This window comes from Peromyscus californicus, unplaced genomic scaffold (assembly GCF_007827085.1).
Source record: "Peromyscus californicus insignis strain IS unplaced genomic scaffold, ASM782708v3 Scaffold_22__1_contigs__length_63687245, whole genome shotgun sequence".
Taxonomy (NCBI): Eukaryota; Metazoa; Chordata; class Mammalia; order Rodentia; family Cricetidae; genus Peromyscus; species Peromyscus californicus.
In genome coordinates, this window is record NW_026294525.1 from 50,345,854 (window position 1) to 50,490,032 (window position 144,179).

Genomic DNA, 144,179 nt, shown 5'->3' on the forward strand with positions numbered 1-144,179 from the left:
AGAGTAAGCACTGTAACTGAAATCCATTCTTTGGATAAGTTGACAAAAAAAATTATACTGCATTATCCCACAGCAGTAAAGCATATGTTATTTGATTTCCTGTCACAATTAGGGGAACTGATAGGTTTAAAATTGTTCAACTTACATTCAATACAAGTAGTTCAAACTAATGAATAAGTATATATTGACAGCAAGTATTATTTGGTGTCATATTTCAGCTATGAGAGATGCTTTGAGCTTCAAGTTAAAAATAAAACGACAAATAGATAGGCTATTTATAGGCATCAGACTCTTGGGAAACAATGTTCTATATATTGATTCACATTATCTTATGAAGATTAAAGTCAGGACTAAATGATAGAAGATCTAGGAGGAACTGTTGATATTTTTATAAGAATTTAGAGGGATCAACAAACTGATGACAGATGCTGACTCTAATTTGCGAACACACATCTCTAGTCTGTTTGGAACAGATATGAACTTTTGTTTATACTACTGCATTTATAAATTTTTGCCCTAATCTAGCATTATTATTTAAATTATTTTGACAAACTCCAAATAATATCAAAACTACTTATATTCAATTTTAATCTATAAGTAAATTCAGATGCTTTACAAAGAAAGTGTAAAAAACAGCTCACAAATTTATGAAAATTTGGACAGAAAAGAAGAGAGAAAAAGCAAAAAGTAATGGAATGGGAGCACAAAGGGTGCAGGTCTAAGGGTGAACATAGATGTTCAGAAGGACAGAAGGAAGGGCAGACAGGGACCAAAGTAGATCACTGCTTAATGTTCTTATTGTTTAATTGAATGCCTATTATTCAATTTAACATATCTGATGCATGTTTAATGCAGTATATTATAGTTGAATCTAACTATAACATCATATTACAGCATAGTATATTGAAGTGAAAGGTATGTTGCTATTTACTTTAGGAGTCTGGTTATTTTTATTGTCTGTAGTTTTATATCAGAATACAAGTTATATTTATGTGATTATTCTGTTATCTTGGAAATGTTCTCAGGATTGAATTTGCCTGCTTTAGTAAAAAATGACTTCTGTACAAGTCACATCAGTGGAATCATATGAGACATCTGTCTTCCCACATCACAGATGTATTTCACAGATAGTGATTTGCATTTTCTGTCTTTATGGTACAGTGACATCATGTTATGCTTTTGACTGCACTTTGTTTTAGTGATGCAACACTTGTAGTAATATGGTCTAGATCAGGAACAATATATGCAGGCTTGACAAAACTTGAAGACAGGGTAGGAGAAGGTCATAGCAGGGCAGCTCTGAGGTTGAGAGTCTGCATAGCTGCAATTGTGATAATGTAATTTTAAAAGAAGAGACACAGCCAAAGGAAGGGCTTTTAGGGAGAAGAGAAATTCACTTGAGGTTGAGGTGTAATTATTACTTTATAATGGGTTGCTATGGCTTTGAATTCCGTGGGCTTGCCAGTCCCAGATCATTAAAAATCACTTTAAAAAAAGCTCCATTGCATCACTCAATAGTCATGTTCCAATAATAAATCAAAGTGCTTTGAAGAAAGTACCAGAAAATATTAAAGTTATTGAGCAAAGTTACAGAACTCTGCAAAGCTGTGTCTGTACATCCCTAAACAACTCTTTTTTACCTGTTTGCTCCATGAATAGTGAATTTTCAGAAGTTTATACAGATTCTACATAGGGATAATGTCACAGATTTGGGGAAATAAGTGAGTTGTTTGCTCATGTGGTCACGTGCATATTATAGTTACTTACAACAAGAGTTTACATGTGGGTAAAGCTCCTATATTTCCAAAGCACTTCAAAAAGCTTTAGTCACATTTTAATCTATAAACAATTCTACAGACTAAAGAAGTATTGACATATTGAAGTTTGCCACTCACGTCATCTTCAGAGTATAATTTGAACAAAAATTGGCCTTTAAGTAGAACTTCCACCTAATTTTGGTGATATGCTGTTTCCAAGGGTGAAGCTAGAACTTGTGCCTTTCCCCCATGACATTTTTTTTCTCACATGTAATGACTTTTGTATTCTTTTGTTTGCAAGGATGAAGCGGAAGGAGGCTCCCTTTTCTCATCATTTTACTTAGGGTTCTAAATTGAGATATATTGTTTCCTTTGTGAATTTAGTAGTCAATATTTCATGACTGCATCTAGTCTTTCATTCTCTACTGTTGATTGTGGGCTTTTCTCTGTATTCCTTTTTATGTCTTTCTTACACTAACTGATTGTATGTTTTCTTTTGGATTTATGGGTATTCAGGGGAGTGCTGTCTATCCCTACTCTGCCATCTTTCTTCTCTCATAAAATCAGTGTTTTAATCATTCTATTTATTTGGTTCTTATCAAAGATTTCCTGTGTATTGAATATCAAAAATAAGCTGATTTTAATTCTTTCAGTATCACAACTCAATCCTAAGGAGATTAAAAAAAAATGTGGGCAGAGTTTTAATCAAAAGGGTATTTGTACATGTGGTATTTATAATAAATTATGATACATGAATGTATTGATGACATAATATCAAAAAGACAGGAATCAAATTGAATAATTAGCAGAGAAGTGTAAACAGTGGTTTGTTTGGGTGCCATTTTACAATGTTTTCTTAAGTTCTTTATATCTTTTTCAACTTAAAATTAAGAAACCACTTACCTCACCTAAAATCTTTAAAAATATGTCACTTATAAATCAAATTTACTGATTTTTTTAAGACAATTATAGCCTAAGAGCAAAATATTTGACAATCACTTTTTAGAATTATTATTTGAATAAAAGTAAATGATACATTGCAATTAAATTCTGTCAGAATGAATACTTTTTCAATTTTATATTTGAACTATGTCTATACATTAATAGTCACAATCTTCAATGTTTATTGCAATTATCTACTTTTGAAATTATATTGCCTCTGTTATCTCAACTTTTTAAGGTGTAGTGGTGCATACCTTTTGAACAAGCACTTGGGAGGCAGAGGCAGGTAGGTCTTTGTGAGTTAGGAGGTCAGAGTGGACTACATAGTGAGTTCCAGGCTACATCAGACACTGTCTTAAGAAAAAAAAGAAGACAAAAGAAAGAATGAAATTTTTTTTTTTGTCACAAAGGAATAGATCTCATTTATTAGGTCCCTAGAAAACATCTAACTATATAAAACTTACAGGGAAAAATGGCCATATTTGAAAACAGCTAACAGGATCAAAGTAGAACACAGGATGGTAATAAGCAGAGTCACAGAACACACTAAAGTGGTGTGTATAGTCAGTCCCACAGGAACTTGCAGGGTCAAATTCTTAAGTATTGATTTATACTGCATGCTGTTCCACTGGCAGATCTCCTCACTTCTCAAAGCACAGGGAGCTGCCACTTTTGACTGAGCCCAGCATTTCAAAACAGGGAACTCTTGGTCACAGTACATCAGTAACTCTGGGTTGTTGACCACAATCAGGGTGTCTCCATCTTTCTTATGTGGCCGATGATAGCGATGGTGCACAGGCAAAAAGGCCTGGAAGCAATCGATGCACTGTGCATCTTGTCGTGCATAGATGAGGACTTCGGATTCTTTGGACAAATAGTTGGGGGCTTCTATATTAAAACTTTCTGATACCATCACTGCTTCTGTTACGTTTCTCTCTCGTAATGAAGCCAACTCATACGGATCCACAAAAAATCCTGTTGGGATGTAATGTCTAATTAAGAGCCGGCAAGTCTGTAAGTCCTCAATGCTTTCTCCAAATTTCACTTTGATTACAAGGTCTCTGTGGAAACCATCTTTCAAAAATTCTTGCCTCAAAATTATTTCAGAACAAGTGGCCCTTATACCAGAGCTGAAGGGGGCATCGCTGAGGTCCGCGGCGAGCCTGCCGACCAGCCCAGCCGCCCAGAAGAGCAGCCAGGCCAGGGCGCCGGCAGCCAGGACGCCGGAGCGCCGACGCCCGGGAGGGGCACGCGTTACGAAAGAATGAAATTTATATTGCAAAATTTTGAGGTGTTTTTTAAAAAGATTTTTCTGTAAGAATTATTTTGTATGTGTGTGTGATGAGACAGATTCTAATTTATGAGAAAAATATTTCAACTCTAAAATTAACAATATCAATCATTCTTGTGATTTTTATTAACATATTTGTTTCCATATACTTGACAGGTTTGGGTATCACACTTTTTTTTTTTTTTTTTTTTTTTTTTTTGGTTTTTCGAGACAGGGTTTCTCTGTGTAGCTTTGCGCCTTTCCTGGAACTCGCTTTGGAGACCAGGCTGGCCTCGAACTCACAGAGATCCGCCTGGCTCTGCCTCCCGAGTGCTGGGATTAAAGGCGTGCGCCACCACCGCCCGGCCGGGTATCACACTTTTTGAGGTGCAGAGAGGAGATAATGTCTTTAAATTTTTCTCTATTTTCATATGGCTTGGAAGTTCCCTTTTAATGTAATTAAACTTAACTTGAGATGACACAGACAGCAGGAGTAATGTCTATAGTACAGGGTGAGTATGACCTCTGTTCGCTTTAGTTTCTGGGGTCACAACTTTCCTGAAAACCTAGGCACGTATTTGAGGCAAAGCCCTTACTTCTCAGTCTTATTGACTGAGATGAGGTTGTGGTGGAGTGAACTCATTCTTTAAAAGAATGTGTCTTTCAAACTAATGGCCTCTCTCATTTCCTGTAGGTTGTGTTGTGAAGGAGGGTGGACTATCCCACGAAATCTGGTACTTAATCTTCATTTGTTAAAGTCATGGATGTTGTGCTCCTGTGGTTTAGATAATATAAAGTTAAATTTCTGCTAGATTCAATTTCTACAAATGCTCTATTTTTAAATCACAAATAAGTTCTTATGACTTAACTAGTAAGCATGATGAATAAGAAAAATAATTCAGTGTGAAATAGTATTTTTTGTATTATTTATATAGTATATTTACTTCCAATTTTCTATAGTAATTACTGGAATATTATGGGATGATCATACTATAATTTGAAATGTTCATAAAACTCATCAGGTGGAAGTATATGTGTTTTAATTAGATTCATTTTATTCAAGAAATTTCCTTTAAACACATATAAAATTAATTCATACTTTAAACAAGACTAAATTTTGTTCATTAATAAATGTAAGTGATAGCTAAATGTGTATCTGACTACAGACCACAATTATTTTTCTTCACAGTGGCCTCATTGATTTGCATGATTATTCCCAAAGGTGGTTATAGAAATCCCAAAAGTTTTGACTTTTAAAGCTACTATGAGCACTTTTTCTATTTAATTATGGGTGTATTTTTGGCTAAATTTTTTTTGTTACAACATTACTGAGGTGATGATTATTATAAAACAATTACTTACAGAAATTACTTAGATTAAATCTTAGGTCTGAAACCAAGAACCATTCACCTATTGTCTAATAAGTGAATATTATTCATTTCTCAGAACCAGGAGAATGTGATGCTTGATGGGCTTTCAAAAACAGTATTCAGAGGCTCTGAGGAGAGAAATACAGGATCTTCTCCAAAGACATATTCTCTCTAATAACTAACATGGTGTGTGGAGGGCAAAGCAAACAGAAAGAGTATAGAAGAACAAGTTTGAGGGTAGTATTCTGCCTTCTGACAAGAAGCACCGCTAAGGGTCATAGCAGGAAAACAAGGGAAAAAGGAATCGTTAGTAAGTTCAGAGAGCTGTGGAGGAAATACAGGGCTATCAGCCTGCACCTGGCAGGGAGGTGAGGGAGGAGTGAGTCTGTATCTATTCTCCTTTCCTTTCTTCTCTCCATTAGAATCCAGAAGTTAAAGTCAGCCTCTTGGACACAGAGCCAAGCAGGGAAGAACAGAAAGCATAACTAGAGGGGAAATGGAGGAAATTTATATGACACTTGCTATTTGAGTTCAACAGTATAAAACAGGAGACAGGACAAAGATGTAAAAGGACTCTCCAGTGTTTCCAAGAAGCTCAAATCTGAACATGATTCAATGAACTCATTGGAAATTCAAATAACCTATCAGTAAGGTCACAAGCAGTAAACAAAGTGTATTTTACATACCCGATATTGAGAATGTGATTCATGAGCGAGTCTAGGTTTTCATGAATGGTTATGGATTTAGTTTTGGAATGACTCATACAATACCCTCAGGTTCAGTGGGGAAAGGGTTACAGAAATTGAGGGAGATATCATAGGTGTGTGCTTCACACTACCCTCCTGTGCCAGGCCCAGTCAGCTTTGCTGCAATGTCTTTGTCCGTGTGTGCTCTTGTACATAAAACTTATTCTGCTTTGACTCATGCACAGGCAGTGACAACCAGAAGGTGGACCTGGAAAAATATAATAACAAAAAGGGTAATCTGACATTATAGAAACAAGTCATGCTATGATTCAGAGAGCTCGAGTAATAGAATTACTTCTTAAATGTTTCTTAATTACGGAATATGCATTTTTATATGAATTTTAATTTTTTAACTTCAAATTAAATGTTGTGTAAGAATCATTAATTTATAATGATAAATGAATCTTTTATTTAACATTTATGTTCTCAGTATGAATAAAAAGTAATAATTTGATAACTAAAACCTTCATAAAATGAACAATTAGCCAAGAACACTTAAAGCAAGATCCAGGAGAGAATAATAATAATCAGTGTTTGCCCAAATAGGTTGATTTATCTGAATAAAAACATTATGGGCTGATGAGGCTTAGTGATAGAGTACTTGCATAGCATGCATGAAGCCCTGGGTTTGATCCTCAGTACAGTATACACTGGGCATAGTGGGGCACGCCTCTAACCCCAGCATTCAGGAAGTAGAAGCAGGAAGATCAGGGTTCAAGGCCAACCTGGGCTACATGAGGCACTGTCTCAACAAACAAAACTAAACTAAACAAACTAATAAAATAATTATGTGCATCAGTAAGATGCTCTAACAAATAGCATGTATATATATATATATATATATATATATATATATAAAATACTTTTAAAGAATCTTTACTCTTTTGCTATAGCACTTACCAATACAAAAAAATCTTAATGTAGTTTTGAAAAGTATCACAAATATAATTGTGTGTGTTTAGAGTTAGAGATTTTTTTCTTTTTGTGTTCTACATAAGCTAATACCACTATAACTCACCCCTAAAAGGTTTTTACAGGTTTTCTTAACTTTCTCTTGATCTATCTACCTACTGATCTGCCTATCATCTATCTATCTTCTTGCTTGCCTACCTCCATAATCAGCACACACAAATTATGAATAATTATGGTGTGACATATGATGTTATGCTGTGTATATTTGTTACATAATGCTCAAATACAACTAAACATACCTATTTCTTCAAACATGTCTTTGTAGTGATTTTTTTAAATTTTTTGAAATATCCAGTTCATTATTGCTGTCTATACTCATGTTAATGTGTAACAGAAAACCAAAATTACTGTTTCTGTCACATGCTGTCTGTACCCCCACTGCCCTACACTCCCACCTTATTTTTGTTCCTAAATGCAACTCAGTAGCTACTGAATGATTTTCTTCAGTAGCTCCTCACTTCACTTAGCCTTTAATAACCTCTATTATACTTTCAACTTCTATGTGGTAGATCTTTTCAGTTTCCACATATGAATGTGAGATTGCAATATATATACTTCATGCCTCATTTTACATAATTGTCCTTTGGTCCCATACATTATCATAATGGATGGGATTTCATTCTTTATAATGGTGGGATAGTATTCTGTTATATTTATGTAGATTATTTTTGGCACTTTAGTTTATTCTACTTGGCTATCATGACTAACTGCAATAAATTTGAGGCATGTAGACTTATTTTGAACATACTGAATTAATTTCATTTTATATACCTATTAGTGAAATTATTAGATTATATGGCAGTTCTATTTTTGATTTCTTGAAGAATCTCCATAATATTTTGGCGTCCAACATGGTGGCAAGAGTTTCTGAGAAAAAGATTCTAAAACGGAGCTAAAAACAGTTCCTAATTGTCTCTCTCAAATGAGCGGCAGCTGCCGGTTTGAGCTACTGGTGGGTTCCTAGCATGCGTGTGCGCTCGACCTGAAGTATGGCGGGAATGAGGCCTCTGCAAGTGGCACATTAAGCTGCATGGTGGATTTAGACTTTGCTAGTACAAAACAAAAAAAAAGAGGTTTCTGGGCTACACGCTGCTTGGATAAAAGCATAGACCCACGATAGCTCCCAGAGCTGGTGGTAAACATAGCCATGTAGGGAAGCTGAGGTGGGAGGAGCCAGCAGCCACAGCTGCTGCAGCTTAAAGTAATAGATTCACAATAAGACAGATTCAGATGTAATAGTTTAAAATGTGTGTAAAATATACGTAGGCTTGAAAGAGACAAAAAAAGGTGATATATACAGTTATATAAACAAATACATAGTTTTAAAAAATAAAGTTTTTAAAGAGACAGTAAAATTAATATAAAAAATAAGCCACGTAAAGATGAATATTACACAGAGAATCTGGATTGTGTTGTCTTTGGGATTCTTAACTGCAGAGAGATATTTGATTATAAAGGAAGCTGAGTTAAATCAATATGTATATTTTAAAGATACCTTGACTTCAAAATTTGGATATAAGGATATGTTGCTTTGGAAAAGAGTCTCTTTTGTTTCCACAGAAAGCCAGAGGCTATGGATTTGTTCCAGATTAAGATACATCAGGTTTGACCAGCCAAGACCCCCTGAAAGGTCTCTGATGACACCATGGCCCAGATGACCCAATATCCGGAATGGTTTCAAGGAAACTGGTTCAGACAATACAGCCTCACGGACTACTCCATGATCCTAAAATTTTCTTTGTGTCCCCCTAAGATACAGCGCCCCCCTCCAGCAGGAAGTAGTAAGAGAAGCTACGCCCAAATTACCAAATTATATGTAATTTTACTTTGTTAAGGTTAAAACCTTCCTTTTTGAAAAAAAAAAAAAGAAAGAAAAGGGGAAGTGCTGTGGGATGTTCTGTATGGCAAATGTGTTGCTCTGATTGGTCAATAAATAAAACACTGATTGGCCATTGGCTAGGCAGGAAGTATAGGCGGGACAAGGAGGAGAATAAAGCTGGGAAGTGGAAGGCTGAGTCAGAGAGACACTGCTAGCCGCCATGATGAGAAACAGCATGTGAAGATGCCGGTAAGCCACGAGCCATGTGGCAAGGTATAGATTAATGGAAATGGATTAATTTAAGTTGTAAGAACAGATAGCAAGAAGCCTGCCACGGCCATACAGTTTGTAACCAATATAAGTCTCTGTGTTTACTTGGTCGGGTCTGAGCGGCTGTGGGACTGGCAGGTGAGAGAGATTTGTCCTGACTGTGGGCCAGGTAGGAAAACTCTAGCTACAATATTTTCTATAATATCTGCATTAATTTATATTCTAATCAGAACTATGTAAGTATTCCCCTTTATTCATATCCTTGCCAACACTAGCCTTTCTTTTTATAACAACCATTCTTTTTAAATATATGTATATATAATTACATCATTTTCTTCCACCCTCTTCTTCCAATTTTTCCCACATCCCCTCACATCTTAAATTCTTGAGCTCCTATTCTTTAATTATTATCATTACACATATATGTGAATAAATATATAAACATAATCTGCTGAATCCATTCAGTGTTGCTTGTATGCACATGAACTCATGTCTGGCCACTGTTGCCAGCAGGGACAAGAAAAACACCACAAGAAAGGTTTTGGGAACAGTAAAATGATTCAATGTAAGGAACACTACCACTTTGTCAACAGGAATGACACCATGGAAGATGCATTTGTATAGCAGACTGCTGGAAAGAGCAACCCAAGGAAGCACACTGCAGTGGAGATGGAGAGACTGTGGAGTTCGACATTGCTGAAGGAGAAAAGGCTGTAGAGACTGCAATGTTGCAGGCCCCTGTGGAGTTCCACTTCAAGACAGTAAATACACAGCAGACCAAAACCATTGTGGATGCTATGCACATCATGGGGCCTCTGATCAATTACCAGCAAAATTACCAGTTTCCCCACAAGTTAGTTTCCTTTGGATATGTGGTTTACTTCTGGATCTTTACTGTGTTTTATTTTGCATTTTTTATTTTCATTGAATTCAGCTTTGAGCATTGGCTTTTCCTCACTTTTTAAATTTTAGTCATAAATAGTAAAATTACACTAAATATTTTACAATCTCTTTTCTCTGAGGTGATTCCTGGTAACGTAGTCATTGGTATTATCTGACTATATGTGTATGAGATGAGGTTTCTAAATCTTATCAATAGAATCACCTTCTACTGTCCTCTGATTTGGAGAATTCAAGCCCTCATTTCTTGCTGTCTAATGTATGTAATTTGAGAGTATTACAATTTTTATGATGTGCCTTGGTTACTGTTCTAGCACTATGAAGAGACACCATGACTAAGGCAGCTTTTCGAAGAAAACATTTAATTGGGAGCTTGTTTATAGTTTCAGACTTAGTTCATTAAGAGGTCATGTTCAACAGCAAGAAGGACAGCCTCCTTTGGGCCATAGAGCCCAAGGTCATGGGTGGAGCAAATACCACCACATTTCCCCTTTTTTATCTAAATAAGAAGGTTCCAAACCTAATGTAAACTGTATTCAATAAGAATGATTATCAAGCTCCCATCTTGCTCCGGACTTCCCTTTTGGAAAACTGGTTCCCTGCTAGCCCCACCGGGAAGGATCCCCTTCTCCAAGACCCCTGGCATTCCCTGCAGTCTCCACGCCCTGCCCCCACGCCCATCCCCCTGAGCCCCAAGCCTCTTCCTGAGACTTAGAGGCCGGCCCCCAGCTCCCATCTTGCTCCGGACTTCCCTTTTGGAAAACTGGTGAGTACCCTTCCTTGCCCCAGACCCCATCCCTGGGCACCGGCCACTCCAGGGAAGACCTGCCCAACTTGGCCCCAGGTTCTGGCCACCGGGCAGGTTCCCTGCTAGCCCCACCGGGAAGGATCCCCTTCTCCAAGACCCCTGGCAGACCCTGCAGTCTCCACGCCCTGCCCCCACTCCCATCCCCCTGAGCCCCAAGCCTCTTCCTGAGACTTAGAGGCTGGCCCCCAGCTCCCATCTTGCTCCGGACTTCCCTTTTGGAAAACTGGTGAGTGCCCTTCCTTGCCCCGGACCCCATCCCTGGGCACCAGCCACTCCAGGGAAGACCTGCCCAACTTGGCCCCAGGTTCTGGCCACCCGGCAGGTTCCCTGCTAGCCCCACCTGAAGGATCCCCTTCTCCAAGACCCCTGGCAGGCCCTGCAGTCTCCACGCCCTGCCCCCACGCCCATCCGCCTGAGCCCCAAGCCTCTTCCTGAGACTTAGAGGCCGGCCCCCAGCTCCCATCTTGCTCCGGACTTCCCTTTTGGAAAACTGGTGAGTACCCTTCCTTGCCCCAGACCCCATCCCTGGGCACCAGCCACTCCAGGGAAGACCTGCCCAACTTGGCCCCAGGTTCTGGCCACCAGGCAGGTTCCCTGCTAGCCCCACCGGGAAGGATCCCCTTCTCCAAGACCCCTGGCAGACCCTGCAGTCTGCACGCCCTGCCCCCACTCCCATCCCCCTGAGCCCCAAGCCTCTTCCTGAGACTTAGAGGCTGGCCCCCAGCTCCCATCTTGCTCCGGACTTCCCTTTTGGAAAACTGGTGAGTGCCCTTCCTTGCCCAGACCCCATCCCTGGGCACCAGCCACTCCAGGGAAGACCTGCCCAACTTGACCCCAGGTTCTGGCCACCGGGCAGGTTCCCTGCTAGCCCCACCGGGAAGGATCCCCTTCTCCAAGACCCCTGGCATTCCCTGCAGTCTCCACGCCCTGCCCCCACGCCCATCCCCCTGAGCCCCAAGCCTCTTCCTGAGACTTAGAGGCCGGCCCCCAGCTCCCATCTTGCTCCGGACTTCCCTCTTGGAAAACTGGTGAGTACCCTTCCTTGCCCCAGACCCCATCCCTGGGCACCAGCCACTCCAGGGAAGACCTGCCCAACTTGGCCCCAGGTTCTGGCCACCGGGCAGGTTCCCTGCTAGCCCCACCGGGAAGGATCCCCTTCTCCAAGACCCCTGGCAGACCCTGCAGTCTCCACGCCCTGCCCCCACTCCCATCCCCCTGAGCCCCAAGCCTCTTCCTGAGACTTAGAGGCTGGCCCCCAGCTCCCATCTTGCTCCGGACTTCCCTTTTGGAAAACTGGTGAGTGCCCTTCCTTGCCCCGGACCCCATCCCTGGGCACCAGCCACTCCAGGGAAGACCTGCCCAACTTGGCCCCAGGTTCTGGCCACCCGGCAGGTTCCCTGCTAGCCCCACCTGAAGGATCCCCTTCTCCAAGACCCCTGGCAGGCCCTGCAGTCTCCACGCCCTGCCCCCACGCCCATCCGCCTGAGCCCCAAGCCTCTTCCTGAGACTTAGAGGCCGGCCCCCAGCTCCCATCTTGCTCCGGACTTCCCTTTTGGAAAACTGGTGAGTACCCTTCCTTGCCCCAGACCCCATCCCTGGGCACCAGCCACTCCAGGGAAGACCTGCCCAACTTGGCCCCAGGTTCTGGCCACCAGGCAGGTTCCCTGCTAGCCCCACCGGGAAGGATCCCCTTCTCCAAGACCCCTGGCAGACCCTGCAGTCTGCACGCCCTGCCCCCACTCCCATCCCCCTGAGCCCCAAGCCTCTTCCTGAGACTTAGAGGCTGGCCCCCAGCTCCCATCTTGCTCCGGACTTCCCTTTTGGAAAACTGGTGAGTGCCCTTCCTTGCCCAGACCCCATCCCTGGGCACCAGCCACTCCAGGGAAGACCTGCCCAACTTGACCCCAGGTTCTGGCCACCCGGCAGGTTCCCTGCTAGCCCCACCGGGAAGGATCCCCTTCTCCAAGACCCCTGGCATTCCCTGCAGTCTCCACGCCCTGCCCCCACGCCCATCCCCCTGAGCCCCAAGCCTCTTCCTGAGACTTAGAGGCCGGCCCCCAGCTCCCATCTTGCTCCGGACTTCCCTCTTGGAAAACTGGTGAGTACCCTTCCTTGCCCCAGACCCCATCCCTGGGCACCAGCCACTCCAGGGAAGACCTGCCCAACTTGGCCCCAGGTTCTGGCCACCGGGCAGGTTCCCTGCTAGCCCCACCGGGAAGGATCCCCTTCTCCAAGACCCCTGGCAGACCCTGCAGTCTCCACGCCCTGCCCCCACTCCCATCCCCCTGAGCCCCAAGCCTCTTCCTGAGACTTAGAGGCTGGCCCCCAGCTCCCATCTTGCTCCAGACTTCCCTTTTGGAAAACTGGTGAGTGCCCTTCCTTGCCCCGGACCCCATCCCTGGGCACCAGCCACTCCAGGGAAGACCTGCCCAACTTGGCCCCAGGTTCTGGCCACCCGGCAGGTTCCCTGCTAGCCCCACCGGAAGGATCCCCTTCTCCAAGACCCCTGGCAGGCCCTGCAGACTCCACGCCCTGCCCCTACGCCCATCCGCCTGAGCCCCAAGCCTCTTCCTGAGACTTAGAGGCCGGCCCCCAGCTCCCATCTTGCTCCGGACTTCCCTTTTGGAAAACTGGTGAGTACCCTTCCTTGCCCCAGACCCCATCCCTGGGCACCGGCCACTCCAGGGAAGACCTGCCCAACTTGGCCCCAGGTTCTGGCCACCGGGCAGGTTCCCTGCTAGCCCCACCGGGAAGGATCCCCTTCTCCAAGACCCCTGGCAGACCCTGCAGTCTCCACGCCCTGCCCCCACTCCCATCCCCCTGAGCCCCAAGCCTCTTCCTGAGACTTAGAGGCTGGCCCCCAGCTCCCATCTTGCTCCGGACTTCCCTTTTGGAAAACTGGTGAGTGCCCTTCCTTGCCCCGGACCCCATCCCTGGGCACCAGCCACTCCAGGGAAGACCTGCCCAACTTGGCCCCAGGTTCTGGCCACCCGGCAGGTTCCCTGCTAGCCCCACCGGAAGGATCCCCTTCTCCAAGACCCCTGGCAGGCCCTGCAGACTCCACGCCCTGCCCCTACGCCCATCCGCCTGAGCCCCAAGCCTCTTCCTGAGACTTAGAGGCCGGCCCCCAGCTCCCATCTTGCTCCGGACTTCCCTTTTGGAAAACTGGTGAGTACCCTTCCTTGCCCCAGACCCCATCCCTGGGCACCAGCCACTCCAGGGAAGACCTGCCCAACTTGGCCCCAGGTTCTGGCCACCGGGCAGGTTCCCTGCTAGCCCCACCGGGAAGGATCCCCTTCTCCAAGACCCCTGGCAGACCCTGCAGTCTCCACGCCCTGCCCCCACTCCCCATCCCCCTGAGCCCCAAGCCTCTTCCTGAGACTTAGAGGCTGGCCCCCAGCTCCCATCTTGCTCCGGACTTCCCTTTTGGAAAACTGGTGAGTGCCCTTCCTTGCCCCAGACCCCATCCCTGGGCACCAGCCACTCCAGGGAAGACCTGCCCAACTTGACCCCAGGTTCTGGCCACCCGGCAGGTTCCCTGCTAGCCCCACCGGGAAGGATCCCCTTCTCCAAGACCCCTGGCATTCCCTGCAGTCTCCACGCCCTGCCCCCACGCCCATCCCCCTGAGCCCCAAGCCTCTTCCTGAGACTTAGAGGCCGGCCCCCAGCTCCCATCTTGCTCCGGACTTCCCTTTTGGAAAACTGGTGAGTACCCTTCCTTGCCCCAGACCCCATCCCTGGGCACCGGCCACTCCAGGGAAGACCTGCCCAACTTGGCCCCAGGTTCTGGCCACCGGGCAGGTTCCCTGCTAGCCCCATCGGGAAGGATCCCCTTCTCCAAGACCCCTGGCATTCCCTGCAGTCTCCACGCCCTGCCCCCACGCCCATCCCCCTGAGCCCCAAGTCTCTTCCTGAGACTTAGAGGCCGGCCCCCAGCTCCCATCTTGCTCCGGACTTCCCTTTTGGAAAACTGGTGAGTACCCTTCCTTGCCCCAGACCCCATCCCTGGGCACCAGCCACTCCAGGGAAGACCTGCCCAACTTGGCCCCAGGTTCTGGCCACCCGGCAGGTTCCCTGCTAGCCCCACCGGGAAGGATACCCTTCTCCAAGACCCCTGGCATTCCCTGCAGTCTCCACGCCCTGCCCCCACGCCCATCCCCCTGAGCCCCAAGCCTCTTCCTGAGACTTAGAGGCCGGCCCCCAGCTCCCATCTTGCTCCGGACTTCCCTTTTGGAAAACTGGTGAGTACCCTTCCTTGCCCCAGACCCCATCCCTGGGCACCAGCCACTCCAGGGAAGACCTGCCCAACTTGGCCCCAGGTTCTGGTCACCGGGCAGGTTCCCTGCTAGCCCCACCGGGAAGGATCCCCTTCTCCAAGACCCCTGGCAGACCCTGCAGTCTCCACGCCCTGCCCCCACTCCCATCCCCCTGAGCCCCAAGCCTCTTCCTGAGACTTAGAGGCTGGCCCCCAGCTCCCATCTTGCTCCGGACTTCCCTTTTGGAAAACTGGTGAGTACCCTTCCTTGCCCCAGACCCCATCCCTGGGCACCAGCCACTCCAGGGAAGACCTGCCCAACTTGGCCCCAGGTTCTGGCCACCCGGCAGGTTCCCTGCTAGCCCCACCGGGAAGGATCCCCTTCTCCAAGACCCCTGGCAGGCCCTGCAGTCTCCACGCCCTGCCCCCACGCCCATCCGCCTGAGCCCCAAGCCTCTTCCTGAGACTTAGAGGCCGGCCCCCAGCTCCCATCTTGCTCCGGACTTCCCTTTTGAAAAACTGGTGAGTACCCTTCCTTGCCCCAGACCCCATCCCTGGGCACCAGCCACTCCAGGGAAGACCTACCCAACTTGGCCCCAGGTTCTGGCCACCGGGCAGGTTCCCTGCTAGCCCCACCGGGAAGGATCCCCTTCTCCAAGACCCCTGGCAGGCCCTGCAGTCTCCACGCCCTGCCCCCACGCCCATCCGCCTGAGCCCCAAGCCTCTTCCTGAGACTTAGAGGCCGGCCCCCAGCTCCCATCTTGCTCCGGACTTCCCTTTTGGAACACTGGTCTGGCTGAACCAAGTGTGCGGATAAGGCCAGTAAGGAAGCACAACGAGATGGGCAGACGTCAAGGCAGAAACATATACAACAAAATGAATAGCAATACAGCATCACCAGGCCCTAGCCCTCCTCCAACACCTAGACCTGAACATCAGAAATTGGAAGAAGCAGAAGAAAACAGCCTTATGAATGACATCATGAAGAAGCTAGAGGCTTGTGTAGAGGAAAAGACAAAAAAATGTGAAGAACGCTGTAAACAACTAGAGGAAAGGGCAAACAAATTAGAAGAAATCAATAAAGTCCTGGAAGAAAACAATAAAATACTGAGAGAAAATCAAGAAAAATCAATGAAACAAATGAAGGAAACAGTCCAAGACCTGAAAAGGGAAATAGAAAAAATGAAGAAGACACAAACAGAGGGAATGCTGGAAATAGAAAATCTGAGAAAACGATTGGGAACTTCAGATGCAAGTATAATCAACAGAATGCAAGAGATGGAAGAGAGGATCTCTAGCGTTGAAGATACAGTAGAAGAAATACATTCATCAGTCAAAGAAAACACTAAAGCCAACAAAGTCATGAACCAAAATGTCCAAGAAATTTGGGACACCATGAAAAGACCAAACCTAAGAATAATAGGGGTCAAAGAAGGAGAAGAATACCAACTCAAGGGCACAGAAAATATATTCAACAAGATCATAGAAGAAAACTTTCCCAACTTAAAGAAGGAAATGCCTATGAAGATACAAGAAGCTTATAGAACACCAAACAGACTAGACCCCCAAAAAAAGTCCCCTCGCCACATAATAGTTAAACAACTAAACGTACAGAATAAAGAAAGAATATTAAGAGCAGCAAAGGAAAAAGGCCAAGTGACATATAAAGGCAAACCCATCAGAATAACACCCGATTTCTCAATGGAGACTTTGAAAGCCAGAAGAACCTGGACAGATGTAATGCAGACACTAAGAGACCATGGATGTCAGCCTAGACTAATATACCCAGCAAAACTTTCAATCACCATAGATGGAGTGAACAAGACATTCCATGACAAAGCCAGATTTAAACAATACTTATCCACAAACCCAGCCCTACAGAAAGCACTAGAAGGAAAATTCCAACCTAAGGAAGTCAGATACACCCTCGAAAACACAGGCAACAGATAAAGCCACAGCAGTAAACCCCAACGTATAGAAGTACCCACACATCACCACCAAAAAATAACAGGAATGAACAATCACTGGTCATTAATTTCCCTCAATATCAATGGACTTAATTCACCTATAAAAAGACATAGGCTTACAGAATGGATACGAAAGCAGGACCCATCTTTCTGCTGCATACAAGAAACACATCTCAAATTCGAAGATAGACACTACCTAAAAATAAAAGGCTGGGAAAAGACTTTCCAATCAAACGGTCTTAAGAAACAAGCGGGTGTAGCCATCCTGATATCCAGCAAAATAGACTTCAAACTAAAATCAATCAAAAGAGATCAAGAAGGGCATTACATACTCATCACAGGAAAGATCCACCAAGATGAAGTCTCAATTCTGAATATTTATGCCCCAAACACAAGGGCACCCACATATGTAAAAGAAACATTACTAAAGCTTAAATCACATATAAAACCCCACACATTAATAGTGGGAGACCTCAACACCCCACTTTCACCACTGGACAGATCTCCCAAATTGAAACTTAACAGAGAAATAAAGGACTTAACTGATGTCATGACTCAAATGGACTTAATCGATATCTACAGAACATTCCATCCTAACAAAAAAGAATATACCTTCTTCTCAGCACCCCATGGAACCTTCTCTAAAATTGACCACATACTTGGCCACAAAACAAATCTAAACAGATACAAAAGAATTGGAATAACCTCCTGTGTTCTATCAGACCACCATGGTCTAAAGTTGGATTTCAACAACAACAAAAACTACAGAAAACCTGCAATCTCATGGAAACTGAATAATACCCAACTGAATCACCAATGGGTTAAGGAAGAAATAAAGAAAGAAATTAAAGACTTCCTAGAGACCAATGAAAATGAAGACACCACATATCCAAATTTATGGGACACTATGAAAGCAATACTAAGAGGGAAATTCATAGCACTAAATGCCCACATAAATAAGTTGGAAAAATCTCACACTAGAGACTTAACAGCATACCTGAAAGCTCTAGAACAAGAAGAAGCACAGTCTCCCAGGAAAAATAGACGCCAGGAAATTATCAAAGTGAGAGCTGAAATCAATAAAATAGAAACAAAGAGAACAATACAAAAAATTAATGAAACAAAGAGTTGGTTCTTTGAGAAAATCAACAAGATAGACAAGCCCTTATCCAAACTAACCAAAAGACAGAGAGAGAGCATCCAAATCAACAAAATCAGAAATGAAAAGGGGGACATAACAACAGACATTGAGGAAATCCAGAGAATCATCAGGTCATACTTCAAAAACCTCTATTCGACAAAACTGGAAAACCTAAAAGAAATGGATAACTTTCTGGATAGGTACCACATACCTAAGTTAAATCAAGACCAGATAAACTATTTAAATAGTCCAATAACCCCTAACGAAATAGAAACAGTCATTAAAAGTCTCCCAACCAAAAAAAGCCCAGGACCAGATGGTTTCAGCGCAGAATTCTACCAGATCTTCAAAGAAGAGTTAATACCAATACTCTCTAAATTGTTCCACACAATAGAAACAGAAGGAACATTACCAAACTCCTTCTACGAGGCTACAATTACCCTAATTCCTAAACCAAACAAGGATACAACAAAGAAAGAGAACTACAGACCGATCTCCCTCATGAACATTGATGCAAAAATACTCAATAAAATACTGGCAAACAGACTCCAAGAACACATCAAAACAATTATCCACCATGATCAAGTAGGATTCATTCCAGGGATGCAAGGGTGGTTCAACATACGAAAGTCCGTCAATATAATACACCATATAAACAAACTCAAAGAAAAAAACCATATGATCATCTCACTGGATGCAGAAAAGGCATTTGACAAAATCCAACAGCCCTTCATGATAAAGGTATTAGAGCGATCAGGAATACAGGGAACATACCTAAACATAATAAAGGCAATTTACAGCAAGCCAACAGCCAACATCAAATTAAATGGAGAGAAACTCAAAGCAATTCCACTAAAATCAGGAACGAGGCAAGGCTGTCCACTCTCCCCATACTTATTCAATATAGTACTTGAAGTTCTAGCCAGAGCAATAAGACAACATAAGGAGATTAAGGGGATACAAATTGGAAAGGAAGAAGTCAAGCTTTCCCTATTTGCAGATGACATGATAGTATACTTGAGCGACCCCAAAGATTCCACCAAGGAACTGATACAGCTTATAAACACCTTCAGCAACATAGCAGGATACAAGATCAACTCAAAAAAATCAGTAGCCCTCCTATATACAATGGACAAAGAAGTGGAGAAGGAAATCAGAGATACATCACCCTTTACTATAGCCACAAATGACATAAAATACCTTGGGGTAACACTAACCAAGCAAGTGAAGGACCTATATGACAAGAACTTTAAGTCCCTGAAAAAAGAAATTGAAGAAGATGTCAGAAAATGGAAAGATCTCCCATGCTCATGGATAGGCAGGACTAACATAGTAAAAATGGCAATCTTACCAAAAACAATCCACAGATTCAATGCAATCCCCATCAAAATACCAACACAATTCTTCACAGACCTGGAAAGAATAATACTCAAATTCATATGGAAAAACAAAAAACCCAGGATAGCCAAAGGAATCCTGTACAATAACACAACTTCTGGAGGCATCACGATCCCTGACTTCAAGCTCTACTATAGAGCTACAGTAATAAAAACAGCTTGGTACTGGCATAGAAACCGACATGTGGACCAATGGAATCAAATTGAAGACCCTGACATTAATCCGCACACCTATGAACATATAATTTTTGACAAAGAAGCCAAAAGTGCACAATGGAAAAAAGAAAGCATCTTCAACAAATGGTGCTGGCAAAACTGGATATCAACATGTAGAAGGCTGCAAATAGATCCATATCTATCACCGTGCACAAAACTTAAGTCCAATTGGATCAAGGACCTCAACATAAATCCAGCTACTCTGAACCTGCTAGAAGAGAAAGTAGGAAGTAGTCTTGAACGCATTGGCATTGGAGACTACTTCCTAAATAGAACACCAGTAGCACAGACTCTGAGAGAAACAATCAATCAATGGGACCTTTTGAAACTGAGAAGCTTTTGTAGAGCAAAGGATACGGTCAACAAGGCAAAGCGACAGCCTACAGAATGGGAAAAGATCTTCACCAACCCCACATCTGACAGAGGACTGATATCCAGAATATATAAGGAACTCAAGAAATTAGACATCAAAATGCCCAACAGTCCAATTAAGAAATGGGCTATAGAACTAAACAGAGAATTCTCAACAGAGGAAACTCAAATGGCCGAAAGACATTTAAGGAATTGCTCATCATCCCTAATCATCAGGGAAATGCAAATCAAAACAACTCTGAGATACCACCTTACGCCTGTCAGAATGGCTAAGATCAAAAACACTGAAGACACCTTATGCTGGAGAGGATGTGGAGCTAGGGGAACTCTCCTCCACTGCTGGTGGGAATGCAAGCTTGTACAACCACTTTGGAAATCAATATGGCGCTTTCTTAGAAAATTGGGAATCAATCTCCCCCAAGATCCAGCTATACCACTCTTGGGCATATACCCAAGAAATGCTCAACCACACCATAAGAGCACTTGTTCAGCTATGTTCATATCAGCATTGTTTGTAATAGCCAGAACATGGAAACAACCCAGATGCCCTTCAACTGAAGAATGGATAAACAAAATGTGGTACAAATACACAATGGAATACTACTCAGCAGAAAAAAACAATGGCATCATGAGGTTTGCAGACAAATGGATGGATCTAGAAAAAATCATCCTGAGTGAGGTAACCCAGACTCAGAAAGACAAACATGGTATGTACTCACTCATAGCAGGATACTAGACATGAAACAAGGATGAATTGTCTGCTACTCACATCACCAGGGAGGCTACCCGGAAAACAGGACCCCAAGAAAGACACAGGGATCGCCCAATGACAGAGAAATGGAATGAGATCTACATGAACAGCCTGGACATGAGTGGGGGTAATGAAAGGCGAGGGTCGAGGGAAAGAGAGCTTGGGTGAGCGGGAGATCCCAGCTGGATCAACAACAGAGAGGGAGAACAAGGAATAGGAGACCATGGTAAATGAAGACCACATGAGAACAGGAAGAAGCAAAGTGCTAGAGAGGCCCACAGAAATCCACAAAGATACCCACACAACAGACTGCCGGCAATGGTCGAGAGACAGCCCGAACTGACCTACTCTGGTGATGGGATGGCCAAACACCCTAATTGTTGTGCTAGAAACCTCATCCAACTACTGAGGGATCTGGATGCAGAGATCCATGACTAGGCCCTGGGTGGATCTCTGGGAGTCCAATCAACGAGAATGAGGAGGGTTTATATGAGCGAGAATTGTTGAGACCAAGGTTGGATAAAGCACAGGGACAAATAGCCAAATGAATGGAAACACATGAACTATGAACCAATGGCTGAGGGGTCCACACTGGATCAGGCCCTCCGAATGGGTGAGACAGTTGATTGGCTTGATCTGTTTGGGAGGCATCCAGGCAGTGGGACCAGATCTTGTGCTCATTGCATGAGTTGGCTGTTTGAAACCTGGGGCCTATGCAGGATTGTTTGGCTCGGCCTGGGAGGAGGGGACTAGACCTACCTGGACTGAGTCTACCAGGTTGACCTCAGTCTGTGGGGAAGGCTTTGCCCTGGAGGAGATGGGAATGGGGGGGGGGGGGCGTTGGGGGGAAGATGAGGGGGACGGGAGGGGGGGAGAACAAGGGAATCCGTGACCGATATGTAGAACTGAATTGTATTGCAAAATAAATTAAAATAAATTAAAAAAAAAAAAAAAAAGATATCAAGTATTGTCCAGGAAAAACAAAGGGTAATAACATAAACAAAAATGGAACTATGACCAACAAGAACATCAAACAAGAAACACATGCTAAATGTCCAGATGATAGGTAAATGACAAATTACCGAGATTACTCCAATAGCTGTCCTATCCTGAAGATTCCAACTTTAGTATCTAAAATGTTCGTAGCTAAGATATGAGAGGATTATAACTGTAACTATCTAGTCTTCAACCTCATCAAAGACCTGAGAAGGAAAATAATATTACCTGAGTAAACAGGCAGTGCAAGCGAGCAACTTCTAAAAATTGCAGGAACTGACAGAGACATCTGGCAGCCTGAACAGTCACCTAATGTTTCTCAGTACCATTGGGGCATCCATTTTTGGCTACAGGCTTAGAATATCTGACAGACAATTTTCAGAAGCAGGAATTTTGAAAGACTGTCTTACCCTGTCTTGGCAAGTTTCAGCAGTCACTTTTCCTTGTGCCCTGCTTGTCCAGAAAGGACTATGTGCATACTGTCAGCAGTAGAGGCAAGGGCAGTTCTTTGCCCAGCATGCCATTTTGTGCCAAGAAGAAGACAAACTTCTAAACGGAGTGTCTTAGAAGCCCAACATTCTTTCAGGAGTAGATCAGTGCTGCCAGGAGCAATTGTGTCTCATGTCAACAGAATTTTAAGTTATGAAAACATTTAAATGCCATATTCTCTAGGTCTATGAAGTGTTTGAAGACTGCCTATCCATCTGACATAAGTTTCTATAAATCTGGAAAACCTAACTAACACAACTATAGATATGACACTCATCGGTGACTATTAATCTGTATGTCTTATCTACCTAAATAACCTAAGGATTCATACTAATAGAGTAAGCAATCTGTAACCTATATACAGTATAAGGACAATGACCTCAAAATTGTGACAGTACACAAAGTATGTTAAACTGAGGTAGAAATGTGCAATGTGATAACAATATTCTTAATATGTATCAATATACAAAATATCCTAAACAGAGGTCGAACATACATATAATATGGCAAACATAATTTTACATTTGTATCAATATACAAAATATTTCAAATATGAGTAGGAACATGTGTATGACAGTTATTGTTTTGAATTTGCATCAATATACAAATTATCTTAAATAGGAGTAGAAAATACTTTACATTTGTATCAATATATAAGAATCCATATCAGTGCAAATTATCTAAGGCTGATAGTTTGCTAAATTAGTTTACTAGTAGATACAATAATCTACCTTAACTATACCTATCCATTTCCCTTTTTTCTTTTCCAAAAAACAATCCTGAGTCTAAGTTTTATTGTTCCCCCCTCAACCCTATAACAAATTATCCATAACCCTGAGAAAAATGAAAATTTTTGGGAGAGGGGGAATCGTTTTCTTAAAATTGCTTCCTGCTGTCTATGGGGTGATGATATCTGTGTGGGATCCTGTAAGAAAGCCAAATAGTTAAGTCCCAATAGGACTAGTTATAATGTTTGTAGCCAGTCTCAGAGTAATGGGTAAGGTTATTTGAGGTTCTGGCTAGAAGTATAATCTGATGGACCATCTCATCTTGGCACTGTCCTGAAGAGTTTGCAGTCCAAAGCTGATCACTGAGTAGTGTTTTTTGGTTTAATGGCATCATTGTGGATTGGGTAGAGTCATTGTTATGGGGCCCCATCTTCCTTCTGGAGACTTCAGAGATTGCTATTGGAAAGATTTATTTTTCACTGTGGAAAACTTTAACATTATTAATATCAAAATAGAAAGTTTGTATTTTAAGATTACGTGACATGCAAGGAAGGATTCCTATAAATTATATAAGCGTGGAAAGAAGTAGAATAGAATCTTGACAACAATGATCCCTAGATTATTGGATTTCTTCTGCCCCACGTTAGTTGACTCTTCTGATATGAGATAGGATCTCTTAATTTTTCTTTTAGCAATATGCTTGGGTTTAGAGAAGGAGGGACCCACATTCCAACTCCAAAGCCAGCTTGATTTATAATTGAATTGGGACCACAGCTTTTCTAGAGTTAAAGAGATATAGATGTTAGGCAGTGAGATATTACCTTGTGCAGTATATTGGTACCATTAGGTTCTTTCTTTCTACTGTGGATGTCTGGGTGTCCAAAGTGTTTTTATTTCTTGAAGATGGGTATTCCTATTATCCTATAAAGACAAAAAACAGAATCCTGCCCTGATCCTTATTTGTTGAATTTTCCTTACAACTTGTAGAATTGTCACATTGGTGGATGAGCTATCACTTCTCCTCATCAAGGGGTTTCCCTTGTTTGAATTGAATTTTTATTAATTTTTGTCAGGGACAAAGACAAAATCTCTAGTTAGTGGAAAAATACAGACCCCCGATAAGACAGGGAACTAGAACATCTTATGGTCAGGTTGCCTAGGGACAGGACATTGAGTCAGAGCCCTTGGCCTTTTTACCCTGTTAACATCCTGCATAAACATCCTACACAAACATCCTGCAGCTACATTAGCTTGCCCCACCCTATGCAGATAACAGCTTCCTGCTCCCCCCACCCTGCAGGAACTATATAAACCCTCCTGGAGAAAATTAAGGTTGCACCTTGATCAGAATCTTGTCTTGGTGTATTCCTTTGTGTCTCCTGTCCCTATCCTCATGTCCCCACCACTGGGGTTACAAGGATACTACACCACACTTTGTGTCTTTATGTGGGTGGTGGGGATCAAACCTAGGTCCTTGAGTTTATGTAAAAAGAATTTTAATGAATAAAGTATCCTATTAGCCTCATAAACATTATAATTTCTTTTTTAGGCAAGGCCTTTTTTATTATTTTATAATTTAATTTAATTTTACATATCAGCCATGGATTCCCCTGTCCTCCCCCTCCCACTCCCCCCCCACCCCTGCCTTTCCCATCTCCTTCAGGGCAAAGACTCCCCTGGGGATTCAGCTCAACCTGGTAAATTCAGTTCAGGCAGGTCCAGTCCCCTCCTCCCAGGCTGAGCCAAGTGTCCCTGTATAAGCCCCAGGTTCCAAACAGCCAGCTCATGCACTAAGGACAGGTCCCAGTCCCACTGCCTGGGTGCTACCCAAACAGTTCAAGCTAATCAACTGTCTCACTTATCCAGAGGGACTGATCCAGTTGGGGGCTCCTCAGCTATTGGCTCATAGTTCATGTGTTTCCATTAGTTTGGCTATTTGTCTCTGTGCTTTTTCCAATCTTGGTCTCAATGATTGTTGCTCATATAAACCCTCCTCTTTCTCGCCAATTGGACTCCTGGAGCTCTACCTGGGGCCTGGCTATGGATCTTTGCATCTGCTTCCCTCAGTCATTGGATGAGATTTCTAGCATGACATTTAGGGTGTTTGGCCATCCTATCACCCGAGTAGGTCAATTCGGGCTTTCTCTCAACCATTACCAGCAGTCTATTGTGGAGGTATCTTTGTGGATTTCTGGGGACCTCTCTAGCACTTTGCTTCTTCCTATTCTCATGTGGTCTTCATTTATCATGGTCTCTTATTCCTTGTTCTCCCTCTCTGTTCTTGATCCAACTGGGATCTCCTTCTCCCCTAAGCCCTCTTTCCCTCGAACCTTGCCCTTTATTACCTCCACTCATGTCCAAGTTGTTCATGTAGATCTCATCCATTTCTCTGTTATTGGGCGATCCCTGTGTCTTTCTTAGGGTCCTGTTTTCTAGGTAGCCTACCTGGAGTTGTGAGTATCAGTCTAGTCCTCTTTGTTTTACATCTAGTATCCTCCTATGAGTGAGTACATATCATGTTTGTCTTTCTGAGTCTGGGCTACCTCACTCAGGATGATTTTTTTCTAGATCCATCCATTTTCCTGAAAACCTCATGATGTCATGTTTTTCTCTGCTGAGTAGTATTCCATTGTGTATATGTACCACATTTTATTTATCCATTCTTCAGTTGAAAGGCATCTAGGTTGTTGAAAGCCAGGTTCTGGCTATAACAAACAATGCTGATATGAACATAGCTGAGCAAGTGCCCTTGTGGTATGATTGAGCATTCCTTGGGTACATGCCCAAGAGTGGTATAGCTGGGTCTTGGGGGAGATTGATTCCCAATTTTCTAAGAAAGTGCCATATTGATTTCCAAAGTGGCTGTATAAGCTTGCATTCCCACCAGCAGTGGAGGAGAGTTCCCCTAGCTCCACATCCTCTCCAGCATAAGCTATCTTCAGTATTTTTGATCTTAGTCATTCTGACAGGTGTAAGGTGGTATCTCAGAGTCATTTTGATTTGCATTTCCCTGATGATTAGGGATGTTGAGCAATTCCTTAAATGTCTTTCATCCATTTGAACTTCCTCTGTTGAGAATTCTCTGTTTAGTTCTATAGCCCATTTCTTAATTGGACTGTTGGGCATTTTGATGTCTAATTTCTTGAGTTCTTTATATATTCTGGATATCAGCCCTCTGTCAGATGTGGAGTTGGTGAAGACCTTTTCCCATTCTGTAGGCTGTTGCTTTGTCTTGTTGACCATGTCCAATGCTGTATTGCTTTTTATTTTGTTGTATGTACTTCTGCCTTGACGTCTGCCCATCTCCTGGTGGATTCGTTCTTGGTCTTATCAGTGCTCTTGGTCCAGACAGAGCTGACAGATTCAGGAAGCCTCTGTCTCATCCAGATGGAAGCTCTGGGACAGATGGGAGATGGAGGCTGGTCTCTAAGTCTCAGGAAGTGCCTGGGGTCTCAGGCAGATGGGTGTGGGGGGAGGGCATGGAGATTGCAGGGTCTGCCTGGGTTCTTGGAAAAGGGGAACCTTCCTACAGGGCCTGCCCAATGACCAGAAACTGGGACCAAGTTGGCCAGGTCTTCCCCGGAATGGCTGGTGCCCAGGGATGGGACCTAGGGGCAGGTCTTTCTGAGTATGACCCCAGGCACTCACCTCTTGTCCAGATGGGAGCTCCGGGGTGGGATGGGAGGTGGGGGCTGGTCTCTAAGTCTCAGGAAGTGGCTGGGGTCTCAGGCAGATGGGTGTGGTGGCAGGGTGTGGAAATTGCAGGGTCTGCCGGGGTCTTGCAAAAGGGAAACCTTCCCAGTGGGGGTGGGGGGGTCCTCAAACATTATAATTTTAAATGTGAAACTTCAGGCTATCTACAAACCTGCAAGCTTAGTTCCAGTGTCAGGGCCTGAGAACCTTTTGCTGGTAAGTCACTGTCTCTATTTGTTATCTACCATCTCTTCTCAATGCCTCCTCAAGTAGTGATCTCTACACCCACAGTAATAATAGCTCCAGATGGGTGACCTTCAAGTTCATTTTTTTTATTTTGACTGAGAAAACACTCTTTCTTTTTCCCATCCTTCCCTCTGCCTGCTGCCATCTGTACCCACAAGCTTAGCTCCAGATCCATGGTTTGGGAGCCATCTTCCTCTAGTCCAATTAAACAGCTCACCCACCAGCTTTATCTTTTCTATCTCAGGTCACATATCTCTTGCATTAGCCCAATCTATCACATTAGAAATTTAACCAAAGGAAGAAGTTCACATGCCTAGGTCAAACAGTAAAAACAAAACAAAACAAAACAAAAAACCATGAATGGTCAAGACAGTGTATCTCCCATCAAACCTACAAGTTCTCTAATGAGAACTACCTAGATGAACTCCAGGACACAGAATGTAAAAGAACAATCATAAACTTTATCAACAAATTCAAGGAATTTAAAGAAGACATGAGTAAACACTTGATAGATTGAATTCCTAGAGAATTATAATAAATGGTTGAGTGATGTCCAAAAAAATACAAATGCACAGTTGAATGAAATAATGAAGAGAATTCAGGATTTGAAAAGCAAATTCAATAACATTTTGGTTTTCAATAACATTGAATTCAGAAACATTGAGGAGAATACAAGCTGAAACTAAGATGAAATTGAAAAACACAATATCCTGATTAGAATGTCTTACAGACAGAATACTAGGACACAGAGATAAAGTAAAGGATCTAGATAAAATAAACAAAGAATATGAAAAAAAATAAAGAGCACAGGAAAGGAACATGCAGGAGATGGGACATATCATGAAAAGACCAAACCTTCTAATTATAGGTATGGATGAGAGAGAAGAATTCAGTTCAATGGCACAGGCCAGATATATGCTGAATAATTTTATGTCAACCTGACACAAACTAAAGTCATCTAAGAGAAGAAACCCACAAATTAGAAAATGCATTTGTAAGACTGAGTTGTAAGCAAGTCTGCAGGGCATTTTCTTAGTGATAGATGTGGGAAAGTCCAGGCCATTGTGAGTGGTGCCATCTCTTAGTCATGGGTTCTCTAAGAAATCAGGCTGATGAAGCCATGAGAAGCCAGTAAGCAACACTCTTTCATGACCTCTGTATCAGTTCCTGTCCTGTTAAGTTCCTGTCCTGACTTCCTTCAGTGATGAACAGTGATCTGGAAGTTTAGCCGAATAAACGCTTTCTTCTCAAAGTTGCTTTGGTCATTATGTTTCATCACAGTGATAATAACCCTAACTAGGACAAAATCTTTAACCAGATCAGAGAAGAAATCAAACTAAGGAAAGACACACCCAAACAGATAGAAGAAACAAAGAGAACACTGAATAAACAAGACTAGAAAAGAAACACCCCATGGCATATCATACTTAAAACACTAAGTATACATAACAAAGAAAGTGTAGAGAAAACCTCAAAAGAAAAAATGCAAGTCACATATAAAGAAAAACCCATTAGAATACCAGCTTATTATCAATGGGAACTTTAAAAGTCAGAAGAGCTTGGAGCAACACACTTGAAGTTCTAGAAGACCATGACTGCCAACCTATAATACTGTACAAAGCCAAAACTATCTGCCATAGTTGAAGGAGAAATAAAAACTTTCCATGATGCACATGGCCCAAAAATATCAGTATCGAATGATGACAACAACAATAAACAACCACTAAACAGAATACTGCAAGCAATAACTGAAGAGAGGAATAAGCACAACCAAGTGAATCTAGAAAGAAAATAAACAAAGCTATAATTAAAAGAAGTACAAAGCATGACAAAGAACACACATATTTCAATGGTAATTCTAAATATATATTAAATATAACTTTCCAATCAAAAAATACTGGCTACCTGAATGGATTAAATAACAAGATCCATCTATCTGTTGTCTATAAGAAACGCATCCTAGTTTTAAGGAGAGGTACCACCTTAAACTGAAAGGATAGAAAATGTGTTCCAAGCAAATGTGATCAAGAAGCAAGCAGACATTGTCATCCTATAGACTTCAAAGTAAAAATAATCAGTGGGGTCAAGGAAGGGCACTTACTTCTAAACAAGAGACCAATTAATCAGGAAAATATCACTATATTAACATATATACCAAATTCTTATGCATCCAATTTTCTAAAAAACATAACAATAGACTTAAAGACACAGATGAACACAAACCCCATAATTATAGGTGATTCAACTTTCTCAAATAGATAGGTCATCTGAACAAAAAGTAAACAGAGAAAACTCAGAAGTAAATGACATGTTATCAAAAGGACCTAATAAAAGCTACAGAATATTTCACCTAAACACCAAAGAATATATATTTTACTTTGCAGTACACAGAAGCTTCTCTACAATAGGCCACATACTGGGTCACAAAGTAAATCTTAACAAATACAGAAAAATGGAATAATTCCATGCATCCTATCTGACTATTATGTAGTAAACTTAAAGTCAACAGTAAACAAAGCTCCAGTAAGTATGTACACTTATGGAGATTAAGCAACTCATTGCTGAATAATGAATGGGTTAAAGAAAAAAATCAAGAAAGAAATGAAATATTGCTAGAAACTAAATGAAAATTAAAACAACACAACCTCACAAAAGTTCTGTGACACCTTAAAGTAGTTCTAAGAGGGAAGTACCTACATTGAAAGTCCAGGAAAAGTGCAAACAAAAGACTTAGTGATACAAAACAGTAATTGAGAAAAACAAGAACAAACCAAACCCAAACTGCATAGAAGGCAAAATATAATAAAAATCAAAGGAGAAATTAATGAAATAGAAACAAAGAAAGCAATACAAAGAGGTCTGGTTCTTTGAGATGATAAAATCAACAGACCATTGGCTTAACTACCAAAAGAAAGAAAGAATTGACTGAAATTAACAGAATTTAAAATGAGCAGGGAAACATTACTACAGACAGAAAAGAAATACAGAATAATATAAAGGAAAATACTCTAAAAACTATACTCCATTAAGTTGGAAAATCTAATGAAACTTTATGAATTTCTTGATTCATCCAAAGTACCAAAGCTAAACCAGGAAGAGACCAACAATGTAAGTAGACCTACAACACAGGAAGAGATTGAAAGAGTAATAAAAAGCCTCTGACTAAAAAAATAGTCCAGGCCAGATGTATCCATAGAAGAATTCTACCACACTTTTAAAGAAGAACTACAACCAATCCATCTTAAACAATTAAAGAAAAGAATAAGAAAAAAAGAAAAGAAACAGAAGGATCCCTCCTATACTCATTCTGTGAAGCCACTACTATTCAAATACCCAAACCAGGAAAAGACACAACAAAAAAGCAAAATTATAGATCAATATCTCGGATAAACACAGATACAAAATCCCTCAGTAAACTTAATACAGGTAGATATCAAGATGTTCATACACCATGATCAAGTTGGTGTTATTCCAGAAGTTCAGGGTGAGTTACACATAATTAATAATCATATAAATGGATTTAAAGAGAAAAATCACATGATCATCTCAATAGATAAAGAAAAACCTTTTACAAAATTCATTATGCTTTGATGATAAAAGTTCTAGAGAGAGTGGGACTGAAGGGAACCTACTTCAACATAGTGACGGGTATATATAACAAACCCACAGCCTATATTATCCTAAATTGAGAAAAACTGGAAGCAATCCTAATAAAATCAGGAATGATCTTTGGATCACGTCTCAGTTAGGGTTTCTATTGCTATGAAGAGTCACCAGAACCATGGCAACTCCTAAATGGAAAACTGACATTGAGGCTGGCTTACAGTTCAGGGGTTTAGTCCATTATTGTCACGGTAGGAAGCATGGTAGCATGCACATAGACATGGTGTTGAAGTAGTAGCTGAGCGTTCTGTATTTTGATCTGAAGGCAACAAGAATAGAGATCAACACTGGGCCTGGCTTGAACTTTTAAAGATCTCAAAGTCCACCCCTGGTGACACACTTCCTCCAACAAGGCCACACCTACTCCAATAATGCCACACCTCCTAATAATATTATAGAATAATAATACTCAAACCTCCACAAGTGAAATGTTCTGCTAGGACAATTTGACTTACAATGTCAGCTAGCTCCATCATTTCTCTATTTAGAGTTTTGTCTGGATGACCTGTCTATTAGTGAGAGTGGGTTTTTGAAGTCTCCCACTACCAGTGTGTGAAGGTCAGTATGTGATTTAATCTGTAGTAGTGTCAAGTTGTTGATTCTGCCTTCACATGTCATCTGCTGGAGCCTACCTCTGAGCACCACAGGTCCTGGTCAAGGGAGATGAATTAGCAGACAGATGTGAAACAGAAGCATCTCCCAACTAAAGATAGGATCCAGATAGAGTATTATCATGTCCTATGAATCCTTCATCTAATTTCAGATCTGAGAGCTGAACTGCTTTCCTTGTAAAAGACAGGGACGAGGTTAGAGTATTCCTCATTGTCAAAGAGAGGAGACTGCAATCGTGAGCAGTCTCTGTGTTTTCTTGATAGGAGTTTCCAGGGAGAGATATCTTTATTCACATTGCCTTTTACTACACATGCTTACTCTTTATTTACCTGAGCACCCAAATGCTGTTGTTAATGGTGGAGGAACTTTACTGTCACCTGTATGTCATGATGAGTTAGATTGAAGTTGCATGTTGCTACATAAAAAGTGCAACTTTTAAAAGGGCAAGTGTAACATAAGAAAAAGGTTTTAAAATGTGTGCTTTGGTGTATAGCTATGAAATACAGAAATTAGAAAGTGGCACCCTGCAATCATAATAATTATTCCTAGACAATAGAATTGTTAGCAATTTGGAATTGTTTCTACTTTTTAACGTTACATTTTTGTAATACAGATTACTTTATATTCGTAAGTGAAAAGATTTTGAAAAAACATATATATATATATATATATATATATAGTAAATAAAATGCTTTTGTGTAAATTGCTACATGTAATAAATACATACATATTTCTTCTTATCTTGTCAGATGATAGAAGGTTTTAGGGAAACCATTTTACAGATGTAAAAATTGATCCTTTGAAGAAGTCCACATACAAGTACACACAGATAACATGTAGTTAATATATGTCCTAGAAGGTGGGTCTTACTAGTATATATCTGGTGATTTTTGGAATATGTCTTTTATGTTCTCAAATAGCAGTGACTGTTTTCACACATGTGAATCTTACTCAGTATGTTTCTTATACACTACATGTTTCTTCTCTATCCTTAAGCAATTAAAACAAAAATGGCCTTTGGTCACAGCAGTCAGTAGAAATTATTCAGTTGGAAGCATTCATTAAATTCAACTGACTCCATTATTCAAGTAAATTACTCAGATATAAACCGAAGGAAAATATAAGGTTAAGTTTTTCCAAGATCATAAGATATGTTTCATGCCTCACCTATCTACTATACTTTGGCTGGTACCCTTAGCCTATTTTAACAACAATGTTAAAGAATCTAAGATTTTTCATTTAAAAATTTTCTCTACAAATTTTATAATTCCTTAATATTTTATGTGCTTACATTATAATTTCACACTAAAATGATGTTTCATTTTAAAACAACCATGTATATACATGAGAAATTTGGTTAATCGACTTGGTTCATTTTCCTTTGAGGATTGTGTATGAAGAAATGTTTCTCAATGAGAGCCAAAGTATTTTGCCTGAAGCAATATAAAATATTAAGATTCCCAGAAATACTTTAAAGGCATAATTTATAATATACTCAATGGTCAACTTATTGAGAGTTCAGGGGCTGCTGATCATGTAATAGCACATTGAGCACAGAAGAACTAGATTTTTCTCTCCTCTGAATACAATTGGGCATGAACAATTTTCTGTGGTCATAAATTTGAAAATATCAGTTTTTAGAGAATATTATTATCACCTTCAGGAAAGATCACCTATGAGTTCTCTGTGCTTCTTGAGGTTTGGGGGTACACTAATTAGTCTGAAATAGTAGCAGAGAGTGAGCAGAGTTTACAAGGAAACTAAATATTGAAATATGAAAATGAGTGTAAATGTTGGTGAGGGAATTTATAGGAGAGGAACCAATGTGAACCAAAGACAAATATAGAATTGAACTTCAAGATCATTGATCACCAAAGATATTGGTATAGCAAGAGAAGGCAATCCAATTTGGGAATTAAGAGGAGATCAGTAGAATAGGATCCAGATATGGGATATCTTGAACACCAAACGGAACAGTTGAGATTGAGAATGTGGTCAAATGTTAAAGAGTATTCAAGCAAATAAGCATTGTGAGAGCCTGTGCCATCTACACCACACAATTAGTCCATCAGTAGACTCAGCTACTTTTTGGTAACATGATTCAGGTTAGGTTAATATTAAAAAATTAAGAAGGGGTGCATAAGAGTTTTTAAATTCAATACAATTTGCTTACTGATCAGACATTGAATGTAGGTTTCTTTTCATGATCTGCTTTGAATCTCTTAATTTTAAAAATGAGTAATGTGTAAAAGAGAAACAATTTAGATACAGAAGTTATAGAATTTTGTTAATTGCATGTTGCATAGATTAGGACACTGAATCCTTGAGGAAGTCAATGGATCCTTTTGGGGGTTATTCAGTGATGTAATTTTGAGACCTTGTATTTGATATCAGGCAGTTTGAATTTCACTGTAGCCTGGTTCCACAGTGCTTTAATGATTACAGACAAGACTTTAAATGTCTGAAATGCTATTTTATAAAAATGCATTAAATGTAGCACATCGTTTGCCTACATGCAAGCTCATCGAAGATTGTGAGTACTGGATGATTTGTCAACTGCAAGTATCACACAACAGGAACTGATGTGAGTCATAGGCAAGCAGAACTAGAACTACTCAAACCGTTTTACTCACTTTTCCTTTGGCTCATTTAACATGCAATTTGATGCTTGTCACGTTCTTCTAGAGGCAGAAGTCTTAGAAACACAATCCCTTTAGATTTAGTCTTTCCAGGACTCAATTACAATTGTTGAACATATTTGTGAGGTATGTTTAGGTACATATGTGTGCCTGAGGCAGAAGTTCAGGGTTCTTTTTAGTTTATCCTTGCAAATTTTGCCTATTCTTTAGATTATTGGGAGAGTTTATATTTTTTTAAATCAAAATAGAAACCTTGAGATTATTCCAGTTTACCTAGAAATTTCCCTTTCTCTTATCATGTATATGATAAGAGAATAATGAATGTATACTAAATAGAAGTGAGTCAAGAGTTAGAAAGTAATAAGGTTTAGAAAAAGGGGTGTATTCTCATTGTGAACTAAAGGTACATTCATGTATTGTTCAGGTTCATTTCTTTGCTATGACAAATACCCTTGAAAAAAACAACTTAAGGAAGAAAGGATTTGTTCGATTTGTGGGTCCAGTTTACAGTGTATTATTGGTCAAAGGGCACAGATTTTGAATTAGCTAAGAAAGATAGGTCCGAGAGAACTTTTGTGAAGTACAGGTTAGGAAACCAGGGAATAATGCTCAAAGGAGTCTAAAAAGGAGAAAAACATTAGAAAGGAAGAGAAAAACCCCACAATATTCTAGAAGTCAAGTCAAAAAAGAGATGATGGTTCAACATAAAATCTATAAACCTAATTATGTTAACATACTTATTTAAATGTAATTAATGCAACACTGACACAAGGAAAGTAGTATCATCATACTAACAATTATAATGCCGATGAGCAATGGAATCCTCAAAGAAGCCAGGAAGAAGGATGAAGTACCTGCTGGTACCAATGTAAGCATCCTTTACTATGAATTACTGTGAGCTGAACAGAAATATTTCTTTATTGTAAAAATGAAATAACACAAAGTATATATGAACATATATATTAGAATAGGATATAGAAGAAGATACTTACCTTTATTTTAAAATAATATTATTTATTTCAAAATCTTTCAAAAATCAACTCTGAAGTCCTTACAATAAATAAAAGAATTAAATGACTACAAAATAAGCATATAAGTTAATTTGTTTGCTATATAAAAACAATAACCAATCCCTCCAAAGAGAGTGATGGTTACATTTTTTTTTTCAATAAAGCTAAAAAGGTTGAGGCCTTGTGGGTTTGTCTCCATTCTCATCTAGGCATGTCCATTGATGTTGTCCTTGTTCATCTCGCGTTTTGGCAGCCATATTGGTGAGTATTTATGGGTGTAGCTTCTGATATTTGTAGGAGACACAATCTCACAGCAAACTCTCTGATTCCCTGGTTCCTACAGTCTTTCTGCTCTCTCTTCTGCAGTGTTCCCTGAGCTTTAGGTGTGGGGTTTTTTTGCAGATGTATTCATTGGGATTGGGCTCCACAACTCTGTATTTTGATTGGTTTTATTTAATTAAGAGATTAATTATCTTTGCTGCAAAGAGAAGTTTCTTTGATGAGAGGTGAAGACTGTAGTTACCTGTGGGTTTAAAGACAAATATTTAGAAAGCAGCTAGGGATTATGCTTGTTGAGTAAAGTGGCAGCTGAAGGTTCTATAACATATATCTAAAAACAACTAATTAAAAAAGAGGCTATGATTTTGAAAGAGAGCCAGGAACAGTGTATGGAAGGGTTTGGAGAATGGAAATGGAAGGGAGAAATGATATAATTATATTATAATTTTGAAAAATAAAAGAAATAACTAAAAAACACAAAAGGTAAAATATCTAGATGTAACAGTTAATATGATGAAAATGTAGCTTTATGTTGCAAAGCAAGTATCTTAGTCCAACAGCATCTAACACTACAACTTCTGCAGGAGACACTGAGCATAATGGTCCTCATTGTTCTTTTCCTCTACATCTTTCTAAAATCCATAGCTATAGTCACCTACTTACTCAGCAGTACCAAAGGTGAGTCATATGTTAGTTCTGTCTTTAAGTTATGAAAACTCTTCATACTATTTTCTACATGACTGCACTGAATTACATTTTCACCAACACTGCACATTTTCCCCTTCTTTTACATCCTCTCCAACACTTGTTTATTATATCTTTTGCTAATAACCATTCTAATAGATTAAGATGATTTCCTCTTTTTCTTTCTTTCTTTTTTTTAAACCAACTATAATTGATTTTTAAACTGAAACATATCAAGTTTTGTGTCATTTGTATAGAAAAGCACGAACCTCAATGAGTACAATATAGGATAAAATATCAGTGATTTAGAAATACTTTAGAAAACCACTCAATTTATAGACTATTTCTTAATTATGTAAATATTGCGCTTCCTCCATTAAATAAAATTTATTTGATATATTAAAGAATTAATGATGAATTTAAATATTTTAAAAGTTTACATTTTGTAGGTTGTCTCTTCATTCTGTTGGCTGTTTTCTTTACTGTGTAGAACATTTTGCTTTGATACAATCCCATGTCTGTTTTTGATTCTCTTGCCTATGGTTTTCAGCTGATATCTACAAAGATGCTACATAGACTAATATGGAGCTCTCTTCTTATGTTTCCTACTAAAATATTTTTAATGTTTTATAGTTTCAGGTCTTATGATTTAAATCCATTTTCAGTTGACCTTTGTGTGTGCTGGAAGATGAAGTTCTACATGATGAACTTTATGTATGACACATGGGATTGTATCAAACAAAGTATGCTTACTAGGGCAATTTTTTAAATACATGGGGTAGCCAGAAGTTTTTTTGAGTCCTGCCAGGACCCTGCTGTCAGGACAAATTTCTCTCACCCATGGTCCCACAGCCTCTCAGACCCAAGTAAACGTACAAAGGCTTATATTACTTATAACTGCTCAGCCATTAGCTCAGGCTTATTCCTGACTAGCTCTTACTCTTAAATTAACCCATAATTCTTATCTCTATTTAGCCACATGGCTTGTTACCTTTCCTCAGTTCTGCCTTCACATCTTGCTTCCTCTGTGTCTGGCTGGTGACTCCTCCTCTGCCCTTCCTCTTCCCAGCATTCTCCTCATCTGCTCACCCCACCTATACTTCCTGCCTGGCTATTGGCCAATCAGTATTTTATTAAACCAATGTATAAGAGCATTATTCCACAGTATTTCCCCTTTTCTGTCTAATCAAAATGAAAGATTTTAACTTAAACATAGTAAAATTATATATAATAGAACAGTTATCAAGCAAGAATTACAGTTACAATATCTAGTCTATTTGCATTTGGTAAAATTAAGGAAAATATTCTATTATCTATCCTATATTTGTAAGTATAAAGTTTCATATCTAATTCATCTTTTATCATAACCAAGGAAAATTATAACTATAGCTATTTAGTCTTCAACTACACCAGAGACCCCAGAAGGATATAATGTTACCTAAGTAAATAGGAAGTACATTGTAAGCAACTTCCAAAAATCTAGAACGACAGAGACAGCTGGCTGCCTGGACAATCACCCAAAGTTCCTCTGTAATGTTGGGGCATCCATCCTCAGCCTATAGGCCTAGAGTTTTTAAGTTACTTTCCGATGTGTCCTACAGAATATCTGGTACTCTCCTCTGTGAATCAGGAACCCGAAGGACAATCTTGTCTTGCAAAGTTCAGTGGTCACCTTCCTATGGGCCCTGCATGTCCAGTCGATACAGCGTTTTGTCTAGCAGTACAGGCAAGAACAGTTTCTTGCCCAAATGTCCAGTTCTGCCAAGAAGATCTACTCCATATGGAGTGTCTTTGATGCCCATCATCTTCCTTGAAGTAATTGGTGCTGCCAGAAGATGTGTCTCATTGTTCAGAAAAGTCGTTGGGTGCCAGATGTAAGATGAATTGCTAAAAGGTCTTATTAACAAAAAAAACCCCAGAGCCATTGGGGTTAAAACGGAGGATTTTAGGAACAGGATAAGCCACAGGCAACCTCACCTCACCAACTCCTCTGCTTCCAAAAAGACCAACTTTCTGTGTACCCACACCTACATGCCTTTCTGTTCTGCCATCTCACTTGCTCTCTGCCCAGCTACATTACTTCCTGTCTGTCTGTACAGGCCTCCAGACCTCTATAGTTAGTGCTGGGATTAAAGGTGTGTGTGACCATGCCTGGCTCTGTTCCCCAGTGTGGCCTTGAATTCACAGAGATCTGGATGAATCCTTGCCTCCCTAATGCTAGGATTAAAGGAGTGTGCTACTGCTGCCTGACCTCTACATTTAATATAGTGGCTGGCTTGTAGCATGAATCTTAAAAGGTCTTACTAATAAAAACAAACCCAGAGCCAAGTATTTTGGTGAATTCTGAAAGACCAGAGAAACAGAACAAGCTACAGCCAACCTCACTTCACCAACATCTCAGCCATCTTGTTTCCTCTGACTGGAAGCCTCTGAGTTCTCATCTGAAAGGATCTCAGTTGAACTGCTGCTAAAAGCCTAAAAGCTTAAAAGGTATAAAAGACCGTAGTTCCTGGTCCTCATGCCTTATATACCTTTCTGCTTCCTGCCATCACTTCCTGGGATTAAAGAAGTGTGTCTTTCCCAAGCAAGACATGAGATCTCAAGTCCTGGGACTAAAGCTGTGTGCTACCATGCTTGGCTCTGTTTACAGTGGGACCTTGAACTCACAGAGATCCACATGGATCTCTGCCTCCAGAATGCTAGGATTTCAGGTGTGTGCCTAACCTCTGTCTAACATAGTGGCCATTCTGTTCTCTGATCCTCAGATAAGCTTTATTGGGGTACACAAAGAAAATATCACCACAATATGGTATTGGGAATTGTCTTAGTAAGCACACAGAACAACAAGTTTCATCATGATTTTTCATAAATGTATATTCCTCTTTGCTGTTCCTTTCTACTCTTAAAGCAGTCCCCTTTCTTACATGTAAGAGAAAATATATTTTGTCTTTCTTAATCTCTGCTATTCTCTCTTGCTCTACTTTCCTCTGTGTCCATTCCTCTTCTTTCAGTCTCCTTTCTACTTCAGTGTCTTACACACACACACACATAAGCTACTGGAGTCATTTTCAGAAAATCCTTCCACTAAGTGTTTTTCAGGCTTTACATCCCGACCCTTGATACATTTTGAGTTGATTTTCATACAGGATAAAAATAAGGATCTAGTTTCTTTCTTCTAAAATGGAGATAAACCATTTATTTAAAAGAATTATTTTTTCACTGTTGTGTATATTTGGTACCCATGACAAAAGTTAGAATGCACAGCCATATGGTTTTGTTTCTGGGTCCTTTCTTTTATTATGATGCTCTACATGTCTGGTTTTGTGCTGGTACCATGCTGTTTTTGTTCTTATGGCTCTGTACTATAAGTTGAGACCAGGTTCTGTGTTTTTATCATTAGATTTGACTTGGCTACCCCCAGTCTTTTTGCTTCCATGAATTTTAGGATTGATTTTTTCTAGTCCTTGATATGAATTGTGTTACTTCTATAGACTGGGTTTAGAAATGTAGAAAATTTCACTATATTAATTTTTCCAGTGCATGAATAAGGGCTGTCTTTCCATCTTTTAGACTTCTGCATTTTTTTCTTTAATGTTTTAAACTTTTCATTGTATAGGTCTTTCACCTTTTTGGTTAGGTTTGTTATGAGGTTCATTATTTTTTGAAGCTATTGTGAGAGGTAATCCCCCTTCACCTGATTTCTTACTCGTCAAATATGTTATTAGTATATAGAAAAGTTGCTGACTGTTGTGGGTTTATTTTGCCTTCTGCTACTCTGCTCTGTTCATCAGATTTTTATGATGGTGTGTTCAGGATCATGGCATCTGTACACAGGAATAATCTGAATTCTTTCCTTTCTATTTGGATCCTTTTTATTTCTTCCCTTTGCCTCATTGCTGTGGCTCAGACTTCAAGTAGCATATTAAATAAGTGTAAATAGTGGACATTCTTGTGTTACTCCTGTTTTTAGAAGTAATTCTTTAAACTTTATCCTCATTTAATACAATGGTGCCCATGGATTACTTGCATACAGCCTTTATTTTACTGCAGTATGTTCCTTCTCTTTCCAGTTTCATCAGAGCCTTTATCATGTTAGAATTTTAATGTTGTCAAAGGCTTTTTCTCTGCCTATTGAAATGATCATGTGACTTCTTTCTTAAATATATGTTGTGTTACACTTATTGTATAAGTTAAACCATCCCTACATTTTTAGAATAAAGCTGTTTTAGTTATGGTGTAGTCAGAAGATTTCTCCAGTCCTGCCCAGCCCCGCTGTCCCACCAGGTCCCGCGGTCCCACAGCTGCTTATAAAATAATTACTCAGAGGCTTATATTAATTATCAATTGCATGGCCTATGGTTTAAGCTTCTTGCTAGCTAGCTCTTATAACTTAACCCATTTTTATTTATCTATAAGTTGCCACATGGCTTCATGGCTTACCGGTACTTTCATATCTTGCATCTCTTGGCGGTGCTCACAGTGTCCCCCTGCCTCTCTTTTCCTCTTCCTCTCTCTCCAGTTGGAATGTACTGCCTAACCTTATTCTGCCTCACCATTGGCCAAACAGCTTTATTTATCAACCAATCAGAATAACACATATTCACAGCATACAGAAAGGTATCTCACAGTGCTTTTACCTACCTAATTGAACTATATTTATGTATACCTAAAAAAACAACTAGTATGATTATAAATTTGATTATCATAGATGATTAACTATTAATATGTATTTCTTAATTATACATTACAATTTCAAATGAGCTGCAAAACATACCTTAAACAAGAGTAAAAATATACATACAGTATAACAAAATCAACTTTAAATTTGTATCAATAAACCAAAATATCCATAGCAATGTAAGACATTTTAAGCAAGTTGTTGCTCTTTAAAAGTAGATTCATTAATAATCTACCCTTTCATCCTATCATGTCTACATCATTATTGTGTAGGATTTTTCTTCTAAAAATAAATTTTATTGTAAAAACTTGCAAACAAAAAAATAACACACCAAAATTAACTGGAATCTTAAAAGTTCTTATTAATAAAAACAAACCTGGAGCTGGGTATTGGAGTGAATGCTAGAAGATCAGAGAAGCAGAACAAGCCACAGCTTCCTCACCTTGCCAGTTCCTCAGCTGATCCTGTTTACTCAGACTGGAAGCCTCTGTGTCCTCATCCAAATGAATCTAAGCTGAACTGTGCTGCTCAAAGCCTAAAAGCTTAACCAGGCTAGTTCCTGGTCCTCATGCCTTATATACCTTCCTGGGATTAAAGGCGTGTGTGCCACTATTTTCTGGCCTCTATATCCAGTGGCTGTTCTGTTCTCTGACCCCAGATAAGTTTATTAGGGTGCACAATATTTTGGGGAACACAATGCCACCACATTTTCCCTTTTTTGTCTAAAATTTAAAAAAGCTTATAACTAATACAAGAGAAACTATCCAATAAGTATATACAATATATACAGTCAAGAATTACATTAACAATGTCTAGTCTGTTAACATTTGTCAGATTCAGATGAAAAACTCCATTAATATATAACAATGTCCAGGCCAGTAACATTTGATAAACTCAGACAAAAAATTTTCATTACTTATCCTATGTAAAACAGGTAGTTCTTTTTTTAAAAGTAGATTCAATAATCTCCTTTTTTATCTTATCATATCCATATTCTCTCTTTTTTCTTTTCATAACAGATTCAGTAATCTATGTTTTGTCATTTTTATATCTTCCTCTTTTTCTTTTTAGAGTAGATTCAATGATCTACTCAGTTATCCTATTATTTCTTTATCTTTTTTCTCAGAGTAGATTCAATGTTCTACCTCGTATCTATATTCTCCTTTTACTTTTTTTTAAAACAAAAACTCTGAATCTAATCTTCTTGTTCAGCTTTTTTCCTGACCACTAATAATTAACAACTTGTAACCAACCATCATAAACAATGACAATATCCATAACTTATTAAACAACCAAAAACTACCACCCTGCCTTTTGGGAATGTGGGCATTGTTTTTTTTTAATTACTTCCTGCTTTCTGGGGGAGAAGACATCTTTAGGGGATCCTGAAAAGAAAATTTTTGGGTTAATTGTCAAGTCCTAAGAGAGTTAGCTTATCATTTTCCAGTCTCTGCATAATAGGAAAGTGCAGGGCTTGTCTCAAGTCCTTGTTCGAGTAGTCTATGAATCTGGATCATCTCAGCTAGCCATCTTGAAATTGTCCTGAACAGTTTGTAGTCTAAAGTTGATCTTTCTGTAGTGCTAATCAGCTTAATGGCTTTACCATAGTCCTTGTGGAATCATGGTTGTGGGGTCCCATCATCCTTTTGAAGATTTCAAAGTTGCTGTTAGGCGTGGTCATGGTTCCCTGCAGAATTTGTTTTTGTGCCTTCTCTGTGGTTTGCAGCAATCACTGTCTGATAAATGTCTGTCTCTCAGAACCATGAACATTCTTCCCTAAAAGAGAAAATTTTCACAGTAATTTCTCCCCACCATTTGTCTTGCCAAATTTTTCCAAACTGATCTTTGCTGATGCTTTCTTGTAACATGATGGTCCTGGCAAGTCTTCTCTGAACAAGCAGCAGTAAACCCTTCATCCCAGGCAGCAGCATCACCGCAATCACCAACACAAAGAGAAGCAGCCAGCAACTCAAAGCAGCAGCCGCTGCCTCCATGGTCCCACCACCACCGTTTGTGGCTCAGCCGAAGCTTCTCCTTAGCAAGCCTCCTAGGCTGGCCTCAAACTCGGGATCCTCCTGCCTCTGCCTCCTTCAGTAAATACTACCGGCATGTGCCATCACAACCGGCAAAGTGTAGCTTGGGTCTGAGCAGGGGAAAGGCCACAGGCAAGTAGCTTTTACAAGAATTCGTACTATGAATTGGGCACCAGATGTAACAGAAATCTAAAAAGTTCTTATTAATAAAAACAAACCTGGAGCTGGGTATTGGAGTGAATGCTGGGAGATCAGAGAAGCAGAACAAGCCACAGCTTCCTCAAACCAGATCCAAAGTGAACTTCTGTGCAGTCAGAATAGCTATTTGGAATGAAAGCTATGTAGCTTCGCATTGGATTTTACACTTTTATGGTCAAAAATTTTTTGTTTGTTTCTTTCTCCTTTTTTCATTCTTCTCATATATTACTTCTCTACTGCAGTTTGTCCTCCCACCTCTCCTACCAACCCCTCCTTCCCCTCCCTTCTGGGCTAGATCCTCTCCTCCCTTTCCCTTCAAAAAAGAGCAGGCATCCTAGGGATATCAACCAAACATGATTAGGCACATGCCCTCATATCAAGGCTGGTGATGGAACCCAGTAGGAGGAAATAGGTCCCAAAGGCAGTTAAAAGACTCAGAAATAGCTCCACTCCCATTGTTAGGAGTCCCACAAGAACACCGAGCTACACAACCCTAACATAATATGTAGAAGACCTAGACCTGATTGTTGGTTCAGTGCCTGTGAACGCATATATATATATATATTTGAATATTAGACCTCATTGGATGTGCAGTTGGTGAAAATCTTTTCCCATTCTATAGGCTGCTGTTTTGTCCTATTGACAGTGTCCTTTGCCTTACAGAATCTTTTCAGTTCCATGAGGTTCCGTTTATTAATTGTTCATGTTAGGGCCTGTGCTGTGGGTGTTCTTTTCAGGAAGTTGTCTCCTGTGTCAACGAGTTCAAGGCTATTCCCCACTCTCTCTTCTATCAGGTACAGTGTATCTGGTTTTATGTTGAGGTCTTTGATTCACTTGGACTTGAGTTTTTGCAGAGTGATAAATATGGATCTATTTGCATTCTTCTGCATGCAGACATCCAGTTAGAACCAACCTTACATCTCTGGGGTGAAGCCTACTTCATCATGGTGGATGATCCTTTTGATGTATTCTTGGATTCAGTTTGCAAGTATTTTATTGAATATTTTTGCATTTATTGTGATAAAAGAAATTGGTCTGTGATTTTCTTTCTTTGTTGAATCTTTGTGTGGTTTGATAATGAAAGAAATCCAGGGATGTCTGGGAAGAAGACTTATTTATTAAGGGATGAAATGGGGATCACACACTCAATACAAAATAAAGCAATGCCCATTACCTCTTCATCTCCCAGAGAAAGATGAGAAAAATTCCAGACCAGTTCACCAAACCATGCATCAGGAAGCCTTCCATGTCCAAGAGAGCTCACAACCCCCTCCTTCTTCCCTTTTAAGTAGTCACATAGGCAGGCAAAAAGCACTGCCTCTTTGAGGTCAAATAGCCCAAGGTCATAGTCCAGAGCAAATACCCACTACACTTCCCCTTCTTATCTAAATAAGAAAGAAAACATCCATCTACAGTTTGGGTATTTGGGTGACTGTGGCCTCATAGAATGAATTTTGCTATTTTTCTTCTGTTTCTATTTTGTGGAATAATTTGAAGAGGACTGGCATTAGTTCTTTTTTGAAAGTCTGATAGAATTCTGCCATAAAATGATATGGCCCTGAGTTTTGTTTTTTGGTTGGGAGACTTTTAGTGACTGCCTCTATTTCCTTAGAGGTTATAGGTCTATTTAAATCATTTATCTTAACTTTGGTAAGTGGTGTCTGTTGAGAAAAGTATCCATTTCTTTTAGATTTTCCAATTCTGTAGAACACAGGTTTTTAAGGTATCAGCTAATGATAGGATATGTCCATCTTTTCATTTCTGATTATGTTAATTTGGATATTCTCTGTGGTGATATTTTAATTGTGATGAAATGTGATTTTATTTGTATGTTAATAAATAAAGTTTTCCTGGAGATCAGAGGTCAAAGCAAGCCATAAACAGGAGTCAGGTGGTGGTAGCCCATGCACTTAATCCAATCACATGGCAGGCAGAGTTTCTGTGTGGTCAAGGACACAGCCAAGTGTGGTGACAGGAGCCTTTAATACCAGAACCAACCATAGAGACCTGGAGGTCTGTATAGACAAGCAGTGATGAGGAAGTCATGTGGCTGGGCTTAGAGCCAATGAGAAGGAAGAACAGGAAAGCAATAAAAGCACAGTTTAGACAGAAAAAAGCTCTCTCTGGGCAAGCTACAGCGAGGTGGTAAGTTAAGGCTAGTCGTGGTTCTTCACTATTTGGTCTGATCTCTTTGGCTGTCCCCCCTGTATTTGGCTCTGTGTTTCTGATTTGATAAGACTGTTTAGAAATTCGTCTACAGTTCTCTCTGCCTTTTAGTTAGTTTGGGTAAGGGTTTGTTTATCTTGTTGATTTTCCAGAAGAACCAATTCTTTGTTTCATTGATTATTTATATTTTACTCCTTGTTTCTGTTGTATTCATTTCAGCCCCTGGTTTGATTATTTCCTGCTATCTACTTCTTCCAGAGCTATCAGGTGTTCTGTTAAGTTTCTGGTGTGAGATTGCTCCTATGTTTTTATGTAAGCATCTACTGTTATGAAATTTCCTCTTGGCACCACTTTCGCTGTCTCCCTCAAGGTTGGGCACATTGTGCATTCATTTTCATTGAATTTAGGAAGGCTTCAATTCCTCTGTTTCTTCCTTGATCCAGCAGTCATTCAGTAGAGAGTTGCTCCATTTCCATGAGTGTGTAGGAGTTCTATAGTTTTTGTTTGTTGTATGTTGTTATTGTTGAAGTGTGGTGGTCTGATGGGATGCAGGAGTTATTTCCATTTTCTTGTATCTGTGGAGACTTGTTTTGTGACTGAGTATTGTGGGGGCCCACAGAGGCACCCTAGTAAGGCCTTTCTCAAGGTCAGAAAGTCTGAGCTTCCTTTGCCCAGCGGGGCTGCATAATGGGATGATTTGGCCAAGAGCATGGTTACCAGGTGTTTTGAAAGGTCTACACTGATTGGTACTTTATGCCTCGACCTTGGAAGGGGGGAATCTTTTGCCCTTCCCCTTGCTGATGGATAAAAGGCCCATTATGAATAAAGTTGGGCCAACCAGGTATTGACCCGGGGCCCTCCCAAAGCTATCCTGTGTCTCTGTCTTATCATTTCTGTCTACATTTCTATCTAATATTTCCTCATTCCTCACTCCTGGCCCTAAGAACCCTTTGACAGGTCAGAGCTGGTCTATGACAGAGTATGTGGTCAATTTTGGAGAAAGTTCTGTGAGGTGCTTGAGAAGTAGGTATGTTCTTTTGAATTTAAGTAAAATGTTCTATAAATATATTTTAGGTCCATTTGATTCATAACACCTGTTAGCTTACCTCAATTTTTCATTTCCAGAATTTCCTCAGTTTGTGTTTTTTTTAATTGATTCTTTTTCCATTTTTCTGGTCTTGAACAGTTTTAATCTGTCAATTGGGGGAAAAACTTTATTCAGCACATTAGACTCTAAGACAGTGGCTTTCAACCTTTCTAATGCTGTGACCCTTTAATACAGTTTGGCATATTTTGGGTAATCCCCAACCATAAAATTATTTCTCTTGCTACTTCATAACTGTAATTTGCTACTGTTATGAAACAAAACATATCTGTGTTTTCCAGTGGTCTAGATGACACCTCTGAAAGGGTTGTTCAACCCAAAGTGGTCATGACCCATAGTTTGAGAACCATTGCTATAGGAATGTATTTCATCTCAAAACCATTACAAACTCTGAATTTAAATGTATACAGCATTTATTCACTTATAAAACTAAATCCCTATAAATATAGTATGTTCAGAATATTTTTTCCTCTTATTGGAAATAGATTATTTTCTCATACAATATATCCTGTTTACAGTTTCCCTTACCTCTACTCCTCCCAGTTGCCCTCACCTCCTCTCCCATCTGGATCTACTCCCTTTCTTTCTCTCATTAGAAAAGAATAGGCTTCTAAGAGATAACAACAAAAATATAATATAATAAAACAAAAACCACCACATTGAAGTTAGACAAGTCAAGCCAGCAGAAAAATAAAAGAGAAGACACAAAAATCAGGGACCCACTCATTCACTCAGAAGTACTAAACTGAAAGCTATAATATATGTGTAGAGGACCTGGTGCAGACCCCTGTAGGCCCTGTGCTTGCTGCTTCAGTCTCTGTGAGTTTATAGGAGCTCGCTCAGTTGATTTAGAGGACCCTGTTTTTCTGGTGTTCTCTGAATGCTCATATTTCCCCCACTCCTTCTGCAACCTCTTCCAGAGGATTCAGTTGAGCTCTGAGGGGAGGGATGTGATGGGAGACATCTCATTTAGAGCAGTGTGTTCCAAGGCCTCCTTTTCATAATATCTGGCTGTGGGTTTCTGTGTTTGTTCTCATCTGTAGTAAGAGAAAGCCTCTCTGATCATGGCTGAATGAGCAAACTGTTGTCTTGGCAGCACCCTGGGTTGAGCTGACATCTGTGGTCTCTTAGAGTCAGCAGTACATCTATTCAGACTCTTCTGGCTTTTCTGTGAAATCAGGTGTAATTCTAACAGCTCTGCCTTTGTATTGTTACCTGGTCTTTCCCCTTGTTGTTTTTAATATTTTTTCTTTGTTTTGTACATTTAGTGTTTTGGTTATTCTGTGTTGAGTGGACTTTCTGGTTCAATCTGTCTGCTGTTCTGTATGCTTCTTGTTCCTTTATAGGTGTCTCCTTTAGGTTAGGAAAATTTTCATCTATGATTTTGTTGAAAATATTTTCTGTATCTTTGACCTGGGTTTCTTCTCTTTGCTCTATTCCTGTCATTCTTAGATTTGGCCTTTTCATAATGTCCCAGATTTTCTAGATGTTTCTGTCAGTTTTTTAGATCAACATTTTCTTTGATGGATATACCCATTTTTTTCTATTGTGTCTTCAATGTCTGAGAGGCTCTCTCCCATCTATTGTAGTCTGTTAGTAAAGCTTGCTACTGTAGTTCCTGTTTGAATTCCTAAAGTTTTCATTTTCAGAATTCTCTCAGTTTGGGTTTTCTTCATTGATTCTGCTTCCATTTGCAGGTCTTGAGTGGTTTTATTCATTTTCTTGCACTGTTTCTTTCTTTAAGGGATATATTTATTTCCTCTTAAGTACCTCTATCACACTTATAAAGCCTGTTTTAATATCTTTTTTCTTGTGCTCCAACTATGTTGCAATACTCAGGACCTGCTGTGGTAGAGTTGCCAGACTCTAGTGTAGATACATTTTCCTGGCTCTTACTGATTTTGTTTTTATGTGAGATTGGGATGATTACATCTGTAGGTGCTGATATCTGTTTTTTTCTTTGTTCAGTGGGTGTTTTGTTCCTTGGTTTCTACTTTCTCTCTGGATTTTAGAAAAGTGTGACAGCTGTATGTAGTCTGGTTGGAAATTTTCTGTAGACTTAATAGATGTGGCCACTGAAGTTCAAGGTAATATGTGTTTCTGGGTATTGGGAGTAGACATGTAGAAATGGGGATAGGCTAGGGGTTTGAAGTGTTTCACAAGAGGGAGAAGAGCAGAGTGTGTAACCAGGATCTGCTTGGTTAGTATCCTTGGAGTAGGGAGACAGTGAAGAGAGATCACCACAGAGTCTGCTATAGCACTGTGGATGAGACTGGGATACTGGATCTGGAGCGATGGAAGGAGAGGAAAGATCTGTAGCCTGCCTACCTGATTCCCTCACAGGAGTGTCAGAATACTTCTTGATGTACTTCATCTATATTTGCTTTACTTGTAGCTTTCTTAATTAGAGTTGATGAAACTTCTTCCTTCCAGTTGGAAAACCAAAAGCTATCCTTGGGAAACTATCCACAGCCTCTATTGTATAGCCTCTGGATCTGGATTCAAACCCCAGCTAGTCCTCACCACTGCTACACTATTATGCTGCTTAGAAAGATCTAATCTGCTTAGTTTCCTGAAATACACCAGTCTCCTTTCCTCCCTTATCTCACCTTTCCCACTGTAACCTGTTACCTATCAACACAGTAGCCAGTGCAATTTATTTAAAAATGTGGGCTGCATATTTGTTGCTCTGCTCATACCCTTGATGTGTTTCCATTTTACTCAGAGTAAAACTAAAGTCTTTGTAAACATCAGAAAAGATCTGGCCATGTGACCTCTTTAAGTCATTTGTTATTCTCACTGCAACTTACTCTACCCGCCATCCTTTTTGCTGTTCTTTGAACATTCTAGGCACAATCAGTCCTTGATGCCTTATTTCTTGCTGTATCCTTTCCTCAGAGTGGTAGTCCTCAAAGTATATGCAAGGATCACTCTGTTTTATTTTTGCTTTGTGAAACTGCTAGTAACTCAATGCAAGTCTATTTTTTACCTTTTGTTTAAAATTGCTGTCTGTCCATTGATCTCATTCATGATTCCTCACTCTACTCTAGTCTTCCTTGTCCTCTATCACTCAACAGTTTCTAGCTTAAACTGTAATTATTTTATACATCAATATTGCTTTAGTTCTGTGGCATAAAGTATTAATATTTATCATTATTAATTATTGATTGTTAGCTGATATATCCCAACTACTGAGAGTTATCAGTAATATTGTAGGTGGTAGCAGTTGTTTAATGAGTGGATGGATGTATAGAGTATCATTTAATGACTTCCGGACCTTCTTTCTTTTATTCATTTCAGGATCAGATTTACTGTTTTCTTAGGAGTAAAAAAGTCATTGTATAAAGTGACAAGCTTCATAATGACATTTTAATTCCAGTATACCATGTGCTTTGAATATTCTTAAGTTCACTAGTCTTTTGTACCACTACTCCATTCCTGATAGTTCCTTTCTTCTTCCAAATAGTCCTGCTTATATCATCATCATCATCATCATCGTCATCGTCATTGTCATCATCACACATATCTGAGTCATGCTTATTTTGCTTAACACAATGGTTCGCAGTTCCAATGGTTTTTGTGACAATGTCATAATGTTATGGATGAAACTCCATGTCTATATGTACATGGTGTTTTTTTATCCATTCATCTATTGATTGACTCCTAGGCTGTTGTGTAACTTGGTATTGTGAATTTTGCTATAATAAATGTGCACATGCTAGTATCTCTGATTTAGAATTTTTGAAATTAGTGAGATGATCATTTTAGTATTTTTGATGATGTTAGTTATATATGTCTTAATATGATTCCTCTCTATCATCCTGAAGTAGCATAGGGATGATCTGTAAGGATTTTTCCTGTAGAAGTGAGCTTAGTCTTTCTTCCATGAACAATTCACCCAGTTATTTCACTTTTTTTCTACAAGATTCTTTTCATCAACAATTCTTATTTTAATGTTAGCTTACTATTTGCTTATAGCTTTAAAAGGCTCATTAGAAACTAATGTTGTATCTCATTATTCCATATGTTATATATTTAGCTTCTTGATGTCTAAAAATAAACTCATAGTTAAAGTATCCTGTAGTACACTGGGATTTCAACAAAAGGGTTTTTAAGTCCTGAGTCCACCTTACCATACATATTTCACTGTTTGATTAGTGTTTCTTCAACAGAAAGTTTTGCAAAAGCTAGTAAATGAGTTGGATGTATAAAATGTTTTATATAATGAACAAAAATTAAAAGTAAATGTTTGTGATATTCACTGATTATTAGTGTTAAGAAGGATTCTAGAAATCATATTGGCTAGTGGTCTAAGACTAACTCTGTGTGTGTGTGTGTGTGTGTGTGTGTGTGTGTGTACATATCTTTGTGTACCTAGGTCCTGTGCAAATGATTCACCCTAAAGAATACTTGTTTGTGGCTCTTAATATAAGAATGAAGGACATTTTAATTTGTTTTTAAGTCACGTCTGTTTTCCTTTTTCAATGAAAATTCACCAAAATGTGGCACAGATAAAAGGATAAGTGTGCTGTGCAGCATTTCAGCAGATGGCTGTCTTTGACACAATGTTTAGAAAAGCAACATGATGACATTATACATTAGCTAGATCATACAGACATTCCCCAAGGTGTTAAGGTAGCTTATGTTGAAGACTGGGAAAGTGGAGCTGAGAATTCTGACCCACTCTGGAGTTTCTCACTCAAGTTTCTGAAATAAGTATTCCTTAAAGTACTGTTTGGGATGTAAGCAAGGCCTTGGACATTTTTAGTTCTTATGTTGAGAGTGGGTACTACAGGCATCTGTGGTGTAGGCTAGGTAGTTAACGTTGCACTGGAAAGTACCCCAAATAAGCACATTATGTGGCCTCAAATGTGGTGCACTCAGTAGTGCTAAGGGCAAGAAAAAAATTTGAGCTAAGATAATTTATTTTGATTGAATTGATTATACATTTATATTACTTGCAATCACTTCAGTATGAGCATTATACTGGTGTAATGTAACATTTTTCAAAGTGCATGCTATTAAATGTGTCCTATCAGATATTCTGTGAGAAAAGAAACAAATGTGTGTAGGAATGATGACTAATATGTTGCCATCTTGTAGATACATGAAGAAAACTAGCACCTTAAAGGCTTTGATGGGTCCTGTGAGGAGAACCTGCTTGGTTTTGCCACTACTTTACCTGTATTCTACTGTATTTGACATAGTCCCCATGAATGGTGATGATGCTTCAAGTCTACCGAGTGTGGAATACATTTGACACAGTCCCTGTGGATGATGATGGTTCAAGACACAGTTATTTCCTAAAAGTCCTTTAATTGTTTGTCCTACTGGAATATGAGTTCTATCAGAAGTAACCTCAGCATTTTCACTCAAACTCCCTGTTCCAATGTATCCTTTCTCCCTCATTTCTGAGGGCCAATAGGAAATTTTATTTTAAAAATATCTTTTTAAAAATATTTTATCATTTAGTGTCAGAGGATAACTCTCTGTGTTAGTTCTCTCCTGCCCCCTTGCAAGACTCAGGGACTGAACCCTGGTCATTAGACTAGTGGGCAAGTAGCACTTGCCTGCCCAACTTTTATTTTTTATAGCCATATAATTAAGAGATTATCACTTTAGAAAATATGTAAAATGCATATAAGCAAAGCAAAATATCCCTCATAACTCTGCCACTGTTAGTTTATTATATTTTCAGATTGATTTCAGTGAGTATATTTTAAAATTCAATGTAATTGTGACAGTTTCACATATTTTCTTTTAATTAGAACATATAACTTTGATATTATTGTATGATTATAACAATAATGGGAAATGAATAGTCAGGCATCACTAGGACATAGAATGTATTTGATATATTGGCTCATGGTATTCAATCCCTGGGGATGTATCGCTTACATTACAGAGGTCCCGATTAAAGGACATTATATTTATTTTGCTAGTTTTAAGGGAACTCTTATGAATGATGCCCTACATATACATTTGTACACACTAATATTTCCCAGAAGTGATATATGAATCAGTTGGGAAGGACACTTAATCAGAGATATACTACTGATGCTGATGGATGTAGCTTTAAGGCTTTGGTACTGAAAACTGGCCTTCCTTCCCCAAGGTAATGGACATGAGTGACACTAAGTCTCCTATTTATGTGTGTGTGTCTGTGTGTGTGCACATGTGCATGTGTTTGTCAGGTTCCCTAGATCTAGAGATACAGGCAGTTGTGAGATGCCCAGTGGTGCTGGGAATTGAACCCAGGTCCTCTACAAGAGCAGCAAGCACTCTTAACCACTGAGCCATCTCTTCAGACTCTAGGTGTTTTATCCTTATATTACTCCTATTTATCTGTTCCCTTTTATTTTTCCTGTAATATTTTTAGGCCCAATGCTGCTGGCTCCTTGGTTTTCTGTTTATCATATTGCTGTATTTGCCTCCAATCCTCATTTTCTGTCCTCATGAGCTCAACTCAAATTCTGGATTTTTTAAAAAAATCTTGTTTTAATTAGCAATTGTTTTGAATTTTACACTTCACAGTTTGATATGGCCTATGTTGCATTTAACTGTATCATATATTCATGTCTTTAAAATGTTTCATTGTAATTATTTGTGTGTGTGTGTGTGTGTGTGTGTGTGTGTGTGTGTGTGTGTGTGTATGAATGTGTATTGGAGCCTGTATGCCATGCACATATTTGGATACCAGATGACAATTTGTGGGAGTTGTATTCCCTATATGCATTCTGGGAATTGAACTCAGGTCCTCAAGTTTGGTGGAAAATGTCTTCACGTGCTGAGCCATCTTGCCAGCCCTTGTGTATGCATGATTCCTTTGGTCTTTCTAATTTATAAATAGCACTGACATCTACATCAGAACATTTGGTAGGTCTAGTTGCTGTCCTGGGCTCCCAGGGCTATTAGGATAAAGCAGACTTGGACTTTGTTATGGAGCTGTACATGGTGCAGTGAAAACAGAGAAGCTAACACGAGAAACAGAGTGAGAGTGAACAGGACTCTAGGTGTAAAGACTGGGAACCAGGAAAGCTTCCTGGAGGACAGGTCCTCTGCAAGAAGATGAGTAGGGCCTCTGAGTAGGAGAACACAGGAAATTATGGCTGCTGCCAGCATCTGTGCCTGTGTTACACATCAGAGAACACATATATTTGGGTATAGGCACCCTGTTAGGGAGAAAATATGAACTCCACAAATGTGAAATAGCAAGAAACAAGCCTGAATAGAGACAAAGCCTGAAGATGTGAGTGAATGATTTAAACTTTGTCCTGGTAAGGGGAGGGATATGGAAGTAGACTGATTGATGCAAAGCATGCTGGGAAGTTATTATTACAATTCCTTTGCATATCCACAACATCAAGGATGGGTTATCCCCAAGCCTTGTGTGCATGTATTTCAAGATTTTAAACATTATTTTGTATCTGATTTTTTAAAAGGATTATTAGATCTGTGATTTATTTTTTCTGGGCTTTACTATCCTTGTTAATATGACAATTATCGCTACAAGTATACTTCTAGTACTGGACTTAAAGCTATAGGCAGGGAGCATGAAATACATTACTTAGCAAGCCTTATCTAAAGTGATGAGGAATGCTTTGTTATGTTTTCTGCTCCTGTGTGATCTGGACATGTTTATGCTGGTTTTGTGTCCTGTTGCTTCTACATAAAGCTTTTCCAGAAAGGTTTTGATATGGGTTTATTCATTTGCATTTTGCTGGGAGACTTACTTCATTCTATACAGATTAATGAATAGTGTCAGTAGGTGGAAAACACCTTTCTTGGAATTATATTTTTTTGGGGGGGTCAGGAAATAAAGATAATTTTTATTCTACAGAGAAAAGGAGAGATTTTGTTTGTGTTATGACATTAATTTTTAGAAATTTAATTATAGATTTTAATATAAAATTTTGGACTCTGAAAATGTAGCCATCTTGACAACAGATAGTGTTGAGTTCTTGTTCTTTGCCTGAGGATTTTTACTCACTTTCAGCCTCCATCATTTAATAGTTGAACAAGTCACCTTTAGTTGCTACTCTGTTCATATTTGAACCAGACAAAAAGACTTGGGTGTTTTTTAGAGAGAACGTTTTCTTTTTTTTCTGCCTGAAGTTGAGATGCTAAGAGTAACCTTTCACACTTTGTGGATTTACCTAATTATAGAATAATATACAACACAGACAAAGAGTATTCAGTGATTGGAATTACTAAGCAGAAAAAATAAAAACTGTTTGAAATTTAAACTGATATAATTTCAAGTAAACTCTCCAGAATTTCTGAAAAACCTTCATCAGACACAGACTCCCCATGAGGATTGCCAATGCTTATCTCTGGATGGAGACATTAAAGTCAAGTGATTATTTTTCAGAGTCTGGGGAAATATATATAGGAACCTGGTATGGATAATGGCATTATTTCTTTTGTTGTTATTACTTGACTTTATTATCATAAACTCACAAATAAATCTTCATACAACTAGATTATGGTAACCACTATAACATTTGCCAAACCAAACTCTATGCATCACAGTGGATGAAGCCATGGAGCTTTGCACTTTCACTATCAAGTCCGTTATTATAGACATGATCACAAAAAAAAAAAGAACTATGACAGATTTGAAACTAGAAAGACTTAGTTTTATGTCCTTCTTCAGGGCTCAGATGTCCTTTGCCTGCATTCTATCCTTCCTCATCATGCCTCTCTTAGTCTCCTTTCTACATGCTGTACTAGCTGTAGGGAAAAGGGGCTGGCTAAAGAAACCCACCCTGACCCTGGAGCCCAGAACCAGGGAAAGAAACACAGCCTGGATCTGGGACCTGAACCAGTGAAAGAAACACTTTATCCCCAAACCCAGAACCAAAGAAACATGCCCTGACTCTGGAACCAGTACCAGAGAAACACACTTTGTCCCTAGAATCAGAGCCAGTGAAAGAAATATGCCCTGGCCTTAGAATTAGAGTAAAAAAGCTAAGAAAGACCAGTGTCCCTGGAGAAACTCCGCCCCCAAGAGATCCTATATAAACCACCCTGCCTGTTCAGTTGTTGGTTGGTCTTTCCCACCCTAGTAGAGGCAGTCACTCTCCTGGACTCCTCCTTCCTAAATAAATCTCTCAAAAGAGTTTTGGGTGTGAAGATCTCCATTTGCCGGTGCTGAGAAGAACCTTGCTAAGACATTTCTCAGTGGACTGAGCAGAAAAAAAATTGCAGAGACTTTCCCTTAGGGGGCTGAGCAAGGCAGAACTGAACAGAAGAACCCTGCTGAGACATCCCTTAGGGGGCTGAGCAAGGGGGAACTGAACAGAAGAACTTAGAAAATCTTCCAGGACTTTCCTTAGCACAGTATCTAGACCCACTCCCTATATCTGTTAGGAGGATGCAACCATACACAGGGTGCATTGCCTGAGGTAACCAGGTGAGTTTCAAAGCATTGTCTTTGGGGCTCACTCTCTGGACTTTTTAAGGAATCTGATGTCCTAATAAATCCCAAATGATTGATCCTTCATTGTTTTTGGAAGGGGGATTCTGAAGGGCCACTCATTTGTCATGTAAACATTTCGAGAGTCACTCATATCATCTTAAGGTCAAGTAGAGTTGCATACTGTAGGGATAACGCCCGCGCTATCACCACCTGTTCAGCATGTCCGAGCGAGGGGCTGTGGATTAAAAAATAAGGGACAAGAGACAGCGAGACATTCGCCACGGCTGAATGCCGAGTGCCAGTCGAATGCCGTTTATTGAAAGAGGGAGGAAACCTTAAATATAGACTTACAGCACAATGGCGGATCCCTGGAGGGCAGAAGTTTGCTACCCAATGTTCTACATTCTTGCATCTAAGCTGTTTACACCAAATGCAGGATACAGGAACAAAGAACCTCCGGCAGAATGTTAGGTGAGAAGGAAACCGGCAGGGAATCTGAATAGGGAGGACATCTGGTCAAGGTCGGCAAGCAAGGCGGCAGCCACTCACAGTGGGGGGCCAGGGCCCACAGGTCCCCCCTTTTTACTAAAAAAAAATGAGCTTCTGACTTAGGTTGCGTGGGACGTCAGCAGGTCACCTTACCCGTCATAGAGACACCTGCCCAGGCCACACAAATGCTCTGTCTTAGGTTGATGACCGCCCCCCAAGCATTACCTGTCTCTGAATACTCATTATCATACAGACTCAACCACTGTGAGCTGTAGAGTGACTGCTGCCAAAGATCTCAAAGTGGCGCTGGGCTTGCAATCTGTGTGACACAGAAAAGACCAACAGAAGTCCTAACCCACCCATAGCCAGGAGGCTAAAGGCAACTGAGCCATTCCCTTCCTTAACAAGCCTTACTGCAAATTGGAGTCCTTATAAGGTGGTATCCCATAAGCAAATGGAACTTGAGTTTTAAATAATTTTTACAACTTTCAAAGCCAATTTAAATGTATAAATGTAGAATTAAATTTATCGTGCCCAATAAAATAAAAGATTAACTAACTGTGGTAGCTACTTTTGCTGCCAGGGTCTCCATTGTGCTAGCTGTAGAACCCAATTATGAAGTAGCCATCCCACAAGCAATAGCAGCAGTGGCCACCACTGCTATAACAGCAACAATGGCAACAGCGATGTCAGATTCTCTTCTGGAGCATGTGAGCATCATCTGTGTCTAACTGCCATGGTCCACTGGCATGGACGCAGCTCCAGGAACACGAACCACCAAGGCCCATTTTTCTTGATCCCAGCACTACTTTGGCTGGCAGGTCTGCAAAAGAACAACTAAGAACCATAAAGAAAACAAAAACAAAAACAGCAAACAAGGAGCAGAACTAATGGTCTCATTAATGGCTACATTCAGGCTCACAAATTTTAAGGTATCTTCAAAAAGGCTAGATGAATTTCAGGAGGCCAATAAAAGTTGCACAGAGCTATTCCTGAAAAGTAGGTACTACACCAGCTTTAAGAGGGTTGCAAAATGTGAAAAGACTTAGCTGGCATGTTACTGTTAACAAATGAAGGTCATTGACTTTCAGAGTTATCCTTAATCTCCAAGGTGTGACACATTCTCAACATTTTTGAAAAAAGTTACCATATATTACCTTCTGAAGAATCCAACCACATGGCTATAGTTCCTAGGCTTACGTTAATGCTTGCCAAGGCTGGCCGTATTGGGCTCTCAATCCCCATTGGCATCAGAAGGGGAGAGTTTTTTACAAAGGCCCAATAGGTCTCTGCCATGTCGGGATTCAGCAGCAGCCACAGGGCGCACACAGCGCTCAGGGACCCAAAGAGGAACTTCATTGTCCTGCGGAAAGACACAAACAGATCCCCGGGCCCACACCAACACCGGATCGGGTCCCCTCCAAGTGCCAGTAGAAAGATCCTTCCATCGTACCAGAGGATGATTTGCAACAGGAGCCCTCCAGTGCTTATCTGAGGCGGATACTCCAGCAGAATCCACCGAAAAAAATTTAAAATATATAAAACAAGGGAAAGAATAGAATGTGGAGAGGAGAGATGAGCCCCTAGCTCCCCCCTTTTTACTTTAGAAATATATGTTTTTAAGGTACGATGGCAGCGTTCTACTATAGCCTGTCCTTGAGGATTATAAGGAATACCAGTCTTATTAACAATAGAAAAGTCTTGGCAGAATTTTGAAAATCCCGTACTGCTGTAGGCGGGACCATTATCAGTCTTTATGCATTTTGGCACGCCCATGTAAGCAAAAGCATGAAGGCAATGATTCTTAACATCCTTAACCTTTTCCCCTGAATGAGCAGAAGCAAAAATTAGAGAAGAATATGTATCAATAGACACATGGACATATTGTAGTTTTCCAAAGGAAGGCACGTGTGTGACGTCCATCTGCCACACATGATTAGGTAAAAGTCCTCGGGGATTAACTCCCAAATGAGGAACAGGTAAAAATTCAACACAAATAGGACATGATTTAACTCTCTGGATGGCTTGTTCCCGGGTTATGCCTGTATGATGATGAAGAGATCCAGCATTAAGATGATAACATTGATGCAACTGAGTAGCCTTATCAAAGGCAGAACAAACTAATGTGACAGCCATAAGAGTAATGGCATCAGCCCTCTGATTACCTTCACTTAGAGGTCCAGGCAATTGGGTGTGAGCTCTAATATGGCCCACATAAAGGTTATGTGAGCGGGACCATATTAGTCCTTGCACTTGCAATAAATATTCATGAATGGGAGAAATGGACGGTATGTAGGCTGCTGTCTCTAAAGGCATAATGGCATGTGCCACATATTGACTATCAGTATAAATATTTACACTCTCATCAGAAAACATCTGTAAAGCAAGCAACAGCGCCTGTACCTCTGCCATCTGGGCAGAAGTGCCCTGGACTTTCATTCTCTTTACTATGTTACCAGAAACCACCACAGCAAAACCACGTGAAGTGCCATCAGTAAATACTGCATGGACCTGAGGAACAGGAGTCATCTGTACTATCTTGGGAAATATAACAGGATGCAATTAAAAAAAATGACACACATCATTGGAGGGGTAGTGAGTATCAAACTGACTCTGCATGGAGCATGTCAATATGGTCCAATCATTATCATTAGCTTGCAACCATGCTATTTGAGACTGGGTGTATGGGGTCACCACAATATCTGGCTCCTTACCAAAAGTTTGAACACTGATCTTGATTCCCTTAAATAGAACCTGTGGATAAGGAGTGATGGTTTTCGCTGGAGAAGCTGGGGAATGTACCCATAGAATAGGACCTGTTTGCCAAAACACTCCAGTAGGTGAATGAGAAAAACTAAAATATTCATGACCTAAATAATGATAGGGAAAAGATACCTGTACCTTTTCTGGGGCAATCTGTAAATTAGCCAGGCTAAGAACTTCTTGTAAATTAGAAAAGGCATCAAAAACAAGTTTTCTATCTTTAGCAGCCATTAATATATCATCCATGTAGTGAATTATATAAACATCTGGAAAAGCTTTTCGAACTGGAGCTAGGGCCAAAGACACATAAATTTGACATATAGTAGGACTATTGGCCATTCCTTGAGGCAATACCACCCACTGATATCTCTGATAAGGTTCTCTAAGATTTTCTGAAGGAACACTAAAAGCAAAGCGAGGACTGTCCTCGGAATGCAAAGGAATGGTGAAGAAACAATCCCTCAAGTCAACCACAATTAAATGCCAATGTTTAGGAATTGCCACAGGGGCAGGCAAGCCAGGCTGTGTTGCTCCCATGAGAAGCATGGTTTTATTTACAGCTCTAAGATCCTGTAATAGCCTCCATTTTCCTGACTTCTTTTTAATAACAAATATAGGTGAGTTCCAAGGTGAAGTGGAAGGAATGATATGTCCAGCATCTAACTGTTCCTTAACTAATGTGTTCGCAGCCTTCAATTTTTCTTTAGTGAGGGGCCACTGCTCCACCCATACAGGGTCATCACTTTTCCAAGTGATTTTTATTGGTTGTATAATCGAAGGCTGCTGCGCAGTGACCCCTATGGAAAAGACCCTAATCCTCTTGTATCCCCAGGACCTCTAGTGACAATTTTTGTCTGCCACAGGGAGTGGGTCTCCTTGTAACATTTTTCCTAAGCCTCTGCCTGGGCAGTAGCCCTGACTTTTTAGTATCTGTTGTACAGGCTGTGTAGTAAGCACTGCTCCCATACCGTCTAACACATCTCGTCCCCACAAGTTCACTGGAATGTCAGGTAGCACAAAGGGTTGAAAAGTTCCTGCATGACCTTCCTCATCCTTCCAATTTAAGAGTAGCCTGCTCTGCAATGGCGTCTGAGCTGTGCCGATACCTTGTAGGTTAGAGATGGAATTCTTAAGGGACCAATTGGGATCTCAGGATTCTTGTGAAATTATAGATATATCCAGCACCAGAATCCAATTATCTTTCAATCTCAATCCCATATAATTTTGTTTTTAATTTAGGCTGTTTATTATTGATAACTGTTTGTCAAAACATCTTTTCTCCTGTACTTTCAAAACCTCCAGTTCTACATATAGGTGCCATTTTGCCTTTAAAATATGAAAGCAATAATAATTGAGCAATTTTATCACCAGCTTCTGTTTCCATGGTCCTTTTTACATATGCCAATTATAAAAGCATTAAATACAATCTCTATAGCATTTGAAGAGGTAACTTTAGGTAATATTCTTCTAGAGTATTTTTATAAAATCTTAAAAAGAGGATCCTTTTTTATAGATTTCAAGTAACACATTAGTGCAAATATCCAATTATTAACAATGTGGACCAAACAATTTACCTGTATCTTATTTACTGGAAAAATAATTTTGTAACCTCTTTATCAATAAGAGATTATTTTTATGGGTTTATCTTAGCAACAACATTATTTAATAAGCTAACAACCCAATCCATTTTAGGTGTTATATTTCTATAGAATTAAACCAAGAATTTCTAGAAAGCAACTTAAAGAGCAGAACCAAATTTTCAGTAATGATCAACAGACAAGAGCACACCTAATATATAGTTCAAAATTATGAATCTTGTTCCTTTAGTTTATCTACCGTGAGAATCAAACATTCATCCAAACATTTATTAAGACAATCAAAAGAACAAAACATCCTTTATTCAAACAGCATTGACTTCGCATTCAATGTCCTGACTGAAACCATTTTTCATCAGAAGTTAGGCCCGTTTAAACTTTTAGGTGCTAGTCCCTTTCCTGGGCCTCTGCTCGATTGCCTGCCCACAAGTCTGTTCCCCTCATCAGCCTCCTGCCTGCGTGTACCTGCCCACCTGCTGCTCTGGACTATCTCACACACGCCTTCGCCGCCATGCTGGACACGTGCACTCACTTTTAAACTTTCTTTTACTTCCCATGAAAGGACTACCTAATAATGAGTTATTCCCATAAGGGAAAAAACAAAAACATTAACCACGAAGGGATCCTAAATATTGAATTATTCCCACTCCGAGGGAAAAATAAAAAAAACATTTGAACCAAAATAAGCAAACAGACAGCCAAACTTCTAACCTCTGGGCTCGCTTGCTATTCAGCCAGCAGCAATGAGGCCTACCTGCCGACTCTTTGTAATTCAGATGCTGCACTGCAGAAAGAGCTCAGAGCTTCAGCCATCCTGAAAATTCTACAATTGGAAAAAGTCTTTTCTTCCTCCATTACCACTGGGAAGAGGCTTTTTTCTTTCCTTTATCCTTCCTCTACAGGGCCCCAATCTTTAGGCCTAGTTTCAAAAATTTTTCCCCTTTTTACCAGGAAAATCCTTTTTTCTTGATTAAAATTTTTTCTCCCTTTTCTAATGGGAAATTTCCTTTTTCTTCCCTCTTCTCTATTGGGAAGATTTCCTTTTTTATTTAAAATCTTCAGCTGTCTTGCCCTTTCTTAACTTTGGTGCCTTCCTGCTTCAGCAGTTCAATTAACTGACTGTGAACTACCTGCACCCATTTCAATTCACCCTTATCTTTTCTTTTTTCTTTAAATTGCTGGCCAGCCTTACCTTTCGGGTGTCCATCAGCTTGTCCCTTCTTTCTCGGATCTCGGTAGGAACCTCCATTTGTAGGGATAACGCCTGCGCTATCACCAGCTGTTCAGCATGTCCGAGCGAGGGGCTGTGGATTAAAAAATAAGGGACAAGAGACAGCGAGACATTCGCCACGGCTGAATGCCGAGTGCCAGTCGAATGCCGTTTATTGAAAGAGGGAGGAAACCTTAAATACAGACTTACAGCACAATGGCGGATCCCTGGAGGGCAGAAGTTTGCTACCCAATGTTCTACATTCTTGCATCTAAGCTGTTTACACCAAATGTAAATGTACAGGAACAAAGAACCTCTGGTAGAATGTTGGGTGAGAAGGAAACCGGCAGGGAATCTGAATAGGGAGGACATCTGGTCAAGGTCGGCAAGCAAGGCGGCAGCCACTCACAGTGGGGGGCCAGGGCCCACAGCATACTGCTAAATACTAGTGATTGCTGATATACTAGTGATTGCTGAATACTAGTGATGATTGCTGATATAGTAGTGATTGCTATCTGACAGAAGTGTCAAAAAGGAAGAAAACTTAGGATGACCCATTGGAATTTAAATAGTAGAGATTCGTGTTTCCCTAAGGAACTAAGGTTTAATTTGCAGAATCAGATTTCCTGTTTATAAATAGGAACATTAACTTATCATTAAATTTTAGTAGAAGATAATTCCATTAAAATCCACCTATCTTGAAATTTGTAACATTATTTTATTTTCTTTGCCACGCCCAAGGATTCATGCAGAAAAACATTTCTTTTTTTCTGAATATTTTGGAAGATTGTATATGGAGAAAAATGAGTCATTTAATATTTCAGTTACATTAATCATCACCAGCAGAGCCTAACCCGGCGACTCTGACAGTAACAGTCTTCAGTGACGATCTATGTCTTGGTTGAGATGTTCAAATCTATCTCTCATGCCTGTTAATGATCCTTGCATGACTAATCTGCAGTGACATTTAAGGAGCTCTCATCTAAAGCCGCTCATATTCATTTAGAAAATACTCATCTGTGGCATATTCACCAGCAAGAACTGCAGCCGAGAAATCCTTAACCCTTTTCCCTAGGAGTTTACAGAGTGCTGTAGGATTTGTGATTTGTAACCATAATGTCCAAAGTAATATGAAATAGAGCAGAATACAAAATTTAAAATACAGTTAAAGACATTTTTAAACATTGTTAGTTTTTCGGCTGCGTTGTGTTCTTACCCTGCAAGGAAATGCCACGAAACACGACAGAATCCGCTAACAAGAGTTTTATTAAAGGTAAAGGGACAGAGAGTGAACAGGCCTGCGGGGAAACACGTGTGTGGAGAAGAAGGAGGAACCGGGAACATGGAGCCAGATTTTAAAGGCTGGGCGTGAACAGATCAGCGTCACTACTACACGCAAGCGCGTAGATCACATGGCCACGTTGCGCGCCTACGTGGCTAGTGGAACATCATGGATCTTGGTCACTCGAGAAGCCCTGACCCGGAAATGGCTATCCTGACCTGGACCTGGCTAGGCGGAAGTGTCCGCCAGGCATGTGCAAACACACCTAACCATGGGGGCTTCTTGTAAACCTTTCAGACATGCTCTCTGTAAATTGAAAGGGAATGTTTTAGGAGTTTTATTAAGGGTACATCCCAGAGAAAGAAGTGGAGTAAAAGCAGGACAAGGCTCTTTGGCAAAAGCAGAAGCTGACTGGGCTGTTGTGTGGTGCAGGTTGACTGGGTGTGATGCAGAAATGACTGAAGCTCTATAGAGCTCCTGTGAGTTAGGATGGTGGCCACTCACCTCAGCAGGAGAAACTTCCAGTTATTTTATGACTGTGCATTTGGAAAGATGTGGGTGAAATTGTCCATTTCATCTCACTGGTTTCATTGATGATGATAGTCTCCCTGAGTATTTCCAAGACATTTTCTCCATGTGGACACACTGCATGTATAGATAGTATGTTCACCTGCTTGATTCTAACTCTCCATCCTGAACTTGAGGATTGAGAGATAGGGAAGTGTCAAAAAGTGTTGTTTTCATCTCCTGGTGAAAATGTCTTCAGAATCTCTGTCAGATATGAACAGGCTACCACATCTTTCTTTTTAATCAATCAATCAATGCAGTGTCCTTCTATCTGTATACTTCTTTTTAAAATTTGTGGAGAGCCACAAGAATATGTTATAAGGAGTCCAGCTGTGTATTAAAGCTATACCTTGACCAGGCCAAGGGTCAGTCAAGTGGGACGCCATCTAGCATGGACTATTTGGTGTTACACAGCTTAATATTCAGCTGTGCCTTGTTATGAATTTCTTGTGCTCACAATTCCCATAGAATGTGTGTGTGTGTGTGTGTGTGTGTGTGTGTGTGAACTTTCTGCTCAGGCCAGTACTTGGATAAGAGCGCATAGGCAGAGCCAAGCAGGAGGCTGATGCATAGCTTTGTTTCTTGTGCAAATGAAGCTCAGGCCATCCCCTTGCCTTGAGGCCTAGTGGCTCTCTGGAGCAATTGACTGAGAACAAAAGAGGTTTTTACATACCAAGGTGGAAGGTAGGGTGGAGCACATTCCTGGGGAGGCAGAGAACCATGTGGCCTGGGGAAGAAGAGACAGGCATTTTCTGTAGAGGCAGACAGAACAGCATGACCAGGGAGAAGGGAAGAACACAGAGGTTTCTTAGATGGTAAGGCAGAGCTCTTCCAGAGTTCATCGGAGCCAGGAGTAGAGAGCAAGTAAAGATGGAGGGTAAAGAAACAGAGGGTGAAGATGAGGCTGGAAGCATAAGAGCTAAGTTGTTAGCAGGACTATGAGGGGGCAGTAAATGAGGGGACAAAGGGAACTGAGTGTCAGGATGTCATCCCAGAGAAACAAAGTAGGATGACAAAGAGCTTGGTGTATCTAGATTTATTCCTGCCCTCGCCTGTCGGAGCTGTAGCTGTATAGAAAGAATTTTGTTTTAGAAGAATAAAGTGAATGGGCTAAAGAGCTCCACGTATCTCGATTCATGCTTGCACCACTGGTAGTGTCTCTTCTGAGTCCCCTGGGATAGTATAATATTAAGGCTGAACCTACAATATTGTACAAAAAAAATTATTTATTTTTTGTTATTTGTTTATTTTTGAAACAGAGTTTCCCTGTGTAATAGACCAGGCTGGTCTTGAATTCACAGAGATCCTCTTGTCTTTGCCTCATGAGTGCTGGAATTAAAGGTGTGCACACCACATCCTGTGAAACCTTCCCTTCTTGAAATTGTATTTCTACTGAATGTGCACCTCAACTGTATTATTATATTTCTATATCATCTGCATGTGTACTTAATTTAAAAAAAATTCCCCTGCTTTGCACTATGACTGGGGCAGCTGATGAAGTCAGTAAGCATTTTTTTTTTTTTTTTTTTTTTACGAATTCATATATTTCTCTCTCATCATAATTTCCATTCCCTGCCATTGGCCTCCAGCTGAGTTTGGATTGAACTCAAACAACTTCATGAAACCATGACCTGACCAAACCAAATCCTGGACCAGAAACTCATTTCCCCATCCAGGTTTCTGGTAGCCAGCTGTATTCCATTTATAATATCACAGGAAATTTATATACCAGCTAACCTAAGATAGTATCTTCTAGTGACAACATCAGGCCTTGTAAAAATTTGATTCTACAGACACATATTCAAGACCAACTGACGTTAAGAAAATGTCCAGAAATGTGGAGACACTTCATTCTTTACAATCCCTTTCGGCATGTTCATATACAAGTGCTTTAAAATTATGGGCCTTCAATACCTAGTTTTTGTTTTCTTTTAAAATCCTTTCTATTAATCATTAAATCTCTGCAAAAGTATACAAAATAGTGTTCTGTATTTAATAGAATCATTTTTCAGATGTCAAAACAATAAGTAACAATATAGAGTGCAGTTAGGAGATATTTGTCCTTGGATGTGCTGATTGGTAATTGCAGGCAAGTAATCTAGAGTCAGAGAGCTTGGGAGTCAGAGCACATAGTGGAGATAAGCTGAGTTTCTAATGGTCTCTATACATGATGCGCTATTGGCTGGAACAAAAATGAAGGCAGATGCAGATGAATGAAAGCAAGAGGGAGCGAGCACATGTGCCGGATGAGAAAGCAGCATATTTAGTTGAAATCTTGAGTAAAGTTTCAGCACTGAGATGACATAAGATCAGATCTGAAAAGTAACTTAAAATGCAATTGCTAAATCTAGGAAGTTGGTGACATGAATACAGAGAGAGAGAAAGAGAGAGAGAGAGAGAGAGAGAGAGAGAGAGAGAGAGAGAGAGAGAGAGAGATGCAGCTGGGGGTAGGGTGAGGAGGAAGTAAAATCAGTTCCAGATATGAGCACTTATGAATTCAATACTTGTTGATTTAACGCTGGGGATGTGGCAGAGCCACAGGTTGAGTAATCAGTATTGCATTCCAAGACTTGGAGACTGAGAAGCAGCTTTCTCTGGAGCAGTTTCCCCTTATTCACACCCTGGGATCCCCTGCCTAGCTCTATAAAGGAAGGTTGCCTAGGTCCCACATCCAGAGTGTTAAATTTAGTTGTTTAGTGTGTGGCTAGGGTGCTGGGTTTCAAAAGGAATCCAGTTAATTGTGATGTACAGCCAAAATTGAAAATTACTACTTTAGAATTATAGAAGGTATTTTAAGAAAATCTGAAGATACAGTTAGAATTCTTTAGCTTGTCTAGGTCTAGGCTATACTTAAATAAGGATATGAGATTTATAGGGAAGGAAATAGAAAGTTAGGATTAGAAACTGTTATATTTAGGTCAACAATGCATATAGAGATATATACATGTACATACATATTATATATATAATATACATATATATAATATACATATATATTAAGAAGGAATAATAATAAACCGATCAAGGGAGGAAGAAAATGGAGCTAAGGCACACATCAACTCTCAGGTAAGCTTTCACTTATTTACCCATTTAAATAGCTGTTCCCTGAACAGAGCACCTACTGACACTGACCCCTGACAGAGCTTCTTGTTCTAGGTGCAGCAGTAAAAATTTAACTCATAGTTGCTCATCTCATGGAACACAAATTTTAAATTGTCATCAGTTGGGGGGGCAGGTTGAGAGAAAGTAAGAGAGGAAAGAGTGGGAAGGGCTCATTTTAAAAGTAAAAGACACACCAAACTTCTAGAACAAACAAGTTGTGACATGAACTTTTACAGAGTTGTGTGCCCTCTTAAAAATTGAAATAAACATGTTTGGGTTGAATAAGTCTGAACTAAGCACATTCATTACCTTTTGAGACAGGAAGTAATCCTTAGGTTCCCAAGTATCTTGATAGGAAGCAGGCCCAGTTCCAAAGGCATAGGGTATTTTCTCCAATGAGTATTTTAGACATGGCTAGGTTGATGAAGGATAGAAAAGAAGGGCCTTCTCTAAGAGCAAAACCAAGGTCCGGGACAACAATGGGGGAAAACGCCTTTTGAGAGAAGAATCAGAGCCCAGTCAAAGAACAGTTTCCACCCCCATGTGTGATCTATCTTCTAATCTCTATCCCTACCTGTGATTTATCTTCTTTTTGTGTGTGTAGGAGGGTGTATGTGGGGTGGGGGGGAGGGGTGTGTATGTGTGTTGGATATTTTCCTTTTAACTTTCTTTTTATTTATTCTTTGTGTCTTTCACATCATGCATCTCTATCCCCTTCATTTCTTGTCCTTGTGTATCCACCCTCTGCCTGTGCAGCCTCCCTTCCCTAAAATTTAAGAAAGAAAAAAAGAGAAAAGAAAAGAAAAAGGGAAAAGATCTTGGCATGAAAGCTTCAGTGTGACATAGTCACACAGTAAACCCTTTTGTCCAACTATCTTTACTTGCAAGTGTTCATTGCTCAGAGTCATTGGTCTGGTTGGATGCCTCTGGTTTCTGCTGCACTATCGATGCTGAGCCCTCACTGGGACTCCTCTTGGTAATCTTGCTGTTGCCCAGCTTTGGGTCTTCAGGTTCTGTCCCTTCACAGGCTCCAGCAGATCATAGATGGGGAGGATGTTGGGGGTGGGCCAACCCATAACCCTGGTTCTGAGCCTGGGTAGTCGCAGGGTTGGTCAGCACACCAGCTCTCCCTTGTCCTCACCACTAGGATGAGCCAACCTGCAGGGGGTGGGGCCAGTTCTTCTGCTTTCATGTCCTCAGCTTTGGATCTCTGACACCTACACCTTCAGGGCCAGCTCTACTGTGTGGCCCAGGCATGGTGTACAGGCCACTTTCCCAAGTGCTGCAGCAGATGAGGGGCAGGACTAGCTCTCTAGCTTTTATAACTTCAGGTGAGTAATGGGGACAGATCTCCCATACTCACAACTTCGGGTCTGGCTTACCCACACCTCTGCTAACAGGATTGGCTCTATTGTGTTGTTCCGGCGATATACAGGGCCTGCTCTCCTGAGTGTTGCTACTTGTGGCAGGCAGGGGCAGCTCTCCTACCCTTCTGAACTTCTAATCTCCACCCTCACCCATGGTCTATCTTCTAATTGCTGTGGGACACTGACTACTTTTATTTTTCTCTCTATTTTCACTAGAATGGCTGTGTTTATCACTGTTATCTTGATCCTCTTTTGCTATTTTATTTAGGGTGTACACAAAAGCTTATTACAGTTTTTAATTCTATAGTATCCATACTAAAGGAAGCCACACTCAGGGGGAGAGCCAGTTACATGTTATTAGGAGATCCTGGACACGAGCTTGAAAACTTGCCAGATGCCATGTTCTATTGTCCTCATAGAGTGACAGATTCTGGGGCTGTTGCACAAAACCAGAGGGATGATGATGGCTATGAATAAGGAAATAGAAGTAAAAGTTGAGAAAATCTCTAATTCAAGATATATTTTGAGGGAAAAAATAGGAATTGCTGAATATTGGATGAGCTAGAGAAGGAAAGGAAGAATCAGAAATGATTTTGAGGTTGCTCTGTGGTGCTGTGTCTTGAGATTGGGAATGAGGAGAAAGACAAAAGGTTTAACTTTGGACACACTAATACTGAGATATATGTAAGACAGCTAAAAGTTGTGAATAAGTAGCTTGATTTATGCGTTTGTATGTTAAGTTATGATTGGTGTAAGAAATCTACATTTCTGGTAGACAATCAAAAATATTTTCAGTCAAGATACATACACTTTCATAAGTGTAGAAAAGAAGCTAGGCCAGGGCTGAGCACTAAAACTATAAGCATTTTATGGATCTAGTGTCGGAGAGTAGGAGCCTGCAAAGGAAGGTAACAAGGGGTGAGTGAGAGGTAGAAGCACATCTCGGAGTGGAAGTCCTGAGTTCTGCCCTCAGTAAAGAATGGAGTGGTTAGCCCTCATTCTTCAGGTTAGGGCTAGAAATGTACATACCAGGACAACAGGGCCAAAGACCAGACAGAAGTGGGCTGAGGAAGAAGAGGGGTGAGAAAATAGAAGACTTTTTTCTTTTCTTTCTTTCTTTCTTTCTTTCTTTCTTTCTTTTTTTTCTTTTTTTTAAGAATTTGGCTACGCATGTGTGAGCAAAAACTTTGGGGGTTGATTATTTTTTTTTAGTTCCAATATGTCACAATGAGTTTGTACAAAACAGGACTGGTACAAGGAAGGGAAAACTGGCTGAGCAAAGGGTGAAGAAATTGACTAAAGTCCTTAAGATGAAAGGGGATGATGGGAAATGAGCAAAAGGAAGAATTGAACTTTGGGAGGAGAGAGGAAGAGGGGAAATTAATTCAGATAAGCAAAGCTTTGTGAGTTTAGGACAGAGTACAGAGCAGATCATTGATTTTCTTATTGTCTGGGTAATGAGGTGAGACCTTTTTAACTTGTGAGGAGAAAGTATGTGTAAAATAGTTCATGGTGACTTACAAAGTAATAACAGCATATAATTACAGTCAGTAGTGAGACCTGTTCATGGCTCATTGTTACAAATTTCACATGAAATCAGTCAGGTTGGTTGAGTGACTTTCTGCTTATATGTAGGTGTTGACAGGCTATCTTATCCCCAGGACTAGTGAAAAAGAGTCAAGGAAGGCAGTGTATTAATAAAGCAGTGAAAATGGTGGGCTTTGAGTATGGGCTGCATAGGGCGTCTGTGAGCAAAAGCAGGAATTATAGAGGGTGAAGCCAACAAGTTAGAAATGGAAAAATTCACTATGGCTAGAGGGACAGGATAAGGGAGGGGCATTTGAGACCAAAATGGAAGAATGAGGACCATGAGAGTGGGTGGCTGAGGTGGAGAGAGGGTCCTTGGAGATGTTGAAGCTTGGAGTTGCTGTAGGCCATCTGAAGGCTGTTGTAATGAAATGTTGAAGATGATAAGGGTTCTGAGGGGAATTGTGATCCTCTAGATAAAATGTTCCACAGATGACGTTAAATGAACAAGTGTTTGAAAGATGATTTCAGCCAATATGGGGCTACAGTTACATGTCTGGTTGGTAGAGGAAAAAACTCTCTTTAAGAGGTCTGCAATGTGTAGCATCCTTAGCAGTGTGTGTTTTCCTGCTGCAGGCAGGCAGGCAGGCGGGCATGCCGGGGAAACATACAAACAAAAGATTTTTTCCTCAAAGGATTTTAGGACAGGTGACATCCAGATACCCTTTAAAACTTTCCAAGCAGAGGGAAAGGGGAGTTTGCTGATTCAAGAGAGAGGTTCCAAAAGGCAGGGGTGGGTGGGGTTCATGGAACCTGGAAAGGAGGCTTAGGCACCTTGTAGGTGGTACAGTTCATAATAATTTATATTTGGGAGGACATCTAAAGGCAAAGGCCTCTGTGTGGACTCAGGAGTCACTGCTGCAACGGCCCCTGGTCTGACACTTGTGTTCATCATCAGTTTTCTAACCCTAAGGTGCTCATCTCTGCAGCTCTTCTTTTGTTTTGGGAGGATCTGGAGTTTATCCATATTAGCATTTCATACCCACACTAGATGTCACTGTTGCTTGACTCCTGATTTCAGTCCCGAGCTTAGTCAATGGGATTGCTCAGTGTGGCAGTCATCACCCTGGGGCCACCCTTTGCCTTACCCAAACAAAGAAGCACACATAAGGTTTAATGAGACTCTGGTGCTTAGAAACCCACTGAAGTGTTAAATAGCTTAGGGTTAAGCAGATCTTCTTATGTATATATTCTACAAAGCTGATAATTTAGTTTTGGGGGGAGGGAATTAAAAGGCTGAGCATGAACTCAAACTGGAATTCTTTAGGGAAAATATCTGCTTCCTTCTGTGAAAATATGGCATTGTACTCTTAAATTCAAACTTGGCTAAGAAGGGGTCTCCTTACCCTTTGTTTTGGGGAGTGGGAAGGCTGGTGTTAACTTACATTTAGTTACCCCCATCACCTTGATGTCTGGCAAGCGATTTTCCTGGTCTAAGTGTGAATGCAATTTCTATTTGGTTTTTCTAGGGGCACAGCCTTGAAAACTCTTTTAGTCCAAAAAAGACTCTGCCCACAAAAGAGAGTTCTAGTAGTTATTTGGGCAACTGGTAATGGGGCAAATGTTGAAGCCCCTTTTACTATTAGAACCAGAGGTCATTGGTGGACAGGAAGCTACTTTTTCTTTCTTCCTGGCAAAAACATATTCATCCAAAAAGTATTTTTGGAGAAAGGGAGTTGGGGGTATGGAGCGAGGATAATTTCTATTTAAATTTGAAAAGATCCATTCACTTAGCCAATCAGTACAAATATTTATTGCACAGCCACCATATCTCAGGTGCAGCTTGTGCTGCGGACACCATGGTTAAACAAAGGCAAACTGGTTCTTCTGGAAGAATTTCTGCTGTGAGATAGAGGATACTGAAATAAATAGGGAGACTGAAACTGGAGTTTGGCAGAAACTAAAACAGAAGGATAGGATAGTGAGTTCAGTGTACGTGGCTGGTAGGAGATAACAGAGTTGATGGGAAGACAAGGACCATTTGCACACAAAGAACTGACCCACAGGTGCTACTCTTCAGAGGGTTGTTCGAAGAAGGGAACAAAGACTGGACAGGCCAGCACACATGGGAGAGGACAGAAGGCTTGAAGTGAGGAGAGATGAGGGTTTTAATCTGCAAATGGAGGAATCTTATAGGTTACAAGTTCAGGGCTTAGATTTTTCTTTTTTCTAAGTGCAGAGGTGAATGACTGGGAGTTTTTAAGGAATGGTAAAGTGATTTGATTTGTCTTTTAAACAGATTGTCCAGAATGTTCCCTGAAAGCAAGCAGGGGCCAGAATGGAGAGCAAAGCCTTCCGTTAGAGAGAAGGAGAAGCGAGCTGAGGGATGGTAGTGATGAGTCAGACAAGATCACTGGGGGAAAGGTCTGAGATCATTTTTTCCACAGTTTGATTTTTTTTATCAATCACTTATTATAGAGGGGAAAAGGAAATGGGTAGTCTAAGAGGAAAGATGGGAACCAGATCTTGAAAGGGCAGAAAAGAATCTAAGAGCATTTCCCCAATAGCTGCCTTCACAGTATCAACCATAGGGCATTTTTCACTCTGCAGCAAACCTACTGCTGTTCGGAGAACAAAGGTGAGGAGGTGAGGGTTCCTTTCCTCTCATCAGACATGACGAAGGATAGAGAGCAGCAATGTCAGTAGCACAGCATATGGACTCTCCTGGGGGCTGAGGCGCAGGGACCTCATAGTTACCTTTAGAGAAATCCTCATGGGACCAGGAGAGAGATGCGCTGACCTTCCCAACAAAAATCCCAGTAAGCCTTATGTGAAGCCTAAGTGAAGAGGGTGGGGGAGGCTGTGGGTGTGCAAAGGCGCAGCACACACCACTGAGTGGGGCTGAGTGGCAGCTGGGCCTGTCATTCCTGCACCTTACCCTGACTTCAGCTCATCCTCACATTACCCCTGAGACCCAAAAGCCAGTCACACACACACACACACCATAAGGCCAAGGCAGGATGGTTAAAAGTCACTTGCTACTCAGCAGCCATTCTGAACTGGAACCCAGAGCCATGGACTGAGGAATCATGCTTTAGTGCTTCTCAAAGTCTCTGAGTAGATATATATGTTTTTCCCACTTACAAGGAGTTGGAAATTTTTATCTTACTGCTTATGCTTTATGAGGAAATTTTGTCTTTAACAGTAAAAAAAGTCTTATTATTTTTATTTTTATTATTATTATTTTATTTTACTATTATTAGAGTAGTTAATCTCTGTTTACAAAATATTTCTTGTACTTATTATATGGTATAGCCCGACCAGAATAAAGATCTTTAATGTTTTCTTCTATCCTGATCTGTTTCTAAAACTGTATTTCTAACTGGTAAATTCTTAAAAAGCATGAGGGTTTCTGCTATACAAGTAAACACACGGAAGATGAGTATATTCCTGTCAAGTACTATTTTAAGTCATTAAACAAATCATGGGGCAGTGCTGGGAGCCCCTTACAGCAAAGAAACGCTCCCGGTGTCAGTCAGGGCTTTGTGGCAAGTGTCAGAGGCTGATTCTCGTTAACTTCTGCAAAGAGGGATCTGCTGGCATTGAGTCAGAAAGCTCTCCGGTTTGTTGAGAGACTGAGGGATACAAAGACTGACAGGAATGCAGGCAGTGAGGACCACAGTCAAGGTCACAACAAAGGAAAAACCTGGGAAGGACCTTCGGCCACCGTGCCACACTAGCACTGTGCAGATGCTTCTTGGAACACATTCCAAACTGCCCTTATTTCTTTCCGTCACTTGTGTAAAATTCCAACTGCCTGGCAGGGTCATCAGATTGTCCAAGCCTTAGTCACCTGGCCCACCGGTGGATGACAGCTAGAGGTTGCTCTGACCCCCTTAGATGTTCACAGAAATAGCCTTGCCTTTCCCCACACAGGGAGTTTCAGATATTGCACAGTGAAGAAGCTGCAAACATGTAAACTGTGAGAGTAGAATATTTTAGACATAAAATATTCATATGAAAAATCTAAGGCAACATGGTTATTGAAAGAAACTACATCAATGATCTCAGAATAGCTTGAGGGCAGGGGAGGGGTCACTTCCTCTCTATTTGCATACAGATGATCTTGCCAGCCATTTGGCTTTGTGTTGAGAATTCCAATATGACATTCTGCAGTTATTGGAACAAAGACTGGTTAGCATCTTCCTTCCATTTATTTCATTTATCTCTGATAGGCTTTGTGGGAATAGTTGTCTGTAATCCAAGCCATCAGAAAGCCTTTTACACATTCCTTCTGGCTATGTCTGATTTTCACTGTGTTTGGAGTAATCAGCTTTTTTTTTTTTAAATGGAGCTCATTCAAATCAGCTCCTTCCACCCCCCCCAAAGGAATGCTGTGTTTTTGAATTTTATTGTTCTACTCAGAGATTAAGCATTTGTGTTACCATATTCTGAAAAGTACACTGCCAATCTATTATATCATACTAAAACTGATGTGACAAAGTTTTAATTCATGCAGTAATTACAGTGTTTACCCCCTAGCTTTCAAAGCAGAGATCAGAGGGCATTTAAGGGACTGTTTGAAATCTTTAATATAGCATGCTTACTTTTATTATGCAGGAATTTTGTGTTCCTATGATAGGATAGTCAAATTAGATCCATTAGAAATGAAAATAAATTCATTATTAAGAATACAACCAAAATAAAATTAACAGTGCTAAATGTTGTGGAGATTGAAACTGTCAGAACAAAGCATCAAAGAACTTGGGTAGAACTATATATATGTATTTATATATATATATATAAATATATATATATAAATATATATGTGTGTGTGTATTATTTTAATTTTTTTTCATTTTATATACCAACCACAGTTCCCCCTCCCTCCCCTCCTCTTGCTCCCCCCACCCCTTCATCTACTCCTCAGAGAGGGTAAGGCCTGGGGGTGGCGGGGAGTCAACAAGATCTGGCATATCCAGTTGAGGCAGGCCCAAGTCCATCCCCCCTGCATCAAGACTGAGCAATGTATCGCACCACAGGGAATGGGCTCCAAACATTTTTTAATCTACTTAAAGCAACCAATCATTAATCTTGTTTTAGCAGGGACTACTCAGTGTCATCTTGCTACCATGAGACTTGACTCAAATTATTTATGCCTCTCCCAATCACTTGCAAAAATCTACAAAAATTATGACTCTAGAAAATAAAACATTCATGTTATTCAAGGTCCCTTAGTCCTCCTTCCCTCAACACTCACCTGACAATTCCAGATTCATTTCTGGAGTGAGTAAGCATGGTGCCAAAGAATCTGAAGAGCCAGGCTTCAGTCAGACCTCTGAAAAAAGAGCAAATAGTGTAAAATTAGGAAAAATATAGGATTAATACATAGAAAGTAGTAAGTAGAAAATTTAATACAAGAAAATTCTTTTCTGTGAACATTTTTGGGAAAATGTTCCTATTTGAAAGATAATAAGTGTTGTGTATTTTATGTTCTTAGCATGTGCTAGCTACTTATTATTTCTTAGTAACACTAGCTCCCTGTTCTGACTGATTCTTATATGCTGAGTCAGGAGCAAATCAATCTTTCTTTTTTCTCTGCCACCACCCTGCCACCACCTCCAGGTGTGTGTGGTATAGTGTGTAATATATGTGTGCTTGGTATATGAATGTGAATGCACAGGTATACATACCTCCTGAGTACACACATGTGGACTCAAGGGTGGGATGTCTCCCTTCCAATCTCTTTGCCTTGTTCTCCAGAGACAAGATCTCTCAGTGAACCAGAAACTCACTGCTTCTGCTGGGCTGGCCGGCTAGTGAGCTCTCAGAACCCTGTTTCCGGCACACAGTGCTCAGGTATACGCACACAGAACCATGTCTGGCTTTTTGCATGGTCCTAGGATGTGAGACTCAGGGCCTCACCCTTGCACACCAAGCACTCTAATGCACAGAGTCATCTCTCCAGTCCACCACATGTTTTCCATACTTTATTCATTATGATCATCGAATAATGCCATAAGGTAAGTGCTATGAGCTCCATTTCACAGTTAAAAAGCTGAGGTCTAGAAACAAGGAGACACTTGTACCTGACCTTGGCCTCTGTGTCTATATTGACACCTTGTGTTATACTGAAGCCCTCACCCAGACCATTTTAATGTCCTTGTAGTAAAATCACATTATTGCTTACTATGTGTTATTTGAGAGCAGAGGTCTTATTCTGACTTTGGATATGTCATGTTTACCTAGGACCATGAGGGTCTGGAAGACCATCAAAATGATAAAGTTCTGATTTCTCCAGCCTTACAATGAGCCTCTCACAGAGATCATTAGATTCCTTTACCGGAAGTTCAGGTATCCATGACAGCGACTTTGAAGTTATGTCCTTCTAGTTACCTGAGTACAGTGGCAATTGGGGTGGAATCATGACTAAGGACAAAGACCTGTTGAGGTCATGTGATTAAGGACAAAGGCCTGTTGAGGTCATTCATGATCAAGTTCCTCTTAGGATAAGAGTTTTCCACTGGGATTTGCACAGCTTTTTAAAGTGCTGAATAAGAACACTAGATTCTAACAGTAATACATATCTGATCATATTCCTGGCACTGAAGACATGTTGGTTGGATGGAGTAGAAAACTGATGTGTAGCTGGTAGACTTGTCTTTTTTTCACTTTTGACCTGGAAGCTATAGCTTTTTCACTTGAGTTTGGATTTGATGCTCTGTATCACTACAGGAATGAATCACTTAATTATTTTAACTTAAATTCAATCTTAAGTGTTTAAAATTAATCAGGAAAATACATGCTCTCACAACACAGCCTTCTTAATCTGTTTGTTTAAAATAATGGAAGCCAGGTGGTGGTGACATACACCTTTAATCCCAGTACTCAGGAGGCAGAGGCAGGTGGATCTCTGTTTAAGGTCAGCCTGGTCTACAGAGTGAGTTTTAGGACAGCCAGGACTGTTTCACAGAGAAACCCTGTCTCGAAAAACAAAAAAACAAAACAAAAAAAATCCAAAAAATAAAAAATTGGAAAATTCAGAAAGACTTTAATTCTTATATCAAAGTATTCTTAGTAAAAAGTATAATTTTATAAGCTTGTTATATGTCTGATCTCACAAAGTTTGAGAAGCACACACATGATAAATAAATTATATTTGGTACATATTATATATATTTCAGAGTTAAGGAATATAGGCTGAAATAGCTACAGGAACCCCTTTATTGTATTCTGTCCTCACATACATGCTTGTATTGTTTGAAGAGATTGCATTACATCATATTACATTATTAAATTAAATGTTTGATGTTTTGAGGAGATGAGATAATCTAGACAAGAAGAGGTATGTGAAAAGCTCAGCATTTAGAGGGTATCTGTGTTCACAATTGAAGGTGAACGACAAAACCAACTTTTATTTTTTTCAAATACTTTTCTGGCATGAAGCATCTGCATTACACATTCGTAGCATTACTTGAAGTTTTATTTGGAATTGAGGTAAAGCCTGCCTAAGGACAATTTCTTACTTATATTAGTATTGTTGGACACGTTTCTTTATTTTAACAATAGATTGAATATTGTTTCTTCTTGCCTTGAATAACTATTTGAGTTGATATTTCAATGAAGGGATGCATACATACATAGGGCGTCATGTCATTTTTTATAGGACCATATTGGTGTCAACTGATATCCACATAATTGGTGTATATATAATATTTTCTGAGATAGAGTCTTACTTTGTATCCCAGGTTGACCTGAAATATTTTGTAGCTCAGTCTTGCTTAGAACCCATGGCAATCCTCCTGCCTCAGTTTCTCAAGTAATCAATAGTATTTACTGACATGTTATGTTTATGCTTGGATGTAGTGACAGAAGCAGTGTTGTAATAATCATTTAGTAACTACTCATGACACAAAACCAAACAGTTAGTTCCATTTTGTGAATTGTTAGTGTCAGCTCATGGTGTTAGGATAAAGAAGTGAGATTTCTGTCCAACCTGATGATCTAGAAAGTTTTCCTGGACACCTGAGCCACTTCAGTCATGAAACATCAAAATGGAAGCTTTTCTTATCAGTGAAGAAGGTTATTACACTTCCCTGCTCTTTAATATAATCTCTTCTTTATAAACGAGGGGTTGACATTTTATTTCATTTGTCCATTCCTTTTTCACGTTATCAGTAAACATATTACTTGGCACAGCTGGATTACTTATTAACTAATGGTAAGTACTCATCACGTTCAGTTTTCAGAACCAACTTGTATCTGTGTCAGAGAATAAAGCAACTGACAGAGAGAAGAGAATATTTTTCTTGTTTTTTTTTTGAGAATATTTTTCTAAATCTAAACTTAGAAATTTTTGTCAAAGGAGGGCAGAGAGATGGGGGATGTTGAAAGGACATTGGCTAAAATGTACCTGGTATTTCTTCCCATTATCACTCCTTCCCCAACCCCGAAGTTCACTGTAGGGTTTTTGGTACATTTCTCAATGTCTCAGCTTTGTCCTAATGCATTATTTTCTGTACTATTCTTATCTCATCTGAGGGAATTTAAAGCCCTAAATCCATCTAAGTCTGAAAGTTGCTGAGGCTTGCTTGTTAAATGGCCCAATTCTAACAAGCAGAGTGAACCTAGGTACCCTTGTACATGTTTCTCTTCTTCTTACCCCATTATGTTCATATATAACTGAAGTCTATAGTCAACAGCCAATGTATTTAAAACGCATCTCCTTCACAAACCTTTTTAAATATCTATCATTTTATTAAAAAAAGAACAATTTTTTTATTGGTTGCTTTATTGTTTTTTAAATTCCTTGCCAGTAATCAATTTATCTATCTATCTATCTTATCTATCTATCTATCTATCTATCTATCTATCTATCTATCTATCTATCTATCTATCTATCTATCTATCTATCTATCTTATCTATCTGTCTATCTATCTATCTATCTATCTATCTATCTATCTATCTATCTATCTATCTATCTATCTATCTATTTGTTCTTAGTCCCTTGAGACTGTTCAGAATCCCTCTCCCAATTCTTCCTAGAGCTATCCTCACTTTCCTACTCACCCAATTTTTATCTTATTTCTTTTCCCATGAAGACACATTTGTGCTACCCAAACATTCTCGGATGTGTGTTTTCTCACTGGGGCATGACTGGTCAGCTTGCCAGGTGCTGCACATAGAGAAAACTCTCCTAGTGTCTAACAATTGCCAAGAGAATTGGAATGCAGTGGACTTTCTTCCCATATGCCCTCTCCAGGCTTGAGTTTTGTCTGGGTTGGGCTTGTACAGGTATTATACATGCTGTCACAAGCACTGTGAGTTCATGTATGTAGTTGTCTTGCTGTGTCCAGAAAACACCATTTTTTCTTGTATTTATCTACTATTTCTAGCTCTAACGTTCTTTCAGACATACTTGCATAGTGATTCTTAAGTCTTGGGAGGAGGGGTTGTAGTATATATGTTCCATTTAGGGCTGAGCATTCTACAGTGTCTTATTCTCTGTCTATTGGCCAGTTTTTCTACCAGTTCTATTCTGAAAGCATTTAAAATCATTGTATGGTGAGTCTGTGTGGAGGTGTTATGTGTGTGCTATGATATGTGGTATGTGATGTGTTTGTGTTTGGTGTGTGTCTGTGTAGAGGTGTTATATTTGACATGTGGTGTGTGTGTCTGTCTGCATGTAGTATGTAGTGTGAGTCTGTATGGAGGTGTTGTATGTGTGGTGTGATATGTGGTATGCAATGTAAATGTGGGGTGTGTGTGTGTGTGTGTGTGTGTATTGTGTATTGTGTGTTTAAGTGCTAGAGGTTGAATCTAGTACCTCAAACAATCTAAACACATACTCTATCAGTGAGATACACTCTCAACTCAGAAGCACTTTGAAGTATTGCAACCCATGGGAAGCCTATATTATGGTTACACGTTCATAATGGTATTTCCCCTTCCCAAAGTCATAGCAATTCTCTTTCTAGGCCTATTCTGAGGCAGTCCTTTCTCAAGCGGTGGGTGTGTGAGTAAGATTACTTCAATCTCACTCACATCTTTCTAAATAAAATGTAGTCCTTTGGGATACTATAGCTTTGTGAGTGAAGGTCTTTGTATATTGTAAAAGACAGGAGACTCCATAGGACCATTTATTTACCTGATTCTACAGTCATGGAAATAGAAGTCAAGATGGATCAGTGTTCAGCTAAGTTGATTTTAAGGATACTAGCAACCTTGGCATTCATTCATTATTACTTCTTCTCTTGTCAATTCATAGATTAATTTAAAGCTTTAAAAATATTTGATCCAGCATTTTCTTCCTTTATTTTTCAGAATATTTATTTAGCTCACCAGATTGGTGGAAAATGAGTTGGCAATAATGACTACTAAAGAATCTTGGCACAAGCTCTTCAGGACACTGAATCACAAAGTAGTAGGATATGCAAAGAGTGGAAACCAAAGTTGTAATGGAGATAACCACGGTCCAGGACTACTAGTCTATGTATAGATGACCCCAGTCCCTTCCTTTCCCTTGTGCACATAAGTCCTTATCACTAAGATGGGAACAACAGTATTTAGATCCTAATTTTTAATAGGAACTCAAAGCCGATACTGCACCACAGAGCCCATTTGACCTAAATTTTACTGTTCAAGGTTCATATATAAGCAGTGTTTTTTTTTTTTTTAATGATTTGTCAGTTTTACTGATTACATGGCTGCTGCAATATTCTTCCTCCATTATACTCCCCTGTTATATTCCAAAGCTTATAATACTGTGTGTGCTCACTGTCAGTCTTGGGCCTCCTTGAGTTAAATTGGCCTTTGTGAGCATTGTCCTTTCTCTGACAAGAGATGCCATTTCCAGGTATGTAGATTCAGCATAGCTGAATGGAACAGGCAGCCCAGCAGGAGCAGCAGCAAACCATAAAATCCATGATTTTAAAGTGTCAGGATCAGTATTTCATGGATCCTCCTGTTAACTCTAGAATCAGATCGACTGGGAACATACTTTTGAGCCAAATGTTGACAGGTGCAGCTACTGCCATAGTGCCACTGTTCTTTCTCTAATGTGCCCATCTGCTCCCAGGATCCCTCTGCTTCTCTCTGATATAGTCCCTCTTCTGCTTTCATTGCCTCAAACACTCCACTTTGTCATTTAAGACAAAGTCCACACAGACAAGTCGATGCAGACAGGAGCAGAGCTATTATATGCCATTAGAGTGCCAAAGGCAGCCTCTCCGAATAATCCCATCCTGCAAATTGGTTGTTCTGTCTGTGTTGCTCTAATTACCCAATAGTCTCTGCATGTATTAGGATTTTTTTTCTGTCTGCACATAAGCAAATAAGAGAGGTAATTAAAGTATTGGTAATGGATAAAAAAATGTTTGAGTGAATTTATTCATACAAATGTTTTCATGAACAACTAAATACTGACATTATTTTTCTGTTATGGTGGTTAATAAAATGTATTTCCTACTCTCAATAGCTTATAAAATAATATTTGTTAGCAAAATATTTACTATTGAAATTTGGCATGAGCTATTTTGCTGAAATTTTAGTAAGAACCATAAGGAAAAGGACATTACTTTGCAGGTTATATTGTGAGCATGAGCTTGACCAGATAGAGCTTCTGTGCTTCACAAAAGCAGGGGGTGAACTGGAGCTGGTCCAGTGTCTGGGATTTGCTAACCCTTGCTTTAGGATAATGGCATCAAGATTTATTTATTCTTCTCACTTCTTAGAAGGAATAGAATAGGAGAGCTTCTGAAGTTTGAATGTTTCCACATCTTCTTACTTCACAAGAGTTTGTGCAGTTGTTCTTTTCTGTGCCATGCAGGTTTCTAGGAGGAACAAGTTGGATGGGAAGTTGGGTTAGCTAGGGGTTTCCAAAGTTGATGACATCCATGTTGCTGTGCTTGTAGCAGCCCCCTCGTTTCTGGAGTGAGAGACTCGCAGGGTTGGCACTTTCCTACCTCCTTGAGAACATGTCTGCTTAGTCTAATCCCACCCTAGTTCATGAGAATGACCATTGAAAGGGTCAAATGTGTTTCTTGTCCCGTTATCCTTTTTAGTCGTTTCATTCAGTTTTTGATTTCTCAAACTTTTCCACATATTGTGGGAAATCCACATTCAGGAAGAAATCATAATATATTGTTAATGAATGATAAGGCTAAGTTATCATAGTTATCATTTCCAAGGCATTGAACTTTGAGCACAAAGCATTATATAATAAAAACAGAAAAAAGAAAAAAATGTACTACCATTTTTAATTTAAGATTTTTGAGTATTTCAGACATGAGTACTATATTTATATTGCTTCTGTCTCTCTCCCTCCCAATTCCATCTCCTCCCATGACCCTACCACTCCTTCTGAAATTCATGACCTCTTTTTCTTTGTTGTTGTTGTTGTGTGTATGTATACATACAATCTACTGAGTCTAGCTCATATGCACATGCTTAGAGTTTGTATGACCTGTCAGAGAGCTCATCACTATAGAAAATTGATTTTAATCTTTCAATAGCCATTGATTGCTTAAAGCTCTTCATTTAGGGGTGGAGCCTTACAGAATTTCCCCGCTCGATGTTAGTGTGCTGGCTGTCAGTGTCGTTAGTAAACATGGATTTTTCAGGTGACCATAGTATTGATACTTGACATGTATGACTTCCTGATCATGTACAGAAGGCAGTAGTTTGCACAGGTATCCTGGTCCTTTGGTCCTTACAATCTTTCCATCCCTTCTACTGCTATTTCTCCTCTGCCTTGGGTATATGAGTATATCTATAATTAGTCAAAATGCCGAGAATAAGTGACCATGGGGTGCTCAGCCCCAAATGGTACATCTGCAACATTCTATATCTTGCCGATGGTTCAGTCATTCATGACTGATGTGGGAGAGAATATTGCCAAGGTTCCCATAAACAGATCATTATATATATTTTTTTATTTTTCCATGAGCCTGAACTTAGGCCAATGCTCCTGAATTTAAAACATACCTACACAGGTCCACCTGGTGCCTTGTGGCCTGGGCCAGCTGAAGACACCCAGAGCCATGCCTGGTGCCTTGAGGGTGTCACTACAGAGAGGAAGTAGATGGTGAAGAAAGGAGAGAGAAAGAGAAGTGAAATCGTTCACCTGCTGTGGAGAGAAGCAGAACTGAAGAAACAAAGGTGGTAAGGAACAGGTTGGTGTGGGTGGCCTGCTTTGCCGGCGGGGGTTACAGTGACGCCCTGGCCAGGCTGCTGCTGAGGGCCATGTCTGGATCTGTGGTCCTACCACAGCTAGGTCATATCTGTGACCCATGTTACCACCAAAAGCTACACAGAGGCCTAGTACCTGGGCTGCCACCTGTGGCCATGTTGGTGTCCAAGGGCTATGCTACTACCATACTGATCTGAGTGGCCTACACTGTCACCTGGGGCCCCTGGGCTGCTGCTGAGGGCCATGTTGGGGTCCGTGGACCTACTGCAGCCAGGGTCTGTGTTGATGTCTGTGGTCCCTGTTACCACTGGGGGCCTTGTGAACCATGTGTGTTGAAGTCATCAAGGGCTGTGCTGAACCGGTCCTGCCCTTTACTGACCCTTGGAGAGTTAGCCCCAGCCCACACTGGAGAGTCAGCTGGGTGGCATGGGCAGCAGGGAACTGGCCACGTATTTGGGAGGGAGAACTAGCCCCACCTCTCACCATGGGCCTGGAAAAGCTGGCCTTTTTGGCCTGGGTGCAGTAGAGCTGGTTCCACCCCTAATCTGAGTGGGTGGTCTTGGGGAGGCCCGGACTGACCAACTCAGGTACCACAGAGGCCCACATCCAGGCCTTCGAGTTGGCCCACCCCAGCATCTACCCCACTTATGACCTGCTGGAGTATGTGAAGGGACTGGTCTCACGGAACCATAGCCATAAGATCTCTATGACTCAGGGCAACAGAAGGCTATCCAAGAGGAGTTTTGATGAGGGTCCAGTATTGATGGTTTACTAGAAGCCAGAGGCCTTGAACCAGACCAACAACTCATTACAACGAACATTTGCAAGTAAAGCTGTTTGGATAAAAGGGTGTATTGTGTGACACACTGTAGCTCCCAACGCCATTGGGAATATGTGATGGAGGGGCAGGAAGACAGGAAGAGCGAAGTGTTTTTGTTTGTTTGCTTCTTAATTTATATTTTTAAAATTTATTTTACTTTTTATTTTCTTTGGCAGGGAGAGGCTACAAGGATGAAAAGCAGATATGGAGGGACTGGGAAATGAGTGGGATTGGGGTGTATGATGTGAAATTCACAAAGAATCAATAAAAAGTTATTTTTTTAAAAGAAAAACAACATAACCTAGCTAGCAGTTAAAGTGTCCCTACCTTTCTGCAGTCTTTTAAAGCAGGAAGGTAGGGCCTAAATCCTGATTACAAAACATTTAAGTGAGCTATAGACTGACTGAGTTCTATAATTTGAGTTACATTTTATTATTTTTAAACACTTTATACCATGATGCAAAGTTAAGAATCCCTAATTCTAATGTCAAATTTCGGTCTCTTTTGGGTTAGCAATATACAGAGAGATGCTCTCACACTGTCTTGGTAGCAGCAATGACTATATCTCCCAGTCAACTGGGCCATCATGGTAAACAACTGAGACTGAACACAGAAATTTGTTTTGTGCTTTCTGCATCCCATCTTGTTTCATAGTCTGCCCATGATATTTTAAAAACTACAGTTATTTTCCTAATATGTGACTTTGCACAAGGACGGGGTGGGGTCACATTTCAAAGCTGTGTCATAGTTCAGAACACTACCAGCATTTACAGTATTTAGGGGTATTTTGGTAGAATGTTGGTTTTAATGACCAACTCTGACACTTGTTATCTTGGACAAATTCTAAACATGTCCTAATTTCCTCAACCAAAATAGTTGATAATAAGAGTTGGAAGGACATTGTATATCCTATGAATTAAGAAAGTTTCTTTTTCAGCAATGAGCATTTATTATCAAACCCTGAAATATATCACCTACTGTATTACTTAATATAAGCATAGAACTGATATCATATATACATTATTCTTACATTCTTTAATGAGTCATCATATAAAATAAATCTTTTCCCTATGAACTTTGTTAAATTATTATATGTAGACATTACTATCATGAAAAAGAACAGCATTTCCCATGATACCATCTCTAAGTCCATCTGATGGTTTGAGTGTACTTTATTCTCCCAAACTAAATAAGTTCATTCTCTTCTGAAATGAGTTTATGCTCCCCGAGAATTATAACAAAAAAAGGTGTAATTCTTTTTTTGGGGGGGGTGTTAAATTCCCTTTTCTCTCCATCCTACCACTTATGAAGACCAATACGACAATGAAGATTTGGAGTTGGAGAGAGCCCTATGAATATGCCACTGCTGCCACAGCTATCTGATTCTGAGTTTCAGTCTTCACACTGTAAAATAGGGATAATAACACAATGTAATGGGGGGGTGTGTTAGTATCTAATAGGATGTTTATAACTTGCTTAGCTCACAGGCAGGCTTAATAATTGCCATCTCTTACAATAATTTAAAGATACATTTGCAGCATTATATGGATTCATTTTCTAATCTGAGTCTAGAAAATGAAACTTATCACATGTTGGTGTGTAAGAATACTTCCGTTGCCAAGGTTATCCTAGGTCTCTGGGCTGTTGCCAAGGCTATCTCAGGTCTCCGGGCCATCCAGTCTCTGGGTTCTAGCGCTCCAGGTAGTATCACGTGTGGGCTTCCTCTTGTAAGGTGGGTCTCAGGCTAGACCTGTCAATGATTGGCCACTCCCACACTTTCTGTGCCACCTTTACCCCTAGGCTATCACTGTAATTAATCAAACGTTCAGATAGCTGTAATTACTTCGCATTTCTGTTTCAAGATTGCCTCAGGACATATGCAAGAACAAATACCTTACTGTCCGGTGGGAAAGTGGAAATAGACTTTGGAGTACTTGAGTACAGCTAGCTTACCCATGACTGCTGCTGAAATCCTGAAAGTGGTTCCAGAAAGCATAAAAGAGAGAAGGAAAGACGAGGGAATAGTTACATAAAATAATCATGAGAAGATAGATTAACTTTAGAAACATTAATACTTTTCAACCCCTATGGTTTTTCAAGTGAATATATTACTATTTTTAGAAATTAAAGAAAAACTATACAAAGCAAAGTAAACATTTAAACACAAATTGAACAAAACTCTATTTCTTTCCTTACCCCAAAGGCATGGCCTGATTATGTCTAGTCTGTTTGAAAGTGACATTAACTCCTTGTAGCTTTCAGGTTAGTGTTTAGTAAAAGATCTTCTCACTTCAATTAATACAATAATATCTCAGTAGGCTAATTATATGATATTTTGGGAAACTTTGAGATTTTTAGGGTTACTGTAGATAGAGCAAGGCTGCAAGACGCAATACTTAGCTCACCAGCTCTTTTCAGAAGTATCAGCACCTTTTAGATACAAAATGAACAAGGAAGGCTCTGAAGGGAAATGAGGTCAAGCAGGCAGCCAAGGGCTGGTGGGAGGGGCCAGATATCCAGGGGAACAGATTGAATAGTGAACATACTAAGAACATTATTACATCACACATTGAAGACTGGGTTTATTTTATTAAATGTCATGCTTTCATTCTCTCTCTCCCCACCATAGTATACATGGAGATCCTAGGGCAACTTGTAGGAATTGGTTTTCTCCTTTTAGCATATAAGTTCCAGGGACTGAACTCGGGTTTGGCATCGAATGCCTTTAGCAGTTTCACTGGCCTCCAGAATTGAGTTTAACAGAAAAGGTAGACTGATAACTAGTCAAAATTTGGAGATTCAAGTGACTTTTGAGTGCTCAGATATAAAGGAGACACCTATACCAACCACCCTTTGTAAGACTCAAGAAACATCATGGAAAAGACAATGTAAAGATTATAAGAATTGGGGAATAAATAGGAGTCCTATAAAATGCTGTCTTCTGGATAAAACATGGCTGATACAAGCACTGGGCTGAACTCCTGGATTCCAGTTGAAGAGAGGGAGGAGGGATTATATAAGCAAGGTGGGGTTAAGATAAAGATGGGGAAATCTACAGAGACAACTGAACCAAGCTCATAGGAACTCACAAACTTTAGATTGACAGCTGTGGAACCTGCATGGAACCGAACTAGGTCCTCTGAATGTGACTTGATCTGTTTGTGAGGCCCCTGACAGTGGGACCAGTATTTATCCCAGGCACATGTACTGCCGTTTTGGAGCCCATTCCTTGTGGAGGGATAACTTGCTCACCCCTGATGCAGAGGGGAGGAGGGCCTTGGTCCTGCCTCAACTTGGTATGCCAGACTTTGGTGACTCCCCAAGTGAGGCCTTACCCTCTCTGAGTAGTGAATAGGGGTGGGATGGGGGAAAGAAGGGGAGGAAGTGGGAGAAGGGGAGGGAGGGAGAACTGTGGTTGGTATGTAAAATGAAAAAATTTAAAGGTTAAAAAAAATGACTGATATACTTAATAGCATGCAGCAGCTTTGGCTACCTGCACAAAATAATAAGGCGTGGAAGTAGGAAGAGGACTAATTGGGAAGGAAAGAAGATGCTCTAGGACAGGGTGGGAGACAAGTGAGGGTAATGTGGTGAAAATGCTTACAGTACATTGCATACAGGTATAAAATTGTCAAACATTTAAACTATTCATCAAAATTGTTAATTAAAGCAAAACAGTAGGAAATGGCAAGAGCAGTCAAGAGTGCCAGGTGGAAAGAAGGGTTGGCTTGCACAGTCAGACAGAAAGACCACGGTAGCCTTTACGGGTAAGGCAAAGACTTGAAAAAGGTTCAAGAAAGAACTATGCAAATATTCAGAGCACACGGAACCAGACAGAGATAGCAGTGAATGCAAAAGCCTTAAAGGAGGGTGCACTCTGCAAGTTCAGATACCAGAAGGGAGATTAGTGTGCCTCATGTAGAGTGACTTGAATAAGTAAGAGGCATGGGAAAGGGTCAGCAGCCTAACTGGGATTTGTAGTATGCAGGGCTTATGGGCTTTTAGAAAGGCTTTTATTCAGTGTGAAACTGAGAGGAGTTGCAAGGTTTTGAAGAAAGTGACATTGCCTAACTAAGGTTTTTACAAGATCCATCTAGCTATTCTTGGCAATATTCTATGTGGAAGGAGATAGAAGAGTAAGAAGAGTGTCATTCCATGAACTAGCTAGAAGGTTGTGCGGTAATGCTGGCAAAAGATGCTGGTGACTCAGACTAATCCCTAACAGTGGAAAGGATGCTGCCATTATCTGAGGTATTTTGTTATAAATGTTTTGAATGTACATCCATCCTACAAGAAATCCTAGGACTTTTGGCGTGTTACTCCCACTTTCGTGTTTTCTGTCTCTGAGTCCAGCTTTTTAATAATCAGCTGAGCAAACACTTCTAATTCTTTCCAGCTGCTCAAGGCAGCACATGAAATCATTTGATGATGCACTTGACCTTCCAAGCATACTGAATGGAGGCAGAGGGTGGTGGGGCTTGAACATGGATATTCTCTTATAAGATGATTCACCATGCAAGGAATGAGTATAAGTGAGGAAAAAAACTTACTATAGAAAATGCCTTTGCCAGTTGACAGAGCTATAGGTACAGGATAGGGCTCAGGGCACTTTGCCTCCTTTGAAGTATTTTATTTACTTATTCCAGTGTCTAGATATTCTTTCTTTATTAATAATATTTGGGTAAAAGGAATTGATGAAACTATAAAAGTCAATGGATGTATTTAAACAAATTTCTTGCCTGGACCCTTCATTTGGGATTTTGCCACATGATTACTGCGGCATGATCAGTTGGGTCATTATTCTCAGGGAAAAGCTTCTGGCTATTTGTCCCTTAAGTAAACATTAAGGTATGCATGCATGCCACTGACTTGTTTAATGCCCCTAGAAGCAGCATCACCCACAGGTCCTGACTCGGTGGTCACAGTGTGGCCTTCTGTACCTTACTTTTCATACTTCAGCACAATACTTCGGTTCAGTTTTCATTTGTTGGAATTTCTAGTCACAGTTATCAAGACTAAATTATTATGAAAATGGGTCCATTGGATGATAGGTTACAGAATTACTAGAAGCACTAAGTAAGCCTAGAAATGACAACAAGGGAAGTCAGTCTCAGTAGGAAACAGACTAGGCCATGGATTAGGCCATTAGCCTGTCAGAATTCCTCTGGAGACCTCTCAGTGCACCTTCACTGAAGCTGACAGAGCTCTGGTCTGGGCCTCCACTCTAGACTCCAGTTCCTAATGGGAGTACTCAGCTGGCCGATCTCTAACTGTGTGACTTGATTTGTCTCTCTGAGTTCAAGGAAGAAGCTCCTGGACCCTTCCACTGTGTGATCAGAGGTACTGTCTTCACTTGCAAGCATACTATGGGAGATTTTTTCCCATGCAGAAGATATCACTTGTTAAATAGCTATACATAGTAATACAATTAGAAACCTTTGAGAGGACAAATGCAGTAGAGTGCATAATCCTTAGCACATACTTTGCATTTGTCCTAATGGTCTCACTCTATGTTTTATTCTAGGACACCTTTTTATTTAAAATATTAGTACTGACTTAGAAATTTCTTTTTTAAAAAAGATTTTTAAATATTTAAATTTAATGTACCTGCATGTATCTGTGTGAAGCAGGTGCAGAGTATAGAAGAGGGCACTGGATACTCTGGGACTGGAGTTACATGAGGTTGTGAACTGCTATGGTTGGGAGCTGGGAACTAAATCAAGATCTTTTGCAAATATAGCAAGTGTTGTATACTGCTGAGCCATCTCTGTTGCCAGAATCTGGAAATTCTGACAGATTGAATATGTGTCTCTTTCAAATTTATATGTTGAAAGTTCAGCTACCTCATAAAAGCTGTGTGGTACAATGGCTCAGACTAAGTACTCTGGAGTCAGACTATTGGTGTCAACAACATAATATGATCAACTAGTCTGGATTGTTAAGAAGATTCACGGCTTTGTTATGTGTGTAACAGTGTCCATGGCACGGTATGGACAGTGCTGAAGAAAAGCCATTGTGTTCGCAGGGGTCAGAGGAAAACTTTGGGGGTCAGTTTTTTTCACTCTACCATTTGAGTTGGCTCTTGCTGGCTCTTATTTTCTTCTTAAATGGGACTTTGATGCTGGAGAGACGGCTCAGTAGTTAAGAACACTGCTCTTGCCGAGGACCCAGGTTTGGGTTCTATCACCCACATGGTAGATCACAACTGTCTGTAACTCTAGTTCCTGATGATCTGATGTCTTCTTCTGACGTCTTTGGGAATCAGAAGGCATGCACATGGTACACATACATACATGTAGACAAAATACTAATACTCATAACAATTATTAAGTAGACCTTTGTGCATTTCAGACAAGTGTTAACCACTGTCAACCTCATCATTTCTTCCTAATTCGATGTTTTAAATAGTCTGTTCCCCCCCCCCACACACACCTTCACATAGGATACCTTGAAAAATTTCAAACATGCATTAAAATATTATGAATTTTGTAATGGAAGCCCTTATTTCTAGTGTAGATTTCTAGAATTAACATTGTCACATCCCTAATATGTACATCATATATTTTGTTATAGTAGAGGAGTAAAGAACATGGGCCTTTCAGGCACCTTTTCTGGCTTGTGACTGTATTACAGAGTTGATTATAAAACTCCTCCCTAATTTCTTATTTTTAAAACTGAATAACAATATTGACTTAAAAGTCTTGGGAAAGTTAAATGAGATGACCAGGGGTATGACAGACATTTGATAAATGTTACTTTTCTCCTCACATTTTTTATTGTTACAATGTTTTAAATAATTGTGTTGTGGATAAGTGGTCTTCCTTGAGTATTTTGCTTTTAAAAACCATAAAAGAAATTGATACACTGTATTAAAATGCTCCTGCCAGAAACTAGACATATGTTGACATGGGGGGGGGGGGGGTGACATTTTGGGGCAATACCAGATTCTGTTTGGGCTTTTTCTCTGCAGTTTCAAGTTAGTTGCTTTTAGTTGCTGATGTTCCATGTTACACATGTTAGGCTAACACTGACCCTGAACTTATAAAGATAAAAAGCCACCATGTCCATCAAGGCCCTCTCACATTAATGCTAGTTATTTTTCCGAGTCTTCACCTAGGCCCTAGCAGGGCTGAGGAGGCAAAACTCTGCTGGGTTCTGTGTGGGAATCCTGAAAGTGTGGATCCTAGAAGCTTCTTGCTTTCATCTATGTCCACATGAAACTTACAATCAAACATGAAACTTACAATCAAACAAGGAAAAATGAAATGGGTAAAAATACTTTCAAATCAGTGTCTTATAAAATAGTAGTATCTCGCCGGGCGGTGGTGGCACACGCCTTTAATCCCAGCACTCGGGAGGCAGAGCCAGGCGGATCTCTGTGAGTTCGAGGCCAGCCTGGACTACCAAGTGAGTTCCAGGAAAGGCGCAAAGCTACACAGAGAAACCCTGTCTCGAAAAACCAAAAAAAAAAAAAAAAAATAAATAAATAAAAATAAAATAGTAGTATCTAGAATATAAAAAGAACTGTTGAAGGTAATAGGAAAACAACCAAACAGTTTATTTTAAACATGCTAATGTATATGAATCCGTATTTCACCGAAAGAGATATTAATGACAAATAAGATGAAATAATTAAATTTATTTTTATTAATGTAATGCAAATCTATAATTAGATGTCACTATATGGTCACTAAATTGGTTAAAATGCAAACAAGAAATGTGGTAATACTAAATGTTCTCAAAAGTAGAACAGTTGAGACTTTTTTCTGTTTGGGTGCTACATATTGAACCAGGGCACACAACATGCTGTGAGCTACATCTTTATCCTTGCAGTTTGAACTCCTGAACACTGCTGGTTAGAGATTCAAAATGCCACAATCACTGTGAAAAACACTAGGACATTGCTCATGAGGTGGAATGGAGGCTTACCATATTCCCAGCATTCCAACTTTTAGACAGTTCAAGAGAAAGCATCAGAAAGCATATAATAATAGCTATAATAGCTTTGTTTGTAATAGTCCAAATTGGAATAACTCAAATGTTCTTCAGCTGGAGGATGGATGTACAAACTTCAGTATATCCATAAAATGGAACACTACTCAGGCATACAGGGAGATGCATGCAGTGATGTGCATAAATCTAAGACAAAGATTATGCTGAGTGAAAGAAGCTAGTTTGAAATAGCTATGTATTAGATGATTGGTTTATATGGTGCTCTTAAAACACAACACAACAGGGCAGATCAAATCAGTGTTGTCAGGTAACCAGAGGAGAGGGAGGAATCTAACAGAGGCATGAGCAGATTTCCTGGTGATAGAGCATAGATTTGTTTTTGATGAAGGTTATACAGTTGTATACACTTTAAGGATTGATAACACTGATAATAGAATTTTACCTTTAAAATGTAAACCATACTGTGTATGTACATTGTATCTCAACAAACAAGACTGAAAAAAATCAATAGTCTATAGTTTAAGAAATTTCTATAAAATTAGAAGTGATGGCATAGAATAGAATACACATCTCATCCCTTCCTGGCCTTTCGTCTAAGATCAAGCATATCTTGTTCTTATCAATTTAATATTGATAATAATTTAATAATCAATAACACATACATCCTATCTTCTCACTTTTTTTTGAGATAGTTTCTTTGCATCTCCCTGGCTGTCCTGGAATTCCTTCTGTAGACCAGGCTGGCCTCAAACTCACAGATATCCTTCTGCCTCTGCCTCCCAAATACTGAGATTAAAGGTAAGCCACCACTGACTGGCTTCACTTTTTAATTTACTAAGTGCTGTCTTGTGGAAAAAAATATTTGGAACATGCAATCCATGAGATTCAGTTTTCTCCTACCTGTAATGCTAGGAACATTTATATTTAGGAGACAACATTTATTAAGGGACTATTAATATAGAGCATGTAAAGTTCTTGTTTGTTGAGGCTTCTGGTCAATATCATGTAGTGGGTATTCTTTGCTATGTTATGCTGTATTTCAGGATTATAATTACAGCCCCACAGGATTCTCAGGTTTAACTAAGAAAGTGGATATATTGTATTCCAGGTCCTTATCTTCTATGGTAATGCTATACCTTCTGTCATGGTAAGATTCAGTAGTTATATATTAAAGTAACTTTGATGTTTATTTTTGCATGATTTTGGAGTATTTCAGGACTTTACAAAGCTGTATCTCTTAATACTATTCCAATATAATAATTAATTTGGTCTTGAATGGTTTTGTCACTGAACAATTTGTCATTGACAGGTTTTGATATAAAGTGAGACTAATCATTCTCAGGTGACTAGCTTAGTTCTCATAAGTGACAAGGGAAGTATGCGAAGTTGTACATCACCAACCTATCTTGTGCATACAATTCCATCCTATTAGTTCCCAGTATTGCAAAGTGATTGATTTAAATAACCAAAGTGTATCAACTCACTTCTGAAGCTTTAAGCCCACAATAAAGGTATCAGTTGGTAGTGTTTCCTGAAAGGTACCAGGAAAAGATATGATCCAGTTTTACTAGTCCCCATGCTTGCAACAGCAGAACTAGACCCTTCACTAGTATTCTTTGTATGGCTATCAACATTGAAATATTCCTTTGTCAAGGCTCTCAGTCATGCCGGATGAAGAGCCTTTCCAACTCCAGTAGACCCCCTGTTAAATAGTTATGTCTATATAAGCTCTATATCCAAATAAGATCACACTTTAAGTACAGAGTTTCGAACCTAGACATATGAATTCTATGGTACTGAGTTCAATCAGTAACTCCTCTGTTCTCACATATGAAATGATTTATAACGACAGAGGTAGGGATCTCAGGCAAAGCCAGAGACCGTGAGTGCAGAGCACTGTGAAGTCAAAAACACCATCAGCACACCATCACCCTGACATTGTATTTATAGGAGGACTTTGCATTTATTTTGCAATCATAGCTACCACAAATAAGACATTTTGATTTCTTCCACCAATGACAGTAAGTTTCTATTTTTGTTTCATTTTGAATTAAGTTGTTCTTTTGGGAATTACATATAAAGACCAGATATTTCTGGTGAAAGATCAGTAGCCAATCTCAGCTTTCAACATATCCTTTGTTCCAATAGAATGATGAAAATAATGGATTTATACCTTTAGAAATGAGTTCTCTCCTGTAAGAATTTGGAATCTCCAAATGCTTGCTGTGTCTATGCACTTATTATCATTAGCTCTGGCCATTCACTCTTCTCCTTTCTTGTTTTCACAGCATGTTGTAGGATTGGTCCTTTGAGGCAAGTGTTTGATGAAAATACACAGGAACGGGGATTTAGGGAAGCTCAAACACTAGATAGAAATGTCAGTCGAGTCCCTGCTCCCTTCTCAGCTGGCACGTTCTCTGGCGTGTGGCAAATCATTTCACTGATTTATTTTTTTCTGCAGTATTTATACTTATATATGGTAGACCCTATTTTGCCTTTCTATTTATTCTCACACAGAGTATTTAGAAATGGCATTGTCTAGTTTTTCTCTTCTGATAATTAGTTTAAAAATAATCTCCACTTCATGTCTTGTGGTTATCTCTGCACATATTTCCTTTCATTTTATTTCAGACATTTTGAACTCAGCAGGAGGAACTAAATACTGTTTTTGGTGTCATTGTAGCACCACGGACAGTGGTGATTACTCTCCAGGCTAGATAAAAACTCAAGGTTCCAGTCGGCTATTCTCAGTAGCTAGTCACAAATAGAATCATACGCTGTTTCAGGTCTGGCCTCAGGCAGCTAGGGTCACTGAAGGTCATTCAGCTGAAGGAGAAGCCTCTCTGGGGTCTCACTGTGCCTGGCATTCAATTAAGTTTTTCAGGATGTGTAGATGTGTACCTTGCAGAGGCAGGCTTTGTACCCTTCTCTGTGAAGCAGAACACGAACACATAACTGAAAGCTGGTGCATGTTGAGGAATCTGGCATATCTAAAGAAAGAACACATTGGTCTTCTAGACCAAAGGATAAGAACCAGATAATTGATTGGACAAGGCACTGAATCCATAGTTCTATGAGCATTTGTGGGGGGGGGGGGGGCGGAAAGCAGCTAACCATTTCTTGATGAATTCAAATTCTTCCATTCATAAACACTTAGTAGAAATCCAATGTGAGTATCTTTGTTTTCACTAGAGTTGGTATATGAATATATACTGAGTTTTTTTTCCCCAAGAATGTTTTGATAAAGACTTCCTATAGTCACAGAGAATAGCTTATACTCTCACTTTCAGGAAGACATTACTGAAGTGATCAAAAGAGGCAAGTGGAACACTGGACAAGGTTTCAGATCATGTTCTTAGGAAAACAATGGCTCAGTGGAGATTTTTCAGGATGATAAAAAAGAAAAATTTTCTCACCTAAAAATTGAGATTTTGGCTCCTCATTCTCCTGTTTAGTGTCTGTATACATTGCCTCCTTGATGCATTATTATTTGCTGAATTATTATAATTACTTGGTGGATTCTGTAAAGGTATGAGGATACCTCAATATATAAAGACAGCATTTTAGTGTTCATATATGAATGACATAATTTTGTATTTGTCTTCCTGTATCTGTGACCCCTGTCGCAAGATCTGATCATTTACTTGTTACTCTTACAGACTTATTTTTGACTGGACTCAGACTCAGAAGAAGCAGCTCTCAGCAGTGATGCCCACATCTCTCAACAGTCTGCTCCTGGTGTTTGTCTTTGTTTCCTTCATTCTCGTGACCCAAAGTTTAGCATATTCTATAGCCTCTTCCTCATTCTTCATAGTGTGTTTCCTTTATTATTCAGAGCAATATGTCAGCATTTGTGTTTCAGGACACATGGAGTGGCAAGATAATGAATCCTTGGGTGCTTTGGTTCTGAGCTTCTCACCTTCTTATGTAGCTAGAGATTTCCTGCCTGGCCCACAGTCAGGACAAATCTCTGTCACCCGCCAGTCCCGCAGCCTCTCAGACCCAACCAAGTAAACACAGAGACTTATATTGCTTACAAACTGTATGGCCATAGCAGACTTCTTGCTAACTGTTCTTACAGCTTAAATTAATCCATTTCCATTAATCTATACCTTGCCACGTGGCTCGTGGCTTACCGGCATCTTCACATGCTGTTTCTCATCATGGCGGCTGGCAGTGTCTCTCTGACTCAGCCTTCCACTTCCCAGCTTTATTCTCCTCCTTGTCCCGCCTATACTTCCTGACTGGCCACTGACCAATCAGTGATTTATTTATTGACCAATCAGCAACATATTTGACATACAGACCATCCCACAGCATTCTTATCTAAGGGCTTTCTGACAACATACTGGCAGACATCATCTTCTTTAGACAGATGGAAAAGTTTTCAGATTTTGCTACTTCTTTTGGGTCTCAACCACCAAGGCATGACATCAGTCCAGGAGTCAATCTCTCTCTCTCTCTCTGTGTCTGTGTCTCTGTCTCTCTCTCCCTCCTCCTCTCAATAACCAAGTTGAGAACACTAAAATCGGCAGCCACAATATATGTGGTGCTTCCTCTTAGCAGTTTCCCTTGCCCTGGAACAAGAATGACTTCTATTAAACCATAATGCTTTTATGACACAGGAGTTACACCCTACTATAGCTCATGGGAAAACTTGTTTGTTTTTCCTATAACTAATTTGAACCACATAACCCTTCCACATTTCACCCAGAACATCAGCAGCTACTTCTGTGGCCATGCACTTCTCATAGAAAGTGCGAAGTTTGCATTCATCATCCACTTTAAATAATTTCTGACAGCTGGTGTGTGGAAACTACATACTCAGTTTCATCTTGATGTAGCTGACAGCCTAGGAGGTGCCAGGATAAAGTTTTATCTGACTCTTCACTTAATACAATCTCCAGTTCGATCTATATTGTCCTAAATAGCATGACTTGGTTATTTTTCAAGGCTAAATAGTATTCCATTTCATCTATGTACACATTTACTTATCCATTTGTCAGCTAATAGACTTTTGAGTTGTTTTAATTTCTTGTCTATTTTCAGTAGTGTTGCAATGAGTATGAGAATGTAGGTGCCAATTTGACAAAGTGATTTCATGTTCTTGGGAGGACTCTCCAAACTGTTTCTGTAGTAATTGTTGTAATTTACACTCTCAAGAACAGTGTGCCAGAGTTCCCTTTTTGACATCCCCGCAAGCTCTTCTCTTTTTCTTAATAGCCATTCTTGCTGAGGGAAGTTGATGGCTAACTGTGGTCTTGCTTTGTGTTTCCTAGTGACTAGTAATGTCACATATTTTCATGGCCATTTGGTGTTTCTTTTTGAGAAATGTCTTCAATCTATTTTCTTGTTACTTTATTGTATTTATTAATTGAGTTTGGGTTTTTTATGTATTCTCTATCAGATAATGTTTACCATCATTGCATGATGAGTAGTTTCTGTAAGCTTCTCATTCTTCTCATTCTCTGTAAGCTGTTTCTTTGTGTGGTCAGTCATTTACTCTGTGGAAGAGATGGCTTTTAGTTTGATTAATCTTCTTTGCCTATTTTCACTTGTCTTTTTAGGGCTTCTGGGTTTTTTTTTTTTGTTGTTAATAAAAACTTCTGTCTTTTCTAGTGTCCTGACTATTTTTCCGTTTTCTTTTAGTTCATGGTTTTAAACATTGTTAATACATTTTGATATTTTTTATAGCTGATAAGAAACAAGAATCTGATTTTGTGCTCTGTGTGAACCTACTTTCTGTACCATTTATTAAAAAAATTTTAAACTAGGAATACATACATCATACAGTATGTATTCTTAGCATCTTCATTAAAATCAGTTGATTGTAGAAATGTGGATGTGTTTCTGAGTGCTCTATTCTATTCCATTTGTCTATAATTTTTTGCCTATTTCATATTTTGTTAAAACTTTGTAATATACATATCTTTCCAAAAAGAATAAAGGAGGCATTCTGCTACTTAATGTATAGTAATATATAACTTTGGATAGTGTCAGCATTTAAATAATGTTGATTCTTCTAGTACATGAACACAGAACATCTTTGTGTTTGCACAAAAGTGGGTGTCTTTAATTTGATCCATTGGTGTTTTATCATTTTAACTGTACAGATCTGTTACCAACCATTAGTTCAATTTATTTCTAGGTGAATTATTTTAGTAGTAGCAAATGAGATTGCTTTCTTTATGTTGATTTTAGGTGATCTGTTATTTCTGAGTAACAATGCTGCTGAATTTTGTGTGTTGATTTTATATTCTGAAACTTTTATAACTTTATTAGTTCTAATAGTTTGTTGTTTCATTTTGATGGATAATTGAGTTTTCAATATATGAGATTATGATATCTGAAAATACTGAGAATTTGACTTAGTCTTTTCCAATAGATGCTCTTTATTTCTTTTTCTTGCTTGATTACGGCATTGGATTTGCAGTGCTATGTTGACTAAATACTAAAAGAAGACATCTTTACACTTCTTTATTTCCAAGGGAAGATGCTGAAACTATCTTTTCTCAACTAAATTGTAAGTTACCTGGAGTTGTTCTTAATGCTTCGGTGATATGTTATTTGTTGATTCTACATGCTTGGCATATTGGATATTCTTCCAATTCTTATTTAATGATGATTGAATGAATTGGTGAATTAAACAATAGACAGAATGTCTATTTAATCTCTATTATTCCGTGTTTTTGTTATATGAAATAAGTCATCAATTACTGGACTTTGGACAGTAAGACTAACATAAAAGAGAAAGGATAACTTTGTGAATTTTATCTGTGCATGTTACTGCTATTTAAAATAAAAGCTGGTAGTTATATTCATGCTCTGTCCTGGATTCTGGGAAGCAGTGACCTAGCACATAGCACATAAACCAGAAAATACTGTCTGCCATCTTGAGTCTTCAGTTGGCATTTTGGAATTTGACATTTTACTTAGTCTTTGTGACAAAACTCTTCTAACTTCCCATGTGACATGTAGAAGAGAACCTAGTTCATTACATTTTTGTGTTCTTGATCCTTTTGCTCCATGTGATATACAATAAATACATAGGTGAGGAAATTCCCTGTTTTTACTACACAATAATACAAATTTACAAACATTGACATAAAGGCTGGGCAAATGTGCAGCTGTTATGTGTTATACCACAATCTAAGGTCAAAAACCTTAGTGAACAAATTCACATAATGTGCATGATCATGTTTACATCATGGCATGATAGATGGACAGGACAGGTTTGAACTATTGAAGAAAGGATTAGAACAAAGCTGTTCTGGGAAAAGCAGTCTGTATTGTATAGCTCGATGTAATCACAGCCCAAGGTGTGTTTGAGAAGTAGTGGGAAATATGTTTAGAAGGATGTTGTGATCTTATTGCAGAGTGGCTGAATATCACATCAAATGTCTGTACTTCACTTAATTGAAAATGGGGAGCAATGGAGAAGTTTGAAAAAGTGTAAGTTTGGCATTATAGTTTAAAACCTTGGATAAAGATGTATGATACCAGATTGTGAAAGCTATATTGGGAAATTACTCCTGAACTAAAGTACCTGGATTAGTGGGAAGTAATGAGATCAGAAGGCAGTGAGAGGAATTATCAGGCTCCAGACAAACAACAGGCATACTCATTGGAAATTTAAGACTTTCAAAAAGAGCTATTTTCAAAGGTGTGGACAGGATATAAAACTGCAGGGGAAAGTTATGTGCTCCTTTCAGACTAGTTGGAGCTGTGACAATCACCACCCTTTTATATCTATTGGTTTGAGACAGAAACATCTCTAGTGGTTTGGATCCAGAAGGAGAGAATTGGGTAGAGAAGAAATTTAGAGTAGAGGGATGAGGTCTGTCTTAGTTAGGGTTTCAGTTGCTGTGAAGAGACACTATGACCACATTAATGGGATGGCTTACAGTTTCAGACATTTAGTCCATTATCATCGTGGTGGGACATGGTGATATGCAGGCAGTCATGGTGCTGGAGAGGTAGCTGATAGTTCTCCATATTGCATAGGCAGCAGGAAGTAGTCTGAGACACTGGCGATATCTTGAGCATATATTATACCATAAAGCCTTCTTCCACAGTGTCACACTGCCTCTAACAAGGCCATACCTACAAGGCCACATGTCCCACTAATGCCACTCCCTTTGGGGGCAATTTTCTTTCAAACCACCACATTCCACTTCTTGCCCCTCAAAGTTCGTAGCCACATCATAATGCAAAAATTCATTCAGTCCAACTTAAAGTCTCTTTAGTCTATAACAGTCTCAAACTTATTTTAAAGTCCAAAAGTTCAAAGTCTTTTCTGAGATTCATGCAATGTCTTAAGTATAATCTCCTGTAAAATAAAAATTAAAAAGCAGATGACATACTTCCAGTATATAATGGCACAGGATATACATTACCATTCCAAATCAAAGGAAAAGAAGCATAGTGAGGAAATACTGGACCAAAGCAAGACAGAAAACCAGCTGGGCAAATGCTAAATCTGCATCTCCATGTCTGGTGTCAAAGTGCTCTTCAGATCTCCAACTCCTTTCAGCTTTGTTGACTGCAACATACACCTTTCTCTTGTGCTGGTTTCAACCCTGTTAGCAGCTTTCCTCAGCAAGTATTCCATGGCTGTGGTATCTCCAACAACTTGAGGTCTCCAAGGCAATCCTGGCTTCAACTTCACAGCTTCACACAATGGCCTCTCTAGGCCTCCATGCAGGGACACTTGTGACACATGCCTGGCCTCAGTAGCTTTCCTTAGTCGAAGAAGAACATTCCATAACCCCTTTCTTCTATTCTTAACTCTAAAGCCAGAACCATATGGCCAAAGCTGCTAAGTTCTGCTGCTTGCTGGGCCTGGAATATGGCCCCTTTGTTAAATTATATCTTCACCAGCTTTCTACTTCCCACAGTTTCCTTCACTGCCTAAGCTTGGTTTTTCTGGAACTTACTCTGTAGACCAGGCTGGCCTCACACTCAGAGATCCACTAGCCTTTGCCTTCCAAGTGCTGGTATTAAAGGTATGCACTACCACACCTGGCTCTCAGTTTTTCTTTAATGTCTTTTCACAAGTTGGAAACTGAGCTGGTCGAATCTTGCCCTGAGGCCACCACTCTCTTTATTTCAATTCTTAATGTGTTTGTCTCCTTGTACACAGGATTTAGCTCTATTCCACTTCCTGGTGAGCCTTCTTTTCAATCTGTCCATTCTGTATTTTCTTTGTTCTGCTTGCTCCTTTTCATTATAAATCTTCATTAGAGTTATCACTAATGACCACATGACAGAGTCTGTATTAGGCTGTTTTGAGATTTCCTCTGCCAATGGAATTAATCCAAAACTCTTCACTTTAGTTTCAGGTAGACTCTGGATAAGGGCAAAAGGCAGCCACATTCTTCACCAAAATATCACAAGGATGATCTCAAGGTCACATATCAATATTCTTCTCCTCTGAAACCTCTTAAGCCAGGCCCCCACAGTTCAAACAACTCTTAGCACTACTGTCTTCCATGCTTCTATTAGTATTGTCCATTAAGCAATGCTTAAAGTGTTCCACTGTTTTCCTAATTCAAACTCCAAAGTTCATATTATTTCAGACAAAATCATGGTTAGGCCTATCATAGCAATACCTCAGTCTCTATTCCAACTTCTGTCTCATGGTTTCTATGGCTGTGAAGAGAAACCATGACCATGGCAACTCATATAAAGGAAAATATTTAATTGGGTGATTCACTTACAGTTCAGAGGTTTAGTCCAGTGTCATCATGGTGGGAAGCACGGCAGCATGCAGGCAGACATGGTGGTAGAGAAAGAGTCGAGAGTTCTTATATCTTAGCTCACAGGCAACAGGATACGGTCTGTCTTACTGGGTGTAACTTGAGTATAGCAGACCTCAAAGCCCACTCCCACAATGACACACTTCCTCCAATAAGGATATTGCTACTCAAACAAGGTCACACTTCCCATTATTGCCACTTGTTTTTGGGACCAATTTCTTTCAAGCCACCTCAGGATTCCATGGAAAATACCCTGAACTTTTTCTTTTCCCTCCTTTGAGTTTATTTCTAGGCCTAAGCACAACTGTAAGCCTGAGAGTAAGAGGTCTGTCAATGCCATTCACTTATGCCACCTCCCAGGGTACAGAGTGGGGCAGAGAGTTGAGCATTGTCTGGAGAGTGAAGGAGAGCTTTCCTGTGTGTTTGAAATCAATGCAGAGACGTCAGATGGGAAATCAAGCAGAGACCAGGAACACCCACACTGGGAGAATGGGGAGATGTTGGCATAAGACTGAGAACATGTGAGCTGCTAACACCATGAGAGTGCTGAAGTAATTGAGAAAGATGCTATCTGGAAGAGGGACTCAATTCTAGAGATGGTACTTTGAGAACATACTATATTTGGAAGCTAGGAAAACAAAGCCATAAGCAAGGAAAACAAGACATCAATAAATTCAGGAGGATGTGGTGTCATGAAAATCAGGGGAAACTGCTTTAGGAGTGAAGAAGCCAAAGGCAGAAAACATTTTTATTTGAACTTTAGGCTAGAAATTCTGTTAGTAGTACCCTATAAATGTGGTGTAAGCAGCTGATTCCTGTTATGGTTGTTTTGGATTGGTAGAAACATGAAAGAGAATGGAAATGACAGCAATTATAATGAAGGGGTGAGACCACTGTTCCTTTGAGATCATCTTCTTCCTGCCCCACCCCCTTCCTCTTCCTTCTCTTCTCTCTCTGGTATATTAAACATTTACCTGTATGGAGCATCTGTAGTTTCATTAAGATAGCACATTGCATGGTTATTGTCCTCATCCTTGAGGAAAGTTGAAGAGGTCTTGATCTAGTCCATGGCTTTGAATTTAATAGCAAGTATGCATCTTTTTCAAATCAGAACCACTAGACTGTAAGCACATTATTTTTATAGTAGGACTTGATACACAGTAATTTATTAGATGACTGAGGAAGAGATGGATGAAATGTGTTGTAGGCTATTGCATAAGAGTCAGTCAAACTGGTCTCCAGGGCAAGTCTTGACATCTAACATATGCAACTCCTTGACTGATAAACAAACTTGCTTAACTGCTGTAAGATTAATCATGAAATTAAAAATTTCCTTAAAGTTCACTGCAAAAGTTAAGTGAATTATGAATATTTCACAATTCAAATTTTGAGGTAAATTAAATATCTCCTGTATAGAGTTCTTAAAATAAAATATCATTTTGTCATCTTTACTGATTTTGGCCCAAGAAAATCTATGACATATTTCTAAATGTTTTACGATGTGTCATATTCACTGTTCAGTTTACAGTATATAAATCAGGATATTGCTGATTACTCATAATGTGATCATAGTTAGTTGTTGTCAAATTAGTGACATTGAAGAGTTTGGGTCAGATGATAAAGCAGAGTCCTGTTCGAATAGTGAATGATGGAGAACTGTAACCAGTGCTCTCTTTAAACAGAACAAGAAAATGCTCACTCTTCATTGTCATTGTCGGGGAATCTGGTGCATTCTTAAGTGGGTGGTGTCATTTATTTGACACCCTCACCAACACAAGTAACACTTAGCTTCATTCACAAACTTTTGTTCTACTGTTAAAAAAAATCATGGCTACTATGTAACATTTAGTCATAGTTTTATATGATTTTCAACACATTAGTGAGAATGAATATCTTGACTGTTTTTAAAAACTTACATTCAACTACACACAGATCATCTCATTTTCCCTTTCCTGTTTTCATTTAAAAAATAAAATGTATCTATTTATTTTTATAGACTTATTTCCGTTCTTGGTAGTCCTGCATCTTGATGCTTGCAGACCATTGGAATATATTGTACATAATTGACAGGGACTGACAATTACAAGGTAAAAAAAAATGGATGTACTTTATATTTCTCATGGCACAGTAAGAAAATTTGAGTGATTTGCTTAACATGGAAATAAATGTGAAGTTAACAGAGATATGGAGAGAATGCCATTGCTCTAAAATATTCTTATTAGTTAGACTGTGGTTAGTATACTATGTTCTGTCTGTCATTACTGAAAGAGAGAAATTTCTATTCCCAATCTTGTTCATATCAATATGTGTGTTAACCCTGATGTGATTATGATATTGAAAAGCCTGCAATTTTCTAAATTTATAAAGTTATGACTTTTGAAGACTCTTCATGTGAATACATATAAAGAATTTTGAAAAAAAAAACTGAGACAAGATCTCACTGCATTGCTCAGTCTAGTCTGCAACTCCTGGACTCACAGATCCTCTGGCTTTGCTCCCCTGGTACAGAGACTCCCAAAATGCACTTCCACACTTAGCTCTAACCTTATGTTTGTTCATTTACAAACATATTCCATTTCCCATTCCTTTCTGTTTCTCTATTGGACATCTACTTTCTTGAAAGTAGCTTCTTTAGAGTGAGAGTGAAGTGATTCCTGCAGATTGCTAAAAATGAAGAATTTGACATTGCATTTGAAATCTTTGTCTATGATGGGTTTGATAGAAACACCAGGAACTGAATGAAAGCAAAATTTTCAAGTCAGTAATAGTGATATATGACTGAAAGATAAAAGTTTTTGTAAAGTGTATTGTTTTTCACATGGTGGATGCTAAATTTTCATGACAAAGGAATATATTTATTTCTTAAAATATTAATGTACAATGTCTTAGAATTGATTAAATGATACTTATTTTATGATTTCAAAAGTTATCCACAAAGATGATTTTTGTAAAGAGCTAATTTATTTACTTAACAAAATTCATGTTTAGAAAGTTGGTGTTAAGATATTTTGTCTTTAGAATCATTGTAGTATCCAGTGAAGGCATGGCCACTGGGAGGTTATTTGAAATCCAGACAAAAGAGAAATCTAATCATAAGACAAATGTAAAAAATAATGTAAGTCACACATACTATAATTTATGGGTAAGTCATTATAATTTTCTGAAAATGTTCAGTTTATATACACAAATACATTGAGTTAAAATTGGATTAGTTAATTCATAATAGCCATTTCCTAGTTCTCTGAGCTGTTTACTTCATATGTTTGGGCAGGGGGGAATTAAATGCCCAGTTATTAGAGTAGACACTAGAAATCAATTCATAGCATTAACCCCCATTCCAATAATCTTCTAATCTTTATGGAAAAGAAGCAGTTTAGAATAGCCTTTAAAAGAAATTTGAATTTAAGTTTGAAAATGTTTAATCTTTTTTTATGTAGCCCAGACTGGCCTCAAACTCAAGATCCTTTTCCTGCTTTAACCCTCTGAGTGCTGGGATTACAGGTCAACACTGTTTGTATTTGATATGGGCATTAGCTTGAGAGGAGAGAAAAACCACAAATGTGTTATTAATTGTAGAATCTTATGTTTATGCCTGGGCTTCAACTTTACAGGTTGATGAAATAAGAGACTGAGTCATGTTTCTAAAATCCCATTTGACTTTATAATATTATTTTGGAATATAATTTAATTTGATGTTAGTGATATAGGACCTTTTGACGCTGTAAAAAACATCATCGTCGCCGGGCGGTGGTGGCGCACGCCTTTAATCCCAGCACTCGGGAGGCAGAGCCAGGCGGATCTCTGTGAGTTCGAGGCCAGCCTGGGCTACCAAGTGAGATCCAGGAAAGGTACAAAGCTACACAGAGAAACCCTGTCTCGAAAAACAAAAAAACAAAACAAAACAAAACAAAAATCATTGTCTCAGTCTGATTATGAATCAGAAACACAGCCTGCAGTGTCTCTACTAGACTAAAGAGACTTTCTTTCTGACCACATAAAGAAAGTCAGCAAACAAAGGTAGCTTGGGACTTTCAGCATCTAAGTACGTGAGTGTCATTTGGAGAAGCAAAAGTACATTTCCAAGTCAGATTCTTGTGTGAATTCCAGCTAAAACTAAAGCTTCCATGGATAAGACCAATTTTTCCCCTCTCCTTGTTGGCGCTAAACCACTCCTTGACAGTATTTCCTGATGTTTTTTTCCTTTACCAGATCAACTGGAAACCCAGTATCATGCAGTTTTGTGTTCTTCGAAGTGGGTATCTGCTGCCTGCCAGATGATAGGTGCTTAGTAGAGTGATGGTCACAGGAGCAGCTACGTGTTGGGATATGGCATAGAGGAGGTGTGGGAAACACTGTATTAAGCTCAACCACGAACTGATAGCCATTTGATGAGTCAGTCTGTGCTGGTAATTTGAAAAAGATATTAAGAACAGGAGCACTTTTTTCAGCTTTGAAGCTATTGGCCTTAGGAAAAGGTCAGCAGAGTATGCTCTCCTCACCTAAAGAAGTATTTGAAAAGGAAAGGAGAAAGCACACTAATTATATATGTGCAGTTAGGATGTTCTTTTGTAAGGTGGAAAAGTTAAAATTTGGTTCCTGTTAAATATTTCTGGTACTGAGTTTATTTTGTCATGTATTACCTCATTTCAAAATACCTCACTAAAAATCACACAATTTCACTTTAGAATAGGCTTTTGTATACATTATTTCATTTGTTATCATTTGATTCTCACAAATACCCAAAATAAAATTTTTATTTTAATTTTAGCAAAAATAATTTTGTAACTCAAATAGATATACACTTTCTTCAGTAATTCATGATTAATTACTAGGAAGTGGAGCCAGAATACAGAATTTTTTGACTTATATTGTGGTATGCTTTACATTAGATGTTTCCTGAGATGTAGAAATAAAATTACTTCTTCCCTAACAATTCTAAATTGCAAACAACGTATAACACATTCAGGTATGGTTTAATATTATATATGACTTGGAGATTTCCATCCTATCTAATTAGTGTTAATGGCATATCTGAATAAAAAACTAAAGGTAAAAAGCTAATTGAATACATTTCCTTAGAGTTCATCTAACAGAATTTTCAAGGAAAATCATAGCAATGGTCCACCTTCCTCTGCTGATTGGTTAATTTCCTCCTTCTTCTTAATCCTTTACATTTGTCAAGGAGAGGCATTTTCTCTCACTAGTTTGTCCCCTCTCTTCAAAAAGAGGAGGCAAGAGCTGGCAGATCTCTGAGTTCCAGAACAGCCAGAACTATATAGTTTGTCTCTCTAAAACAAACAAACAAAAAAGAGGAGGCAACAGCCTATATCGAGAGGCGGTTTGGCTGCACAGCATGAGCTGTTCAAGTCAGCTGCAAGTAGTTGTAGCTCAAGAGAGAGAGAGAGAGAGAGAGAGAGAGAGAGAGAGAGAGAGACAGTGACAGAGACAGACAGAGACAGACAGAGAGACAGAGACAGAGACAGATACAGATAGAGAGAGAAGAAAAAAAGAATAAGAAAAACAGAATTTCAGTTGCCAGCATGAACTCCCAAATGGAATTAGCAAGAAACAGATAAAATACTATAGACTATAATTATATTCTGTCAAAAGGATCTGCAGCAACAGAATTTTCATGAAGTTGCCTTCAAAGAAGAAGGAAATGGCTAAAAGCATAATTTTCTCTCATATTATTTTTGCCACTTTAGTGATTAGAAGAACTTAAGTGAGTGCACAAAGAAAATTACCTTCTGGGTCTGTGAAAAACAAAATCTATTCTCAAAGGAGAGGTGATGTACATGGATTTTTCTCTGTTTCTAATTATGAAATAATCCTTCTGGGGCATCTTGCTGAACTACTTCACATAGACAGAACAGTCAGCAGTTATTTACAAAGTCCTTCCAGTGTGTGTGATGCTGATGGGATGTTCTAATCTTGTCTTCAGGGGGTTTTCAGGCTAGTGGGGCATATACACAATAATCATCTATCATGGGATATAGGAAATGACAATCTTTATTGAGGAAGAGCAAGCAAGAAAGGATGGCAGATCAGAGAAATAGGAGAGGTGATTTCTATTTGGAGGAAAACAGAGTTTTGTAGAGGAATTAGCTTTTTGTTAGGCTTGAAAAATCATGCAGATTTCAATATGTGGAAATGGATCATACATATTCAGTGTGATAAAAGGAAAGTCAGTAAGAAAAAAAGATTGGAAAGGTCAGGTGGAGGCCAAGAGGAATTTTTATTTATTGTGTGGACAATGGGATACCACTAAGGTTCTTGAGCCATGAGTGAAATGATCAGAGCTCTGCTTCTGAGATATTAACCTGTAAAGATATACTAATGAGAGAAGACAGTGGGAACAGAGTTATAGTTACCTGACTATTGAAGCAGCCTAGAAACCTCGGTGCATGGCTGAGTTTGAAGAGGTAGTGTGAATGGAGATAAATGATGATTGAAACACAATGATTATATATTCAGCATGTACTGGAGATCATGCACACTGTAAGGCTTTGAATTAATATTGGTGAGTAAAATTCAAGTGGCCCTTTGCCTACTAAAGATTTATAATATATAGGAGGAGTTATTAGAACATTCTTATACTTACATAATTATAAACACAGAATGGATTAGATGGGTGAGTATGACATGAAAGATCTGACCCAGTTCTATGTGAGAAAAGAACATTTGATGGGAAATCAGGTTAGGAAAGAATTATATATAAAAGATAAGGCTGATGAACAACATTCTAGTCAGAGGAATGATCTTGAAGAAGTAGGGGAGGGTAAATAATGTGATCAAAATATATTGTATGTTTTCCCCAGGGAGGAGCACATCAATTGGTTATTTAATAACAAATGTCAGTATTAAAACATACAAGTAATACACAGACTGAGCAGGGTGTGTTTATGTATTTAGGAATATATATGTATATGCAGATATGCATGTAAAAACAATTACTGAAAAAAGGACACAGGTTTGAAAGACAGCAGTGAGATATATATATACATATGATATATGGGTGTATTTCATATATATATATATATATATATATATATATATATATATATAGCAGCAGGAGCATGCGGTGTCTTTACATAGTGTCTGCAGTCTGAGAAGTGTGGTGATATTGTGTTCCCCAAAATATTGTGCAACCTAATAAACTTATTTGGGGTCAGAGAACAGAACAGCCACTAGAGAGACATAGAGGCCAGAAAATGGTGGCACACATGCCTTTAATCCTAGCATTCTGGAGGCAGAGATCCATCCCGATCTCTGTGAATTTAAAGCCACATTGGAGACAACCAGGCATGGTGACTCATGCCTTTAATCCCAGGAAGTGATGGCAGAAGCAGAAAGGTATATAAGGCGTGAAGACCAGGCACTTAGAGCTGGTTAAGCTTTTAGGCTTTTGAGAAGGAGTTCAGCTGAGATCTATTCGGATGAGGACACAGAAGCTTCCAGTCTGAGGAAACAAGATCAGCTGAGAAATTGGCAAGGTGAGGTTGGCTGTGGCTTGTTCTGTTTTTCTGATCTTTCAGCTTTTACCTCAATATTTGGCTCTGGGTTTATTTTATTAATAAGACCATTTAGCAATTCATGTTACAGTGAGAACCTGGTGTTAGGTCAAGCAACAGAGGGAGACAGTGAAGCACAATGGAGAAAAGATATAGGACAAAACCTGAAATTCTAGGGCCACAAGAAGGAGAAAGATCTTTTAAAGTCATGTAGGTCAGATTAAGCCTATGTTAGTCTGACAGTAATGGCTTTAAAATAGGAGAGAGACTAGTGTGTGATTCAAACGATCACAGGCTGAATGGAGAATGATCTGGAGATCATTTGACCTGAGGAAGGCTAAGCAAGAGTCTGGTACAATAGCTGGGAGATGAGGTCACAATAGGTGGAAGTAATTTGCTTGTAGGAAATGACAGGGAAGAAAATTATGCAGAACACTGGTAACCTAGCTGAAATTAGAGACAAGAAATATTTTAGAGTTTATGTCGATTCATGAAGCCATTCAAAAGTAAGGTAGGAAATAATGAATTCCTCTTTTTTATTAATTTTTTATTTGTTTTACATACCAACCACAGTTTCCCCTTCCTCCTTCCCTCTCCCCACCTCCTTCCTACCCTCTCCCCACCATCCACTCCTCCTCTGTCTTCATTCAGAAAGGGGTAGGCCTCCAGAGAACTGTATTGTTCTCTGTTGTTCTGCCTAAGTGCTGAAATCAGGCTGGAGATGCATATCCAGGTCTGGAACTGGATACTGAGTGGATGATAGTATTGGCATGTTAAGAATTAGTACTGGCTAGGAGAGAATGTATCAGTACTTCTGGAAGTTAATTAACTAAGGGGCATCTCAGAAGCAAAGGAAAAAATGTTCAAAAGTGAGGAGCGAGTCACAGTGGTCTGTGTTAGTAATCAAGTACTGACCATATACTCAAGAGGTGCATAGGATGCATTCATCAGGGTTAGCTTTTGGGTGACACTGGTGGTCTCAGTATGAAGCGTGATTAGACCCCAGTGGAACAAAATGTTCAAGGAAAAGCTTGAATCTACAGGAATAAAAGCAGTGAGCAGAGAAAACCCTTAGGAGAGGTTGGAGTACAAAGGAAATGAGGTAGGGTGGTAGCTAGAAAAAGAAATGTAGTTGAGATTTTTAAAAATAGAATAACCTCCTTCAGAAAATCATTTGTGTCACTTTGTGATAAATGTTAAATGTACTATAATATCTAAACAGAAATAGAAAAGTGCAATTCCATGGAAGTTGAGAAGGCAAACAGTGCTCATGAGAGGTGAGTTGGTGATTGAATATGGAATTTTACTTAAAATGGCCTGCAAACTTACAATAAGAAAACATTGTTGGTCACATTAAGCTTCATTAGCTAATGGCAATAATGAGAACAATTCATATTAATCCATGACTTCTGAGATGCATGCAGTAGCTCATTTAGTTCTTGCTAAAGCACATGAAGTTGTTATTTCTATAAATTTTATTTCCCATAGAGAGTAAATAGCCAAGATTACAAAGGTAGCTAGTGGTAAAAGAATGTATGAAGTGAATGCTTTGATTTGTAGCCCACATTCATTCCTGATTCGGCTGTACTGCCAGATGGGCACCGTTCTTCAGTGAAGTCAGAGTTACTTTTGATGTGACCCTGTGAAAGGAACTGGACATATTTGGTCTAACACACAGAGCATGGGATAAGACCATGGAGGATGTCCATGTGCTTTTAGTAGACACCTCCGCCAGCTAATACAGGTACGTGCCTGACCAGACAAGAGTAGCTGGGGTACCTGCCCTCTGTCCTCTACAGGGAGCTTGTGCAGGTTCTGCTTTCACCTTCAACTTTAAAGCCTTTTCTCACTCATTTTGTAAATTTTCCATCTAGGTCTCTATAAATGTCCCATTCTATTAACGTTCTTAGAGTGTTTTACCGACTGATATGGTGAGGATGTTTCTTTCCTTCTCCCTCCATTCATTCCCTTTTCTCTCCCCCTCTCACTCCCTCTTGTCTCCTTTTCTCCTGCCTTATATCTATTTTCCTCCATCTTCCTTATATTAATGTAAATATTCAGTATATAATCATCATATAAAACCTGAGGAAATTAAAAGAGACAAAACAAAGAAAAATTCAAAGATACTTAGAACCACTCCTCTTTTTAAAATGATTTTATTATTATAATTTTACATCATGACCACAGTTTCCCCTCCCTTCTCTCCCCCAAGTCCCTACTACATATTTTCTGTACCCTCTATCCACTCCTCTTTCCTTTCTATTCAGAAAAGGCCTATCATGGATATTGATCAAACATGGCATATCAAGTTGAAGTAAGACTGGACACCTCCCCTCATATTAAGGCTGGACAAGGCAACCAACCCAGTAGGAGGAAAAGGTCCCAAAAGCTGGCAAAAGAGTCAGAGACAGGCCCAGCTCCCACTGTTAGGAGTCCCATAAAATGACTAAGCTACACAACTGTAACATATATGCAGAGGGCCTAGGTCAGTTCTATGCAGGCACCCTGGTTGTCAGTTCAGTCTCTGTGAGCACTTACGAGCTCAGGATAGTTGACTCTGTGGGCCTTCTTGTGCAGTCCTTGACACCACTGGCTCCTACAATCCTTCCTCTCCCCCCTCTGCAAGATTCCCCAAGCTCTGTCTAATGTTTGGCTGTGGGTCTCTTCATCTGTTTCCATTAGTTGTAGATGAAGCTTCTCTGATGACAATTGAATTAGGCACTGATCTGAGTATAGCAGAATATCATTAGGCATTATTACATTGACTTTTTTCTCCAATTGTGTTTGCATCTATCCTAGGTCTCTGGGCCATCCAGCCTCTGGGTCCTGGGACTCCAGGCACTATCACGGGTGGGCTAACTCTGGTGGTATGTGTCTCAAGCTAGACCAGTCTTAGGTTGGCCACTCCCACAATTCAGGTTTTCTTCTTGTTTGACAGTAATGGATGATGTTGCTCTAAAAGACATGATTTTTTTTTTTGTGCATAGGGAGGACTTTCCTTCTTTGAAAAAATTTTAAGAGGTTAAATTATTATGTAAAAAACAGCATTTTGTTTACTTAGAATTAATATGAACAATAGCAATACTCTGATTTAGAAAAACTAGCTTGTCTTGAAGGTACTGTTCTTAGATTAAGTGTGATTATCTGTAGAAAATGGTACATGCTTTTCACTTACTAGTACCCAATAGATGATGGTAATTATTATTTGAGATTTGTAAACTGTGATCAATCATTGAGCTGAGTTATAGGGGACATTAATCTTGCATGGGAATAATTTTCTATAAAACAACCATTTTATTACCCAATTTCCTTATAGAATCTGTTTCATTCTAGAATTCCCCCTTTGAAATCATAATGAGAAATACTTCTGTAGCTTTCAATTTGGCAAGCACTGAACTAAGAAATCTTTTTGTGTGCAGATGTCATTAGTCTTCACACACATGCACATGGTTATTACAGTCACTTTACAGATGAAAAATTGTCAAAGTTGTTGCATGAGACACCCAAGTTTGTACAGATTACATGTGGCTGGGCCTGGACTTCAAACAGACCTCACAAGACCAGTGTCCACCTATAGTTGCTCTGGACAGAAGAAAAATGAACTGAATGCAAGCCAACAGTGGACCAGTCTATTTCTTATTAAAGAAAAACCCCCTTTAAAAAATCTATCCTCAGACTTCCCTTTTGCAACACTGGTAAGTACCCTTCCTTGCCCCAGACCCCATCCCTGGGCACCAGCCACTCCAGGGAAGACCTGCCCAACTTGGCCCTAGGTTCTGGCCACTGGGCAGGTTCCCTGCTAGCCCCACCGGGAAGGATCCCCTTCTCCAAGACCCCTGGCAGACCCTGCAGTCTCCACGCCCTGCCCCCACGCCCATCCGCCTGAGCCCCAAGCCTCTTCCTGAGACTTAGAGGCAAGCCCCCAGCTCCCATCTTGCTCCAGACTTCCCTTTTGCAACACTGGTGAGTGCCCTTCCTTGCCCCGGACCCCATCCCTGGGCACCAGCCACTCCAGGGAAGACCTGCCCAACTTGGCCCCAGGTTCTGGCCACCGGGCAGGTTCCCTGCTAGCCCCACCGGGAAGGATCCCCTTCTCCAAGACCCCTGGCAGACCCTGCAGTCCCCACGCCCTGCCCCCACGCCCATCTGCCTGAGCCCCAAGCCTCTTCCTGAGACTTAGAGGCCAGCCCCCAGCTCCCATCTTGCTCCAGACTTCCCTTTTGGAACACTGGTCTGTCTGAACCAAGTGTGCGGATAAGGCCAAGAACGAACCGCAAGGAGATGGGCAGACGTCAAGGCAGAAACATATACAACAAAATGAATAGCAATACAGCATCACCAGGCCCTAGCCCTCCTCCAACACCTAGACCTGAACATCAGAAATTGGAAGAAGCAGAAGAAAACAGCCTTATGAATGACATCATGAAAAAGCTAGAGGCTTGTGTAGAGGAAAAGACAAAAAAATGTGAAGAACGCTGTAAACAACTAGAGGAAAGGGCAAACAAATTAGAAGAAATCAATAAAGTCCTGGAAGAAAACAATAAAGTACTGAGAGAAAATCAAGAAAAATCAATGAAACAAATGAAGGAAACAGTCCAAGACCTGAAAAGGGAAATAGAAAAAATGAAGAAGACACAAACAGAGGGAATGCTGGAAATAGAAAATCTGAGAAAACGATTGGGAACTTCAGATGCAAGTATAATCAACAGAATGCAAGAGATGGAAGAGAGGATCTCCAGCGTTGAAGATACAGTAGAAGAAATACATTCATCAGTCAAAGAAAACACTAAAGCCAACAAAGTCATGAACCAAAATGTCCAAGAAATTTGGGACACCATGAAAAGACCAAACCTAAGAATAATAGGGGTCGAAGAAGGAGAAGAATACCAACTCAAGGGCACAGAAAATATATTCAACAAGATCATAGAAGAAAACTTTCCCAACTTAAAGAAGGAAATGCCTATGAAGATACAAGAAGCTTATAGAACACCAAACAGACTAGACCCCCCAAAAAAGTCCCCTCGCCACATAATAGTTAAACAACGTACAGAATAAAGAAAGAATATTAAGAGCAGCAAAGGAAAAAGGCCAAGTGACATATAAAGGCAAACCCATCAGAATAACACCCGATTTCTCAATGGAGACTTTGAAAGCCAGAAGAACCTGGACAGATGTAATGCAGACACTAAGAGACCATGGATGTCAGCCTAGACTAATATACCCAGCAAAACTTTCAATCACCATAGATGGAGTGAACAAGACATTCCATGACAAAGCCAGATTTAAACAATACTTATCCACAAACCCAGCCCTACAGAAAGCACTAGAAGGAAAATTCCAACCTAAGGAAGTCAGATACACCCTCGAAAACACAGGCAACAGATAAAGCCACAGCAGTAAACCCCAACGTATAGAAGTACCCACATATCACCACCAAAAAATAACAGGAATGAACAATCACTGGTCATTAATTTCCCTCAATATCAATGGACTTAATTCACCGATAAAAAGACATAGGCTTACAGAATGGATACGAAAGCAGGACCCATCTTTCTGCTGCATACAAGAAACATATCTCAAATTCAAAGATAGACACTACCTAAAAATAAAAGGCTGGGAAAAGACTTTCCAATCAAATGGTCTTAAGAAACAAGCGGGTGTAGCCATCCTGATATCCAGAAAAATAGACTTCAAACTAAAATCAATCAAAAGAGATCAAGAAGGGCATTACATACTCATCACAGGAAAGATCCACCAAGATGAAGTCTCAATTCTGAATATTTATGCCCCAAACACAAGGGCACCCACATATGTAAAAGAAACATTACTAAAGCTTAAATCACATATAAAACCCCACACATTAATAGTGGGAGACCTCAACACCCCACTTTCACCACTGGACAGATCTCCCAAATTGAAACTTAACAGAGAAATAAAGGACTTAACTGATGTCATGACTCAAATGGACTTAATCGATATCTACAGAACATTCCATCCTAACAAAAAAGAATATACCTTCTTCTCAGCACCCCATGGAACCTTCTCTAAAATTGACCACATACTTGGCCACAAAACAAATCTAAACAGATACAAAACAATTGGAATAACCTCCTGTGTTCTATCAGACCACCATGGTCTAAAGTTGGATTTCAACAACAACAAAAACTACAGAAAACCTGCAATCTCATGGAAACTGAATAATACCCAACTGAATCACCAATGGGTTAAGGAAGAAATAAAGAAAGAAATTAAAGACTTCCTAGAGATCAATGAAAATGAAGACACCACATATCCAAATTTATGGGACACTATGAAAGCAGTACTAAGAGGGAAATTCATAGCACTAAATGCCCACATAAATAAGTTGGAGAAATCTCACACTAGAGACTTAACAGCATACCTGAAAGCTCTAGAACAAGAAGAAGCACAGTCTCCCAGGAAAAATAGACGCCAGGAAATTATCAAAGTGAGAGCTGAAATCAATAAAATAGAAACAAAGAGAACAATACAAAAAATTAATGAAACAAAGAGTTGGTTCTTTGAGAAAATCAACAAGATAGACAAGCCGTTATCCAAACTAACCAAAAGACAGAGAGAGAGCATCCAAATCAACAAAATCAGAAATGAAAAGGGGGACATAACAACAGACATTGAGGAAATCCAGAGAATCATCAGGTCATACTTCAAAAACCTCTATTCGACAAAACTGGAAAACCTAAAAGAAATGGATAACTTTCTGGATAGGTACCACATACCTAAGTTAAATCAAGACCAGATAAACTATTTAAATAGTCCAATAACCCCTAACGAAATAGAAACAGTCATTAAAAGTCTCCCAACCAAAAAAAGCCCAGGACCAGATGGTTTCAGCGCAGAATTCTACCAGATCTTCAAAGAAGAGTTAATACCAATACTCTCTAAATTGTTCCACACAATAGAAACAGAAGGAACATTACCAGACTCCTTCTACGAGGCTACAATTACCCTAATTCCTAAACCAAACAAGGATACAACAAAGAAAGAGAACTACAGACCAATCTCCCTCATGAACATTGATGCAAAAATACTCAATAAAATACTGGCAAACAGACTCCAAGAACACATCAAAACAATTATCCACCATGATCAAGTAGGATTCATTCCAGGGATGCAAGGGTGTTTCAACATACGAAAGTCCGTCAATGTAATACACCATATAAACAAACTCAAAGAAAAAAAACATACGATCATCTCACTGGATGCAGAAAAGGCATTTGACAAAATCCAACACCCCTTCATGATAAAGGTATTGGAGTGATCAGGAATACAGGGAACATACCTAAACATAATAAAGGCAATTTACAGCAAGCCAACAGCCAACATCAAATTAAATGGAGAGAAACTCGAAGCAATTCCACTAAAATCAGGAACGAGGCAAGGCTGTCCGCTCTCCCCATACTTATTCAATATAGTACTTGAAGTTCTAGCCAGAGCAATAAGACAACATAAGGAGATTAAGGGGATACAAATTGGAAAGGAAGAAGTCAAGCTTTCCCTATTTGCAGATGACATGATAGTATACTTGAGCGACCCCAAAGATTCCACCAAGGAACTGACACAGCTTATAAACACCTTCAGCAACATAGCAGGATACAAGATCAACTCAAAAAAATCAGTAGCCCTCCTATATACAATGGACAAAGAAGCAGAGAAGGAAATCAGAGATACATCACACTTTACTATAGCCACAAATGACATAAAATACCTTGGGGTAACACTAACCAAGCAAGTGAAGGACTTATATGACAAGAACTTTAAGTCCCTGAAAAAAGAAATTGAAGAAGATGTCAGAAAATGGAAAGATCTCCCATGCTCATGGATAGGCAGGACTAACATAGTAAAAATGGCAATCTTACCAAAAGCAATCTACAGATTCAATGCAATCCCCATCAAAATACCAACACAATTCTTCACAGACCTGGAAAGAATAATACTCAACTTCATATGGAAAAACAAAAAACCCAGGATAGCCAAAGGAATCCTGTACAATAACACAACTTCTGGAGGCATCACGATCCCTGACTTCAAGCTCTACTATAGAGCTACAGTAATAAAAACAGCTTGGTACTGGCATAAAAACCGACATGTGGACCAATGGAATCGAATTGAAGACCCTGACATTAATCCGCACACCTATGAACATATAATTTTTGACAAAGAAGCCAAAAGTGCACAATGGAAAAAAGAAAGCATCTTCAACAAATGGTGCTGGCAAAACTGGATATCAACATGTAGAAGGCTGCAAATAGATCCATATCTATCACCGTGCACAAAACTTAAGTCCAAGTGGATCAAGGACCTCAACATAAATCCAGCTACTCTGAACCTGCTAGAAGAGAAAGTAGGAAGTAGTCTTGAACGCATTGGCATAGGAGACTACTTCCTAAATAGAACACCAGTAGCACAGACTCTGAGAGAAACAATCAATCAATGGGACCTCTTGAAACTGAGAAGCTTTTGTAGAGCAAAGGATACGGTCAACAAGGCAAAGCGACAGCCTACAGAATGGGAAAAGATCTTCACCAACCCCACATCTGACAGAGGACTGATATCCAGAATATATAAGGAATTCAAGAAATTAGACATCAAAATGCCCAACAGTCCAATTAAGAAATGGGCTATAGAACTAAACAGAGAATTCTCAACAGAGGAAACTCAAATGGCCGAAAGACATTTAAGGAATTGCTCAACATCCCTAATCATCAGGGAAATGCAAATCAAAACAACTCTGAGATACCACTTTACGCCTGTCAGAATGGCTAAGATCAAAAACACTGAAGACACCTTATGCTGGAGAGGATGCGGAGCTAGGGGAACTCTCCTCCACTGCTGGTGGGAATGCAAACTTGTACAACCACTTTGGAAATCAATATGGCGCTTTCTTAGAAAATTGGGAATCAATCTCCCCCAAGATCCAGCTATACCACTCTTGGGCATATACCCAAGGAATGCTCAACCACACCATAAGAGCACTTGTTCAGCTATGTTCATATCAGCATTGTTTGTAATAGCCAGAACATGGAAACAACCCAGATGCCCTTCAACTGAAGAATGGATAAACAAAATGTGGTACAAATACACAATGGAATACTACTCAACAGAGAAAAACAATGGCATCATGAGGTTTGCAGACAAATGGATGGATCTAGAAAAAATCATCCTGAGTGAGGTAACCCAGACTCAGAAAGACAAACATGGTATGTACTCACTCATAGCAGGATACTAGACATGAAACAAGGATGACTTGTCTGCTACTCACATCACCAGGGAGGCTACCTGGAAAACAGGACCCCAAGAAAGACACAGGGATCGCCCAATGACAGAGAAATGGAATGAGATCTACATGAACAGCCTGGACATGAGTGGGGGTAATGAAAGGCGAGGGTTGAGGGAAAGAGAGCTTGGGGGAGTGGGAGATCCCAGCTGGATCAACAACAGAGAGGGAGAACAAGGAATAGGAGACCATGGTAAATGAAGACCACATGAGAATAGGAAGAAGCAAAGTGCTAGAGAGGCCCACAGAAATCCACAAAGATACTCACACAACAGACTGCTGGCAATGGTCGAGAGACAGCCCGAACTGACCTACTCTGGTGATGGGATGGCCAAACACCCTAATTGTTGTGCTAGAAACCTCATCCAACTACTGAGGGATCTGGATGCAGAGATCCATGACTAGGCCCTGGGTGGATCTCTGGGAGTCCAATTAGCGAGAATGAGGAGGGTTTATATGAGCAAGAATTGTTGAGACCAAGGTTGGATAAAGCACAGGGACAAATAGCCAAATGAATGGAAACACATGAACTATGAACCAATGGCTGAGGGGTCCCCACTGGATCAGGCCCTCAGAATAGGTGAGACAGTTGATTGGCTTGATCTGTTTGGGAGGCATCCAGGCAGTGGGACCAGATCTTGTGCTCATTGCATGAGTTGGCTGTTTGAAACCTGGGGCCTATGCAGGATTGTTTGGCTCGGCCTGGGAGGAGGGGACTAGACCTACCTGGACTGAGTCTACCAGGTTGACCTCAGTCTGTGGGGAAGGCTTTGCCCTGGAGGAGATGGGAATGGGGGAGGGGGTCTTGGGGGGAAGGTGAGGGGGACGGGAGCGGGGAGAACAAGGGAATCCGTGGCTGATATGTAGAACTGAATTGTATTGCAAAATAAATTAAAAAAAAATCTATCCTCATGTTCTTTTTTTCAGTTTGTATGCTATTTCTTTATTTAAGAAAATTTTCACTCATTCTACATATCAAACACAGATCCCCCTCCTATTGCTCCTCATGCTTCCTTTCCCCGCTCCCAGCTTTTCCTCCCCAAACCCACCCTCCATCCCTTCCTCCCAAAGGGTAAGGGTCCCATGGGGAGTCAACAAAGCCTGGTACATTTAGCTGAGGCAGGACCATGCTCCTCCCCACTGCATCAAGGGTAAGCAAGGCATCCCACTATAGGTAATGGTGGGCTCCAGAAAGCCCGCTCACACACCAGGGATAGATCCTGATCCCACTGCAAGGGGCCTCTCAAACAGACCAAGCTACACAACTGTCTCCTATATGCAGAGGGCCTAATTCAGTCCTGTGCAGGTTCTCCAGCTGTTGGTCTAAAATTTGTGAGCTCCTATGAGCTTGGTTCAGTTGTCTCTGTAGATTTCTCCAACATGATCTTGATGCACCTTGCTCATATAATCCCTGTTCCCTCTCTTTGACTGGTCTCCCGGAAACTCAGGCTTGTGTTTGGGGATATAACTCTGCACCTGCTTCCATCAGTAACTGGATGAAGGCTCTATGATGATAGTTAAGCTATTCACCAATCTGTTTATTGGGGTAGGCCAGTTCAGCACCCTCTCCACTGTTGCTAGTAGTCTAAGCTGGGGTCATCCTTGCTGATTGCTGGGAATTTCCCTAGCACCAGGTTTCTCCTGAACCCCATAATGTCTCCTTCTATCAAGATCTCTCTTCCACTGCTCTCACACTCCATCCCTCCCCAAGCTCGATGGTCCTGTTCCTTCTTAGTCTCAACCCCCTCCCCTCCTCTCTATTGCCCCCTGTACCCCCAGTTTACTCATGGATATCTCATCTATTTCCCCTTCCCAGGGTGACCCATGGATCCCTCTTAGGGTCCTCCTTGTTTTCTGGCTTCTCTAGAGCTGTGAGATGTAGTCTGCTTATCTTTTGCTTTCCATCTAGCATCAACTTATGAGTGAGTACATACCATGTTTGTCTTTCATTGTATGGGTTACCTCATTCAGGATGATATTTTCTAGTTCTATCCATTTTCCTGCAAATTTCATGATGTCATTATTTCTTACAGCTGAATAAAACTCTATTGTGTATATGTACCACATTTTCTTTATCCATTCTTTAGCTGAGGGGCATCTAGGTTGTTTGCAGGTTCTGGCTATTATGAATAATGCTGCTATGAACATAGTTGAGCAAGTATCCTAGTGGTATGATTGAGCATCCTTTGGGTACACGCCCAAAAGTGGTATCATTGGGTCTTGAGTAGATTGATTCCCAATTTTCTGAGAAACCACCATACTGATTTCTAAAGTGGCTGTACAAGTTTACACTCCCACCAACAGTGGAGGAGTGTTCCCCTTGCTCCACATCCTCTCCAACATGAGCTATCTTCAGTGTTTTTGATCTTAGCCATTCTGACAGGTGTAAGATGGTATCTCAGAGTCATTTTAATTTGCATTTTCCTCATGACTAAGGATATTGAGCAATTTCTTAAATATCTTTCAGCCATTTGAGATTCTACTGTTGAGGATTCTCTATTTAGATCTGTAGCCCATTTTTTAATTGGATTGTTTGGTATTTTGCTGTCTAGTTTCTTGAGTTCTTTATATATTTTGGAGATCAGCCCTCTGTCAGATGTGGGGTTGGTGAAGAACTTTTCCCATTCTGTAGGCTGTCATTTTATCTTATTTTACTGTGTCCTTTGACTTACACAAGCTTCTCAGTTTCACAAGGTCCCATTTATTAATTGTTCCCCTCAGTGTCTGTGCTACCATGTTATATTTAGGAAGTTGTCTCCAGTGCCAATGTGTTCTAAGCTACTTCCTACTTTTTCTTCTATCAGGTTCAGTGTAACTGGATTTATGTTGAGGTCTTTGATCCACTTGGACTTGAGTTTTGTGCATGGCAATAAATATGGATCTATTTGCAATCTTTTACATGTTGACATTCAATTCTTCCAGCACCATTTGTTGAAGATGTTTTAGTTTTTCCATTGTACAGTTTTGGCCTCTTTGTCAAAAATCAGGTGTTCATAGGTATGTGGATTAATGTCAGGGTATTCAATTAGATTCCATTGGTCCACATGCTGGTTTTAATGCCAGTACTGTATTTATTATTATAGCTCTATAATAGAGTTTAAGTCAAGGATCATGATGCCTCCAGAAATTGCTTTATTGTACAGGATTGTTTTAGCTATTTTGGATTTTTTTGTTTTTCCATATGAAGTTGAGTATTGTTCTTTTGAGGTCTATGAAGAATTGTGTTGGGATTTTGATGGGGATTGCATTGAGTCTGTAGATTTCCAATTTTGTGGAGTACAGGTTTTTGCAGTATGACTTGATGAATCTCTGGATTTCCTCAATGTCTGTTTTTATATCTCCCTTTTTGTTTCCAATTTTGTTAATTTGGATATTCTCTCTCTGCCTTTTGGCTAGTTTGAATTAAGGTTTGTGTATCTTGTTGATTTTATCAAAGAACCAACTCTTTGTTTCATTGATTATTTGTACTGCTCTCTTTGTTTCTGTTTTATTGATTTTGATCCTCAATTTAATCTACTCCTGTAGGATGAGTTTGCTTCTTTTTCTTCTAGAGCTTTCAGGTGTGCTGTTAAGTCACTAGTGTGAGATTTCTCCAACTTCTTTATGTGGGCAGTTTGTGCTATGAATTTTTCTCTTAGCACTGCTTTCATAGTGTCCCATTAATTTGGGTATGTTATATATTAACTTTCATTGAATTCTAGGAAATCTTTAATTTCTTTCTTGACCCAGTGGTCATTTAGTTGACATTATTCATTGTCCATGTGTTTGTAGGCTTTCTGTAATTTGTGTTGTTGTTTAATTCTAACTTTAAGCCAGGTTGATCTGATGAAATACAGGAGGTTATTCTAATTTTTTGTATCTGTTGAGATTAGCTTTATGGGTGAGAATGTTGTCAATTTTGGAGAAGGTTCCATGGCGTTCTGAGAAGAAGGTATATTCTTCAGTGTTTGGGTGGAATGTTCTGTAGATGTCTATTAAATCCATTTGAATCATAACATCCGGTACTTCCCTTATTTCTGTATCCTTTTGTTCTTATTTCATTACTTCTCTTAAAATCTATCTCACAAACCATTTATTTAAGGCTCCATCAGTTATGGATTATATTTCAATATTCATGTAAGCACATTTATTACATTTTACACATTAATGAATTGATAAGCAGGGAAAAGGGATGATATTATCTGAAGAACTCTAGGTGAACAGTCAACACATTACCTACTCAGACATCCAGCTTTTAACACCTCTCATCAACTTCCCTCCCATCCTTTCTTTTCTTCTCTTTATCTTTCTCCATTCTTCTTCTCCTTTCCCTCTTCTCTTCTTTGCTGACTTCTCTTTTATAGCTTACTTTAAATTAAAATATAATTGTAACAGTCCTCCCCTCTCTTCTCTCCTACCCTTCCCATGTTCCCTCCCTCTCAAAATTGTTATTGTTACATATATATGGAATGTGAAATGAATGATAAATGGCGCTGATTATGGCACTGGTTACCATGCAAAAAGGTCACGAGTCACAAGCCGGTGCTGCCTAGTAGCAGAGAACTTTATTAGGATTAAGAGGGGTGGGGGCAACATGAGAACCAGGCCTGGGGAGGAAAGCATGTGCAGAGAGAGGGAAGATGAGAGAGCAGAACAGAACAGAACAGAACACAGAGAGAGAGGGTAGGGTCTGAGTCATGGTTCCTTAAGGCACAGATGGGACTACAGAGCCATGCCACACATGCACAGATTTTGCGACCATGCTGTGTGTAGGTGATCACCAGCACACACTGATGATGTAAGACATAAGACCCTTTGCTTAACTCATGAACTGTGCATGTATGGTCATGCAACTGGAGTAAGGGCAGAATTTCTAACAGAATGTATATAATATCTAAACAAATATATAGATAATGCAATTTTCTGAGTCTATTAAATGCTGATTGTATGTATATATTTTTAGAGTTGACCACTTTGTATTAGATAACCAATTAGGAGTCTCATACCTGGGCAAGACTGATACACTCTCTCAGCAATTGTTAACTGATGAGCTCTTCATCAAGTACTGCAAGTACTTTGACATGCCATGTGGTAGTAGTTCAGTCTTGTTTAGGCAGACTCTTGAGATTTCATGGGTACAACTTTCCTGGTGTCTTAGTTAGGGTTTCTATTGCTGCAAAGAAATATCATGACCAAAAAGCAAGTTGGGGAGGAAAGGGTTTATTCAGCTTACACTTCCCCATAGTTGTTCTTCACTGAAGGAAGTCAGGACAGGAACTAAGACAATGCAGGAACCTGGATGCAGGAACTGGTGCAGAGGCCATGGAGGAGTGCTGCTTACTTGCTTGCTTCCCCTGGCTTGCTCAGCCTGCCAAGACCACTACCCCAGGGATGGAACCACCCACGGTGGGCTGGGCCTTCCCTCATTGATCACTAATTGAAAAAATACCTTACAGCTGGATCTCATGGAGGCGGTCCCTCAACTGAGGCTTCTCCTCCGTTAACTCTAGCTTGTGTCAAGTCGACGCAAAACCAGCCCTTACACCTGGTATGTTTCATTCTTCCCTGAGCTATTTATAGAATGTAATTTCTAGAAACTATCAATAAGAAAGTAATAAAAATGAATCAATCAGTGCTCTTAGAAATAAACAATGTGATATTTATATTCATCGCTTTGTGTTCCTTCAAGACTTTAGCACTCTGTGTCTTCAGTCCCTGGGAAGAGCATTGTCCTTGCTGATTTCAGTGAGGCATCATAGCAGTAGACAAAAACTGGTGGAGAAGAATAAGGCAGCTGCATGTATCCATAACCTTTGCACTGCCTGTGATCCTGCATATGTAGACTATGCTCAATAGAAGGATGGCCTATAACTAAAGGGACGTATTTACGAAAATATAGGATACACAACATTTCCACTTTTCTTCCAATGGTAAAGATGATTGATCTTAAAGCTTTTGCCACAGTTGTCACTTTGGGAGAAAAATATGTGTAGACAAGGCAATTGTTCATTTTTCTTGATTTTCTCCTTTTCTAAGTGGGTGGAGGAAGATTTTGTGGGTTTTAAAGGTATGCAAATACAATTTTCTTATTTACTGAATTTGTGTGCTTCAGCCCTAGTCGTGTCAGGAGACACCAAATCATCCAAAGTCACTTCGGGCACCTAGCATGTTCTCCTACCTGTCCCTCAGCAGAGGGGACAGGTGTAAGGATAGCATGTAAAAGTTAACAGCAAAGGCCTGCTAAAAACTATGTAGCTAGAGTTTTCCTGCCTGGCCCACATTCAGGACAAATCTCTCTCACCTGCCAGTCCCACAGCCCCTCAGACCCGACCAAGTAAACACAGAGACTTATATTGGTTGCAAACTGTATGGCTGTGGCAGGCTTCTTGCTAACTGTTCTTACAGCTTAAATTAATCCATTTCTATTAATCTATACCTTGCCACATGGCTCGTGGCTTACCGGCATCTTCACATGCTGTTTGTCATCATGGCGGCTGGCAGTGTCTCTCTGACTCAGCCTTCCACTTCCCAGCTTTATTCTCCTCCTTGTCCCACCTACACTTCCTGCCTAGCCAATGGCCAATCAGTGTTTTATTTATTGACTAATTAGCAACACATTTGCTATACAGAACATCCCACATCCCACAGCACTTCCCCCCCCCCTTTTTTTTTTCAAAAAGTAAGGTTTTAACCTTAACAAAGTAAAATTACATATAATTAGGGAATTTGGGCGTAGCTTCTCTTACTACTTCCTGCTGGAGGGGGGCGCTGTATCTTATGGGGATACAAAGAAAATTTTAGGATTATGGAATAGTCCATGAAGCTGTAACGTCTGAGCCAGTTGCCTTCAAACCATTCTGGATGTTGGATCATCTGGGCCATGGTGTCATCGGAGACCTTTCAGGGGGTCTTGGCTGGTCAAACCTGATGTATCTTAATCTGGAACAAATCCATAGCCTCTGGATTTCTGTGGAAACAAAAGCAGAGTCTCCTTTCCAAAGTAACATATCCTTATATTCAAATTTTGAAGTCAAGATACCTTTAAAATATACATTTTGGCGTAACTCAACAGCTTTTACAATGAAATGTTTTTCTGCAGTTAAAAGTCCCAAAGACAAGACAATGCAGATTCTCTGTGTAATATCCATTTTTACGTGGCTTATTTTTTATACTACCTTTACTGTCTCTTTAAAGACTTTATTTTTTAAAACTATGTATTTGTTTCTATAACTCTATATATCACCTTTTTTGTCTCTTTTAAGCCTACGTATATTTTACACATATTGTAAACTATTACATCTGAATCTGTCTTATTGTGAATCTATTGTGAATTGCTTTAAACTGCAGCAGCTGTGGCTGCTGGCTCTGCCCACCTCAGCTTCCCAGCATGGCGGTGGTTTACCATGAGCTCTGGGAGCTATCGTGGGTCTATGCTTTTATCCAAGCAGTGTGTAGTCCAGAAACCTCTTTTTTGTTTTGTACCAGCAAAGGCTAAATCCACCATGCAGCTTAATGTGCCACTTGCAGAGGTCTCATTCCTGACAAACTGCAGGTCGAGCGCGCACACCAGAAACCCACAAGGAGCTCAAACCAGCAGCTGCTGCTCATTTGAGAGACAATTAGGAACTGTTTTTAGCTCCGTTTTAGAATCTTTTTTCTCAGTTTTTAGGTGGAAACTCTTGCCACCACGTTGGACGCCATTTGTAGCTAGAGTTTTCCTGCCTGGCCCACATTCAGGACAAATCTCTCTCACCTGCCAGTCCCACAGCCCCTCAGACCCGACCAAGTAAACACAGAGACTTATATTGGTTGCAAACTGTATGGCTGTGGCAGGCTTCTTGCTAACTGTTCTTACAGCTTAAATTAATCCATTTCCATTAATCTATACCTTGCCACATGGCTCGTGGCTTACCGGCATCTTCACATGCTGTTTGTCATCATGGCGGCTGGCAGTGTCTCTCTGACTCAGCCTTCCACTTCCCAGCTTTATTCTCCTCCTTGTCCCACCTACACTTCCTGCCTAGCCAATGGCCAATCAGTGTTTTATTTATTGACTAATTAGCAACACATTTGCCATACAGAACATCCCACATCCCACAGCAAAACTACCTGCCAACTTACCAATTTACTCTGAATTTTTTTTGTTAGGCTTTTCTATAATGCAAGGGACCCTGTTTGGACCACTCATTACGGATTGTCTTTTCCTAGGCTAGCTTCGATGGTTCTGACCAACTCAGCCATCTGGCCCCAGGACATAGCTTTTCAGTGAAAAGAGGTGGTGATTATAGAGAGAGATACAAGTTATATTCGTGTTTCTGTTGTTTATGAGGGCACCATTTTCTACCCAGTATGTGCTTGGGAGGTGAGTTGAGATGGGTGCCTGTGGAAGAGAAATGTGATCCTTTCCATTATGATAGGTGGACCACAAGGATGCAGCACTCTGAATTTCAACTCCAGAGTGTGAATTCTCTCATTGTCAACAGCTGTATTCACTTCTGAGGTTATAAAAGGATAGATATCTCTGAAATGGTGAAGCTTGTTTTTTTTTCCTCACAAATTTTTTCCCACACAATATATTTTGATTATGTTTCCCTCTCTACCAACTCCTCCCAGATCTTCCCCACACAATTTTAATGTTCTTTGTCTTTCTTTTTTTTTTTTAAAGATTTATTTATTTATTATGTATACAGTATTCTGTCTGCACGTATCTCTGCAGGCCAGAAGAGGGCACCAGATCTCATTACAGATGGTTGTGAGCCACCATGTGGTTGCTGGGAATTGAACTCAGGACCTTTGGAAGAGCAAGCAGTGCTCTTAACCTCTGAGCCACCTCTCCAGTCCCATTCTTTGTCTTTCAAAAAGAAAAAAAAAAAAAACAAAAATCTCCATACAAATAAAACACAAAAAAATAACCCACAAAAACATAAAAAGGAAAATCAAAGCAAACAAAAAACAAAATAAGACAAAAATATTCAAAGAAAACAAAATGAAACAAACAAACATGGAGTTTGTTTTTTGTTAGCTATTTATTCCAGGGTATGAGAGCTGACCTTGAGTCTGGTCTATATACAAGAATCAACTGAAGCAAGCTGATTTTTCCCTTTGCCAGTGGGTAGCAATTTCAAATAGCTTCTTGATGAGGCATGGAACCTCATGCCTACGTCCCCCTCTCAGTACTCGGCTCCTGTCTGGCTTGAGCATGTGCAGGTCTTGGGTGCTGCTGCTAGTCTCTGTGAGTTCACGTGTGGACAGCCCTGCTGTGTCTGAACACTGCTCCCTTTAGTCGTCAATCATCTCTGCCACTTCTTGGGCGCGGACCCTGAGATCTGACACTTGCTTACAGCTTGCACTGGTTATCTACCAGCTTGGTTCCCAAGCAGCTCCTAACCTCTGATTATCTCCTCCACATCTTTTCATCCCCAAAGTTACAGTTATTCTTTTCCTAAGGGAGCTCTTCATTCCTAGTCATGTTATCAAAGTGGCACTTGGATTGATGATCAAGTGACATAAAGAAGGTGTCAGGGGAGCTGGTTGTGTGGGCCTTGGAAAATTGTGAGGAATTCAGAAATTTGAAGAAAACCAACAAAGCATTCATAAACAAACAAAAAACAAAAAATCTTACCATGTAAACAAAAAGAAACCATACAATAGTATAGGAGTGCAGATCTCCTAAATTCAGTTGGGCTCCTTGGGACTTCTCTGATGCCCACACAGAGCCTGGCCTCTTGGATATGTCCCAGACTGGACATGCGGAAATATGTTTGTAAATTCTTGCCAAGCACAGGCAGGAGAAGGGAGCCATCTGGATGGGAGGTACGTGCTGGTTAACTCTATCAGGAAGCAGGTGGCTGGGCAGTAGGGGGTTTCCAGGCTGAGAACTAAAGAAAAATGCACAGTGTGCTGGTGTGATGGACACTGGGCATCAGCACAAGAGACAGCAGTATACGAAGTGGGTGGAGGAATTTCATAAGGAGAAACTGCCCCCTTTGCTGTGTTTTCTCTTTAGGAAGTGTTTAACTTTGTTCTGCAAGCATTTATTCAGTGCCTACAATGTATAGGACACTATGATTTGGGGGAATAAAAAAATGTCCTACAAGTAAAGAAAAAGAATAATCCTTTAGAGAAGAAATGACTCTAATGGTTTCACTGCTTCATAGCTGCCTAAGTGTAAATTCATGACTCAAAGTGCACTAAAATCCAGGTTTGCTTCTTAAAAGAAGGGTGCTCACTGTATTTACAATATACATGACCTCTCTTGGCAGCTTACTTACCTTGTTGACATCAGAACTCAGAGCAAACACAAAAATCTTATAAATTTATTTAAAAATTTGATATGGCAATTTCTTTACTAAAAGATTATAAAGTGAAGAAGCCTCAATGTTTTGCCCAAGGTCACATGCTTCATTAGAGCTAAAATTTGAGAGGGTCAGTTTACATGTCTTTTCATGTAGAGGATACAGCATGGTACACATGGATTCTTGGACATGGGAAATAAAGCACACTTCACTGATTATGTGGATGATATCCTTTCCTGGAATACTGTCTGGGAAACTCAGAAAGGCTTAGCATATTCTCCTCTGACTGCAATGTTACCCTCTGCCACACACAATCCTCCTAATAAAGCCATCATTTGTTTAAAAAATATGTGTGGCCTTTAGTCAATAGTCATCTAACCAAGTTTTAGGATTATTTTATTTTTTTTGTTTCACATTCTGCTAAAATTAAATTTTTTGATTATTTTCTAAATCAGCTGTCTATTCACAACTAAGCTTTTCTGAAAGTATGTTTGGCTGCCTGGAACATTAAAGTTATCTCATGCTTAACTGTAAAAGTCTTGTGATAGTTTAACTCCACACAATATTCTCCCCAGAGTTGGATCATGCCTGAACCCAAGCCATTGACTTCCTTGACTGCCCCACATGATATCACTGAAGAGCATTGCTTTATAAGGTCTCAGAAATTGCCAGAATAGTCCTAGTTATGTTTCTAATAACTTTGTTTATATTTAAAATCCTCTAGTGCAATATACTTAAAAATTATTTTGTTATAATTTATATGTGGTGAATTGAAGATTAAATCAGCAGGAGAATTTGTATTTGAAAGACAGAATGCTAATACTGGAATGTCTATAAAATGTTATATATTTTCTTTTCTTTCCTTTCTCCCTCTGTCCTTTCCTCCCTTTCTCTTCCTCTCTCTCTCTCTCTCTCTCTCTCTCTCTCTCTCTCTCTCTCTCTCTTTCTCTCTCTCTCTCTCTTCTCTCTCTCTGTCTCTCTCTTTCATCTCTCTCTCTGTCTTTCTTCCTTTCTTTCTTTTCTATCTAGACAGTGTCGCAAGGTATAGTAAAGAGAGCTTTGAATTTGACATGATCTCCTGCTCTTTCAATCTCCAAAGTACATATATATTTTTTCTTAATTTAATAGAGTTTTGTCAAAAAAAAAAAAACCTGACCAAAAGCTAAAGAGATGCAATCAATGTTTCAGGACAGACTTAATTAATTATAGCTTAGAAGAAATCTGTTCCTGCTTTGTATTTTATTCATAACCTGATCTTACAAAGACACATTAGAAGAAACCACCCATTCTGGCAGCACACTGGATAACTGGGTGAGTTGACACTGTCTGATCGGCTATAAATACTAAGGCCTTGGTTAAAGTTGTTGCTGCAATCTGCTGCCCAACGCTTTCTGCTCTTTCTTGACGTGTAATAACTTTACTTTAGGTCTGCCAACCAGTGTTTATAACTCTGTAGTGATAGATAATTTCATACTTGAGCTAAGATTTTACATATAATTTTTTAACTATTCTTATGCTTCTCTACTAGCTGAGGTCTGAAGGTTGGCACTGTGCTGAGTGCTGATGTAGAGTCACAACCTTCACAACAACCTAGAAGGCAGCTACTTCTATTATTCCTATTTTACATATAAGAAATAGGTGCTCATAGAGATGAAGCTAATGACCAAAGCTGTTCAGCCAGTAAGTGAGAAGGTTTAACCTTGAATCTAGTTCATCAAACCCAGAGGCTGTGTTCTCCAAGGCTGTGCACTGATGCTGTAACACAGATTCAGATTGTTTGTGTCAGCAACATAACTGGTAAGTGTGCAGCCAGCAGGGTTCTTCCTGCTTGGTCTCATTGTCAGTGGGCTACAAAAAAAAAGATGTTAGTTAGTAAAACTCCAGTTATTAGAAAGAGAATTGAGTAACTTTCTGTAAGGAGATGAACAAGCCAATGATGGCAGAATCTGCTAGGGCCTTGTTGGTACAACTTTCGTCTGTGCCAGAGCCCTTCAATCAGATTCTAGTAATGGCTTACATGTATGTAGACCAAAGAGCTTCTCATCTCAAACAGTACGTCAGGGCTGAGAAGAGCCTAAAGTGTTCACCCTGAATTTTCCAAAAGAGAAATGCAGTGTGGTTTATTTTTCTTTCATTCTGACCTTTTGATAAATTTGATACTGCAAAATTTTATTTGAAATACTTAAATTTCATTTAAGTATTTTGTAGATGAATTTCTAAATAGTCTTATTAAATAAGGAACACAGAGCCAAATACAGAAGTATAGCCAAAGAGATCAGAGCAAATAGCCACGACTAGCCTTAACTTACCACCATGCAGTAGCTTCCACAGAGAAAGCTTCTTCCTGTCTAAACTGAGCTTTTATTGCCTTCCTGTTCTGCCTTCTCATTGGCTCTAAGCCCAGCCACATCACTTCCTCATCACTGCCTGTCTATATAGATCTCCAGGTCTTTATGGTTGGTACTGGGATTAAAGGCGTGTGTCACCACACTTGGTTGTGTCCTTGACCACACAGAGACTCTGATTGCCATGTGATTGGATTAAGGGTGTGGGCTACCACTGCCTGACTTCTGTTTATGGCTATTTGACCACTGATCTCCAGGCAAATTTTATTTATTAGCATACAATAAAATATCACATTTCAGCACAAATAATGGTTGGCGCCCAACGTGGGGCAAGAGTTTCCACCTAAAAACTAAAAAAAAAGATTCTAAAACGGAGCTAAAAACAGCTTCCTAATTGTCTCTCTCAAATGAGCGGCAGCTGCCAGTTTGAGCTACTGGTGGGTTTCTGGCGTGCGTGCTCGACCTGCGGTATGGCGGGAATGAGGCCTCTGCAAGTGGCACATTAAGCTGTGTGGTGGACTTAGCCTTTGCTAGTACAAAACAAAACAAAACAAAAAAAAAAGAGGTTTCTGGGCTACACGCTACTTGGATAAAAGCATAGACCCACGATAGCTCCCAGAGCTGGCGGAAAACTACAGTACCGCCGCCATGTTGGGAAGCTGAGGTGGGCGGAGCCAGCAGCCACAGCTGCTGCAGCTTAAAGCAATAGATTCACAAAAAGACAGATTCAGATGTAATAGTTTACAATGTGTGTAAAATATACGTAGGCTTGAAAGAGAAAAAAAAAGGTGATATATACAGTATAGAAACAAATACATGGTTTTAAAAAATAAAGTCTTTAAAGAGACAGTAAAATTAATATAAAAAATAAGCCACATAGAGATGACTATTACACAGAGAGTCTGGATTGTGTTGTCTTTGGGATTCTTAACTACAGAGAGATATTTGATTGTAAAGGAAGCTGAGTTAAACCAGTACGTATATTTTAAAGATACTTTGACTTCAAAATTTGGATGTAAGGATATGTTGCTTTGGAAAAGAGTCTCTTTTATTTCCACAGAAAGCAAGAGGCTATGGATTTGTTCCAGAGTAAGATACATCAGGTTTGACCAGCCAAGACCCCCTGAAAGGTCTCCGATGACACCATGGCCCAGATGATCCAACATCCAGAATGGTTTCAAGGCAACTGGCTCAGATGATACACCCTCATGGACTACTCCATAATCCTAAAATATTCTTTGTGTCCCCATAAGATACAGTGACCCCCTCCAGCAGGAAGTAGTAAGAGAAGCTACGCCCAAATTCCCAAATACACCAAGCTGACTTTAGAGATGTGTAAAGGTTAAAACTTTCCTTTTTAAGAAAAGAAAAGGGGAGGTGCTGTGGGATGGTCTGTATGTCAAATGTGTTGCTGATTGGTCAATGAATAAATCACTGATTGGCCCGTGGCCAGGCAGGAAGTGTAGGCGGGACAAGGAGGAGAATAGAGCTGGGAAGTGGAAGGCTGAGGGAGACACTGCCAGCCGCCATCAGGACAAGGAAGATGTAAAGTACCGGTAAGCCACAAGCCACGTGGCAAGGTATAGATTAATAGAAATGGATTAATTTAAGCTGTAAGAACAGTTAGCAAGAAGCCTGCCACGGCCATACAGTTTGTAACCAATATAAGTCTCTGTGTTTACTTGGTCGGGTCTGAGCGGTTGTGGGACTGGCGGGTGAGAGAGATTTGTCCTGACTGTGGGCCAGGCAGGAAATCTCTAGCTACAGTATTTTATACTTAAAAGAGTTGAAAACCACATTCCTGTGCCCAGCAATGAGGTGATACATGAGGAAAGTAAAGCTCAGTTGATAACTTGCCCAAAGCAGACGGCTGGCAGATCCTAAACTGGATCTCAGAAATCCACTTGCCTGCCTTTTAGTTATATATATATATATAACACATATATTCATATATATATATATGGTGGTGGTTTGAATGAAAATGGCTTCCATAGGCCCATAGGGAGTGGCACTGCTAGGAAGTGTGGCCTTATTGGAGGAAGTGTGTCACTGAGGGTGGGCATTGAGGTCTCAGATGCTCAAGCCACGCTCAGTGTATCACTTTATTCCTGCTGTCTGGTGATCTACATCTCAGCACCACATCTGCCTGCATGTTGCCATGCTTCCCGCCATGACAATAGTGAACTAAACCTCTGAAATGTAGGCCAGCCCCAAGTAAATGCTTTCCCTTGTAAGAGTTATCATGGTTGTGTGTCTCTTCACAGCAATAGAAACCATAACTAAGATAGAAGTTGGTACCAGGGCCTGGGGTACTGCTGTGATAGACTGGATCATGGTTTTGTTTGGAGGAATATGGAACACTTTGGGATCTTGTAAAAGAACACTTTAATTGGGCCTTGATGGGCCATACTAGTAGGATCAAGAAAACAGTAGTGGTGAAGGTTATTTGAACTGTGGGGGTCTAGCTCAAGAGGTTTCAGAGGAGAAGAATATTAATATGTGGCCTAGAGATCATTCTTGTGATATTTTGGTGAAGAATGTGGCTGCTTTCTGCCCTTATCTAAAAATTCTGCTGAGGCTAAATTGAAGAGTTATAGATTAACAACTTTGGCAGAGGATATTTCTAACAACCTAGTGTAGATGTAACCAACCTTCTTATTAAATAAGAAACACAGAACCAATGCAAAGAAGAAAGCCAAGAGGTCAGAGCTAAGAGCTAAAGCCTTACCCTTCCTCCTGAGGTGGTCCTATCTCTTCGAACCAGAGCTACCCCTGTGTTAAAGTCTTTATATAGAGTTTCTGTCCTGCCTTCTCATTGGTTGTAAACCCAACCACATGACCGCCTCATCACGGCCTGTCTGTATAGACCTCCAGGTTTTCCATGATTGGTATTGAGATTAAAGGCGTGTGTATCCAATACTGGCTATATCCCTGAATACACAGAGACTTACCTAGTTCTGCCTACCAAGTGCTGGGATTACAAGCATGCGCCACCACTGCCCTGCTTTCCTATGGCTTGCTAATAGCTCTGACCGCCGGGCAACTTTATTTATTAACATACAAATAACATTTTAATACAAATAAAATATCACCATATTTCCCCTTTTCTATTTTAATAAAAAGAAAAAAGGAAAAAGCTTATAACTAACATAAGAAAAACTATATATAAAAGTACAATAACTATATACAATATACACAAGTAATAAATACCTAAACAATGTCTAGTTCATTTGTATTTGACAAATTCAGAGAAAATAATTCCATTATCTGTCCTATTGTATCTAATTCACTTTCTATCCTAATTAATCTTCAACTATAACTAACTAATCTTCAACTTCCTCAGAGACCCAAGAAGGAAATAATATTAGCTAACAAAAATAAAAACAGGAAGTACATGCAAGCAACTTCCAAAAAATTGTGAGTTGACAGAAACAGCCAGCTGCCTGGACAATCACCTGAGGTTTCTCTGCAGTGCTGGGGCATCATCTTCAGCCTATGGGCTTAGCGCATTTGACAGACTCATTTGTGAAGTAGGATGTACACAAGGTCAACAGTTCAACCTCACATTAGGTGAGAGCAGTCCATGTACCAGAAACACCTGAATTCCACTAGTCATGTCATGATTCAGGATTTTAAATTCTGGAAATTGTTGATGTTTTTTGATTCAGCTGTCCATTCTTCTTGGCTATAAGTGTATGTGGCTTCATCTCAGCATCCCGTTCTTCTCCACATCCCTCTACTAAAGCCATTCTTCTATTGAGAGGTGTGAGCTTAGTTACTCTTCAAGAATAACTGTTTCAGCTGCTGTTCCATTGCACATCAGAAGCCATTGGCCCACTGCCTGCTAAGCTGCCTTCGAAGAAAAGGGCACTGTACCTTTCCCAGACTGTGAAGTCCACTTCAGGGATGGTGCCATATAGTCCTGGCCTAAGAAGATGCCTTTTGATAAAGCCATAACCACACTTGTTTTGGCAAGAATCGGTAGTCCTTTGTTTCGTGTCCTGTCTGTCCTGTTTGTCAGCAGTTGATTCGAGGATACTTTGTTGTCCAGTGGCTAACTTTTGCCACAATGAAAGTTGACTCCAATTGCAGTTTTTTCAATGCCCATATTTTCTCTGAAGTAGATTGATACTGCCAGGAGCCGACATGTCTCATAGTCATGACAAAAAGGAAAAATTTTCTAAGTTATTAAAACATTTTAAATGCCATATTCTGTAGATCTCTGAAGGGTTTGAAGATAACTTGTCTATCTAAAATATATCTGCTCAATCTTGAAAACATACCTAATATAACCACAAGTTCTATTATAATGTCTAAATACTAACTTTCATTTCTATATATCCTAATAGAAAGTTGTATTACATTGTTAAATGAACGGTACAATTACAAATATACATATAGCATTTTCTAACAATATCAATTTCAATATATATAATTTGTATATGATATAAAACGATCCAATCCAATGTAAAGTATTTACATTTTTCTTTTCTTTTCTTTCTTTTTTTTTTAAATAAAAACCTTAAATCTAATCTCCTTTGCTTAGCCCTTTTCCTAACCCTTGACAACAACTTGTAACCAATTCCCTTAATCAATGAAAATTACCCCAGACCCAAAACCCATTAAAAGACCAAAAAAACCACCCACCCCATACCATCTCTTTGGGAATGTGGGCGTCGTATTTTTGAAATTGCTTCCTGCTGGGTATGGGCGAAGGTATCTTTATCCTGAAAGAAAAATTTTAGGTTAATTGTCAAATTCTAGGAAAGGTAACTATATCCTTCATTATCCAGTCTGTGTATAATGCCAAAGTTCAGGGTTTATCTCTGATCCTTATTCAAGTAGTCTTTGAGACTGGATCATCTCAGCTAGCTCTATCAAAATTGCTCTGAGCACTTTGTAGTTCAAAGCTGATCTGTAGATGATGTTTGTCAACTTAGTGATGTTATTATTGTCCACGTGGAATTGTTGTTGTTGTGGGGCCCCATCTTCTTCCTGGAGACTTCAGTTGATGTTAGGCCTGGCCGTGAATTCCTGCAGAAAACTAAGAGACTCGAACACAAAGACTATATATGCGGCTTTTTAGAATTAGTTAGTACTCTATATGACCATTTATATCTTAACAAAGTTTAAAATGTATATATATATCTATATATATATATATTAATCTTGTAAATTTTGATATAAAATTCATACTTTAAGAAAAGTTTAAAGAATCAGAATAGAATCAAAGAGTTGAGATTAGTAATAGAATAGTCCCTTAATTTGGCTTTTCTCCTGTCCCATAGCAGAAGATGGCTCTTTTCTTCTGGCATGATACAGGGAGTTTGCATTTTCCTTTTAACAACATGCTTGAGTTTAAAGTAGGAGAGAGCCATTCTCCAACTCCAAAGTCAGCTTTAAATTTTAATTGAACTGGGACTATTAGAAGACCAATAGTGTTAAATCTTTAAAGAAAAGCAGAAACAAACATTTAGGAAGACATAAAATTTTTTAGATAACATACCCATACACTATTTACTCTGTTTCCTGGGATAGATGATTTGTCCCTTTTCTTCAGTTGTCTCATTTGTCCAGTGTTCTTCAGATTCCTTAACCTTCATTCTCCTAAAAGACAAAAACAAAAACCTTTCCCCAAGGTTTTTTTGGGGGATGTTCCTTTTTGGCAAGTTATTATCTGATTAAATGAAAAGGCATGTGTTACTGGTATAAGTTAGTTTAAATTGGATGTTCATGATAGTTGGTGAACTATCACCTCCTCTAATTAAGAGGTCTCTCTTGTTCAAATGGAACCTTTATCAATTTTGATGGTACCCATAGCTTATCTTCTCCTGTAGAAATAAAAGCAAAACCTCGTCCCCAATGTAACACATATCCTGGTTTCCATTCTGAGGTCAGCACATTCTTAAAGTACATAGGTTGATTTAATTCTGTAGTGTTTTTCTATTATCCAATGTCTCTCTGCAGCTGTTGTTCCTTTCTCATTGGCATTGAGAAAATTCAAAGTTAATAGAGAATTATGTAGTCTATTTCTGGAGGGTTTTGTTACTCCTTTCTGTTTATTTAGCATATCCTTTAGAGTTCTGTTTGATCTTTCTATAACTGCTTGACCTGTAGGATTATGTGGTATGCCTGTAATATGCTTTATATTGTAATAAGAAAAAAACTGTTTCATTTTAACAGAGACATATGATGGAGCATTATCAGTTTTGACTTGTGTGGGTATACCCATGATGGCCATAACTTCTAGCAAATGAGTGATTACAGAATCAGCTTTTTCAGAACTCAAAGCAGTTGCCCATTGAAATCCTGAATAAGTATCAATAGTGTGGTGTACATATTTCAGTTTTCCAAATTCTGCAAAGTGAAACACGTCCATCTGCCAGATTTCATTCCTTTGAGTACCTTTTGGGTTACATCCTGCTGGTAATGGTGTTTGATTATAGAAGGAACAAGTAGGACATTTCTTTACTATTTCTTTGGCTTGTTGCCAGGTTATGGAAAAATCCTTTTTTAAACCTTTACTATTTACATGATGTTTTTATGAAATTCTGAGGCCTCCAGCACATTTCCTATCAATAATTTATCAATCTCAACATTGCCTTGTGCTAGAGGGCCTGGCAGACCAGTATGGGATCGAATGTGTGTTATATATAAAGGATGACTCCTTTTCCTGATTGTATATTGTAATTGTATAAACAGTGAAGTTAATTCTGAAGCATCAGGGATAAATTCTGCAGTCTCAATATGTAATACTACTCTTTCAGCATACTGAGAGTCAGTTACTATGTTGAGAGGTTCTAAAAAATCCATTAATACCAACAGAATAGCATACAATTCTGATTTTTGAACTGAATTATAAGAACTTTGAACCACTTTACTTAAATTTTCTGATTTGTAACCTGCCTTTCCTTGTTTGTTGGTAACTGTATAAAATGTATGAACTCCAGATATGGGTTTTTCCCGTACAATTCGAGGCAAGATCCAATCAACTCTCTTTATAAGATCAATTCTATCGCTTTTGGATTATTTGCTGTTAATTTCTCCCAAATAGTTACTGCAAGCTTTTTTCCAAGGTTCACTTTCTGTCCATAATTTTTCAATGATCTCCTTAGTTAAAGGTATGACAATTTCTGCTTGGTCTATTCCTGCTAATTGACGAAGTCTCAATTTTCCTTTCCAAATCAAGTCAGAGATTTTTTTCCACATAAGTTTTTAATTTTTTATTTGGTTTATTTGGTAAAAATATCCTTTCCAATATAATATCTTTCCTCCACATTAATATTCCTGTTGGGGAATGCCTAGAAGGTAAAATAACCAAAATGCAATCCAGCTTTGGATCAATACTATCCACGTGCCCTTCACGTACTTTCTTTTCTACCAAGGCCAATTCTTTCTCAGCTTCAGGTGATAATCCTCTTGGACTATTTAAGTCCTTGTCACCTTCTAAGGTTTTGAACAAATTATTTAGTTCATCATTTTTTACCCCAACAATAGTTCTTAAATGAGAAATGTCTCCAAATAACCTTGAAAGTCATTAAGAATCTGTAGTCGATCTCTCCTAATTTGCACCTTTTGGGGTCTAATTTTTTGTAGCTCTATTTTATATCCTAAATAATTAATAGAATCTCCTCTTTGTATCTTTTCAGAAGCAATTTGTAATCCCCAGCAAGGCAAAATTTTCTTTACTTCTTCAAACATTCTTTCTAAAGTATCTGCATTTGGGTCAGCTAATAAAATATCATCCATATAATGATAAATTATAGATTTAGGAAATTTTTTACATACCACTTCTAGTGACTGTTGTACAAAATATTGGCACAAAGTTGGGCTATTCAACATTCCCTTTGGGAGAACCCTCCATTGAAATCTTTTAACTGGTTGAGAATTATTATAAGTAGGTACTGTGAAAGCAAATCTTTCTCTGTCTTTTTCTTGTAAGGGTATTGAAAAGAAACAGTCTTTTAAATCAATAACTATGAGAGGCCATCCTTTTCTTAACAGAGTAGGCAAAGGAATTCCAGATTGTAGAGAGCCCATTGGCTGAATTACTTTGTTAATTGCTCTAAGGTCTGTTACCATTCTCCATTTACCAGATTTCTTTTTAATAACAAATACAGGAGAATTCCAAGGGCTGGTTGATTCTTCAATATGATGAGCATTTGACTGTTCTTCTACCAGCTCTTCTAAAGCATGGAGTTTCTCTGTTGTTAAAGGCCATTGATGAACCCATACAGGCTTGTCTGTTGACCATTTTAAAGGTAGAGCTGTTGGTGTTTTTGGAAGATTATCAGTTGTTGTGTCCTCTTCTTGTATGACATGGATGGCTGGTGAGCACTCATTAGAATAATATCTTCTAATATTTCTCTCAGAAACATGTACTAGTTTATGATTTGTTTCTGAGATTGGAGGGATACTAATCTGAGTATTCCATTGTTGTAACAAGTCTCGACCCCACAGGTTCATGGCTATGTTGGCCATATATGGTTTTAATTTTCCTTTCTGTCCTTCTGGACCTATACATTCAAGCCATCTTGCACTTTGTTTCACTCGAGATAATGTCCCAATTTCTAACAGTTGAACATTTACCTCCTGAAGAGGCCAAGTTGGATGCCAAAATTCTGGTGCAATTATGGTAATGTCCGCACCTGTGTCTAAAAGACCAGACAACAAAACACCATTTATTTTTATTGTTAGTTTTGGTCTTTGTTCATTAATAGAAGTTTGCCAAAAAATTTTCTTTATGTTCTTTCCTGAATTACCTATTTTCTCTGTTTCATCATTTCGACCAACATGATTTATTCCAATAGGCATTTGGTTATTTAGTTGCTTTGAGTAGGGGTTTCCTCTACAACTGCAGGAAAGGTTTGAACTGGATTTGCTATTGGGGCCTGCATGAGGCCCCTCTGGGAGTTTCCCGAAGACTGAGGCAAAGGATTACCCTGTCTGTCCCTTATTGTACATTTGTTGGTCCAGTGTTTTCCCTTACCACACCTTCTGCACACTCCAGAAGGAAGGGACATTCTGTTGCCATTGTTCGTTGAAGAAACATTATTTCTAGGAATGACCTGTTTACAATCCCTTTTAAAATGTCCTTGCTTTCCACATCCAAAACATCTAACATTTCTCAAACCTTTTGAAATTGCTTTTCCTACCCACATATCATCATGGTCATAAGCCTCAATATTAACCGTGTCTATAATCCAATCTTCCAAAGGTGCAGATCTTGCCTTTAATGGCCTAATTATTCTTTTACATGTTGCATTTGCGTTCTCAAAGGCCAAAGATTCAATTATCTGACTAGCCTCTGAATTCGTGACCATTCTCTGTACTGCTGAAGTCAATCTTTAAGAAATCTGTGAAAGATTCTTTTGGGCCCTGTATAACCTTTGTAAATGACTCAATTTTTTTTCCTGGTTCTTCAACTCTGTCCCATGCATTCAAGGCTACTGTTTGACATAGAACTAGGGTTTGGACATCATATAAACATTGTGTTTGTACTGAAGCATATTGGCCTTCTCCAATAAGCTGATCCTGGCAGACTTGTATTCCGTTATCCCTCCATTGTTTTTCTATATTTTTAGCCTCATTATTGAACCACATTTTCCACTGGAGATTTTGTCTGGGTTCAAGAACAGCCTGTGCTAAATCCCGCCAGTCCTTTGGTAGAATCCTATTACAAGTTGACCAGGTGTTTAACATTTGCTTTACATATGGGGAGTGCATGCCATAAGATGCTATTGCCTCCTTAAATCTTTGTAAGTCTAACATTTTAATTGGAATCTAAGTATTTTGTTCATTCTCTTCATCAGGTAGCTGCTGTATGGCTACCGGATAAATTAAGGGTGATTTTGTGAAAACTGGCTTTCTTTCTGTAACCTTATGATCCAATTTTGAAAAAACTTCACTGTTAATTTCTTCTGTCTGAATTTGAATTTGTCTATAATTCATTTTTACAGATTTAACAAGTTTTTCTAAGACTGTTATCCTGGCACTTAAATTGACTACCTTTTTAAATAGTAAAATGAGGATAAGAAAAGTAATAAACTGAATAATTCGATCAATATTAATCTTCTCATATGGTTGTTCCATTGTCAGAGTGCCTAAAATTTCAAACAAAGCCCAATTTTCTTCCAATGTACACATAAAGCCCATTTTTTTTAATGTGGAAAAAAAATTCTCTTTTAAATAAATATGTTAATTGACTTACCAAGTCTGCATAGAACAGTAGAATCTGAGGGAATTTCAAAATAGCCACTTGGTGTTCTAGGTGTGAATCCAGAGAAAGAGAGAGAGAGAGAGAGAGAGAGAGAGAGAGAGAGAGAGAGAGAGAAAGAGAGAGAGAGAGAAAGTGTAGCCGCTTGAGCCAAGTCAAGCCTTGCTTTACAGGCAGGGGCCCTGTTCAGCAGGGCAGGCCTGAGTTGTTTGTAGCAGTTGCAAGTAGCTCCAGCTGTGAGTCAGTCAGACCTGGGCCCGAGCTAGGGAGCCGGGCAGCCCAGGCCAGAAACCGGACCTGCCGCCAAGCCAAGCCAAGCAGTTTTTAATGGATTCTTGTCCACGTTGGGCACCAAATGTAGATGTAACCAACCTTCTTATTAAATAAGAAACACAGAACCAATGCAAAGAAGAAAGCCAAGAGGTCAGAGCTAAGAGCTAAAAGCCCTTACCCTTCCTCCTGAGGTGGTCCTACCTCTCCAAACCAGAGCTACCCCTGTGTTAAAGTCTTTATATAGAGTTTCTGTCCTGCCTTCTCATTGGTTGTAAACCCAATCACATGACCGCCTCATCACGGCCTGTCTGTATAGACCTCCAGGTTTTCCATGATTGGTATTGAGATTAAAGGCATGTGTATCCAATACTGGCTATATCCCTGAATACACAGAGACTTACCTAGCTCTGCCTACCAAGTGCTGGGATTACAAGCATGCGCCACCACTGCCCTGCTTTCCTATGGCTTGCTAATAGCTCTGACCGCCGGGCAACTTTATTTATTAACATACAAATAACATTTTAATACAAATAAAATATCACCATAACCTAGTATTGACCATGATGTGTAGCTAATAGTGGCCAGTCTTACTCAGATCTACAATGAAAAGGAATAAGCTGAACAAGGAAAAATACAAAATATATAGTCAGAGGAGAAAAGGAAGTATAAAACAGATTTTTAAAAAGCCTGATGCCAAATGGAATAAAGGGAGTGGTGACCTCAGAGAATTACCCCATCCATCTAAGCTTCCAATCTGTGAAGAGAAATTAAAGAAAAGTTAAAATGGATTAAAGAAAAGCTTAGGGCCAGGTGTAGTGGTCCACACCTTTAATCTCAGCACTCAGAAGGCAGGGGTTGGCAGATCTTTGAGTTCAAGGCCAACCTGGTCTACAGATCAAGTTTCAATACAGCCAAACAGGCAGTGAAGGGAACCACTGAAAACACAAAGCTGGTAAAATGTATCTGAACAAGGGGGCCATGGTCCCCGCCCCAGCAAGCAGCAGAACTTGGCAGCTTCAGCCATGTGGTTTTGGCTTCAGAGTCAAGGACATAAGAAAAGGGTTATGTAATCTATTTCCAACGGCTAAGGAAAGCCCCTGAGGCCAGGCCTGTGCTATGGTGTCCTTGTATGAAGGTTCAGAAAGGCCATTGAGTAAAAGTTGTGAAGGTGAATCCTGGATTGCCTTGGAGACCCCCAAGATGTTGGAGATGCTAGAGAGTGGGATATCTGCCAAGGAGAGCTGATAACAGGGAGTGGAACCACCCCAAGAGAAAGAAGTGTGTTGCAGTCAACAGTGCTGAAATGAGCTGGAGATCTGAAGTACATTTTGACATCAGACATTGAGATACACAGTTTTTGAGTTTGCCCTGCTGCTTTTGGTCTTGCTTTGGTTCAGTACTTTATCAATGTGCTCCCTTTCCTCCCTTTTGGAGCAGTAATGTATATCCTGTGCCATTATATGTGGAAAGTATGTGATCCGATTTTTTTATTTTTATTTTACAGGGTGTTACAATTTAGAGATTGAGAGTCTCAGAAGAGACTTTGGATTTTTAAACAAATTTTAGATTGCTATAGACTACGGGGACTTTTGAAGTTGAACTGAATGTATTTTGTAATATGATATGGTTACAAGCCTGTGGGGGGGCCAGGAAAGTAGAATGTTGTGGTTTGAATGAAAATGGCCATAGGGAGTGGCACTATTAGGAGGTGTGGCCTTGTTGGAGTGGGTGTGGCTTTGTTGGAGGAAAATGTGTCACTAAGGGTGGGCTTTGAGGTCTCAGATGCTCCAGCCACTCTATTCCTACTGCCTGGTGATCAAGATCTCAGCTACTTCTCCAGCACTATGTCTGCCTGCATGCTGCCATGCTTCCTGCCATGACAATAATGGACTAAACCTCTGAAACTGTAAACCAGCCCCAATTAAATGTTTTCCTTTATAAGAGTTGCCATGTTCATGGAGTCTCTTCACAGCAATAGAAACCATAACTAAGGAATATATGTGTTATACAGTGATGTCAGGATGTGCTTAGAATGAAGAAACTAAGGTTTTATCATTGATCTATGTAGAATCAGCTTGCTGATCCAATTTGGTTCTGACTTCTTCTCCATGGCTATAAACATGAGAGTGATTATATTAGTTGTCCTGCCCACCAATTGAACAGATGCTCCTGTAGCCAAGAAGGATTTCTTTTGGTTCCCAGTGCTAGAGGGTTCAGTCCATGTGGTAAGGATTGAATGGTAGCTTAAGTAACTAGATCTTTGGTGGTGGGGGCATATGAAGAAGCAGAGTTCAAGCTAGATCTAGAAGCATATATCACCTTCAAGGTTGGTCCCCAGTGAACTAGTTAGGCAAGGTAGAAAACACACCCAAAGCATTCACAAACTCAACTCCAAACAGCCCCATCTGCTGGGACCAAATGTTCTAACACAGGAATCTGTGGAGAACATTTTGTATTAAAAAACAATGAAGATACACATAATCTTTGTATTCATAAAACTTTTATATCCAAAGATGTAAATATTGTCACCAAATTATTAATATGGCTTGCTTTTAACACAAGGTTAAAAGTAATATGAAAATTATACCAAAGTAAAAATAAATCAATTATAGTAGAAAATTTAAATACAAACCAAAGAATCTTCTTCTACATTGTGCTCTGCTATGGCTCTTGCCTCATAAGCACGCACTGATGCATCCTGGTTCTTACTTCTTCCAGGGATTTTCATCAAATAATGCAGTATGTATTGCATTTATGTTACAAAAAAGATATTTCACTTTTGTAGTTATGTCTTTTGCTGGAGAGGGTCCAGTGGTTACTTGTATGACTATAAATTATACACTGTCTATTTGTTTCTTTATCCATTTAAAATATTTCTTTTAACATTCCCACCTCTCCTGCTATTTCCAACTATCTAACAACTATTGTTAACTCTATAGTTTGATTCTAAAATTAGAAAGCTAATAAATAGCCTTTATGGAAGAAGGATGATGTAAATATTGTTTATGTAGATTGATATTAAAAGGATCCC

The 144,179-nt window shown here is 39.6% G+C and overlaps 1 protein-coding gene across 1 annotated transcript; it reads right to left on the reverse strand.

Annotated features, from left to right (window-relative positions):
* Window positions 1-3,080: 3,080 nt before the first annotated feature.
* LOC128118768 (phosphatidylinositol-glycan biosynthesis class X protein) lies at window positions 3,081-49,696 on the reverse strand. Its single transcript, XM_052751587.1, has 2 exons — window positions 49,598-49,696; window positions 3,081-4,011 (listed from the first exon to the last, which is right to left on the reverse strand). The coding sequence occupies exons 1-2, from the start codon at window positions 49,694-49,696 to the stop codon at window positions 3,160-3,162; spliced, it is 951 nt and encodes a 316-aa protein (XP_052607547.1). The 3' UTR covers window positions 3,081-3,159.
* Window positions 49,697-144,179: the final 94,483 nt, after the last annotated feature.

What these genes read in the sequence shown, in the direction of transcription:
- LOC128118768 (XM_052751587.1), bottom strand. Translation starts at nt 49,696, where the DNA reads ATGTGTGATGATGACAATGACGATGACGATGATGATGATGATGATGAT. An exon ending in CTATCAGGAATGGAGTAGTG is followed by an intron (nt 4,012 to 49,597) that starts GTACAAAAGACT and finishes TAATTCTTACAG; the next exon opens with AAAAATCTTTTTAAAAAACA.